At 62.2% G+C, this 118,632-nt stretch overlaps 9 protein-coding genes across 23 annotated transcripts; 5 read left to right on the plus strand and 4 right to left on the minus strand.

The window, feature by feature from the left end:
• The first annotated feature begins 2,971 nt into the window (after positions 1–2,971).
• Positions 2,972–11,562, plus strand: LGI3 (leucine rich repeat LGI family member 3). 5 transcript variants are annotated; one of them, XM_089302256.1, is made up of 9 exons: positions 3,837–4,072; positions 4,256–4,327; positions 4,968–5,039; positions 5,341–5,412; positions 5,490–5,576; positions 6,121–6,290; positions 6,477–6,641; positions 9,364–9,556; positions 9,639–9,853. In XM_089302256.1, exons 1-9 carry the CDS (start codon positions 3,852–3,854, stop codon positions 9,703–9,705), a joined length of 1,119 nt encoding a protein of 372 aa, XP_089158382.1. In that variant the 5' UTR covers positions 3,837–3,851; the 3' UTR covers positions 9,706–9,853. The 5 variants fall into 5 exon arrangements, with proteins under 5 accessions (XP_051692728.1, XP_008248103.2, XP_089158382.1 ...); XM_051836768.3 differs by lacking the exon at positions 3,837–4,072 and adding an exon at positions 2,972–3,556 and having other exon boundaries at positions 9,364–11,561; XM_008249881.5 differs by lacking the exon at positions 3,837–4,072 and adding an exon at positions 2,975–3,556 and having other exon boundaries at positions 5,505–5,576; positions 9,364–11,561.
• A 4,698-nt stretch (positions 11,563–16,260) lies between these two features.
• REEP4 (receptor accessory protein 4) lies at positions 16,261–19,373 on the plus strand. Its single transcript, XM_051836762.3, has 8 exons — positions 16,261–16,487; positions 17,216–17,288; positions 17,715–17,791; positions 17,877–17,997; positions 18,084–18,197; positions 18,467–18,608; positions 18,718–18,872; positions 18,966–19,373. Exons 1-8 carry the CDS (start codon positions 16,456–16,458, stop codon positions 19,029–19,031), a joined length of 780 nt encoding a protein of 259 aa, XP_051692722.3. The 5' UTR covers positions 16,261–16,455; the 3' UTR covers positions 19,032–19,373.
• A 2,996-nt stretch (positions 19,374–22,369) lies between these two features.
• Positions 22,370–25,276, plus strand: HRURF (HR upstream open reading frame). Its single transcript, XM_051836763.3, has 2 exons — positions 22,370–22,508; positions 24,685–25,276. Exon 2 carries the CDS (start codon positions 25,037–25,039, stop codon positions 25,139–25,141), a length of 105 nt encoding a protein of 34 aa, XP_051692723.1. The 5' UTR covers positions 22,370–22,508; positions 24,685–25,036; the 3' UTR covers positions 25,142–25,276.
• HR (HR lysine demethylase and nuclear receptor corepressor) lies at positions 25,197–39,652 on the plus strand. Of its 3 annotated transcripts, none has more exons than XM_051836760.3 (19): positions 25,197–25,328; positions 26,426–27,079; positions 27,678–28,437; positions 29,569–29,719; positions 29,803–29,990; positions 31,305–31,472; positions 32,209–32,298; positions 32,410–32,525; positions 33,778–33,859; positions 34,192–34,355; positions 34,483–34,719; positions 34,889–35,054; positions 35,188–35,257; positions 35,414–35,544; positions 35,684–35,803; positions 35,902–36,017; positions 37,635–37,799; positions 38,197–38,325; positions 38,481–39,652. In XM_051836760.3, the coding sequence occupies exons 2-19, from the start codon at positions 26,465–26,467 to the stop codon at positions 38,544–38,546; spliced, it is 3,534 nt and encodes a 1,177-aa protein (XP_051692720.3). In that variant the 5' UTR covers positions 25,197–25,328; positions 26,426–26,464; the 3' UTR covers positions 38,547–39,652. The 3 variants fall into 3 exon arrangements, with proteins under 3 accessions (XP_051692720.3, XP_051692721.3, XP_089158383.1); XM_051836761.3 differs by having other exon boundaries at positions 31,308–31,472; XM_089302257.1 differs by lacking the exons at positions 32,209–32,298; positions 32,410–32,525; positions 33,778–33,859; ... (8 more) ...; positions 38,197–38,325; positions 38,481–39,652 and adding an exon at positions 31,931–32,202.
• Positions 39,653–43,119: 3,467 nt separating this feature from the next.
• Positions 43,120–45,465, plus strand: NUDT18 (nudix hydrolase 18). Its single transcript, XM_070047329.2, has 3 exons — positions 43,120–43,391; positions 44,027–44,240; positions 44,528–45,465. Exons 1-3 carry the CDS (start codon positions 43,236–43,238, stop codon positions 45,121–45,123), a joined length of 966 nt encoding a protein of 321 aa, XP_069903430.2. The 5' UTR covers positions 43,120–43,235; the 3' UTR covers positions 45,124–45,465.
• Positions 45,466–46,338: 873 nt separating this feature from the next.
• On the minus strand, positions 46,339–60,292 carry FHIP2B (FHF complex subunit HOOK interacting protein 2B). The gene is made up of 17 exons (XM_070047327.2): positions 60,132–60,292; positions 56,871–56,949; positions 53,262–53,434; positions 52,731–52,835; positions 52,130–52,252; positions 51,762–51,980; positions 51,476–51,672; positions 51,091–51,199; positions 50,798–50,874; positions 50,181–50,370; positions 49,253–49,398; positions 49,044–49,160; positions 48,850–48,940; positions 48,585–48,728; positions 48,116–48,256; positions 47,890–47,990; positions 46,339–47,762 (listed from the first exon to the last, which is right to left on the minus strand). Exons 1-17 carry the CDS (start codon positions 60,174–60,176, stop codon positions 47,624–47,626), a joined length of 2,196 nt encoding a protein of 731 aa, XP_069903428.2. The 5' UTR covers positions 60,177–60,292; the 3' UTR covers positions 46,339–47,623.
• A 3,075-nt stretch (positions 60,293–63,367) lies between these two features.
• Positions 63,368–75,978, minus strand: DMTN (dematin actin binding protein). Of its 2 annotated transcripts, XM_051836778.3 has the most exons (15): positions 75,845–75,978; positions 75,578–75,652; positions 75,031–75,186; positions 73,916–73,960; positions 73,631–73,730; positions 73,311–73,367; positions 72,989–73,141; positions 71,792–71,916; positions 70,559–70,664; positions 65,352–65,416; positions 65,169–65,217; positions 65,068–65,075; positions 64,841–64,906; positions 64,609–64,689; positions 63,368–64,491 (listed from the first exon to the last, which is right to left on the minus strand). In XM_051836778.3, exons 1-15 carry the CDS (start codon positions 75,860–75,862, stop codon positions 64,378–64,380), a joined length of 1,218 nt encoding a protein of 405 aa, XP_051692738.1. In that variant the 5' UTR covers positions 75,863–75,978; the 3' UTR covers positions 63,368–64,377. The 2 variants fall into 2 exon arrangements, with proteins under 2 accessions (XP_051692738.1, XP_051692739.1); XM_051836779.3 differs by lacking the exon at positions 75,578–75,652 and having other exon boundaries at positions 75,845–75,974.
• Positions 75,979–93,229: 17,251 nt separating this feature from the next.
• FGF17 (fibroblast growth factor 17) lies at positions 93,230–95,082 on the minus strand. The gene is made up of 3 exons (XM_070047306.2): positions 94,604–95,082; positions 94,361–94,467; positions 93,230–93,761 (listed from the first exon to the last, which is right to left on the minus strand). Exons 1-3 carry the CDS (start codon positions 94,842–94,844, stop codon positions 93,468–93,470), a joined length of 642 nt encoding a protein of 213 aa, XP_069903407.1. The 5' UTR covers positions 94,845–95,082; the 3' UTR covers positions 93,230–93,467.
• A 5,719-nt stretch (positions 95,083–100,801) lies between these two features.
• Positions 100,802–114,885, minus strand: NPM2 (nucleophosmin/nucleoplasmin 2). Of its 8 annotated transcripts, none has more exons than XM_089302260.1 (9): positions 114,771–114,885; positions 113,433–113,516; positions 113,203–113,288; positions 112,997–113,122; positions 103,264–103,357; positions 102,254–102,426; positions 102,057–102,091; positions 101,026–101,059; positions 100,802–100,946 (listed from the first exon to the last, which is right to left on the minus strand). In XM_089302260.1, the coding sequence occupies exons 2-9, from the start codon at positions 113,488–113,490 to the stop codon at positions 100,902–100,904; spliced, it is 651 nt and encodes a 216-aa protein (XP_089158386.1). In that variant the 5' UTR covers positions 113,491–113,516; positions 114,771–114,885; the 3' UTR covers positions 100,802–100,901. The 8 variants fall into 8 exon arrangements, with proteins under 8 accessions (XP_089158386.1, XP_089158387.1, XP_089158385.1 ...); XM_089302261.1 differs by having other exon boundaries at positions 114,775–114,875; XM_089302259.1 differs by having other exon boundaries at positions 103,279–103,357; positions 113,433–113,511; positions 114,775–114,867.
• Positions 114,886–118,632: the final 3,747 nt, after the last annotated feature.

Here is a 118,632-nt window from a genome sequence, read left to right on the forward strand (position 1 = left end):
CCATTTTGTTACATTTTATTTTCATGCTATTTGTAAAGCAGAGAAAGACAAAGATCTTCCATCCACCAATTCACTGTTCCCAAAAGCGCACATAGCAGCTGGGGCTGGACAAGGCCAAAGTTGGGAACTCAGAATCAAGCTGGGTTTTCCATGTGGGTGTTGGGGACTCAAGGACTCGAGCCATCACTTGCTGCCTCCCAGGGAGCATGTTAGCAGGAGGCTGGATCAAAAGCAGAGTAGCTGGGACTCAAACCCATGCTTTCAGATAAGGGACGCAGGCATGCCAAGCAGCTTGTTAACTCTGGGCCAAACACTGGCTCCTTCATGGCTTTTTAAAAGCACTCCCTGGGGGCCAGCACTGTGGCATAGTGGGTAAAGCTGCCATCTGCAGAGCCAGCATCCCTTATGGGTACTGGTTCAAGTCCTGGCTGCTACACTTCCAATCCCGCTCCCTGCTAATGTACCTGGGAAAGTAGCAGAGGATGGTGGTCCAAGTCCAAGACCTAGATGTAGCTCCTTGCTCTTGGCTTTGGCCTGGTCTAGTCTTGGCCATTGCAGCCATTTGGAGAGTGAACCAGCAGATCGAAGATTGATTTCTGTCTGTCTCTCTCTTTGTCTTTCTCTCTCTGTCTCTCTGTGTGTGTAACTTCACCTTTCAAATAAATAAATAAAGCTCTAAAAAAAAAAAAAAAAACCCTCACTGTTGCCTTCAAGTTTCACAAATGAAGTCTGGATGCTGGCACCAACCTGGTCTGGGTCTTGGGAGCCATGGAGGAGGGAGGGAGGGAGGCCCTCTAGGGTACCCCCAGACCGGCCCCTGTTACAGTCTTCTCATCTCCTGGCCCTGACTGAAGCCAGCCCCAGTACCTCTCTCTGAACTCACCTGTGGCTCTGTGCCCACACCTTGGCCGCAGTGACCTTTCTCTGAAACCCTGCACACACGCCGCTGTTCGTCGGCTCCATGGGGCCTGGGGGGCCCTGTCTCCCCGCCCCGGGAAGGAAGGCTGCACGCTGGCCCTGGGCTCCCGGGAACCTGCCACAGCGCCGGGAGCATGCACATGGCACACACTTCTCGAGGCGCAGCGACAGGACTCCTGCTGGATCCGCCATGCCTCCCGCCTTCAGTACCTGGCGGTCTTGATGCTTCTGCTGACCCAGAACAAGTCACCCCGCTTCTCAAGGCCTTAGTGTGTTCATCTGTGAAATGGGACCAGTGCTGCCTGTCCCATCCACACCAGCGACATCACGGGCGCGCCACTCCAGTTGGCATTGTGCTTATCATCTCCATCATCTATCTCATCTCCCAAAGCCCCCCTTCCCGGCTAAGCATGGGCCCTGGACTCCCCACCTTTTGCCCGCCTGGGTTCCCCCAGGAAGCATGGGTGATGGTAGCCACCCCTTCTGTGTGTGCCTCCCCTGGCCTCCTCCCCGGCCCCTCAGCTGCAGGGAACGGGGTAAGACGCTCTCACTCTTTCCTTTGTGTGCTGGGCAGGGCCGTGCCAGGGACGGTGGGGACAGTTGCTCAGCTGCCCCGGCCACCCTCCCCTCCCCCACTGCTTCGCTTCCCAGGGGCTGGCGTGGGGAGGGCGGCACAGGCAGCTGGACAGGCAGTGACGAGTGGGCATCAAAGGGCAGGGCAGGGGCAGGGGCATCCCTGCCTGGGAGAATGTGGGCTTGAGCTCAGGTCTGTGAACCCTCTGCTGGCAAAAGCTGCTGACAGCTGGAGCCGCAGCATGAGCCGGCAGACTCCAGGCCCTGGACTAATGGGGAAAGGGCACGCACTGGACACGCAGGAAGCTGCCCCCCAGGGCCCCCTCGCCCCGCACCTCTGAGCCCCCCGGCCCAGTCACCTCCTCCCCTGGGAGGTGACATAACAAGGAGCAGTAGTCCTCAAAGGCTTTGGTTCCGGGACCCCTTAGCACCCTTAAAAAGTATTGAGGCTCCTTCTATGTGGGTTCTAGCTGGTGTTATTGACCACTTTAATATTTGCTGAAAATATCAATAAACCCATCCTGTCTGGATTAGAACATAAGTCACACCCGCTTATAAAGGAAAAGAACTTATTTTTTACAAAGCAAAACAAGGAAATGTGAGGAGTGGATTGTTTGACACTCTTGCAAATCACTTTTCATTTCAGACTGAACAGAAGACTCACCCTGTAGCTTCTGGAACATTCCAGGGGACTTCCAGAGGGCCCGCCAAGTGACAAGGACAAACAACCTCGTCACATTGATTTAGGAAAATCGTTTGAGCTCAGAGGCTGCCCGAAAATATCTCGGGGACCCCTGGTCTCCCAGGGACCCGCTTGGAAGACCCGAGCATGGCTGTGAGCTTGACTCATCACAGTCACTTTCAGGTCCTGGTGCTGGGACCTCCCCTCTCTTACCTGGGCAAAGGGTTCACACCTCCTCCCTGTGGAGGCTGACAGCGGTAAGTACCTAGGCAGAGCACACAGCACGGCAGGGGTGGGGGGTGGGGGTCGTCACCAAGCCCTGCTCCACTCCTCTTCCCCACATTCCCAGTTTCTGCATTTGTTAAGCCCGGGTTGGACTGGAAAGGAGCCAAGGCCCTCCCTAGCCCCAACAGGCAGCAGCTGTGTGGTGAGAAATGTCCCAGAATTCCGCAGATTCCACCTCTGCCCCACTGGCTGCATCCCTCTCTCAGCTGGGCAGACACAAAGGCCCATTCTGCTGGTAGCTGTGGAAACACGTGAATACACATGTCAGCACTGCCAGACTGGGTACACCCTCGTGCTTCTGGTCCCGCACCCCAGTCAACCTGGGTGTACACGTGTCGCTCACAACATGCCCCGGTCACATCCACGGATACACAGGGCAGGTGCACCCCAGGGGCCCCAAGTGTCCATTGGCGACCCTGCGCGTGTGTTCTGCAGGGCCAGGTGTGCACAGTCATGCCCAACCCACGTGGGCACAGGAACGCCTCCCACGCGTGCACCACGCACGGACGCCCCGGCTGCCAGGCACAAGCCCATGGCTCGGGAGATCGCTCGCTCAGACGGGCACATAGCGGCGGCGGCGCTACCACCCCGTGCGTCGACGGCTCCCGGGCCCCGGGCCTGCCGCCTCCGCCCCCGTGCGCGCCCCCGCCGCCGCGCCGCAGTCCGCGTCCACCCGCCCGGTCAGCCCTGGGCTGCAGCTCCGGGCTCCGCGCGTCTCTCCCGAGCCGCGCGCGGGAGCGAGCAGGGGAGGGGACCGCAGTCGGCGGAGTTCATTCTGCGCCAGCCGGCAGGCGGCCCCTAGCTGCGGCAGCTGCCGGTGGCCCGGAGGTGCCAGCCCGCGCGGGTGGCCCTGCCCGCGGGGAGCCGGAGGGAGCGCTTGCAGGCAGGCGGCATGGCGGGGCTGCGGGCCCGCTGGGGCCCCGCGCCGGGGCTGCTGGCGCTGTCGGTGCTGGGCTTCTACCTAATGCTCCAAGTCAGTTCCAAGAGGCCCCCCAAGACGCCCCCCTGCCCGCCTAGCTGCTCCTGCACCCGGGACACCGCCTTCTGTGTGGACTCAAAGGCAGTTCCCAGGAGCCTGCCCTCCGAGGTCATCTCCCTGTGAGTGTCCCCTTGGCCTGGAGGGGTGGGGGTGGGGGTTGGGGAGTAAGGCCAGAAGCCCTGCTCTCTCTTCAGAGTCTGGGCACCAGGGGGACTCCCGGGGCCGGGCGAGGGTGGGAGTTCTTGGGGGGGAGGTTGCAGATGCCTGGCAGGGGTTTCTGCGGTCGGCGGGCGGGAGCAGTGGCCACGGCAGGGGTCCCACCAAGTCCCGTCACCACCATCCGCATCAACGAGACCTACTGTGCGTGGTGCTGATGCTGGGGTGTTTACAGGAGCCTGTGGGGCCCTGCCTGTGATGTCACTCCAAGGGCAGAAAGGCCCCTTGTTGGAGCTGGGAGGGCGGCAGGGGGTGGGGTGGGGGGGAGGGGTGGGAAGTAGCCTGGCACCGGCCAGCCGCTGTGCACCCGGCCAGGCCAGCCTGCCACTTGCAGCAGGCTGCTCCAGGGCCCCCCATGCTTGCCGGAGGGACCAGAGGAGCCCTCCCCCACCCCTTGGCAGCACACGGCACTTTGCACGGTGACGAAAGTGCGGGTGATGGAGACTTCCTTGAGCTGAGAGGCCCGGGGGCTGCTGCTGCTGGGAGGGCAGTGGAGGGTGGGGGGCAGAGAAAGGGGAAGTGGAGGCCAGCAGCCCCTGCCCTCAGCCCCGCCCAGTCCCTGCAGACCACCCCCCTCCAGTACCGACGCGTGTCCCCTGCAGGACCCTGGTGAACGCCGCCTTCTCCGAGATCCAGGACGGAGCCTTCTCGCACCTGCCGTTGCTGCAGTTCTTGTATGCACTGAGCCGTGCCGAGGAAGCCAGGGCGGGTGGGGCAGGGAGGCGGGAAAGAGCCAGGGAGAGGAAGAGCAGAGGGAATGGAAACGGAGGTGCAGGTGGCCCCTGCTTTTGCCTGGATAGGGGTACCCCCCAGAGGGCGGAGCAGCCTGCAGTCAGGAGGAGGGGTCGGGCAGAGTGGGAGAGGAGAGGGGTGAACCGCGTGCCTGAGCCCAGAAGGGGCTGTGCAGGGCGGGACAGGGCCTCTCTGGACTCTCAAGGGAATCGGGGGCGATAGCTTGGGCCACCATCAGAGGGGACACTAGGCGGCAAAGGGGGCATCTTAGAGACAGGCCAGCCCAGGGACCACGACTTGAAGAAGGAGCAGGGAGCAGAGAGGGAGGGAGGGCAGGAGCTGCTGGCCTGGGTCAGGGTGAGGGTGGGGACACAGGAGGCGCCAGAGATGCCTGCTCGATTATTTTTAGGAGCAAACAAGGACCCTGGGCGGGGAGGGGGGTCTTGGCTGATCTTGCTGCTCAGGGCCTCAGGGGTCCCCACTCCCACTGCAGGGGGTCAGCCAGGCTCTGGTGGGGCGAGGTAGCAGGCTGGGGCCTGGGGTGTGCCCTTGGCAGCTCTGATCCTACCTTTGTCTCCCCAGGTTACTCAACTCCAACAAGTTCACGCTGATCGGAGACAACGCCTTCACGGGACTGTCACACCTGCAGTACCTGTGCGTGGGAGGGAGAGAGAGGGGTGATGGGAAGATGGAGGGGGCAGGCGGGGTGGGCTGAGGGGGCTGAGAGCCGGGGTGCAGTGAGAAGGCTGGGGAGGCCATGGGAGGTGAGAGCCCTCGAACCCTCTGCAGGACCCCAGCGGAGGGTCATTCTGTCCACCCCCCTGCCTGCATGGGCCTGCTGATGCCCTACCCCACTGCAGCCAGATGATGGTCAGGGACACAGGCCGCACCCTAAGCTGGGATGCAGGGGGAATTCCCGTCTGGGGGGCCTGAGGCAGGTTCTCCTTTTCTTTAGCTTCATTGAGAACAATGACATCTGGGCGCTGTCCAAGTTCACCTTCAGAGGGCTGAAGTCCTTGACACACCTGTGAGTACCGCACCCAGCAGACCGAAGCCTCCTGTCTCTGTGGCCTAGGCTGCAGGCACGACTTTGGGGTGACCCAGGGGTCTCTCTTGCAGCTCGCTGGCCAATAACAACTTGCAAACACTGCCCAGAGACATCTTCCGGCCCCTGGACATCCTGAGTGACTTGTAAGGCCTGAGTCCAGTTGTCTGGAGGGAGGGGGTGGGAGTCGGAAGTGGGATAACCCTAGGACTTTGGAAAGAAGGTAGGGCTTGGGTTTGGGGGGCCACAGAGAAGTTGGGGTCAGGTTAGGTATAGGCAGCTGTCTTCTAGGTTGGGGTTGTTCGAGACAGCCATGGATCTGGTCCAGATGCACAAGACACTGTGTGTGTGTGCATTGCAAAAACTCACGGTCATTCAAGCTATGTCTGATTTGAATTGACACTGGAGTCCTATGGCATAGCCAGAATCATCATCCTTATTTATATGAGAACATAAAAGTCTCGGTTGGTGGGGGGTTTGAAGGAACAGGGATGCAGGTTGTGCACTGCAAAAGGTCTATGACCAAGCCTTCACGCTTCGGGCTGTGTCGCCCCCATGGGGAACCTCCCCCTGCTGAGCCGCCTCCGCCAATCTGCTTCTGAGACCAGGGTGGGCAGAGTGGCTGAGAGCCTGCCCCTGTGTGTGTGTGTGTGTGTGTGTGTGTGTGTGTGTGTGTGTGTCGCGATCCAGGGACCTACGAGGCAACGCCCTCAACTGCGACTGCAAGGTGAAGTGGCTGGTGGAGTGGCTGGCGCACACCAACACCACTGTGGCCCCCATCTACTGCGCCAGCCCACCCCGCTTCCAGGAGCACAAGGTGCAGGACCTGCCGCTGCGGGAGTTTGACTGCATCACCACGGGTAGGAGGGGCCCTGCCTCGGGCATCGGCCAGGTTACTCCCCACCCCCACCACTCTGCAGGCGCTGCCCAGCCCCTCTGGAAAGCCCCAGACTCAGCCAGGCAACCTGCCCCGCCCAGCAGGCTCCTCCCTCCCTCCCCGCCCCTGGTCCCGAGCTGCACCTGCCGACTCACCTCTGGTCCTGCAGATTTCGTGCTGTACCAGACCCTGTCCTTCCCAGCCGTCTCGGCCGAGCCCTTCCTCTACGCCAGTGATCTCTATCTGGCCCTGGCCCAGCCCGGCGCCAGTGCCTGCGCCATCCTGAAATGGGACTACGTCGAGCGGCAGCTCCGAGGCTACGACAGGATCCCAGGTACCTGAGTCTCACGCGGCTGCGTTGGCTTAGCTGGGGGCGTGGGGGAGTGGGCACCATTGTTCAACCCTGTTGAGTTCGTATGGGGCAGAGGGGTAGAGGAGAGGAGCTGCACCCCCGCCCACAGGAACTTTCTAGTCTACACGGATGACCCAACAGACAGCAGCTAGGGGGAGGCATGGATGTAGCACGAGGTGGGGGCCTACCCAGGGCCATCAGGGAAGGCTTCCTGGTGGAAGGGGTACCTAAGCTGAAGTGCGGAATCCTAAGGGAGAGGGGAGAGGGGAGAGTCAGAGGTGATGCGCAGGTTCTGGTTTAAATAGCCAGGGAAATTCAGGAGGAGACGGGAGTGGCTATAGTCGTGAGGGCTGAGGGAGACCCAGCTAGAGGAGATAAGGAGAAAGGATGTGGCGTGCACACAGAGTCAGGAGGTGTGCGACCGTGTGGGGGTGTGTGTGCACATGCATGAGTGTGCATGAGCCATATGCAGCCCAGGGGCCACAGCATGAGATTCTGGGTGTGGAATACAAATGAGACCAGGGAATGATGAGTACATCAACTATTGTGGTCTACAGTTTTTTAAAAATATATATTTATTTATTTGAAAGGCAGAGTTACAGAAACAGAGGGAGGGACAGAGAAAGATATTTCCATCTGCTGGTTCACTCACCAAATGACCAAAGCCTGAAGCCTGGAACTCCATCCAGGTCTCCCACGTGGGTGGCAGGGGCCCAAGCACTTGGGCCATCTTCCGATGCTGTCTGAGGTGCATTAACCAGGAGCTGGATTGGAAATGGAGCAGCCGGAACTTCAACTTGAACTGTTGCTCCTGTGGGATGAGGGCAGATGCTCAACCCATCACAGCACCTTGGCCCTCGTCCCTGTTTTAGAACACTTCCTGCCGGAGCAGCAGACACAGTGGGGATGGGGGAGAGATTGAGAAAGGAGTGAGCTGACCCACGACGAAATAGAAAGCTTGCATTGCCCTGACGTATTAGAGAATTTGACTTCAGCATAGAAAACCTTCCCCGGCCGGTGCCGCGGCTCAATAGGCTAATCCTCCGCCTGCAGCACCGGCACCCCAGGTTCTAGTCCCGGTTAGGGCGCCGGATTCTGTCCTGGTTGCCCCTCTTCCAGTCCAGCTCTCTGCTGTGGCCCAGGAGTGCAGTGGAGGATGGCCCAAGTGCTTGAGCCCCTGCACCCGCATGGGAGACCAAGAGGAAGCACCTGGCTCCTGGCTTTGAAACGACACAGTGCCAGCTGTAGCGGCCATTTGGGGGGTGAACCAATGGAAGGAAGACCTTTCTCTCTCTCTCTCTCTCTCTCTCTCTCTCACTGTCTATCTCTATCTGTCAAAAAAAATTTTAAAGATAAGCTTATTTTTGTGCAAAAAATGTTTGAAATCCAGGTCTAAAAAGGGGTCTTTAAAAGGTTGTGGAAAATGCATATTGTGAAAATAAACTGTTTGTGGATTTCAACAACTGTTTGCACCAAAATAAACCTCTTGAACCCCATTTTCAGGAACTTTCTGAGGGCTCTTTGTGCACATTCTTGTATAGCAAGGTCCTTCTGGGAGTCGGAACTCTGGGGAAAGGTCTTCATGCACTCCTGTGCCTGGGGTGTCCCTGAGTCTCATCCACCTGCGGGTGTGCTCCAATCCCCCCCCCCCCCGCTTGGTCACCTGCTGGCAGGCTAGCTTGGGCCAGGCTAAATGGACAAATAATAGGGTAGGCACTTGGGACACCCAGCTTCCCGTATTGGAGAGTCTGAGTTCAAGGGTGGCTCTGCTCCCGTGCCAGCTTCCTGCTGGTGCAGACCACAGGAGGCAGCAGGGGATGGTGGTTCAAGCACGCGGGTCCCTGTCTGCATTGAGCTTCCGGCTCCATTGCGGTCATGTGGGGAATGAGCTGGTGCACGGAGCTCTCACTCTGTCCTCATTACTGTCAAATAAAACACTTTTTATAATTATTTTATTTATTTGAAAGAGTTACAGAGAGAGTTAGAGCCAGAGAGAGAGAGAGAGAGAGAGAGAGGTCTTCCGTTCAGCTGGTTCACTCTCCGAATGACTGCAACAGCCAGAGCTGAGCTGATCTGAAGCCAGGAGCCAGGAGCTTCTTCCAGGTCTCCCACATGGGTGCACGGGCCCAAGGCTTTGGGCCGTCTTCTACTGCTTTCCCAGGCCATAGCAGAGAGCTGGGGCAGAAGAGGAGTAGCCAGGACTCGAACTGGCGCCCATATGGGATGCCAGCACTGCAGGCTGGGGCTTTACCCACTACACCACAGTGCTGGCCCCTCAAATAAAATAAATTTAAAAAACATTTTTAAAACAAAATAAAATTAGCAGGGTCCCTTTCAGTGTGATGAGCAGAGGTAACACTTGCCGAGAGTATGGTGGCTGCCCACACTGAAGATCCAGTGGCTGGCAGCAGGATTCAGCAGTGGGTCACTGTCCAGGGACACTGACCTGGGCTCTTCCCATTGCGTCCTGGGGCAGGGGCAGGGGCAGAGCCAGGGTGATGCTGAAACTGCTGACTCACCGTGAGACAGGGTCACGGAGTGCTCAGGGGTGGAGATCGATCAGGGTGGGTGCAGAGCCCGGGGCTGGAGGGGACCTATGTGCTTCTGTGAGCGGGTGGGATGCAGGGTGGGAGGGAGGGCAGCTGGCGGCCAGTCTGACACCCCGCCCCCGCCGCGGCCTGGCCGCCTGCCTCCGTCCCGGCAGCCCCCTCGGCCGTGCACTGCAAGCCCATGGTGGTGGACGGCCAGCTGTACGTGGTCGTGGCCCAGCTGTTCGGCGGCTCCTACATTTACCACTGGGATCCCAACACCACGCGCTTCAGCAAGCTGCAGGACATCGACCCGCAACGTGTGCGCAAGCCCAACGACCTGGAGGCCTTCCGCATCGATGGCGACTGGTACTTCGCCGTGGCTGACAGCTCCAAGGCGGGCGCCACCAGCCTCTACCGCTGGCACCAGAACGGCTTCTACTCCCACCAGGCCCTGCACCCCTGGCACCGCGACACGGACCTGGAGTTCGTGGATGGCGAGGGCAAGCCGCGGCTGATCGTGTCCAGCAGCTCCCAGGCGCCCGTCATCTACCAGTGGAGTCGCACCCAGAAGCAGTTTGTGGCCCAGGGGGAAGTGACCCAGGTGCCTGACGCCCAGGCCGTGAAGCACTTCCGGGCGGGCCGTGAGAGCTACCTGTGCCTGAGCCGATACATCGGCGACTCCAAGATCCTGCGCTGGGAGGGCACGCGCTTCTCCGAGGTGCAGGCCCTACCCTCCCGGGGCTCCCTGGCCCTGCAGCCCTTCCTGGTGGGTGGCCGCCGCTACCTGGCGCTGGGCAGCGACTTCTCTTTCACCCAGATCTACCAGTGGGACGAGGGGCGACAGAAGTTCGTACGATTCCAGGAGCTGGCCGTGCAGGCCCCCCGGGCCTTCTGCTACATGCCTGCTGGAGACGCCCAGCTGCTCCTGGCCCCCAGCTTCAAGGGACAGACGCTGGTGTACCGACACGTGGTGGTGGACCTCAGTGCCTAGCAGGTGCTGAGGCCACTTGGGCTTCCCCCCACCCCGGGGCGGGCGCCTCTCTGAGGGCGGCAGGTGCACCCAGGCGAAGACACATGGGGCTAGCAGCTGTGTCCGTGCCTTTGACGTGCGCACACTTGGGCGCGCACGGGCTGGCGTGTGGACTGGCCCCGGGGGGCAGCGCTCATCATCCTGCAATCAGCATGACACTTGTATATGCACCGGGCACTGCGTGCTCCGGTGGGGTCACCTGTGGCCCCCAACATCCGCAGGGTCCCCTCGCTCCCCTCCCCCCACCCCCACCCCCGAGGATGTTAGTGGTGCGGGTGGGGTGCTGGGTCGGAGGACCCTGAGCGGCACCCTCCTGCTCTGCTGTGCGTCCTGCGGACCCTCTGGCCTTTCCTATTGGTGCTCCAGGTGTCTCACCTGCTCAGCCTCCATGTTGCAGGCCCCCCCAGCCTCCTCGGTCACGCTTCTAGGCACCCTGGCTGTGCGCTGCCCCTTCTGCCTGCGGTTGCGGAAGAAGGCAGACGGGCTCAGTCTCGCTCTCCTACACGCGTCCTCCGCTCCCATCTCCACGAGTCACTGCGCATTGAGGGGTGTGTGCACATGCGCAGAACTGCCGCTGCCGCCGGGGGGGCTCCCCGCCGCATCACCTTGCCTCTTCCTGCAGGGGGGCCCACGGTGCCCCTCGCTCCTCCTCGCCCACCCCTCAGCGTGCCTCCTCTGCTACTACTCGGGATGGCAAGGGCGGTGCCAGCCCGGCCTCCTGGGAGCAAAGCCCCCTGGCCCAAAGCAATAATAGTAATAGATGTAGCACAGCCCCGCTTCTCCCCAGCTGTGTCTCCCTGTTCTCCCTGGAGGTTCCCCTGACCCTGAGCCCCAGCCCACCGTGGATCCAACTCCATCCAGACGAAGCCTGTTTCTCCTCCTGTCACTGTCGCCTCCTTGGGCTCCGACTACCCCCTGGGACTGGACCCCTGGGCTGTGGCTACACAAACCTAGAAGAGTCAGGGAACCAGCACGCACCTGAGCCACCTGTGCAGGTGCAGGAGGAGAGTATGGCTGGAGAACACCTTGGGGGCCCCAGCTCCCTTCCAGCCCAGAGGCGCACCCAGGGGCACTGCCTCTCCAGGAAGGCTGAGCCTGAGCCGCCTGCCAGGAGCCTGCGGAAGGCGCAGGTGGGAGCCCAGCGTCTGCTGCCCCCTGCTGAGCGCTGGGGCGCACTGCCCTGGGATGCGAGGCGGGAGCAGCAGGAGCACCTCCCTCCCTGGTGCCCAGATTGTGTGGGGCTCCGTGTGCAAGGGTATCCCGGGCCACTTGGGGGGGGGGGCAATGCTGTGACTCACCTGCTTCAAATAAAAAGCTCCACCCCCTTCCTGACTCTCAGATGTCATCAGGGTGTCTCGTTAAGGACGGAGCAGGGCGGCTGCACAGAAGGGGCCGTATGACTTCCAGACCCTCCCACTCCTCCTGGCCCCTTTCCCGGGGGGAGCAGTGGGTAGCCCCAAGGCTGGCTGGCCCTCGGGTCAGGAGTTCATGGTGATGACACTTGGGTGCTGAGCCAGGGTGACTCGTCTTCACCACCTAGGGCTGACTCACTGCCCCCCCAACCCCGTGATCCTGGGGACTGCCCCATTACCTGAGTCTGTCCATCAGCGGGGCCAAGACCAACCCAGCGGTCCCACCTGTCATCCCTGCCCCGACCTCTGCAGGCTGCCCAGCTGGGGCAGCTTCACAGGTCCTGTCCCCATTCTCCCTCTCCATTCTGCATCCCAACGCTATTTCCACATGGGTGCTGTTCTCTGTCCCTTCTCTGCCACAAGCTTTGTCCAAACCCTCCCTCGCCACTCATTGTCTCAGGCCTTCTTGGATGTCATCCCGCCAACCTGCTTCTCACGCCCTTCTCGTGTGGCTGTAAAACATCTTTCCATTACACCACCCCCAGCCCAGGAACCCGCCTCCACACCCTTGTTCTGCAACAAGTCCACGCCCCTCTGCCCAGCATTAATGTCCCACTGTATGCGTCCAGGGCCCCTTACCATCTCCAACGACGATGGAGGTTAAGACAGCTGGGGATAAAAGGGGAGGGAGGGAGGAGTCAGATGGGGGCTGTCATGGGAATCCAGCCTACGAGCCATCTTTTCATGGGAAATACATATGAGAAAACTGTGCATGCATTTCACATTTTGCATGCATCCAAATAGATGTATCATTTAATTCCATTTTCCCACAAACATTTTCTAAGATCTGCGTGTGAGTAGCGGAGGTCTTGGGAAAAGCACACAGGCATTGTCTGGCAAAACAGGGGCATTGTGCATGGTCCCTCCCTCTCCACCCAAGGACTTGAGCACGTGGAAAGCTGAGCCAGTGACAGGATGGGGAAATGATAACCCCTCAGGCAGGGGTGCCCCGCTGGGTGACCCGGGGCAGGTCACTTTCCCTCTCTGGGCCCCCAGGGACCCTTTCCATTTTCAGGTGTCATTTGCCATGTGGCAAGCACCTGTGAGCAGTGCTGCACAGGGGAAGGAGACTCGAGGTGACAGCCCGGGGGTCACTCTGTTCACATGCTGTGCAGTGGCTGTCACGCTGCACTCTGGGGTCTAGCTTGTGAGCATGTGGACTTAGGCTTGGCCCCTTTACTTCATGTGAGATCTCAAGGCAGGTCAGCCCTTATGCAAAGCAGATAACAAAACCCATTTTCTGGAGTCCTGATTCTACCAGCTCACTAGCTCCTGACACTTAGCCTATGTGGGTCTCAGTTTCTCCACCTACGAGATGGGTATAATCATGGGATCTACTGGACAGCATCATTCATCACGAGATTTAAGGGCGTTGAATACATATCCATATATGGGAGCCCTTTAGAATAGTGTGCCTGGCACATAATGTGACTCCTATTGGTCCATGGGAAGCTAGGAGGTGCAGAGGCACACAGAGAGGGCAGCTTTGTGGGAGTGGACAGAGGAGCGGCCAGCTGCGGGCAGGGGCTCCTCGCCCCTCCCCAGTCTCAGAGCCTGCGAGCTTTACGTCCTCTCTGGCCTCAGATGCCAGCCAGCCTGCCCTGAACCACTCCTCGTGAGCGGGTGTCTGCTCTGGGTCGCTGCCTCCTTCTACCTCATTCATGTGCTCTCGGCTTCGCAGGCACCCCTCAGTCTTCCCATCCTGGGAACGCCTGCACTGTGGCGTAGTGGGCTAAGCCTCTGCCTGCCGACCGGAACCCATACTGGTGCCGGTTCAAATCCCAGCTGCTCCACTTCTGATCCAGCTCTCTGCTATGGCCGGGAAAAGCAGTAGAAGATGGCCCAAGTCCTTAGGTCCCTGCACCCACGTGGGGAACCTGGAAGAAGTTCCTGGCTCCTGGCTTCGGACTGGCCCAGCTCTGGCCATTATAGCCTTCTGGAGAGTGAACTGGCTGATGGAAGACTTCTCTCTCTGTCTCTCCCTCTATCTGTAGCCCTACCTCTCAAATAAAATGAATAAAAAATAAAATCTTAAAAAAGCAGGGTTAACAGGCTCCCGGCCTGTGTGCAAGAAAGGTTGCCAGGGACAGTGGGCTGAGTGTCCCAGACATGGCGGCATGTGCTGTCCCAGGGAGAGAGAAAACCGGGAGCTCCTCCAGTGGCTGGGAGGCTCCGTCTCTCCCTTGACCTCTGCATGCCCAGCTTGGGCCTGGCTGCCTTGGTCACCTGCCCTGGAGCTCATCCCTGTGTCCAGAGAGCTGCTTAGCAACCCTGTGGAACCAAGCCACTGTGTCAACAGCTCAAGGGCAAAGGCCACACCACTGCCCAGGAGGAGGTGACGGTCCCCAGTCCCCTGCAGCCAGCCTCACGCTGTTCCGTGCTGAGCCCCTTTGACTTCCGCGGGCACCAGCAGGGAGAGCGGGGGGCCTTCGTATGAGGCACCGTCGCAGCCGGGAGGGCTCCGGGTGGACACAGGTGAGCTGCCTTCAGCAGAGGGGGTCAGGACAGGCCTGTGATGCTGAGGTCAAGGGCAGGTTCCAGAAGGCAGCCATGCGGGAGAAGGCTCAAGGCTCCTGTGCACAGCCACCCCCAGGTCCCGGAGCTGGTGCCCTTGGCCAGCGACACAGCCTCCCTCCCCACCCCCCAGGACACCCGGAGATGCATGAGGCTGGCACCTTCCCCAGGGGATCCGCCGCCCCCACCTTTCTTGTCCCTCCAGGGCGGGGGCGGGGGTCCCGGGCCGGGGGCCGGTTTCACTGCTGGCTCTCACACCCAGCACCACCATAAAATTGATGCTAATAAGTAGGAGCCTGTAATCACGGGTGTTTATCTCTCCCCAAGACGCCTCCTGCCTCCTCCGCAGGGTTCCCATCAGGACTAAGCCATCTTCTGCAAGGATGCTCTCCTAAAAAGTCCCCACAGCCCCGAGGCAGCTCAGAGCAGCTTGGCTCCCACCCTCGCCTCAGCGCACCACGGGGAGCAGGGACAGTGTTCCCCCAGTGTTCAGAGGGAGCAACCGAGGCAGTAACATGCCGGAGGGCCTGGGGTTCAAGTCCCGGCTCCTCTGCATCCAATCCAGCTCCCTGCTAATGCCCACTCTGGGAGGTGAGCAGACAGTGGCTCAAGTACTTGGCCCCCCTGCCACCCACGTGGGAGACCAGACTGAGTTCCTGGCTCCTGGTTTCAGTCTGACCTGGCCACGGCTGTAGCAGGCATCCGGGGAGTGAATCCGCAGATGGAAGATATCTCTCCATTTCTCTGGCTTTCAAATACAATGAAAATGATTTTTTAAAAAAACTAAAATACAAAAGTTCGTGGAGAATGGAGTCACACGCTAACACAGTGGGCATTTGGCTTGGCTATTAAGATGCTGATTGGGACATCCCAGTCCACACCACAGCACCTGGGCTAGCTCTGCCTCCTGGACGCAGCAGGTGACTGTTCCAGTAATTGGGTTCCTGGCCCACAGGGAGACCTGGGTTGAATTTCCAGGTTGCAGGTGCAGCCCTGGCCATTGTGGGCATTTGAGGAGTGAACCACCAGAGGGCAGCTCTCCTCCTCCGCTGGGTATTTTCCGGGAGCTTTATGAACACCATGCCTACACCTTCCCCCAGGGAATGTTTCGGTCCACGTCCCCCAGCTCTGGGGCTCCCTCAGCCCCTACTGCTGAGCCGTCAGGGCTGGCAGCAGCAATGAACTCCACAGGGTGAACTTTGTACAAACCCCTGTTGCTCACTGGCTGGGGCACCTCCTAATGGAAAGATTTCTTTTAAAAAGATGTGTTTTATTGATTTGAAAAGCAGAGTGACAGAGAGAGGAGAGAATCTTCCATCTGCTGGCTCACTCTCCAGATGGCCAAGCGTGGGGGACGGGGAGCTCGGGCCAGGCTGAAGCCAGGTTCCAGGTCTCCCACGTGGATGCAGGGACCCAAGCGCTTGGGCCATCTCTCGCTGGTGCATTAGCAGGGAGCTGGATTGGAAGCGGCTTCCAAGCGGATTGAATTGAGCAGCCAGGACTCAAAACGGGGCGGGATCGGTGGCTTAACCGGCTTCGCCACATGCCAGGCCGGCGCACCCCACAACTGGCGCTCCCAGCTACTGCTTACCTCCCAGGGTACTGACTGGGCAGGCCTGGGGGAGAAGGTGTGGGGGAGCTGGGGGCTCACCGCTACTCTCTGGAATCACCAGTCAGCCCGAGGGTGGCAGGAGGGAACCCCCAAATCGCCTTGAGTCCCTCGGCTTCGCCCCTTCCCCTCGGTCAGCCCAGCACCCTGGGGGTGGTAATGGACACTCAGAGGAGCCTTCTCCCAGCAGGTGCCCGAGGGTCCCCCGCCCTCCTCAGACGCCGATTCCGTCCTATTTTACAGGGGAGGGGAACGAGGCGAGAGGGAAACACGCGGAGAGAAGCCGGCCCGCCACCGCACTTCTTCCCGCCCGACTGCCGTCCGCGGCGGCTTCCGCCCCCTGCACCTGTCCTCCCAGGCAGGAGTCGCCCCGAGGCGCACGGCCCCTTTAAGGGGCGGGCCTCGCGCCGGAGCAAGCCCCGCCCCTCGAGGCCGCACTGCGCCTGCGCCGCCCGCCGGCGCGCTGGGGTTGGGCAGCGCCCAGCGCCGAGCAACTTTCAAGTGAGTCGCAGACTCCGCCCCCGCAGGCCGGAGCCGGTGGCCGGTGGCCGGCGCGGTGGGACCGCGGCGACCCGCAGGCGCGCAGGCTGCGACGTGCCGGCCCCGGGCTGGACTCCCCGCCGCCGGCGACCCCGCACCTGCGCTGACCGGCGCGGCCCCCACGTGGGCGTGTTCCCGGGGCGCTGCCCTCCCCTCCAGCATGGTGTCCTGGATGATCTGCCGCCTGGTGGTGTGAGTACGGCCGCCTGAAGACACCCCCCACCCTGCGCGCCTCCCCCCTGCACCGCGAGGGGAACGGAGCTGCGGGCAGCCCGCGCACGCTCGGCCCCCTCCCCTGCCCTCCTGGGCTGCTGGCGACCCCTCCCCCCGGCCCTGCAGACAGGTGCGTGGGCCGGGGGCCTGGTGGTGGGCCGGGGGCCCTGCGCGCCTCCCCCCTGCACCGCGAGGGGAATGGACCTGCGGGCAGCCCGAGGACGTTGGGCCCTCTCCTGGGCTGCTGGTGACCCCTTCCCCCAAGCCCTGCAGGCAGGTGTGTGGGCCGAGGGCTGCAGGCGGGCACTGCCCCTTGGCGAACGCCCGGTGATATGGCACGTTGTGGGCTGGGCGGGGGAAGCCAGGTGCCTGCCTCCCAGGTGAGCGAGTCACGTGACTCAGCCTCCTGGCTCTGTGCTGCCCGTGCATCCCTGGCTGGTGGCCCTGGGCCCGCTCACATGGCCGTGGGAGCCTGTTGGGTGGCTGTGTCCTGGCTCCGTCGTGCACCCATGGGCCACCGGTGCAGGCCCGGGCAGGCCGGGGCTGTTTGTAAACAGCGGGGTGGGGAGGTGGCCTCCAGGACACTGACTCAGGCACCTCGGGTTGTGCAAGCCAAGCGGGAAAAACAGGGCCGGCGCTGGCACCCGGCACCCCCTCCGAGCAGGGCAGGGTGGGGCCCCTCACCCACCCTGTGCCTCTTCTTCCAGGCTGGTGTTTGGGATGCTGTACCCTGCCTATGCGTCCTACAAAGCCGTGAAGACCAAGAATATTCGTGAATATGTGAGTGGGGCAGGGGCTGAGCTGGCTGCCCCTCCTCCGGGGCGGGGGACAATGACCCAAGTGCACCTGCAGAGACCAGGCCCGGCCACATGGCCGTGGTGCAGGGGAGAGGGTGCCACCCACCGCGGGGCTCCCGTGGGCGAGGTGTGTGAAGGCTGAGCTGGTCGCCCCTCCTCCGGGGCAGGGGACAATGACCCAAGTGCACCTGCAGAGACCAGGCCCGGCCACGTGGCCGTGGTGCAGGGGAGAGGGTGCCGCCCACCGCCGGGGCTCCTGTGGGCGAAGCCGGCCAGGGTGTGTGCAGGGCTGAGCAGCACCGGGGAACGCAGCAGTGCAGCAGGGCGGGCTCTGTGGAATCCGGGCTGGGCCAGACAGGGCCAGGCCTCGCTTGGCTGCTGATCCCTGCCCCTGCCCGCCCACCCGCAGGTCCGCTGGATGATGTACTGGATCGTCTTTGCCATCTTCATGGCAGCCGAGACCTTCACCGACATCTTCATCTCCTGGTGCGGGCATGGGGTGTTTGCGGGGCAGGGGTGGCCCACAAGCCATGCGCGCCTCCCGGCTCACCTGTGCCCCCACCCCCACCAGGTTCCCCTTCTACTACGAGATCAAGATGGCCTTTGTGCTGTGGCTGCTGTCGCCCTACACCAGGGGAGCCAGCCTGCTCTACCGCAAGTTTGTCCACCCGTCCCTGTCCCGCCACGAGAAGGTACCCGCCCCCGCCCCGGGGACCCCCTCAGGGTTGGCAGAGGCGGGGGCAGGCGCCTGAACCGCCCTGGTCGCCTGGGTCCACAGGAGATCGACACGTACATTGTGCAGGCCAAGGAGCGCAGCTACGAGACGGTGCTCAGCTTCGGGAAGCGGGGCCTCAACATCGCGGCCTCGGCCGCCGTGCAGGCCGCTGCCAAGGTGCCCTGGGCAGCCCCGCCCCAGCAGGATGTGCATACCCCGCCCTGTGCCCCCCATCCCGAGCAGGACATGCAGTCCCCCCACCCCCGCCCTGAGCAGGATGTGCAGCCCCCCCCACCCCGCCATGCTGAGCAGGAGTGACCTTGACCTAAGGTTGCCAAGTTGCCGCATGTGGGTGTGCTCACAGGCGCATGCACCAGTGGGTGGTGGACGGTCAGCCCCGGCTGGCTCCGCCCCCTGAGTCCCCTCCCTGGCTCCCGCCCGCACAGAGCCAGGGCGCGCTGGCCGGCCGGCTGCGGAGCTTCTCCATGCAGGACCTGCGCAGCATCCCGGACGCCGACGCCCCCGCCCCCGGCTACCAGGACCCCCTCTACCTGGAGGACCAGGTTCCCTGCAGGAGGCCGCCCATCGGTGAGTGGGCAGAGGGACGGCCGAGAGCCGTGGCCTCCCCCATGGCTGGCTGCTGGAAACCCCGCGTCAATGCCCGGCCTGGCCTCCCCCGGGCCTGCTCTCCCCACAGGGTACCGGGCCGGGGGCCTGCAGGACAGCGACACAGATGAGGAATGTTGGTCGGACACGGAGGTCGCCTCCAAGCCGCCTGCCCGGCCCAGGGAGAAGCCGCTGAGCCGCAGCCAGAGCCTGCGGGTGGTGAAGAGGAAGCCGCCCACGCGGGAGGTCGGTGGAGGAGGGTGTGGGGAGGGGGAGGGGGCTCTGCCAGCCCTGCCAGCCCTCCCCTCTCACTGGGTGCCTGCTCTCCCCCACCCCCAGGCCACCTCGCGCTCCCTGAAGGTTCGGACAAGGAAAAAGACGGTGCCCTCTGACATGGACAGCTAGGGTCAGCAGAGGCTGGCCTGCTCTTGCCTTATGCCCTGCAGGGCACCTGTGCCAGCCACCTGCTGGCTGAGAGCTGCTGGTGCCGGGGGCCCTGCATCAGGGCACCCACACTGTACCAAAGCGGGCTGGCCCACGATCCTATTTATTGCCTCCCCCTGGGTGTGGGACCAGGACCCTCTCTGACCAAAGCTGCCCCCAGCTGCCTGTGTTCATTCCTTCCGAGTGCTTGACAGCCTTTGTCCCAAGGCCTGCTGTGCGTGGTGAGTCCCGGCTGTGTGGTTTGTGTCAGCGAGTGAGGTCAGGCTTGTGAATGTTTTGTTAAATAAATACAGAAAGACCTTGTGTTTTCTCCCGATGGGTCTCCCACGCCTCACATCACACACACTCAGCTGAGCAGCCTGCGGCTGGCCCGGCACGGCCTGGGGTTTGGAATGCGGGGGACACGGAGCCATGGACAGCGGCCACGCGGTGTGCTCCCAGGGAGCACCAGGGACACTTGGGGCGGCTGTCTGAAGGGGAGTCGCAGTCTGAGAAGCCTCCAGTTAGGAGGGGATGGGGACGGGGCCTGACCTGTGGGGGTGTGGGAGTAGGCCCTGCAGGGAGAGGTGGGGAGGGAGGCCGGCAGGTGCCTCCTGGGACGCTGGGTTCTGTTACCCGGAAGGGCAGCAGTGCGTTCTGAGGAGTGGCCACAAGAGGGCAGCAGCTGCCTCGCTCTGTTCTGCCCTCAGCTCCCAGGTCAAGGAGGGCGGTGCTGGGAGACTGGCCAGAGCCCCGCCCTGCCGGGCCTGGCTGCTGGCTGGCTGCAGGAACCATGCAGAATCCGGCGTGGCCTCCATTGGCCCTCCCTGCTGTTTGTGGTCACTGGTCCTCGGCCTGCGCCATCCACAGAGCCTCCCCTGCCCCCCCGGGAGCCAGGCTGCTTGCCTGGGCTGGCTGCGTGCCTGCAAGCTCTGGGGTCAGCCAGCGCTGGCTCTGCCCCCGCCACCCTTGGACTCCGCTGGGCTGCACGCCGTGCCTGGGACTGCTCTTCCTTCCTGCTCTGGGTTAAGCAAAGAAGTGGGGGAGAATGAGAGGAAGGGAGACAAGGTGGCAGCCCGGGGAGGCCCGGGGGAGTACGGATTAACTCCTGGCGTGGGGATTATCCGGGGTTTACTTGGAGGTGGCACCTGACCTGCCGGGCGCTCGGGCTGCTGGCGCACTGGTGCTCGGCTGCGTCCTTCGTGGCCGTGTCTCGGGTCTGTGGGGCTGTCTCCTCGTCACGTTCATGTTCTCAGACAATGTTGATCATCATCAAGCATCTGCCAGGCCGGGGACGAGTCAACACTGTAGGGAGGCGGGGACTAGTAATGGCCGCCCCGAGCCCCTGCCCTGGCCAAGGGGCACAGAGGACGCTAGTGATTTGCCTGAGGTGGCACAGCTAGTGAGAGAATGAGGCTTTGAACCAGGCCGTCTGGCTCAAGTCTGCACTTAATCACTGTGCAGGCAGGACCAAAGACAACAAGGTGTTTCTTGCCTGGGAGGCAAAGAGCAGGAGACTAACGTGTATGGTACATCTGTGAAATCCTCCCAACATGCCAGGCAGGTTGAGGCCATACCCATTTTACAGATGAAAAACTGAGGCTCGGAGAGAGCTGCAGGAACTTGTCCCCAGTCGCTCGGCCCCCGAGCTCCAGGGACGCCGCCTCCTGCTGGAAGTCAGCCCGGGGGGTGGAATGGCGGAGTCTGCCCAGCAGAATTAAAGGCAGAGCGTGTGCTGCCCGGGTCAAGTGCAGCACGCATGCAGGAGAAGGGAGAGTTGGGGTGAGGCCTGGGTGTGGGGCGGGAGGGGGCTTCCTCCTCCCGCATTGCTAGGAAGGCAGTGCAGAGCAGGCAGCGAGGGCTCCTGGCTGGGTTGGTGGTGCCCCCATGTTATCCACCAGGGTCTCAGGGTTCCGGGGCTGGGCCTGCTCTCCCTCCTCCCCGCCCAGCTCTCACACAGACACCGTCTCCCCGCGCCCCCCGGGGAGCCCTCTGCCGTCCCCCTGCGGCCTTGCATCCAGAGGGCACACCACCCCCGGTCTGGCAGGGACCTCTTTGCGTCAGGCCTTGGACTCTCTCCCCCACCCCAGGGGTCTCCCTCGCCGTTCTGTCCCCGCCTAGAATACACAGTCTCCCCAAGGGGTGACTGGTGGGTGATGGCGTGTGAGTAGCTCTGCTCACCCCCTGATTTCTGTGCCGGTCACCGGGTCTGACTCCACAGCGAGACCAGCCTCTTGTTGTTTGCTGGTAGGAGCGACCATGCTGGGTGCCTTGCGCTCTGTGGCCCGCCAGAGCCTGAAAAATGCCCTGGGTTTGGTGAATGGCTGACTGCGTTGTCCAAGTTCCAGGCCATCCGAGGCCAGAGGGGAAGGAGCGACCACAAGTCCAAGGGCTCCACGGGGCGTTTCTGGCCAAGCGGACATGTGACCCCGAGGCTGGGGTGCCGGGGCTTCCCTCTGAGCCGGTCCGGCCCCCAACTTCTACCCAGCTGTCCCGATGGGGCCCCTGTACTCCGGCTGGGTGGGGGGCTGAGGCCAGCGAGTCCAGCCCCTGCAGAGCCACACACCAGGTCCCCTGCAGCCGCCCCTGCCCACCTGGCCTGCCCTTGGCTCGAGCCCCTCCCAGGTGTCTCATCCACCTCCCTGTGCTTCCCGGTCTGGGGCTCCTGGGGTCCTGCCTCTGGCCTCCGGGTCATGGCTCACACTGGCCCGCATGGCTGTATTTTTAGCCACCACTCGCAGCAACCTGATGAGGCCTCTGGTTCCAGCACAGCCTTGGCCAGGCCTGGGCCTGGGCCCTGCTCCTGCCCACCTCCAGGGGGGCCAAGTGACCACTCAGGTCTCTGAGCCCCCTCCCCCCACCCAGCCTCAGGGACTGGGGGTGCCCAACAGTTGGGGAGGGGGCGACACCCGGGGGCAGGGAGGAGGGCTGGCTGCCTCCAGCCAGAGCCAGGGACACCAGGGAGGGTCCCTGGCCTTGGGCAGAAGGGAGAGGGCTTTCTCTCCTGGGTGAGAGAGGAGGGCTCCAGACAGGAATTGGGTCAAGGATGTGGGTAGGTGGGTGTGGGGGGGGTGGCCTAGGCCACAGAGCTTCCTCCTGGCTCCCAGAGCATGTCCACACTTCCCCCCCGCCCCTCCCCCAGGTCCTGGGAGAATCCCCCCGGGACTCCCCCTCCCCCGGGGTGGGGGCAGGGTGGGGGGAGGCCAGACTCAGCTGTCTGGAGCATGGAGGGGCTGGGGAAGCAGGGCTAGGTGCCCAGACGGCCGCGTGTGTGGGAGGGAATGTCCTCAGATGCCCTCAACCCGGCAGTCCCCGCTCTGACGTGGGTGCCCCCCCTCCCCGCACGGATTAGTGGCAGCTTTGGCCTGGCTCTCCGGGGCTCCTGTCCCCCGCCCCGCCTGCCGCCCACCCCCGGGCAGGGGGCTGCTCACCCGCCCGAGGGGCACAGGGCTGGCCCAGGTAAGGGGCTCTGGGGATGGTGAGTGCTTCCTGCCGCCGCGGCGCCTGTCAGCGCGTGCAGAGTGCGTGTCAGCAGGAGCGCGTGCCAGCGCGTGAGGGGCCGGGGTCGGTGCGGGCTGGGGCCGTGGCGCCAGCTGGCTTGCTTTTGTGCAGGCATCTGGCATGGTGTCGGGTGCGCCGTGTGGCTTCTCTGTGCGTGTGTCTTCTTCTGTGCGTCTCAGCTCAGCTCCAGCCTCGAGCCCGGAACATCCCTGACAAGGGACTCTGCCGGACCGTGGCCTGGGCTGGGCAGCAGGATGGGGAGCCGGTGAGGGGGCGGGAGGAGGGGGCCTGCCCCCGGCCCCACGAGCCCGGGCCCCGTCAGGAGCCTGTCCTGGGAGCCCAGGTCCAGTGCAAGGACTTAAGCCAACAGGGGACATGGGGAGGGGGAGGTACTGTCCCAGTTCCCCTGGGACAATCCCCAACCCCTGGAGGATAATGGCAGCCAGCCCTCGGGCCTCTGGACAGCCCTCTCTCCTATCCTGGCCTCTTCCAGGCTCCAAACTCCAGGAATGCCCACCCCTCAACCCGGCCAGACTCTCCCACAGCTCTGGCTCCCGAAGAGGGAGGCCAGAGGACACGGGGTGGGGTGGGGGACCCCAGGCACACCCCTGCCCGCAGTCTCACCCCAGAAGCCCATCTGGGAATGGGAGGCCGGGCCTAGGGGCCTCGGGCTTCCAGTTCACGTTAGCCTCGCCACCATCTGTCCATCAGTCATCCCCCTCCCGGGCACTCTTAGGCCCCCGGCACCCCAGGGGAGCTTGGGAGGAAGGGAGTGTTAGTAAACAACCCTGCACAGAACCTGCTTCTGACAGTAGCCAAGAGTGGGGGTGGGGGCTCCACGCCAACGCGTGCCACGTCCCTCGTTGGAGGCCAGCCCCTGCAGACCACCCTGCCCCCTCCCGGGACCCCTCCTGCACTGCCCTGACTGCTCCAGCCTCCAGGGAGCAGGCTCTGGGGGCTCTTCAACGCTCTGCTGTCCAGGCACGGGGCTGGGACCTGGGACGAGGCTGGAAGCCCCCAGAGCTCATCCCCGGGGTCCAGATGGGGGGGGTTGGCAGTGGGGACACTCCTGTCCCCCCGGGGCGGGGTGAAGGCCACGGAGGGTGACTCCCACGGGGAGACTGGGGAGCTGAGGGCCGGGGGTGGGGCGGGGGTACCTGCAGGGAAGGGAAGCGCCCACTGGGCGTGTGGGTTTCTGTGTGCGTCTGAATCTGTCTGTTTGTGTCTGCCCTGGAACCACCCCCGCAGAGCAGCCGGGATGCTTCCTCGGGTGGAGGGTGCCTGGCTTGCCCATTTCCTCCCTACTCGCTGCTCCCTCCCAGGAGCCACTCCCATGGGCTCCTGTCCAGCCCGGCCTGGGAGCCCTAGGAACGCTGGGGACGGGGCAGAGCCCCAAGACCCGGGGCTGGGGCACAGAGGGGGCACTCCTCTGGTCGCATCTCTACTCTGGACACCGGGCCAAGCCGGGGCACTTAGACCAGGCACCAGCCAGAAAGAGCCCAGACCCTCCCGCACCTCCTAGGCCCGGCGCTTTGGGCTGCTGGGCCCTGGGAAGGGGATCAGGAGGGGGTCTGGGTGGGGAGCTGCAGAGAGGGTGCTTGGCCAGGTGGGGACGAGGCGCAGCAGACACTGCTGGCTGATGTGCCCAGGTGCCAGAGGCGGAGAGGACCCGCCGGCCGCGGCCCAGCAGCCACAGGCCAGCTGGCGTGGGTCAAAGTGCCCATCACTGACCCGTGAGAACCCGACTGCCCCTGCCAGCTCTGGCACGGCCCCCTCCCAGCCAACCCCGCCCGAGCACCCCGGGGGGCACCCCGCCCCTCCGTGGCCTGGTCCGGCCCCTCCCACCCTTTGCTCCAGTTCCCGGGCTTGGCACCTATAGTGGGGGTGCTGCCCGCCTGCCAGGCTCCGGGGCCGGGCCCACGGGAGGGTGGGGCGGCTGGGAAGCTGGCACGCTGCCCCGGGGGAGCCTCTCTCGGCAGGCGCCCGGGTGCCGCGGGGGGGAGGGGGGAACAAAGGGCTCATTCTCCCCGTGCGCAGCCGGTGGCATCGCCGGGGCGTTGGCGGAAGCCCCCGGGGCTCAGGAGGGGGCAGGCCCAGGCGGGGCCGCCGAATCACGGGCTCCTGTTTCCCGCAGGGTGCTGGAGGAGGAAACCGGCGGGGCAGCTTCCCCACTCTCAGTTGCGCGTCTGGCGATGGCGATCGGAGGTCCTGAGGCGCTCTCCGCCGCGCTGTCCCTCCATTAGCCGCTCCGCGCGGTGCTGCGCCCTCGCTGGTGCCTCTCTCCGGGTCACGGGATCGGCCCTCCCGCCGCTCCAGGCACGACCCCCTCCCCCGACCCCTCGGCCTCCCCCCCCCCAACTCGGACACCTCCGACCCGGGGCGCGCGTTCCCCCCGGCCCGGCTCGCTCTCTGCCTCCGGGGGCCTCCCGCTCCCTAGCCCCGGTCCGGTCCTCCCGCGGCGCAGCAGCACGGAGTCTCGGCGTCCCATGGCGCAGCCCACGGCCTCGGCCCAGAAGCTGGTGCGGCCGATCCGCGCCGTGTGCCGCATCCTGCAGATCCCGGAGTCCGACCCCTCCAACCTGCGGCCCTAGAGCGCCCCCGCCGCCCCGGGGGAAGGAGAGCGCGGAGCGCGCTGAGTAGAGCGAGCGGGAGACCTGCGTCTTCGCCCGCCGGCCGGGAGGCCCCGGAGCCGGCCCATGGGGAGCGTGCGCCCGGCGCCGGCCACGACGACCGCCGCCGCCGCCGCCGCCCGCGCCGCGCCCGGCCCGTGAAGCCCAGGTAAGCGCGCGTCGGTGCGCCAGGGGCGCGCCTCCTGGACGCTCGCGAGGTGCGAGTTTCCCGGGCACTCTCTGGGCTGAACTTGGCATCCCAACTCTGAAAGCCGGGGTGCCCGGCGCGCTCAGCGCTGAGGCTCCGGCACCCCCTCCCGGGCGTCTTCGGGCCGACCCGCGCGTGCCGCTGCGCGGGTGCCACCTGTCATCCTGGTCCCTTGCACGCACGTTCAATTTTCCCTCCCTTGCCTCTCTCTGGGGCTCAGCCCGCTTTCCCCGCCTCCTGCCCTCCCCACCGCCACCACCGGGCCAAGGCTTCAGTTCCCAGCGGCGCCCTGGCACTGCCGCTGGGGCTGGGGCCGCTTGCCCCAGCCCTGCCCAGGCTGCCTAATGCCCCTCGCCCATGCTGATTCACCCCATCTCCTCTCCCTGCGGGGCCGGGGCCAGAGATCCCAGCCCCCGCACGTGTTCTGGGACTCAGCTGGAGAAACCTTGGGAAGAGACGGCTCTGGGCTGCCCAGGTGTAGGGGGAAGAGAGCAGCCAGCAGCCCTGGCTCAAAGCCCGCCCCCGTAACTCCAGCCAGCCAGCCAGCCAGCCAGGCCTGCGCTTCTCAATCCTGCTAGCCCGCCTGGGGGCTGGGAGCAGGCAAGCAGCACCCTCAGAACCAGGGGCTGCAGCCAGGGGAAGGTCCTTGAGCCCCAAGCCCTGTGGACACCAGGTCACACACTGTCAGGGCCAGGACCCAGCCTTTGCATCTCCCCAAGTCAGTGCAGTGCACTGAGCTGAGCTCTCGGCTTCTTGCTCCTCTCCCTTCGCTGTGGCATGAGACCAGGTTCCTGGCTTCATGGGGCCAGAACGGGTTACCCCAGAAACTCAGCCTCTGGCCAGGGCTTTGGCCCTCGGGGGCGAGAGGCTGCCAAGTTCCAAGGATTTGGGAGGAAGGGGCACATCCCGGCCAGACAGGACCCTTGGTGGTGTGCGGGCAGCGTGCACGGTGCCCAGCAGCCAGGTGGGCACTGGCTTTACAGGTTTGAGCTGCCTCGGTGGTCCGGGGCGCTGCCCACTCTGCCAGGTGGTGAGGTGCTTTGCTGGTTATGCTGCAGGGAGCCCCTCTGGGAGAGCCCCATGAGGGCAGGAGAGTGATGGAGAGTATGCCCAGCTTCCTGAAGGACACCCCGGTCTGGGAGAAGACGGCCCCTGAGAACGGCCTCGCGGGACAAGAGCCAGGGCCCCCGCTGCGGGATGGCCTGCACCATGGGGCGCTGTGCCTGGGACAGCCTGCTCCCTTCTGGAGGGGCGGCCTGAGCACCCCGGACTCCTGGCTTCCCGCCGGCTTCCCCCAGGGCCCCAAGGACACGCTCCCACTGGTGGAGGGTGAGGGCACCCGGGGTGGGGAGAGGAAGACCAGCTGGCTGGGCACCAAGGAGGGGCTGCACTGGAAGGAGGCCATGCTCACGCAGCCGCTGGCCTTCTGCGGGCCAGCGTGCCCACCTCCCTACGGCCCCCTGATTCCCGAGCACGGCGGCAACCAGCTCAAGAACGACCCTGTGGCCTTCCGGCCCCTGCACTGCCCATTCCTCCTGGAGACCAAGATCCTGGAGCGAGCTCCCTTCTGGGTGCCCACCTGCTTGCCACCCTACCTGGTGTCCAGCCTGCCCCCGGAGCGTCCATGTGACTGGCCCCTGGCCCCGCACCCCTGGCTGTACGCAGGGGCCCAGCCCAAAGTGCCCGCTGCTGCCTTCAGCTTGGGCAGCAAGGTGAGCGCTGGAGTGGAGAGGGTCCCTGGGTGGGCGTGGTGAAAGAGGAGGCAGCATCCAGTGCAGGGGGCGAGCCCCGGAGTGAAGCCCATGCAACCCCTGCCCTGAGCTTTCCCCTGGGCCTCCCGGTGCCCTTAAGCCACGGCAGCCGTTGACTCACCCATTTTCCACCCAAGGTCAAGGCCCTGAACACCCTGCCTCGGGAATGGGCGGCTTTGTCCTGAGCAAGCTCGGGCAGGGCGTGGGCGGTGGGAGGCAAGACCCCCTCAACTGTCAGAGGGAGACGCAGGCAACCTCACGGCCTCGTCTGGGGCAGCTCCCCACACCCAAACCGACATTGGAAAAGATTGAAAAAAACCAGAGTGGCTCAGGGCACGCAGCAGGCCAGAGAGCACCTGTGTGTCCTCTGGCCGTGGCGGGCCTTGACTGTTTAGTTGCATATGGGGCATCCAGGGCAGGGCCTGGGTGGGGAGGGCCCCAGGGCGGTAGGGGAGGCCCTTGGTGGGGCCGCCAGAACCTGTCCTTTCCCTGCGGGGTTCTAGCTCTGCCCATGAGAGGCAAAGGCAGCTTCAGCGTGGACCCCTTTGCCTCTCTTCAGGGCTTTTACCACAAGGATCCGAGCACACTGGGGCTGGCCAAAGAGCCCTTGGCAGCTGCAGAGCCCGGGCTGCGGGGCTTGGGCCCCGGTGGGCAGCTCCAGCGAACCGGGGAGGTGGAGCGCCCCGAGCTCCCGCCGCGGAATGGGGAGGCAGGAGCTGGCAGGCAGCAGAATCTTTGCCCGCTCTTCCTGGGGCACGCAGACACTGTGCCCCGGAGCCCCTGGCCCCCGTGTCCCCCAGGCCTGGTCCATACCCTTGGCAACGTCTGGCCCGTACCAGGTGGTGGGAGCCTTGGGTACCCACTGGGGCCCCCAGCCACACCGAGGTGCCCCTCTCCAGGACCTCCTAACGCCCAGGGCGGCGGCTGTTTCTCCTCCCACCCGCCCGATGGAGAAGAGAGCCTCAGCCCGTGTGGAAAGTGCCAGGAGGGCCTGGAGGGGGCTCCCGGTGACTCCGGCGAGGAAGTGAGCAAAGCCGCCAGCCCCAGGGCCTGCCCCCCCAGCCACCACACCAAGCTGAAGAAGACGTGGCTCACGCGACATTCTGAGCAATTCGGGTGTCCAGGCGGCTGCCCTGGCAACCAGGAGAGCCCGGCCGCTCAGCTGCGGAAGAGGGCAGGCAGCCCTGAGGTGCACGGAGCCGCGGGGAGCCCGGCCCCCAAGCGCCCACCTGGCCCTGTCCCAGGCGACGCAGGCCAGGAGCTGCTGGACGCATCGGTGGGGAGCAAAGCAGAGGCCGCACGGCGTGAGGACCAGAGAGGTGATCCAGCAGGGGGCGCTGCAGGGGCCTTTGTTCGGGAGGGGGCCGCGAGGCTGGGCTTTGCAGGGCAGGGCCTGGGGATCCCACCCTGGTGGCCAGGTTCTGGGCCTGCACCCCCATGGCTGTCTGGGAGCTGCTCAGCTTCCTCAGACCAGAGCCTGCTGGCGGCGGGGGGGGGGGGGGGGGGGCTCCTGTCCCTCTGTCTCCATCCACTTCCCCCTCCCCAGCCCTGACGCAGCCAGAGTGCCCGCCTCCTGACTTCGCTGATTGACAGATGCATGACCTTTGGGCCGGTTACTGCACCTGGCTGGCCTCAGTTTTTGGGTCTGTAAAACAGGGATAGATGAAGAAGGCGGCAGAGGTGCCACGCCGTAATAACTCATGTTAAGGGCTCTGGAAGAAGTCCCTGGCACCTGCTGGGCACTAGGCGTACGTCCACTGCCCGCATCCCTTGCGCCGTTGCCAGTCCCTTCGGGGATCATCTCTCCGAAGGACCCCCACGCTGCCCCAGGCACCCTGTGTTCTGCCTCATTCCACCAGCTGGATCATGAACACTGATACTGAACTCAGCCTGAGTGACAGTCTTGGCTTCGTCGTGGACCCCTCTGTCACACCGTGTCCCTCACAGAGGGGCCTGGCTGTACGGTGCCAACCTCCGTTCTCTGGCACCAGACTCCCACACCTGCTGTGGGTCTGGCCACACCTGCCAGAGGCGTGGCCTGAGCAGTTTCTGGCCCCTTCACGTCTTGGGTGGCTGCCCCTGTGGCCTGCATGGGCATCGTCTGGCCTTCTCATTTTCCAACGTCCTCTATCGTGTTGGGGTTGTCCCCTTATGTCATCACGCAGCTGGCTGTGTCACGGAGCCCTCGGGGGAGTTGTCCCATGTCTACACTGGCTGAACCCTGCATCTGTGTGCCCACAGTTTTGGTGGGCCTGACGCAGCAGACGGCCCTTCCCTCACCTGTCTGATCGTGTCAGGGCACTACCTGTCTCCCTGCCCAGCCTCTGTGCCTGCTGTATGGCTGCCAGGGCCACTCTGACTCAGGCCTCATGGGGAGAGAGCTAAGGCAGAGGCTGGGGTTTACATGAACCCAGGGACCCTAGCCTTCTGACTGGCTACTTTATCCTCAGGACTCCGGGATGGCAGGGCTGGCCTCCAGGGTCCAGGGCTTCGGGATGTACCCTGTCCAGCCCTCTCGGCAGGCACTACTCCATGCCAAAGCTGTGTCCAGGCAGCTGGAGAGGCCGGAGGGCTGAGCCACCCCTCCCAGCTGGTGCAGAGGTGAGCCCACTGCCCCTGGACGCCGCCCCGCCCCGCCCCCGGCCCTGCACCCCCTCCCTCACCTTCCTTCGCTCTTTCTCCAGAGGGCCTCTGGCAGGGGAGGCGTGGCAGGAGGAAGCTTCGGCCCCCAGCTCGGAGGAGGGAGGAGCGGCTGACCCGGAGGCGCAGCTCCACCTGAGCCTTGCCAAGCACCTGCTGAGTGGTCTGGGGGACCGGCTGTGCCGCCTGCTGCGGAGGGAGCGGGAGATCTTGGCCTGGGCACAGCGTGAAGGTGAGCGAAGCTCAGGGGCTTGTGGGGGAGGGGGCCCCCTCCCACCTGCCCTGCCTGTCGCCAGGCCTGCCAGGACCCATGGCTGTCAGCGCTGAAGTTTCTGGCTGCGGGGTGGTGGTGGCAGCGGCGGGGAGGGGGGGACCTGGGAAATAAAGGCTGGTCTAGCCCAATCCTCTGTGAGCTGGAGGACTTGGTGGGAAAACCAGACTGAGTGTGCCGGAGCCCTGCGAGCTGGGGAGCTCAGGAGGGCTTCTGGTAGGACGGGCGGGCGTTCGGCAGGTGCAGGCAGGGCCTTCGCTCCGCTCCTGGGGCTCCGGGCTCTTCCCCCGCAGCCCTTTCCCAGCCCTGAGAGGCCCTTGGCGGCGTCCTCCCGCCCCGGAGAGGCGGGGCAGGGAGAGACTGGGCCCCTGCCCTTCTGCAGCCGCTCCAGCCTGGACTCCGGCATGTGCCCCCACTCCGGAGTCTCACAGCTCATCCTTCCTGGCCCTGGCTGTTCCCTTGCTCTGGGATGCCCCGCCCCTCCCTTCCTCCCTGGCCCCACCCTATGGGGGCCGCCTGCGTGCTCCCCACCGCTGCCTCCCTCCTGTTTCCGGTGAACCCCCCTTGGCCCTCATGGTGCAGTGTCTGAGCCCATCTCCCTACCTGGATTGGAATGTGAGCACCAGGAGGCGGGGCTGAAGCCCACCAGCTCTGAGTCTGCCTGCCTACCAGGCAGTGAGTGACCAGGGGTTCACGCTCCTTAAATCGTCTTCCCTAAAGAAAAAAAAATCTGCCTTGGGTGAGAGCAGGAGGCGCCTCTGAGGGTTTGCCCTGCTAATATGAGGCCTTTTAAAAATGCTTACGGGAACTGCAAGTTCATTTGAAACCTATGCACGGATGGATGGCAAAAAGAATTCTGCAGCCAAACGTTGGCTTACGTTTTTGGTCTGTTTTTCCGTGGACTTGTAGAAGGGCCTCCCAGAGACTTGAGGCCCCCTGGACGAAAGGCAGGTGGCATGTTGGAGGCGGTGTGGTTTAGTAACCCACGCCAGCAGGGAGAGCCTGGGACAGCACCGAGGGCGGGGCAGGAAGGGGGCAGCTGAGGCTGTCCCAGGGAGGGGTTTGCTGGACAGAGTGGTTTCTTGCCAGGAGGCCCTTGTCTGGGCTGTTGAGGAGGTAGGGGCCACCTTTAAAGGGCCTTTGGGGAGCGGGGCACCATGGGACACCTTCCAGGGGTACTGCTCTCTGCGTCTCTTGCTCTAGCTGTCTGCAGGCTTCCCGCTAGGGGCCAGTGTTGTCTTCAGCCCTCTGACCCCGTTCTCTCTCTGTGGTCAGCAGGTCAGGGGCCAACCGTGAGCGAGGACAAGCCAGGCAGTCCACGCTGCTGTAGCCGTTGCCACCACGGGCTCTTCAACACCCACTGGAGATGCCCCCGCTGCAGCCGCCGGCTGTGTGTGGCCTGTGGCCGCGTGGCAGCCGCCGGGAGGGCCAGGGAGAAGGCAGGTGAGACGGGAGGGAGGGGCTCCCTGGGGCTGAGGGGTGAGACAGAGAGCCGGGCCATTTGTAGGGGGGAGGGGTGGCGGAGGCCACAGCAAGGCTGGTCCACAGCACGGAGAGCGTCCCCACCCGGTGCCCAACCTGCCTGCCTGCCCATGGCCAGCGCTGCTCACTGCCCCTTAGAGTGGCTCTCTCCCTCCGCCTAGACCAGAGTGCCACGCTCATGTCCTTGCCGGCCCTTAGAGAAGCCCGGTGCCTCCTCTGTGCCTCCCACTGTGCTCAGCTAGCGCCTGGGCTCACTCTGTGACATGGGTATTGTGGCCTCCGATCTTCAAACAAGTGAAATGCAGAGTGGCGTCGGCGCCGGGATGGGGCGCCGAGTCTGCCCTGTTCCCTCCACGGGTCTCTCAGCTTTCTCTTCCTTGGCCACCTGAGGACTCCCAAGTTTCCCCGTGTTCCCATAGATGTGGCCAAACGGCGTTCCAGGATGCGCTGTGTTCTGGAACATTCTCTTCCGTATGACCGCCCTGGGATCTTGCAAAGCGTCTCCGCGTATTTAAGGTCTCCGTGTTTTGTAAGCAGAGACTCCTGTGTTACGGTGTGAGCCGGGCTTCCCAGAAAGCACCGCTTGGTGAATTCTGGAGCCTTGATTTAGATGTCGCATCCTTGGCCGTCTTCCCTGACCTCGGCCTGTGGTCGCCTTGCATTCTGGACCTGCAGCCTCTCCCTTCCTACCCCACAGGCGCTCAGGAGCAGGCCACACAGCACTGTGCCCAGGAGGCCGGGCACTCCGCCTGCTCCCTAGTGTTAACCCAGTTTGTCTCCAGCCAGGGTGAGCCACCGTGGAGGGGTGGGGCGTGCAGAGGGTGTGTCCTGTCTGGTTGTCCATGCCCTTGTCACCACCAAACTCCCTTTCTCCCTCCCACCCCGCCTCCACGCCCAGCCTTGGCAGAGCTGAGCGCTGCAATGCACCAGGTCTGGGTCAAGTTTGACATCCGGGGACCTTGCCTCTGCCAAGCTGATGCCCGGGTGTGGGCTCCCGGGAATGGAGGCCAGCAGGTAAGAACCAGGGCCTGGCAAGGTGGCAGGGGATGCTGGTGGGACTGTGACCCCTTAGGGGGGGATGAAGAGGGACAAGGGAGCCAGTGACCTCAGACGGCTTCCTGCCTTCCCTGGGATTAGGACCCAGGCAGCCAGCTCTGGCACCTGGCCCACCTCCTCCCCACGGGAAGTCCTCGCTCCCTGCCTGCCGAGAGTCCTCCCCCACGACCTGCAAATCCTAGCACAGCACCTGCCACTGGACGCTGGGTGCCCTTTTGGAGGGTCCCCGGGCTCCTTCAGGATACATATACATAGCAGGCATTCCTGCAGCATCTTAGCAAAGTTTGCGTGAAGTTCATGATTTGACTATAAAACTTGTCCACGCAACGATGGATGCACCGCGTGCGTGTCACATAGCCATCGTGGAACGTTGGGCAAATATGGACAAGTGTAAGGAACACAATGCTGTGGCCTTGGACACTTCCCAGAGCTGCTCTGGTCTGTTCCCTCCCAGTCATTTGTCTACCTATTTATTCGTCTGTTTTGCTACATGAGGGGACTTCCAAAAGTTCATGGAAAATGGAATGAAAATAGAAGGTTCTTTTGCTGCAAAAAAAATATATTGAAATCTACGCATAGTTCCTTTCCTAATGAAATGATTTATTTATTTATTTGAAAGTCAGAGCTATAGAGAGAGGAAGAGAACAGAGAGAGAGAGAGAGAGAGAGAGAGAGATCCTGTGATTGAAGGCGGGAGCTTTACCCTGCTACACCACAGGGCCGCCTCTGATGCATAGTTGTTTTTTATTTTAAATATGTATGTATTTATTTATTTGAAAGTCAGAGAGAGAGGGAGAGATGCTTGTTCACTCCCCAAAGGGCCGCAATGACCAGGGCTGGGTCAGGCCAAAGCCAGGAGCCAGGAGCTTCATCTGGGTCTCCCATGTGGGTGCAGGGGCCCAAGGCCTTGGGCCATCTTCCACTGCTTTCTCAGGCACATTAGCAGGGAGCTGGATAGGAAGAGGAGCAGCCGGGACTTGAACCGGTGTCCATGTGGAATGCCGGCGTCGCAGGCAGCATTTTGCGTGCGCTTTCGGAGGACCCCTGTGTAGAAGTCCACGAGCAGCTCCGTCCTGCCTCGCAGCCCTTCTTGCTCCTAAAAACGCAACATTAGGACTTGCGAGAGCCCATGACTCCTTCTTGTAGGTTGAGTTGTGTCTGCCGTGTTTTAAATCTCTGGTTGGATGGGGGGTGGCGGATGGGTTTAACAGAAGGAGCCGTCAGAGAAAACTGCCCCAACTGCTCAGCCTTCCTGTAATGGGGACATCACCAGGACCAAGGACATCAAAGAGGGTGAGCGGCCCCCCTGGTCCCTCGGACCATGCAGGGGGAGGCTGGGCCAGACGCAGAAGCAGGAGGGGAGCAAGCAGTAGACGTCTCCAGGAGAGATCTGGAGCTGCCAAGAGACCCCCAGGCCCAGACCCCTGCTCTGGGCCCCGCCTTCTTCATGTTCAAGAGATTTGGGGGGGGGGTTAAGAGATCCTGGGGCAGATTTGGGGTGAGGAGTAGCGGGGAGGGGACAGCAGGCTCAGCCAGGGGGTGAGGGCAGAGCACCATAGGCAGAAAAAGACAAGGGGCAACACATGAAGCCCCTCACCAGTCCCCTCCCTCCCACCCCCCAACAGAAACCCCAGACTGCGGCGAGAACTCAGCAGAGGAGCGTGCGGGCCGGGGGCCCCTGCCTTGTCCATCTCTCTGCGAACTGCTGGCTTCCACCGCCGTCAAACTCTGCCTGGGGCACGAGCGTATCCACATGGCCTTCGCGCCCGTCACGCCGGCCCTGCCCAGCGTAAGCAAGGCCGCGAGGAATGGCTGGGGGACTCCCCCCTGGGGGCGGGGACCTCCCCCACCCCCCCACCCCCGCCAGGCCCATGGCTTCTGAGCCTGCGCCGCCCCACATCCCCTCCTCCCCGCAGGACGATCGCATCACCAACATCCTGGACAGCATCATCGCACAGGTGGTAGAGCGCAAGATCCAGGAGAAAGCCCTGGGCCCCGGGCTTCGGGCCGGGCCGGGCCTGCGCAAGGGCCTGAGCCTGCCCCTGTCTCCAGTGCAGCCCAGGCTGCCTCACGCCGGGGCTCTGCTGTGGCTGCAGGAGCCCAGGCCCGGGCGCAGCCTCCATCTGTTCCAGGAGCACTGGCGACAGGGCCAGGTGGGGCTCCCACGCTCTCCTCTCTCTCAGCCCTCCTGCCCCTTGGGCCCCGGGCATCCAGGCGGGCAGTAGGGTTGAGTCCCAGCGCTATTCCGGTGTCTCCGGCCGCGCTGCGGGCACACCCCGCACTCACGCCCCGCCCCCCGGGGCCTCCTTCCTCCCACCTCAGCCCGTGTTGGTGTCAGGGATTAAGAGAACGCTTCGAGACAGCCTGTGGACCAAGGAGGCCCTCGGAGCGCTAGGAGGCCAGGTGCAGGTGCTAAGCCCCCTGGGCCCTCCCCAGCCCACGAGTGTGAGCAGCACAGCCTTCTGGGATGGCTTCTCGCGTCCTGAGAGTAAGCACCCCCCCAACCACGGGCGGAGGAGGGAGTGGGCGGGGCCTGAGCCACGGGTACCGGGAGTGAGGGCGGCCCCAGGTGGCATGTGCTGCTATCAACGGGCCGGGGCCCTTTCTGTCTCTCTCCTCAGTTCGCCCCAGGTCGGACGAGGGCTCCATCCTCCTGCTGCATCGCACTCTAGGGGAGGAAGACAGCAGCAGGTGTGCGCCGTAGGGGGCCCAGCCCTGGCTCCCTCGCCCCCACCCCCACCCCCACCCCATGCCGCTTGCTCCGTCGGTCCCCCCCACCCCGGGCGTCTCAGCGGATCCCTGTGCCTGGCTGGGCCTGCTGGGCATGACTCCCTCCCCTCCCCACAGGGTGGAGAACCTGGATGCCAGCCTGCCACTCCGAGAGTACTGTGCCCACCACGGGAAACTCAACCTGGCCTCCTACCTCCCGCCAGGCCCGTCCCTGCAGCCACTGGAACCCAAGCTCTGGGCAGCCTATGGTGAGTGCCCCCTGCACCCCCGCCCACTCCCCGACCCCTGACCCCTCCAGCTTTGGGCACTCGTTTGTCGGTGCCAAGGTCCTGAGGCCTGAGGCACTTCTCTTATTCCGCTGCCCCCTCCTCCCCCCACCCCGTGCAGGTGTGAGCCCACACCGTGGACACCTGGGGACCAAAAACCTTTGTGTGGAAGTGGCCGACCTGGTCAGCATCCTGGCGCACGCCGAGGGCCCGCTACCTGCTTGGCACCGGGCACAGAAAGGTGGGGCCTGGGCCAGAGACAAGGGCGGGGACAAGCTACTGAGGCAGGTGCCCATCTCCGCCGCCCCTGGGCCCGCCTGAGTGGTCTTTCTCCGGCAGATGTCCTCGCAGGCCTGGACGGGGAGGGGCTGTGGTCTCCGGGCAGCCAGGTCAGCACTGTGTGGCACGTGTTCCGGGCACAGGACGCTCAGCGCATCCGCCGTTTCCTGCAGATGGTGAGGAGGCAGCCCGGAGCCCGCCCCCTGCCCTCGCCCCCGGCCCCAGAAGCTCCGCCCCAGGAGCAAGCTCCCGGCCCCGCCCCTCCGTACGAACAGGCGGACAGGCGAGGAGCAGGCAGACTGGGCTCAGAGAAGGAGTAGGAGGCAGCGGCGGCGGAGGCGGGGCGCGGGGCTCGGGTCGCAGTGAACAGCCGTGACCACTGTCACACTGGGCCGCTGCCTGCCCATTTTGCTAGGAGAAAACCGCAGCCCGGTGGGAGAGCTGGGATCCGAGCCATGGCGGCCCCAACCCCCGGTCACTGTGCTGTGCTCTTCCTGGGGCTCTGGCCAAGGGCTGGCAGGAGGACCAAGGGGAGCTCCTCTCTCATCTCCACCATATCAGAAGGGACTTCCTGGTGGAGGTGCCAGCCTGCGGGGGGCTGAGGAGGCAGCGTGGCAGGAGAGGGAGCCACTGGACCAGGATAGGATAGGGCAGGAGAAAGGGGTCATGGGAGTGGACGGGAGGCACAGGCTCCAGGAGGGGCAAGAGGTCAGAGTTAAGGCCAGGGCAGGCCCCAGGTTCCATAATCCAGCTGAGCCCTGATTGTGCTGGGGAAAACTAAAACAACTCCCAAAGATGTGCACATACACAGAGGGGAGACAGCACACCTTTATAAACCAATGGCTTCCCCTGGGCCGGGCTGGGTGTGGCTGACAGTGGGCTGTCCCGTGTGGCCCAACCCGATGACTCAGGGAGGAAGGTCTGAGACGCATGCTCACTGGCTGGCCTGGGAAACCCTGCGCTTGCCCCAGGATGGACTTGAATCTTGGCACCTGGCTGTGACTCCCCTCGGGTCTGAGCAGCCCCCGACCCCATGCCCCGTGAGCCATGGGGTCAAAGGCAGAGGGGCTGGCTGAGGAGGGTGGATTTCGCTGGTGGCCAGTGGTAGTATGCAGCTCTGCAGGTGCTCCATGGGCACCCCTAGCCTCCACGAGGCCCTGCCAGCCCAAGGAGCTCTCTGCTCTTTTGGGCTTGGGAAGCCCCCTGCCCCTGCTCCCCCGTGGCCACACCTGCTGCAGGGGCCTCAGCCTGTCCAGCCACTGGCAACCAGAGCTTGTGGGTGGCCTTGTGTTTTCTGGATCCGGGCTCTCAGGAGAAGCTGACGAGAGCTTGGGGTTGGCTCCCCAGGGACTGAGCCACCTGCTCATCCATAGTTCAGGCCAACTCAGGTCCTGGGTTAAGACCCGCTGGTATAGACGGTGTGTGAGAGCTGGGGTCCTGTGCAGCGTCTTCTGGGGTGGCCGAGAAAGGGGTACCATTGAGAGGACTCAGAGGGGCCAAACGTGGGGTGCTGGAGCCCCCGGAAGGCATCCACCCTCAGGGAGAGCAACGATGTGGCCCCACAGCTCCTGTGCCTTGAGCCTGGTCCTCTTAGCGCTGTGGGGGCACAAGTTTGCTCTGCCAGCCCGACTGCCCCACTGCTCACCACGGGGGCCCTGCCTTTCCTCCCAGCCGCTCCCAGCCGCCAAGACTTTGGATGGCTCCGGCTGTGTCCCGTGCCCCAGGCCTCCCCTGGGGAGCCCACGCCCCCGTCCTCCCAGCCTCCCTGTTCATCGGCCCTTCTCTTCTTTGAGGTCTGCCCCGCCATGGCGGGCACCCTGGAGCCCGGCGCCCCGGGCAGCTGCTACCTGGACACGGGGCTGCGGCGCCGGCTGCGGGAGGAGTGGGGCGTGAGCTGCTGGACCCTGCTGCAGGCCCCTGGAGAGGCTGTGCTGGTGCCCGCGGGAGCGCCCCACCAGGTGCTTCCCTGGCGGCTGCAGTGCGGGGCGGGTGGTGTGAGGAGGGGTGGGGGTCAGGCTGCCAGGGGCGCTAGGGTGTAGTACACAGAGCTAGGCATGATGGGAGGTGGCGCCTGGCACAGGGAGGAGAGGGGCTGAGTGGTCTCCTTGAGGGGTTCAGCCTGCCAGTATTGGCCCCGGGGATGGAATCTGGTCCTGGCCACGCCCCCTACACCCATGCACTAGTATACTGATGGGGAGGACCCTGTCCCCTCTGGCATCAGGGTATCTGGGGCTGGCCCCAGGCCCTGTGCCCCCTGGGGACTGGGCAGAGGGCAGCAGGAGGAAGCAGGGACGGGGGAGAGGGCAAGATCATGAGCCTCTGCTGACCCACCCGCCCGTGTTCTTCCTGGCACAGGTGCAGGGCCTGGTCAGCACGGTCAGTGTCACCCAGCACTTCCTGTCCCCCGAGACCTGTGCCCTCTCTGCTCAGCTCTGCCACCAGGGACCCAGCCTGCCCACTGCCCACCGCCTGCTTTATGCCCAGGTGAGTGAGACCCTCCCCCTGCCGCCAATGCAAGGTGCGGTGGGCATAGCAGGTCCAGCTCTGTGCCAAGGCAGGGAGGGAACGGGGTGGAGGGGGCTGGAGGTTGGGGACTAGGAACATGGTAGAAAACCCTTTGTCTTCTCTCTGTGTTCTAGATGGACTGGGCGGTGTTCCAAGCAGTGAAGGTGGCTGTGGGGACATTACAGGAGACTGACAAATAGGGGGATCCCAGGTGTCAGAGGTCGGGGCAGGAGCAGGTAGACCAGGTGCTCAGCCCGGGTGATGCTTCAGCAGGGAATGAGGCTGGGGAGCTTGGGGGCTGTTAGTCACTCTCACAAGCACCACAGGCAGGGCACACGGTTCCTGCTCCCTGCCCAGAGTGCCACCAAAGCTGCACCTGCCCCACCCCGTATCCCCGTCCAGGGCACCAGGCCTACACGGGGGGTGACTAACTCCCTCCACCCCACCCCTGCCGCCTCCCTTGGGGGACCTCACAATCATTCTGCTTTAGCAACTCTTACTTCCGTTGCCTCATCGTCTGCCCTTGAACTCCGCTTCTACCTCCCAGGTACCCCCTGGGCTCCCCCTGCAGCCCTGCGTACTGCAGGCCAGTCTGCCAGAAGAGCCGGGAAGTATGGGGTGGGCAGGCTGGAGGGAGTGCCATGGGCCACGTCACCCTGTCTCACTTCCTTCTCCCTGATTCCTGATGTCCACTGAGGCCCGTGTGGTGGCAGCCCCCAGCGTGGGGGCAGGGAGGGGAGGCGTGCAGTCTGCTCTGGGGCAGGAGTTGGGGGATGGGAGGAGATGGGGACCTCAAACAGCACCGCCTGCTCTTCTTCTGGGCGCCCGGGCCCCTGCCCCCTCCCACGGAGGAGCAGATGGACCCCCCCCCAGGGGGACGCTTCATGGAGATGCTCCTGACCGTGTGGCCATGGAAGGCAGAGCCCTGGGACCAACAGCAAGGTGGCCTCTCTCCTCCCAGTGGCTGCAGATTCCAAAGGCACACCCCTTCTGCCCTTCTCTCCTGCCCACCCTGACCCGGAGACCCAGGCATGGGGCCCAGGGGAACCCTTGTCCAGTCCATCTGCCGCTGTGGCCACAGCCACCTCCAGGTCCGGCTGCCTGGGACAGCTTCATTCACAACCTCAGGCAGCTCCCGTCTCCTCCCCATGGCCCCTCTGGCCAGGCTCTGCCTTCTACTCCCTCCCTGTGTATCTCAGACCCAGACAACACCCTGGCTCTTGTCATACCTAATTCTTCCTGCTCTGGTTTGGGGAATGGTGTGTTTTTTTATTATTAAATAAAAATTTTTTATTATAAGTGTAAAGTGCTTTGAAAACCTTTAGAAAATAACAAACTCACCTTCAAGGCTCTCGCTACTCACCCCTGGCCACAACCCAACCACTATTACTGTGTCGGTAAATTTCCTTCTAGTATGCTCCGCAAGGATCTGTTGTATCCAGGACGTTTTGTACTTGGTGTCTCCCAGCACTGTTGTAATCGCTTTCTGTATGGCCCTAACCTTCATTTTAAACGGCTGCTTCTAGTCCATCCAGTGGCTTTGTCATGATTTACATAACCATCCTCGTCTGAAAACAGATTTTAGGTTTCTTCCTGGTTTAGAGAGCTCGCTGGTTCTCACGTTTTCTTGGTATGAAGGGAAAAACTGGGAGAACTTTATGTTACCATGCGCCTGTCTGCACTGGCCACTTTCAGTCGGCTTTCACACGCCAGAAGAGGGAGCCGGCAGGTGGGGGTCACCAGCAAGGTCAGTGCAGATCTGGGATTTGAACCAGGTTTTCTGATCAAGGCTCCGCACGTGTGAGAGTTCTCGCCGCTGAGACGCTGCTCCCGCTTGTGCACTTTTAGAGCCGATCAGGCACCAAATGGCACGCTCCTCCCGACATGTCACCTGCCGAAGCCGAATCCCGCCATCACCCCAGACCAGGGCCCTTCCCAAGGGAGGGTGAGGCTCTGAACTGTGTCCATTAGGGGTGCCGACGGCCCAGGCACTGTCCCCCTACCCCCACCCCCCCTCCCAGGTAGGTGCAGGATTTGCGAGTTTCACGGGGAATGGGAATGGGGGTTTCAGTGCAGTGGTTAGGACGGTGTGAGTGCCTGCTTCTCATTCCGGAGTGTCAGGGTCCGAGGCCTGGCTCTGCTCCAGGTCCCGGCTTCCTGTTCATGAGCACCCTGGGAGGAGGCAGCCGGTGCTGGTTCAAGTACATGGGTCCCTGCTACCCATGTGGGAGACCCAGGTTGAGTTCTGGGCTCCTGGCTTTGGCCTGGCCCAGGCACTAGCTGTGTGGGCACTTGGGGGAGTGAACCAGTGGGTGACAGTCTTCTCTTTCAAATAAATAAGTATTTTTTAAAAGTTCGTGGAAAATATGTGTTATGAAAAATACTATGCATGGATTTAAAAAAATTCTTTTTCATTCTGTTCTCCATGAACTTCTTGAAGTACCCTCACATCTGGTCTCTGTAAACAGCAGGTGGGTCAATGCCCATTTGCTCCAGGGCTGGGCCTGGGAACAGAGCCAGTCCCGGTGGGGGCTGACCCTGGCCCTCGGCTTGGGGCACCAGTGCCCGGGAGAACCTTGGGCCTCTGCTTCTACCGGGGTCCGCAGTTCAATGTCCACCTTCTGCCGCCAGCCCAGACACCACTGACACGCCCGTCACAGAGCTGGCAGGGAGCTCGGCGTATACGTAGTCAATGCCTTTTTTCCCTTCTCTCTTCTAAAATCCTCAGATGTTTTGTGCTGAAATAATTGTGGTCCGACGGCCGCGTCACCAAGATAGCACAGAAAGCGCCCAGGTGCCCCTCCGCCAGCTTCCCTTAAGACAAACATCTTCCATAAACCCAGTGCCCTCGGCAAAACCAAGACAATACCATCACTGCGTCCCACTGAGACGTCCTGGCTTGCCCACTCTCCCATCCCTGGGTCCGGCAGTTTGTCCATGTTTGACCTTGGCTCCCCCCAAGGTCATTCAAACAGCAAGGAGGCTCTGCCACCAGGCTGCCCCCTCCTGCTGACCACTCGGCCAAGAGCCAGGGCTGCTGCCCTGGAGAGGAATCTCGGGCTACAGACATCTCTGCCCTGCCCTGCTCACCCGTCCATGTCCATGTCCACGTCCATGTCTGCGTTCCTGTGCTGAGGCTGCTGACCCCAGGCCGCCCAGCTCACGTGCGCCAGTTGGGGCACTCATGTCCAATAGGTGGGGCGGCCGCCCGCTCTGGCCTCTGGGAACGGAGGCCACGGGGCAGATTTGAAGATCCCGGAGAGCTTCTGTATCTGCCCCCCCACCCCCCACTTTGTGTGTCTCCCAGGCTTAACCCAAGCAAGCCTCTTGGTGCTGGGGAGGGCGCTCCCCGCCAGGGCCCGCAGGGCCGCTGGACAGGAGGGGAGCGTTCTCTTGGTGAGAACAGGGGTGGGGTGGGGGAAGTGGAGCTGCGGTTTAGGGCGGTTGGACCGTCTGGTGTTTATCTCAAGATGCCTCTGACGCTCTCAGAGCCATGCCCAGACATGATCTCACTCTCTCGTTCAGTCATCCCTGGAGGCAGAAGGGAGTCTGGCAGCAGTACTGCCCCCACTTCACAGGTGGGAAAACTGAGGATCACAAACGCACGGAGCCAATCTGTTGTCCTGGGGTACTGCACCCAGCCCCAGGGAGCTGGTTGAGAGGTGTTGGACAGGGCAAGTGCCTCAAAAGCTTAGGGGGTGCCCGTGTGGCCCTGCACAGGGCTCTGTCTGCAGCAAGCGTGCAGCCAGTCCCCCACCGCGAGAAGGGTCTACGGCTCCCCAGTGGAACCTGTTCTCAGGCACAAGCCAGGAGGGTGGGTCTTTGCGGGGTAGCCCAACCTGCAAGCTCCGGGGCTGCCTGGGGCCCACACGGCTCCTCTCGAATAGCCTGCCTTGCCATCCACCCTGGCCAAGAAAAGCTGCCAGGAACCTAATCGGAAGCCCACCACATCCCCAAGGAGCGCAGAGCCGGCCGGTCAGCAGGGCGGGTGGGTGGCTTTGCTCTCATCAGCCAGCTACTGTCCCCAACCCCCGAAGGCGGAGGGAGGAGGGGCCGGTGGGGAGGCCTGTGTGGGTGAGGAGCCCAGACTTGGCTGGCTCTTCGGATTCCTCCCAGCTGGCGGCGAGGAGGAAAGGTCAGGCTGAGCCGAGCGAGCGGGAGCTGGCCACGCTGCAGCGCCCTGCGCAGGACATGCCGTGCACAGGAGGACGCTAAGGGCAGCCCCCAGTGCCCAGCCCTGTCCCCTCCCCGCGTCCGGCCCGCCCCGATCGTGATCACTTAGCATTTAGGCTGTCACCCTCAACCGACTTTTTATTATGGATCAGAACCTCGCGTTCCCGAACCCCAGCCCTCGGCGGGACATCCAGTACGTGTCAGCGAAGTCAGAAGAAAGTTACTTAGGTCGTCATCATCTCAGACAATGCCCTGGCGGGTTAAGACAAAAGGCGGGGGCCGCGGGTCCCGGGGCGGACACCCTGGCCGCCGTGACGTCATCGGGCCTGTGACGTCACCGCCGCGGCGCCCCGCACCCTGCGGGCCAGATGGCGTCACCATCGGAACCTGCGTAAACAAGTATGCGCTCGGGGAGCCGCAGCGAGAGAGAGACAGAGAGAGACAGAGAGAGAGAGCGCGCTGACCCTGGGGCATGAGCCAGGCCGGAGGTCCGCTCGGCCCCACAGGGCGCTAGGCCCCCTGACGGGCTGGCCCCGCCCCGGGCGGCCGGCGCGGGCCAATCCGGGCGGGCCGCGGCGCCACGCAGCCTATCAGCGGCCAGGGCTCGCCGGGCGCTTCCGCGTTGGGCAGCTCGCCGGCGCGGGCCGGGCCGCACGCTCGGCCGCAGCCCCGCCTGGCCGCTGCGCGGGGCCCGGGCCACCGCCCGCCGGGGCCCGATGGCCTCGGAGGACCTGGCGGGGGCGCTGGCGGCCGTGCTGGAGGGCCGGGGGCTGCGCGTGCACAGCTGTGACTCGGGGCCGGCCGGGCAGCCGCGAGCGCGGCTGCGGACCAACGTCTCCTACGTGGTGCTGGCCGTGTTCCTCAACGAGCAGGTGAGCGAGCCCGCCGGGCCCTGCTGGGCACGAAGACACAACGGCCAGGGCCGGCGCCGCCTCGCGCGTGGCGTTCCCCAGTTCTGCAAAGCACTCACTCACGCGCGCCTCGCAGCCCTGTGGGTGGCCGGGTGCACAGAGGGCTGCGCCCTGGCCCTCGGTTCCTGCAGCACAGAGCTCCCCTCCCCCAGGCCCTAGGTGAGAGCTGGCTCCCTGGGACGTCTGAGGCGTGGCCTGCGCCCCCCCCCCCACCCCCGCCTGGTTATGGCACAAGGCAGGCTCACGCTCAGATCTGACCCCTTGTCGCTGCTCTGGGTCCCTGTTGTAGGCTGTGAGATAAGAATCAGAAGGGGCCAGAGCCCCAGGTGGACCTGCATGGGGGTGTTGGGGGGGATCAGAACCCAGACCCCAGAGTGAGGACCTGCCACTAGGCTGTGCACCCCATGGGGACGCAGGAGACACACAGTGACACAGTGGAGACACACACGCAGCCCGATCTTGACCCACAGAGAGCAGCTGGCTGCAGGCCCCCCGCCCCCAGGGAGGGGGTCTTGGGCAACCCCAGGGCAGGGAAAGGCCTGGCTGGCTGGCCTCTCCCGTGCGTGGTGGAGAGTGCCAATCCCCTCTCCCCTCAGGACGAGGTGCTCCTGATCCAGGAGGCCAAGAGAGAGTGCCGGGGGTCGTGGTACCTGCCGGCGGGGAGGATGGAGCCCGGGGAGACCATCGTGGAGGCCCTGCAGCGGGAGGTGAAGGAGGAGGCGGGGCTGCAGTGCGAGCCCGAGACCCTGCTTGCCGTGGAGGAGCGAGGCCCCTCCTGGATCCGTTTTGTGTTCCTGGCTCGTCCCACAGGTATGGCTCTCCTGGGGCAGTGCCGTAGCCGCCTTCCTCTGACTCCCCCCCCCCCCCCCCGTGGTCTTCCGGTGAGATGAGCCCACTCCCTAGCCAGCCCTGTGCTGACTGCTACAGCTCTGGCACTGGCAGACCCTAGCCTGGGGAGGTGGGAGTGGGGGAAGCTCAGCCCCAGCCCTGGCCCCGCTCGGGGTTAGAACCAGGGTGGCCTGCCGGGTCTGTGTCCTCTGCGAGATCCGGTGCTTCCTCCCACCCACACCACTGCTCCTGCCCCCACTCTCCCCTAGGTGGGACGCTGAAAACCTCACAGGAGGCCGATGCAGAGTCCCTGCAGGCTGGCTGGTACCCACGCAGCTCCCTGGCCACTCCTCTGCGAGCCCATGACATCTTGCACCTGATAGAGCTGGCCGCCCGGTACCGCCAGCAGGCCAGGCACCCTCCCGTTCTGCCCCAGGAGCTGCCCTGCAGTGTGGTGTGCCAGCGGCTCGTGGCCACCTTCACCGGTGCCCAGACGGTATGGGTGCTGGTGGGCACGGTGGGGGCGCCTCACTTGCCCGTCACGGCCTGTGACTTCGCCCCTATGGAGCAGAGGGGCGGCCTGAAGGTGGCCGTGCTGCGGCTGCTCCAGGAGTGCCTGACCCTGCACAGTTTGGCCGTGGAGACCAAGGGGCTGCTGGGGTTGCAGCACCTGGGCAAGGACCATGCCGATGGCATCTGCCTGAACGTGCTGCTGGCGGTGGCTTTTCGCAACCCGGGCATCCAGGAGGAGCCCCCGAAGATTCGGGGTGAGAACTACGCGTGGTGGAAGGTGGGGGATGCAGGCCTGCAGGGCCAGCTCCTCCAGAGGTTGCTGGACTGTTCTGCTGTCCCACTGAACAGATAGGTGCCCTCCCCGAGGGACGCGGAAGCCAGCAATCTGGGCTCATGCTGCATCGGCAGCAGAGGCTGCTCTGGGTCTCGGGGCCTGCGGGGAGCAGGCTACCACAGTGCATCAGAAGGGACAGTGCCTTCACCAAGCAAAGGGTCCAGAGGTCCAGGGCCCTGCCGCCAAGGGCACACGATGCGTCTCCCCCCCGGGTTGGGGAGGGGGACGCGGGAGCATCCTGGAGTCTCGTTGTTCTGTGTGCACCCCCACGAAGGCCCCGCCCTGGCCTCTGCGGGCACTTGGGGCTCCCAGGGGACCAGGAGGGCATCCCTTGCTGAGTAAACAGGTGTTGCCACCTGCCTTTCCTGCCCAAATGTCTGTGTGGGGAGGACACGAGGGGGCTGCTGCTGTGTGGCCCCCGGCTCAGCAGTGGCCGCCGCCCAGGCCTTTCCCTGACAGTGTGCTGGCACTGGCACCGGGCAGGACGTCACCGAGGGGACCACAGCCCCAAGGGAGGCTCAGCTATAACCCTGCGGGGTGGAGCAGCGGGCATCTGCAGAGAGCTGCCGGTGGGACGGGAGCTGTGAGTGGTGTCCCCGTCTCTGCCCAGCTCCATTCTCCTGGCCCGCCCTGGGCCGGATCCTCCACCGCCTGGCCTTTTCACAAGTCCGGTCCAAGCTGGAAACCCTTTTCTCCACTGCCCCCAGCCCAGGCCACCCATGGTGGGATTTCTTTCAGCTTTGCGAAAAACACAAGGGGAAAAACCACAGGGGACAAAATGTGCCACTGGCTGTGTTCAGGCCTGTGTCCAGCCACGCTGGGGAGGCCGGGCTGGATGGAGACCCCCCCAAGCCCCCAAACACAAAGTCTGTTAGATCATCACCGCTCCGACAGACATCACCACGCACGTCAACACGCGCCGTGCTCGCGGACACCGGGGCCCCCACCCCTCGGTGTCTCTGCCCCCGGCGGGCTCCCGGCCCTAGGTGAGGTGAGCATAAGAGACTACTGCGCAGCCAAGTCTGGCTCCTGGCAGGCGTGGGGGAGCGTCAGATTCGCATCGCCACAGCCTGTCTCTATTTACAGCCCCCCCTCACCCCCACCCCCGCCGCCCGGTGCTGGAAAAGGAATTTGTCTTCCTGGGGAGGTGGTGGGGGGAGCGGGAGATGGGCCCGAATTAGCAGCCGAGCCCTGGGCGGAAGGAGAAGGCTGGAGAGGAACACACACGCCAGGTCCACGCGATCACACCGTTTATTGCTGTACTGTCTTATAAAGACACCGCGCAAATGCCAGAGCGCACCGACAGAGGGGGCGCCCGCACACCCAGACCCCCGCCGACGGCCACGTGCCCGTGCAGGCACGCTCCCCCGGGGCAGCAGTGGGCGAGGCGGAGGTCACGGAGTTTCCTTCTCTTTCCTGTCACCTCCTGGCAACCTGCTCCTGGCTTCTAGAAGCAGCGTGGGCAGGAGAAGGAAGCGAAAGGGGCTCCGGCCTCCGCCTCGGCCTCCTCCTCCTCCTCCTCGCCCAGAAGCCCAGCCAGCAACTGCAGCCCCGTGTGAGGTAATGCCTGGCACCGCCCGCCCGTGTGCTCCTACAGGTCGAGACAGATTCGGCTCAGGCAGGGCGGCAGCCCGGCCGCGGAGGGCACGCGGGGAGAAGGCCACCAGACCCGGCTGCCACCGGCGCCTCGGCCCCTTCCCATCAGGCCTCCCTCGGCACCCTCAGCTCTCGGAGGAGGAGGGTGCACCCTCGGGGGCGCTGGGCGCTGGGCTGGAGGCTGCAGCGCCAGGCCCCACCTCCCTGGTCTCTGACCTCTCCGCCCAGGTGTTCTGGACCTGCCGAGACGGGTTCAGAAGGCGCCAGAGAGAAACCAGCTGGAACTGTAGCCTGGCACCCAGCTCCCCAGGCCCTCTCCCGCCCTGGCTGCAGCTGCACCAAGGTTCTCATTAGCAGCTGCCCCCGCCTGGGCGCGGAACATGCTTTGGGCATTTGCCATGGGGTGGTTGGGAATTTTGCAACCGTCTCCAGGACAGAGCGGGAAGAGGGGCTTCCTTGTCACTCGGTTCCTGCCCTGCTCCCGGGGTTAAGCCAGTGAGGCAGGAAAACAGTCAAGTCTCAGCAGCTGCTGGGGGCCCTGGCGTCACACGGCTCCCGACCCCATGCCTGGCCTGGCCTCCTGGCCAGCCCTGGAGCCAGCAGCTCACTCCCTCTCTTGCCCCTGGCATTGACTCACAGGGCTTAGCCCCGGGCACACACGGCCACTCCGGAGGATGATAGGCACACGACACAACAGGGTTTGGGGGCTCCAGGTGGAGTTCACCCAGCTCCTCCCGGGGAGGGGGGCCCCAGGCCTGCAAGCCGCTTCTCTCACCCCACAGCACCTGGGCCTGGGAGGCCCCCGCCCTGAGACCCGGTCCCAGTGTGGTCACCGGCCCAAGGCTGCCTGGGAGCCGCAGCCCCCCACCAAGAGGAGAGGGAGGCAGCGCTGGGGCAGAGGTGTGGACAGGAGTCTCCCGGCTCAGACTTGTCCTTCCGGGGGCGGGGAGAAGTTCAGGTGAGGACCGTGCGGGGGAAACTTGACAAAAGCGATGGCAGCCAGCTCCTTGCAGAACTCCTCCAGTACGACCACGCCCTGCAGGAGGGTCTGGTGGTCCAGCCTGCGGGGAGGATGGGGGGGGCAGGTGCGGGGAACGGCTGGGAGACGGCGGCACAGTGCCCAGGGGCCCGGGTTCCCGCCCCTACGGGAGGCTCCTCCCTGGGCACCCGCTTCTCCTGGGTACTTACTGCTCCCCGGGGCCCTGGCCCATCAGCTGCCTGCGCACCAGGAGCAGTTTGCCTGGGAACTGGGGTACCCTCTGAATCCTCTGCATCAGGTCCCCAATCACCTAGAGCGGACACCCCAGAGTGAGACGGGCGGGGCGGGAGGAACTTGTGTCTTCTACCAGCACTGGCAAGGGCGCCCCCTGCAGCGCGGCCAGTCCCCTGCTCTCCACGCCGCCCCGATGCTTACCCTGACGAGCACCGAGAACAGGCTGCGGCAGCCAGGGGCCAGGTTGACATAGGGATCCAGGAGGTACTCGTGCACGTGGGGGTGGGGGAAGAGGGCGAGCCGGGACAGGACTGACGTCACTTGCAGGTTCAGGCTGTACGGCTGCAGGGGACACGGCAGACGATGCCCGGGGCTGGCAGGGGTGCCGAGCGCTGCCGTGCTGCCCCAGCCAGGCGCCTGGGCAGTGGGAACGGGTGCGGGGGTGGGAGGCTCACGTGATGCGTATGTGTCACGGACTCCCCAGGGCCGAGAGCCAGAACGTGTCAGGGCGTGTAGCGCAGCACAGGCGAGACGGGGCTTCCCACCCGGGGAAGGGCTGGGGCTGGGGGCTGCTGCGGAGCTGAAGCCCCCCCTCCCAGTCCCACCCCGCTGTCAGTCCCTGCTCTCCTGGGGGCCCCGGAGGTGGGGGGGGGGGTGCCTGTTGCCTTACCTGATCCAAGATCCGGGACATTCGGTCAAACAGCACTCCGAGGAAGCGGCCCTCGAAGAAAGGCCGCTCGGGCTCGTGGGGGTCCAGGGGCGCGGGGCCCAGCGGCCAGCCCCAGGGGGCGACGCGGGAGCTGCACTCCTGAAACTGAGGCCAGGGGCAGGGCGGCTTGTGGAGCGGCGGGAGGGGCTCGGGGCTCCCTGGGGCAGAGGTCATCAACCCAGGCCCCTAAGGGCAGCAGGCGGGAGCCAGCAGAGCCCATACTCACCAGGCCGTACGCGTCGTGGACGTATGTGTCGTACCCGGTCTCCTCCAGGAAAGCTGAGGTCTTGGCCTCCTCGGGCACCAGGCACAGGAAGCTGAGAGACAAAGCTAAGGTGTGGAAGGCTCTCCTGTCCCCAGCCCGGGCCTTGACCCTGAGTGCGACAGGGGCTCCCTCCTGTCGCCTGCCCCGCTCCCCACCTGTTGACAATTTCGGTCACTGCCGTCTTGCCCTCGGAGTTGGTGGCCGGAGTGGGGCGGGCCCTGGCGGAGGGCTGGAAGCCGGAATCGGGGAAGTAGGGGTCTTCCTCCAGGTCCCTGTGGTCCAGGCACACCGGCAGCACCCGTGAGCGTGGGAAGGAGCGAGCCAGCCCCGGGGGTGTGCGAGGGCTGGGCCGGGCGGCACTTACAGTGTGTCCTCGTAGCTCTCGGGCTCGGGCGAGCCCCGGGCCACGTACAGACGGCCCTTGAGGTTGCGCAGGACCAGGCTGTGCAGCACCCGCTCGTGGGGCTGCTGCAGCAGCTCCTCAAACAGCCGCAGCGTGGCAATGCTGATCTGCGGAAGAGGCAGTCGCCAGGCCGGCCCCTCCCACCGGGCTTCCGGCGGGAGGGGGCCGAGGCAGGGGTCACTGTCTGGCTGGGCACCAAGGTGGCAGGTTTCAGGAGGAGAGGCCTGGCCCAGGCACCAGAAAGCCCAGGGAGGGCCTGCCTGCTTTGTCACTAACTTCACGGGAGATCTCCAAGGGCAAGCCACATGGACAGCTGTGAGCTCCCAGTGGCCAGAGCAGGTGCACACTATAGCGTGCAATAAAAAGTGTATGATATGGGCTGGTGCTGTGGCACAGTGGCTGAAGCCGCTGTCTGCAGTGCCCATAACCCACGTGAGTGGCTGGTTCGAGACCCGGCTGCTCCACTTCCCATCCAGCTCCCTGCTCATGCGCCTGGGAAAGCAGTGGAAGATGGCCCGAGTGCTTGGGCCCCTGCACCCACGTGGGAGACCTGGAGGAAGCTCCTGGCTCGCAGCTTCGGCCTGGCCTAGCTGTGGCTGTTGTGGCCATCTGAGGAGTGAACCAGCAGATGGAAGACCTCTCTCTTTCTTTGCCTGTCTCTCCCTCTCTGCCTTTAAAATAAACAAATCTTTAAAAAAAATAAAAGTATGCCACCCTACGTGAAACAAACATGGCTGCCAATCCTGTCACTGGTTTTGGGGGTGGTTCAGTCCTCGGAGGGAGACTCGCCCAGGAGCACTACGACGGCAGGGAGCACTCAGGGAGTTCTCCCCTCCCCTCCCCCGGCAGGCCAGGCAGCAGGCGGGGTCCAGGGCCCTCCCGCTGTTACCTCATCCGAGAGGTGGTCGCAGTGCCCGATGAGGTGGGCACACAGAGTGCAGGGGTCGTCCTCGGGGCCTTCGGGCTGCTGGTCCGTGCCCAGGAGGAAAGCCACAGCCTCCCGCAGCAGCGCCGGGGAGCGGAGCTGACGCAGCATGGCCGTCAGCAGGACGGTGGAGGTCAGGATGCTGCGCTCAGACCTGCGGGGAGCGGCCCCTTAGGCAGGCCTTCGGGGCCGGAGCCAGGCGGAGGGCGGAGCCGGAGGCGGGGGCGGTGCCACGCCTCCCTGGGGTGCTTACGTCTCTGGTCGCTGCCCCCTTTCCCCGCAGACACTGGGACGGAAGACCTCGCTCAGCCCGCGTGATATGAGCTACATACACATTGGGGTGCAGGCCTGGCCGCCGTTACCCAGCGCACTCCACAGACAGGACACTGGCCAAGGAGGGCCCTGCCCCCTTAGCAGGAGCCAGACCAGGGCACACCCAGGAGACCCGGACATAGCAGGAGCCAGACCAGGGCACACCCAGGAGACCCGGACATAGGAGCCAGACCAGGGCACACCAGGAGACCCGGACATAGCAGGAGCCAGACCAGGGCACACCCAGGAGACCCGGACATAACACTTACACGTGCAGGAGCTGGGGCTGTAGGGTCTCCACGAACAACTTCTCTGCCACGGCTCTGGCCAAGGCATCTGCAACCACCTGGGGGCCAGAAAGGACGTCTTGCACGCACAGCAGGTTCCCACTGAGGAACCACCGCCAATCCTACCGCAGCGCCAGACACGACAGGAACAGGGGCCCGGCCACCCAGCAGCCCCGCTTAGCTCCCGGAAACCGCGCGTGTGTGCGCCCAGCCTCTGCTCCACCCAGTACCCCGGGCCGGGGACAGCCCTGGCCGGGCCCCCATCCCCTGCTCACCGTCTGTGCCTCCATGATGAGGTGGTCGCAGTAATCAAACCAGCCCAAGAAGGCGGCCAGGGCTTCCTTGCCGGGGAAGGAGGCCTCATCAGACGGGGCGCTGGGCAACCTAAGGGACAGGGGGGCGGGGAGTCTGCCGAGCACTCAGGAGCTCCGAGGTGGTCCCCAAGGCTGGCCCCAGAGGCCAGGCCCCTTCTCCTCCCGCAGCGCCCAGCGTCGGTTCTCTGGGGGGGTTTTGTGGTAGGAGGCAGCGAAAGCGATGCTCCCCTGGGAGCTGAGAAGGGCCCAGCGGGAAGCTGGGGACTGGCGGGGGCTCCATGCCACCCAGGGACCCAGCCCTGCTGAATCAGGCGCTGCCCAACGCCGCCCCCGGCCAAGGACCCACCTCCAGCTGATGCCCTCAGAGGCGGCCACGTCTGCGGGGTCCAGGCAGGCGGGCATGGAGTGGTAGAGCCGGCAGAGGTGCTCGGCGATGGCGGGGCAGCAGGGGCTGCGCTGCGCCAGGTAGGTGGCCGCCGCCGGGGAGGCCACGCTCACCAGGAGCAGCAGGTTCTCCCGCGCCTTCAGGGCAACCCGACTCTTCTGGAAGACAGGGCACGCACTTGGACCCTGACGTCAGCCCCTCCCCGATGTCCTCCGGGCCCCGGCCCCCGCCCTCCCCAGGTCAGCACCTTGCTCTTGCATAGCCCAAGCAGTGATGTGATCAGGCTGTTCTCCCCCGCGGCCCCATCGGGCTCCTCGGCCTGCGCCCCACGGGGCTCGCCGTGCAGGTGGGGGGCCCCGTCGGGAGCCCTGCTGTGCGACGGGTCCTTGTCCCCGGGGCCGGCTGTGTCTCTCGGTGGGCCAGCTGGTTCTCTGGATGGCTTCCTCCTCCCTACCATCTTTTTACCCTGCCAAGGAAGTGGAGGTGAGGCCAGGCCTCCTGGGGTGCCCCGCCGAGCATGCAGGGTGGGCCTGCCGTCAGGGCCTCCGCCTGGGGCTGCAGGGGAAACTGCCCAGTGCCTCCCAGGGGCTCCCGGCCCTTCTGACTGTTGCTCACTTCCAGGATGTAGGCCAGCAATGCGGGGTCCTGCTGGATCTTGGAGCAGAGGACGCTGGTGAACTGCACCTCCTCCTTTTCCGTGAGGGACCCAGCGGCCGTCCCCCCAAGTCGGAGAAGTTTCTGGAAGACAGTGGAATGGAAACAGGGGGGACCAGGCTGGCAGGGAAGAGAGCGCCCCTCCCCACCGCGCGCGCACACGCGCACACACACACACACACACACCCCGCGTGCGCGCCAGGCTCCCCGAGCTCCCTGGCCCCTCACCTGCGTGTGCGCACGCACACACACACACACACACACACCCCACGTGTGCGCCAGGCTCCCCGAGCTCCCTGGCCCCTCACCTGCGCACGCGCACGCGCACGCACACACACACACACACACACACACACCCCGCGTGCGCGCCAGGCTCCCCGAGCTCCCTGGCCCCTCACCTGCGCACGCGCACGCACACACACACACACACACACACACCCCACGTGTGCGCCAGGCTCCCCGAGCTCCCTGGCCCCTCACCTGCGTGTGCGCACGCGCACACACACACACACACACACACCCCGCGTGCGCGCCAGGCTCCCCGAGCTCCCTGGCCCCTCACCTGCACGGGCCTGTGGACGCTGAGGTAATGCAGCAGCGGGTGCTGCACCTGGGCCAGGACCTTGCTGAAGAACTGGAACACCTGCTGCCGCATGCCCGGCGGGTACTGCAGGCCAGGGACAGAGCACCCTGTCACAAGGGAACCGTGGCCAGCTGCCGCAACCCTCCTCGGCCACCACACCCCCCCAGCACCTCCTGCCTGGCTGTGCCGCCATCACCGGGCTCTTCCCAGTCCCCAGGTTCCGCATCCCTGGATCCCACCCCCGGCAAAGCCAAACATCCTCTGGACTCGACCATCCCGCTCCTCCCCCACCAGGACTCCTGTTTCAATCAGGCCCAGCACACTTCCAGGACTCGGGACACCTTTGCTGGGGGGGGGGGTGCTGCCTGAGCGGAAGGGGGCAGAACCCCCGCCAGGTGCAGGCTCCTCCAGTGAGACAGCTCAGTGCCCATCCCCTGCCCCGAGCCAGGACTGCACGGAGCACAGGGAAGGCGGGGACGCCCGGTCCAGGGGCACCCGGGGCCCGCCCACCTCGGCCTTGCCCAGCGTGCACAGGGTCTCCAGGATCTTGTGCTGCAGCAGGTACTCCAGGCAGGGCCCAGCCTCGCCGGCGGCCGCCTGCTGCCCCTCCTCGTACACCAGGATGTCCAACATCTGCTTCAGCCGCCAGGGGATGTCCGTCTTCTTGGCCGGGGTATTCTCATCTAATGGAGATTCAGGCAACAGGGGGATGGGGGTAGGGTAGGGGTATGATGAGGGCCTCAAGGGCCGGGGAGGGGGCGGGGCGAGGGCAACCAGGAAGCGGACAGGTTCACAAGTTGCAAAAGGTGAAAGCCCTTTTGGGGGCCGGTGCTGTGGCCTAGCAGGTTAAGCTGCCACCTGCAATGCTGGAATCCCATATGGGCCCTGGTTCAAGTCCTGGCTGCTCCACTTCCCATCCAGCTCCCTGCTAATGGCCTGGGAAAGCAGCAGAGGATGGTCCAAGTGCTTGGGCCCCTGCACCTACATGGGAGACCTGGAGGAAGCTCCTGGCTGGTGGCTTCAGCCTGGCCCAGCCCCTGGTCATTATGGCCATTTGGGGAGTGAACCAGCAGATGGAAGATCTCTCTCCCTCTCTGTAGCTCGCTCACTCTTTTTCTTTCTTTCTTTCTTTCTTTCTTTCTTTCTTTCTTTCTTTCTTTCTTTCTTTCTTTCTTTCTTTTTTGACAGGCAGAGTGGACAGTGAGAGAGAGAGACAGAGAGAAAGGCCTTCCTTGGCCATTGGTTCACCCTCCAATGGCCGCCGCGGCCGGCACGCTGCAGCCGGTGCACCGCGCTGATCCGATGGCGGGAGCCAGGTGCTTCCTCCTGGTCTCCTGTGGGGTGCAGGGCCCAAGGACTCGGGCCATCCTGCACTGCACTCCCTGGCCACAGCAGAGAGCTGGCCTGGAAGAGGGGCAACCGGGACAGAATCCGGCGCCATGACCGGGACTAGAACCCGGTGTGCCGGTGCCGCAAGGCGGAGGATTAGCCTATTGAGCCACGGCGCCGGCCTTCTGCCTTTCAAATACATAAAATAAATCTTAAAAAGAAAAACCCTTTGGGGTAAGGCCCAGGCCATGAGCACATGTGCCTGCCAGCCCACACCTGCTCCCCCCAGGCCTGCACCTGTCTGTTCCGGACTCACAGTGGGCAATGCTGCTTCCCGCATTACAGGCCGTGGAAGAGCCCTGCCCACACAGCAGTTGGTAGGGCTTCCCTAGAGGAAGCTTTCCTACTGGGGACAGGCCGGCCGTGGGCACGCCCCAGGCCCAGGTTCCCGAGCAGGCAGCCTGCCTAGCCCTCACCTGCCCCCGCCTCTGGTCTAGGGAACATCGTGAAATTAAAGGCCTGTCTCTGGGCGAAGCCCCAGGTGGCTCTGAGGCAGTTCAGGATCTCCCGGTGGACAGTTAGGTTTGCCCCCTGGGGAAACGAGGCCAAAGGTGGAGAAACTGATATTTGGCACCATTGCGGGGGTGGCTGCTGGCACCTAGTGGGCAGAGACAGAACTGCTGCTTAACTGACTACAACCCAGAGGACCAAGAACCTCCCAGCACTGGTACCCGTAGCACCGGGATGGAGGAGTCGGGTCTGCCAGGCGCTCACAGCATCCCTCCCCATGTCCACAGGCCACATTTCAACTCTGTGGGATTCCCAGGTTAGAAAGAAGGCCTTTAAGAAAGGCATAGGCTGGGGGCCGGCGCTGTGGCGTAGCAGATAAAGCCACCACCTGCAGTGCAGGCATCCCATATGGATGCCGGTTCGAGACTTGGCTGCTCCACTTCCAATCCAGCTCTCTGCTGTGGCCTGGGAAAGCAGTAGAAGACGGACCAAGTCCTTGGGCCCCTGCATCCATGTGGGAGACTTGGAAGAAGCTCCTGGCTTTGGATTGGTGTAGCTCGGGCTGTTGCAGCCATCTGGGGAGTGAACCAGCAGATGGAAGACCTCTCTCTCTCTCTCTCTCTCTCCTCCTCTCTCTGTGTAACTCTGACTTTCAAATAAATAAATAAATCTTAAAAAAAAAAAAAAAAGGCACAGGCTGAGGCCCAGCGCCGTGGTCCAGTAGGTTAAGCTGTGACACCGGCATCCCATATGGGCGCTGGTTCAACTCCCAGCTGCTCCACTTCCAATCCAGCTCCCTGCTAATGTACCTGGGAAAGCAGTGGAAGATGGCCCAAGTGATTGGGCCCCTGCCACCCATGTGGGAGACAGGATGAAGCTCCTGGCTCCTGGCTTCAGATCAGCCCAGCCTTAGCTGTTGTGGCCATTTGGAGAATGAACCAGCAGATAGAAGACTTCTCTGTCTCTCTCTCTGCCTCTGCCTCTTTGTAACTTTGCCTTTCAAATAAATAAATAAATCTTAAAAAAAGAGGGAGGAGAAGGAGAAGGAGAAGGAACAGGGGGGGGAGGAGGAGGGGGGGAGGAGGAGGGGGGGAGGAGGAGGAGGGGGGGAGGAGGAGGGGGGGAGGAGGAGAGGGGGAGGAGGAGGAGGAGGAGGAGGAGGAGGAGGAGGAGGAGGAGGAGGAGGAGGAGGAGAAGGAGAAGGAGAAGGAGAAGGAGAAGGAGAAGGAGAAGGAGAAGGAGAAGGAGAAGGAGAAGGAGAAGGAGAAGGAGAAGGAGAAGGAGAAGGAGAAGGAGAAGGAGAAGGAGAAGGAGAAGGAGAAGGAGAAGGAGAAGGAGAAGGAGAAGGAGAAGGAGAAGGAGAAGGAGAAGGAGAAGGAGAAAGAAAGAAAGAAAGAAAGAAAGAAAGAAAGAAAGAAAGAAAGAAAGAAAGAAAAGCAAGGCATAGGCTGGATTCAAGCCCAGTCTGAACTCCAGATGGAAAGCTAAGGATACGGGACACGGTTACCTGGCAACCAGCCTGTGTCCACACCACAAACTGACTACCAGGTGGCCAATCCGACTCCAGCCCTTCCCTCGGGGATCCTGATGGGCCCAACCTACCCGAGATTTCGACCCTCTGATCCATCCCAGACCTCTTCAAGGGACCTGAGGGTGGCTCGGGGAAAGGGGGACTTGCCACACTGCTTTTCATCCATAAATCTGGGAGGAGTGGGCGCCATGGTGCAGTGGGCACCCTCATTCCATGTTGCAGGGCTGGACCAAGTCCTGGCCACTCCAGGCTTCTAAGCCAGCTTCCTGCTAATGTGCCTGAGAGGCCACAGATGTGCTTAGGTTCCTGCCACCCACATGGGACACTCGGATGGAGTTCTTGGCTTAAGGCTTTGGCTTGGACCAGCGCTGGCTGTTGTGGGCACTGGGGGAGAGAACTAGTGGATGGAAGATCTCTCTCTCTCTCTCTCTCTCTCGTTGTCATTATGCCTTTCTAATAAATAAAGCAATCTTTACGTAGGTTAGCAAACTGCCTGTAAGTGAGCAGGACTTCTCGGAGTCTGACCACCTGGGGGCTCCACCCAGCTGTTAGCTGGGGTGCCAGGAGCCACCTCTGCCTTCCTGTCCCACTCAGCCCTCACACCTCGTCTCTCCCTCGAGGTCAGGGGGAGGCCAGCAGCTAAGCGATCAGGAACCCAGCAGGCCCCGGGCTGTGTGTTTCTCCTGACTGGGGCACCCGGCCGGTGAGGCGGCCGGCGCCTCCCTCCTCGCTGCGTCCTCGGGGCCCACCTGTGCTCTCGAGGTAGTAGTGGGTGATGCCCTTCCAGTGCTCCACAAAAGCCTGCAGCAGGTCGATGCTCGGCTCCCGCTGTGGAGAGAGCAGAGACGCCGCGTCAGCGGGGGCGCCCAGGCTACAGGACCTGCTGTCCCTGGCCCTCATCAGAACAGACACCCCACGCGCCCACCAAGGATCGGGTCGGGCAGAGGAGGCACTCCGTGCCCGGGGTTTCCAAGGGAAGAGCAGCACACCGTCCCCGAGCCTCGGGGGCTCCGTCTCTGCACCTGGCCAAGGACTCCCCAGACACCCCTCCCCTCCTCCCCGGCTCGGCCGCCCTCTCTGTCCTGGAGGGGTTAAGCCTGGTTGGGGGGAAAACAGATGGACATAGATCAGAGTGGGGTCATTCTGCAACAGACGGATGTAATAGGGACACGAGAGTACCCCCCCCCTTCCCAAAGAAAAGCGCCATCAAAGGGATACAGATGGAAGACGAGGCCAAGACAACGCTTTCGGGTCCCCCTCGAGCTGGGCCTCAGGAGATCCACGTTCAAGGCCACAGCAGGCTCCTGTTCAGCCAGATACCCAACATTAGCCCAGTAGTAAGGGTCTTCCCAAGCCTCAGGCTGCGCCCCACGCCCTCCTCAGCCAGCTCTCAGCCACTCTCCCTGCAAACTTCTCCCAAAGAAAGGCCGTTCTCCCTCCTTATCGAGTCAATGTTTACAGGAGAAAAACGCATCATCAAAAGGTCCCGACCTCCAGGTCTTTGTGCAGGCGCTCGTCTGCCTGGGGTCGGGGAACCCTGTGTCCCCTGACCGTGTCCAGGACCCTGAGAGTGGCCAGCGAGGCCAGCAGAGGGGGCTCTCTGCGGGGACCCGTCTGCACACACATCTCTCTCCAGCCTCAGCTCGGAGCCCAGTAGCTCCTTGGCGACAGCCGTCAGCGTCATCAGTGCCTACCAGCCTTGGAGAACTGGAATCCCAGCGAACAAGCCAACGGGATAAGCCAAGCGATGGAGACGGAGCCATCGGGAAAGAGGGCCAGGACAGACTCCCCTGGGCGCCTGCCTGAGCCAACACTGGCAAGGCAGAGGTGGCGGGCTGGTGGGAGGCAAAGACGGTGCCTGCAGGGGCACCTGGGGGAAAGGCGGGCTGAGGGATGCCCCCCCCCCCGCCGCCCGTGCCAGGCCAAGCTGAGAAGTCTGGATGTTGGTTCGCAGCTGTCAGGGAGTGGGTCGTTACCATGAGCAGTGTTTTAGAAGACTCATGGGTAGGAGATGCGTCTAAGGCAGGAAGTGCTTAGAAGGCCATGCACTGCGACAGGGGAGGAAGTGAGGACAGTCGAGACTCTGAGACCGTCCCCTCTGCTGGCTGCTTTCAAAGTTAGGTGCAGGGACCGCAACGCTTCCCGCGGCAGTATGTCCCACGCGCCGCCGCTGCAAACACTCCACGTGGGGTGATGGGGCCCCTCCCCCTAACACGGCTATATGCAGTCTGTCAGACCGCCCCACACCCAGAGAACACGCACTAACGTTACAATTCCCCAGGACACTCATTCATCCCACAGCTGCTTGTCTTGGAGAGCAGGTGCCTCACTTTCTGAGTTGGGGTCTCCTCTGGCTACACGCCCCACTCACAGTCTCCAGAAACCTCGAGCTGGACTTCAGCCCAGTAGGGGCTGGCACTGTGCCACAGCAGGTTAAGCTGCCACCGGCCACCCTGACATCCCACACGGGCGCCGGTTCAAGTCCCGGCTGCTCCACTTCTGATCCAGCTCCCTGCTCATGCACCTGGGAAGGCAGTGGAAGGTGGCCCAAGTGCTTGGTTCCCTGCACCCACGCGGGAGACCTGGCTGGAGTTCCAGGCTGCTGGCTTTGGCCTGGCTCAGACCTGGTGGATTCAGCCATTTGGAGAGTGAACCAGCAGATGGAAGATCTCTGATTCCCCCTCCCTCTCCCTCTGTAACTCTGCCTTTCAAGTAGAAAACGAATCTTGCAGCAGGCAAAGGAATCGAGGCGGAAGGCGGGTCAGCCAGCACTCAGGCTGTGAGAGGAAAGCAGGACACTGTCCCCTCCTGAAGCCACTGTCACTCCAGACCAAAGCAATCGCACCAGACGATGATAGCACTTTTTAGAAGTGCAGTAATATATTCTCTGCTATGCGGCCAAAGACCCCAGGAAGCAGGTGTAAGATGGCTCGCTGGGGTGGCCCCCCTGGGGAGAGACCCAGACAGCACACAGGGAGACAGAGGAAATGGGGAGGGGGCTGCCTCTCCTTCCCATCACTGGACACCAGGCCTCCTCAGCTGCCTCCACTCCCTCCTGGGATGAAGACCCCCGCCCCCACCCCCCACCCCGCCCACCACCTCCTGGAGCTTTCCCGGAAGGGCCAGTCCTGTCCATCAGATCCCTAAGATGGCTGTTAGTACAGGGGCCATGGAGAAGGGGAAATAACAATTATTTTGGCACCTACGGCAAGGTTTGGGTTTTCTTCACCATGTGCCCAAGGCTGAGCTGAGGGGGGTCTCACACAGAGCCGGTTAGGGGAGAGGGGTGCTGGGAAAGATACAGGCTTGTCTGGGAAAACGTGGTTCCCTCAGCTCTTCCAGGAGGGGCTGCGAGATGGGTGCTTTACTGGGAGCACACCCAGCCCTCAGAGGTGCCGACCTGCCCCCCCCGCTCTGTGAACGCAGCCCAGGGAGCCGCTGGGACCAGCACTCAGCCCCCAGTGCAGTGACGGAGTGGGGCAGATCCTCAACACCCCCCCAACACACACAGACTCACATCCACGCACGTGCGCGGCCACCAGCCCCCCGCCTCTCCCTAACTCAAGGCCACCTAGCTGGCACCCGCGTGCAGACCCCGCAGAGAGCTGTCCCGGCCCGGGCGCCACGCCACCCCGCGCCCCCACAGCCAGACAGGACTGAGAGGCCGGCCTGCGCCCCAGGGCCGTCTCGGCGGGGTCTGGGGGCGCAGGGCTAGGGCAAAGGAGGCCCAGGGAGGCGCAGAGGGGGTGGGTGGTCGCTGCGTGGCCAGCGGGCGCCCGGGCGGAGGAAGCAGGAAGAGGAAGCAAGGTGGGGACAGGATCTGGGCAGCCGGGCGGTCAGCGCGGTATCCGGGGAGTGCGCGCCGCCCGGAGGAGGCGACCGGAGCCCTGCGCCCCAGGGCGCCCGGCCGCAGGCGGCCGGAAGGGGCGCCGCGGCCCTCGCCAAGCCGGGGGTCCCCCGCCCGCCTGCCCGCCCCAGCTCCGCGCCCGCCCCGGCCTCCCGGGCCTCACCGCCCCCACGGCCTCCTGCAGCAGCGCCCCGAGCCGGCTCAGCATGATGGCGGCCCGGCCGGCTGCGGGCGGCTCCGGGCGGCGGCGGCGGCGGCGGCGGCGCTCGCGGTGCGGGAGGCGGCCCGGGCGCGGCGGCGGCGGCGGCGGCGGCGGCGGCGGAGGCGGGGCCGCTCGCTGCGCCCCGCCCCGGTGGCCGGGTCGGGCCTGGCCGGGCCGGGGGCGCGCGCGGTGCGCGGAGGCCTGGTGCCGAGGGCCGAGCCCAGGCGCGCCGGGCGCCCTTTGACAAGGATTCTCGGTGCGTGGAAAGTTTGTGAGCGCCAAGCCTCCACGCCCCCTCCTCGTGCCCAACACAGTGCTCCTTGCACGCAGGCGCTGCGCGTGGGCTCCCAGAGGGGCCTTAGCCGGGATGCGTGCTGAGGACGCCCCCAGCCCCGAAATGAGCATGCAAAGAGTATCAACTGGCGAGCGCCCTGGCCATGGGTTACGTGGAGTCCACGTCGAGACGCGGGCAAACCGGATGTATTGGGTTGAGTAGTGTGTTGTTGAGTCAGCTTTTCAGCTTTCCCAGTGGCTGTCTGGACACGTTCAGGCCCAAGTGGCCTCTGGGGGCCCGGGAGACAGCCACAACCCAGCCCCTGGTACCTTCAGAGGCACAGGCAGGGCCCCAGCAGGAGGGCCAGCCATGGGAGGGGGCTGTTAGGCCAACTGTGTAAGGAGAAAGGAGGGGAAGAAGCGACCCAGGAAGGTGAGAGCCCAGCAGTTCTAGCTCCGTGCCTCCTCCCGGGGCAGGGATGCAGCCCAGACGATGGAACCAGTGTCTTCCGCCCTGGACTAAGAGAAGGGAGCTCATAGCCCTCTACTCAGCTTCACTTTGCAAAAGTTATTAAAAAAAAAAAACACCAAAAACAAGACGTGTTCTCCAGGAATTTCTTTTATTTATTTGAGAGGCAGAGACAGAAAGAGAGTAAGCAAGAGAGAGAGGGCTAGAGACCTCCCATCTGCTGCTCCACTCCTCTGATTGTCCGCAAGGCCAGGGCTGGGCCGGGCTGCAGCTGGGAGCCGGGGACACATCTCCGTTGCCTCCCAGGGTCTGCAGCAGGAGTCAGGCAGGGAACCGAAGCGTTCTCGTGTGAGCTAAATGTCCACTCCCTTAGATATTATATATAAAGCTCAAATAGAAGGCAGCGTACACACTCATCCGTGTCCTATGGCGAGAGTGCTGGACATCAGGGACACTAAATTCTGCCGACAGGCTAGGGCGCTTGAGGAAGGGCCTTGGAAGAAAGCCTGTGCGATCAGCTGGAAAGAGGGGGAGGGTCTCGCAGGGTAAGCTCTTAGCACTGATTGGAGCAGAGGGCCCGAGCCCCCTGTCTGTCTGCAGGAGGCCAGGGAATGAGTCTCCTGGGGCTCCCCGTGTGTGAATCCAGCCGCCCTCGGCACTGTGCCACCAAACGCACCGAGGCATCAGGTGCTGTGCTGGGGTCAGGGCTGCTGTCCCGTGACCCCTGACAACAATGTATCCACCAGCTTCTCTGTTCTCCTCCATCAGTCTCCACTTATGCCAAAACTCAGCAGGCAAATGTATTCCAATTGCTGCAAGATTGACTTAAAAAGAGACACAGGCTTGGGGTGCACTGGGCTGCACGGCCTCACAGGTCTCACGTCTGCGTGCCGCTCGCACCCTGCCCACACCTTGGCTGTAGGGACCACGAGCTGCCTTGTGAGTGCGCCAAATTCTCCGGAACCTAAATATCCTTTAGGCTGAGGGTCACATCTGCACCTGCCACACATATTTTCCAGTGAAGGGGCAGGCATTTGGCACGGTGAGATAACTGTATACTGTCTGGGTTCCCGATCCGGCTCAGCTTCCTGCGAACGCGCACCCCGGGAGGCAGTGGTGATGCGGTTCCTGCCACCCACGTGGGAGACCTGCTGGAGTTCCTGGCTGCGGCTTTAGTCCCTAGCTCGGGGCCTGTGCTGGTATCTGGGATGCAAACCAGTAGCTGAGAGCACACTCACTCTCAATCCCCTTCAAATAAAAAATCAATCAAATCTGAGAGGTCCTTAGACCATGGTGCTTATTTCTTTTAAGAATTTTTTAAAAGAATATTTATGTATTTACTGGAGAGACACAGCCCCCATGTGCTGGTTCAACCCCACCACCACCACCCAGATGCTTGCAAGGACCAGGACTGGGCCAGGATGAAGCTAGGAGCCAGCAGTTCAGTGCGGGTCTCCCGCCTGGGTGGCAGGAACCCAGTGGTCCGAGCCAGCACCCACTGCTCCCAGGGTCTCCACTGGCAGCAGGCTGGTGTGAGGAGTCAGAGCTGGGAATCCATCCCAAGCACCCTGATGTGGGGTGTGGGCGTCCCACTAGAACTCAAACCAGGCACCCTGATATGGGGTGTGGGCGTCCCACTAGAACTCAGACCAGGCACCCTGATGTGGGGTGTGGGCGTCCCACTAGAACTCAAACCAGGCACTCTGATGTGGGGTGAGGGTGTCCCAGCTGCAGGCTGGAGCCCTGTCCCATGTTGCTCTGGTCTCAGCTGAGAGGGTTGGAAAGTCATCTAGGGACATGGCTGAGGCTGTAACTAGAACACCCTCGGCTCACCTGCTCCTCTGACGGACATCTCTGCACGTTCCCCGGGGAAGGCCAGTCCCTCCCTCCCAATCACCCACAATCTCCTCCTGATCTTCCAATCAAATCGGCACTCCCTGGACACACAGCTTCCTGTGTGGTCCCCTTGGAAGTCCTCGCCGAGCCAGCCACGACCAAATCTCAGCTCCTCCCGAGGCCTGCCCTGAGCCCGCTGTTTCCCCCAACGCCCCTCCTCCATCCCTCGGCGTCCCCTGCCTGCTCCGTGACCACCAGCTCACCACACACTCACATTTCTCTGTGTGGCCTCCTCATGGAATGGAGAGGGCCCTGGGCCCCGTGTGCCGCTGGGCCAGACGTTCATGAACTTGACTGCCATGGGGCAGCCTTTAGGCCTTGGTGGAAGACAGAAGCAACCTGTCCTGTCCAGCTCCTCTCAGCTGTGAGAGCCCTCTAGCCCCTACTCCCAACCCCCAGCCATCATCCGGAGCCCTGATGGGGCCCTGCCTGGACCAGTCCCTGCTGCTGGGGCCAGGGCTGTGGGAGGGGTGGCTCCATCCCAGGGACCCTCCACCTGCTGTCACCCAGCCCTCTCACCCTGGGCTGGTGGCCCTTAAAGAACAAGTAGATGGAGGGACCCAATGCAACCTTTTAATTCGAAGCAGAGTCCCCTGCCAGCACTGTCACACACACACAGGTGGAAAGGGATGCCAGGACCTGGGCAGGAACCAAACCCAGACCTGGGTGAAAATATATATATATATAATTATATACACATACGATTGGGGGAGAAGAAAAGCCAGAGTGAGAGCAGGGAGGGCAGAGAGTGAGGTGAGGAAAGCAGCCGGGGGTGCCCCAATAATGACATTCTTTAGAGTGCAGTGAGGGGGAGGTGCGTGGGTGCTGGGGGTGGGGTCCTGCTGGCCAGGACACCCTGAAAGGCCCGGCCTGGCCCCTGGACCCCATCCAAGCAGGCCAGAGTCGTGTCGGCCCCGAGCTGGGTGCCAGGAAGTGGGGTCCTAGCTCGACTGTGCTAACGGCTGTGGAAGGCTTTGGATAGGCGGCATCTCCACTCTAAGCCAAGGCTCCTGGGGAAGCCGGGTCTGGAGCAAGAGGCTTGGAAGCTTGGGGGTTGCAAGTGGAGGACAGGACGAGCCGGGTGCCTCCAGCATGAGCCTGCTCCCTGGGCGCACAGGCGGGCAGGCAGGCAGGGGCGGGGAGCGCCATGCTCGGGCACACAAGGAGCCGAGAGCTCGCCCTGATGGCCACATCCTACCCATCCCTGCGCACGCAGCTGGCGGGCCTGGCCCAGTGCCCCCTCTGTTGCTCCTGCCTTCCTCTAGGGACCCTCGCTTGGGGGGTGGAGGCAGGGAGGGGGCACAAACATGAACTCAGCTTGTCTGGCCCCGGGGTGGGGGGCGGGGTTTGCCCGGGCAATGAGGACCAGGGAGAAGAGGAGGAGGCCCCCGGGGCCCCAAGCTCCCTATTAAAGGAACAGTGTCCACTGCTCTCTGCACCACAGCGGGCCCGGCTGCCTACCACACCTCGGCCCCGCCTCCCCGCGCTGGCGGCTTCCAGTGAAGATCATGGTCAGGTTCCCAGGGCCCTGCTGCGGCGAGGGAGGGGTCGGCCGCGGGCCGCGGGGCGTCAGAAGAGAGAGGCCTTCTTCTTCAGCTCGTTGCGCTTCCAGAGAGCCAGCTTGCCGAACTCCTCGGGAGACATGGCGAAGACCCTGGAGAAGTCCTCGGCCGACAGGTGCCTCTGCGGAGGGGAAAGGGGGCGGGCGGGGCGCTGTGCCAGCTGGCCCACGTGACACGCTCATTCGGGAGGCCCCACGAGGCCAGGGTGCCCACCCAGGGCCTTCTAGGGCCCGCATACCTCAAGCCGCATCCGATCCACACCAGGCGGCAACTTGGTGCGCCCCCTGTTGGTCACCACCAGCATTTCGTAGGGGTAGATCTGGGAAGGACCGGGTCGTCTGAGGCTGGCGCCAGGAACCCCCTCTTCGACTCCCCCCGGCCCCCTCTCCACCCTGCAGAGGCCGCTGGGGTCCATGCCACTTTGCATCCCCGCTCCCCCCCGCTCGAGGTGGCCGCCCCCTGCCCCTCACCTTCTGTTCCAGCACACAAGGCAGGGAGTTCCCCCGGTCCATCCTCCCACTCTGGCCCTCTCCGTTCTGGGGAGACCAAAGCCGCAGTGAACCAGAGAGGGCAGGGAGGCCTCTCAGCCTTACCCTGGGCTTCTCGGCGGCCCCTCGTCCCCCTGCCCCGCCCCGACAGACACTGCCTGGCGACGGCTTCCAGCGCTCCTCCGCCTGCCCCTCGGCGAGGCACTCACCTGCAGGCCTGCGGGAGAGAAGGGCCAACCACTCAGAGGTCTCCACACCTGCCCAGGCCACAGACCCCTCCCACACCAAAGGCCCCAGCTTCGCCTCTCACCTGGGCTTCCGGAATCACTCTCCGATGGGCTGAAGTCCGTGGACTGGAGCTGGAGGGGGCGTGAGGGGATCAGAGAGGAGGCTGGGAGGGCTCCTCCCTGGCCCCCCTCACGGTGGGCTCCCCGAGGACACCACTCCCAGCCCCCTCCCTGTGCACCCCTCTCCTGAATCTCAGAGGCCTTACCCGGCTTAGGGTGGTCCTGCCGTAGGCAGGGAGAGAAGATGACTTGGACGTCCCTGGGTGCAAAGCTGCAAAAGAGACCAAGAGGCCCTGGGCCAGTCAGCCCCTAGCCTGGGCAGGGTGGGGGAGTGGGGAGGGGAGGGGGAGGATGAGGGAGGGAGAGAGTGGGGGGGCTCCTGGTGGGCTTCTGGGGCTTCCAGTCCCGACCTGTCCCCTTCAGCAGGTGACACAGTGTGGGTGTTTCTGTCTACAACTAGAAGTCTACAGCCAAGTGCATACTGCACAGCCATACCCAGCTGAGGTTCTGGCCTAACATTGGCTACTAGGCAGCATTCATGAGAAAATGGTATTAAAAGATAAGGCGACTTTGATGCAAAAATTTGCTTGAAATCCATGCATACGAGGGAGTCCTCAAACAGTTCATGGAAAATGCATATTAGGAGGGGGGAAAAAAGCATGGATTTCCAAAAAGTTTTTGTACCACAATAATTCCATTTTAATTCCATTTCTCACCAATTTTTTGAAGCATACGCATACAAATCAATCTAAAAACCCAATCAAAATGACTGAATTATTGCAGTTTTATTAACATCGTTAGTAATTGAATTTTACTTATTTTTTAAAGATATATTTGAGTGGAAAAGTCACACGGGGTGGGGGCAAACAGGGAGGGAGAGAGAGACAGAGAGAAAGAAACGGAGAGATCTTCCATCTGTTGGTTTACTCCCCAAATAGCCAAAACAGCCAGAGCTGGGCCAGGCCAAAGCCAGGAGCCTAGAACTCCATCCAGGCCTCCCACATGCATGGCAAGGGCCCACGCACTTGAGCCATCCTCCACTGCCTTCCCAGGCGCACTAGCAGATGGCTGGATAGGAAGCAGAGCGGCCAGGACTCTGATATGGGATGCCAGCATCGCACGTGGTGGCTTAACCCACTGTACCAGAAGGCCAGGGCCCAGTCCTGGAATTTTAAACGTTTGGCTTTATGATACAGACAGTCACTTCCCCAGGCTGACAGGTGCGAGACTACTAGCTGATACACTTTCCACTCGCATCCCTGGATGTCCCGTTTCATGGGCTGTCTTTGCTTCCAAGCACGGCTGAGTAAGATTCAAGGGAACGAATAACACGAGTTCTTAGAACTTTGTCCCTGAGGGCTCCGTTTCCAGTTACGAGCAGTTGCTGGCCTTCTGCGGCCACTGTTTTAACCAGCCTGTGTGCAAGTATTAGCCTCCTAGAGTCAAAGCTAGGAGAGCTCATCTAATCAACAAGCCCAGTGGGCGAGAACAAATGGGCTTGGGGGTGGCGCCTGTCTTATTTTCACAGAAGACGTGCAGCCCTCCCACCAGTCACCTAGCACCACGGGAGCATTTCCCAGGAGACATCTGCACGCAGTGGCCGTGGCCTGGGGGAGCGCCACTCGGATTTCTCATGCCAAGCGGCTCCTTCGCAGAAGGGACCCCTCCGAGGTCCCCATGAGATCAGACGACATGCCTGTCCATGACTCCGGAAATGCGAAGACCAACCAGACAGGACGGTACCTTCCGTGTCACGTGACGGTGGAGCACACCCAAGTGCAGGGATGCCAAAAGTGACGCTGGTGTAGGCCTCTGCTGTTTACCCTTCTGAGGCTCGAGTGGGAGTTAGGGAGCTGCCTCCCAGGCAACTGGCAGGGAGCTGGATACACCCCAGTTCTCCAGTTCTGGGGTGTCTGCACTGCCCCGCTGGCCCCCTGCCCACCCCCACCCTGCAGCTGAGCCGCTAGAGCCACTAACTGGCTCCACCAGCACCCCGATGGTGCAGCCCAGTCCCACGGGCCCCCAGTACCTGCCTCACCCCGCATCTCCCCTCCCCATGTGGATCCCAGCCAAAGGGAAGCTCCGTGCCATTTCTTCCCCCTTCGGAGCTACTGCAAGTCCTCAGCACGCTCACCATGCCTCCCCCTGCTCTGGGCACACCTCAATGCCTGCCGCGTCCCTGGAGACCCTCTGGCCCCCACCCACACACTCACACCCCGCAGGCTGGAACCAGACTCCTCCTCTTTCCCCGAAACTCTGCCTCTCGAATGATCTTGAACCCTGACCCCTGCTTCCCTCCTCTCCACACCTAATCAGCCCCTGGATTCGAGGCAGTGGACTTGATCGCCTGGGCAGTTCTCTGGACCCCACGTATATGAGGGCGCATCAGAAAGTTCCCGGATGGGGTGGACGCTGTGGTACCGCAGGTTAAGCGGCCTCGTGGACACCAGCGTCCCATGTTGGAGTAGCAGTCTGAGTTGTGGTGCTCCACTTTTCTTTTTAGGATTTACTTATTTATTTGAAAGAGTCACAGAGAGAGAGGGAGAGACAGAAAGAGACGGAGAGACAGAGAGAGAGAACGAGAGATGGATCTGCTGGTTCACTCCCCAGATAGCTGGTCTGGTCAGGGCTGCGCCAGGCTGAAGCCAGGGGCCAGGAGCTTCATCCAGGTCATGTGCTGTGGCACAGTGGGTAAAGCCACCGCCTGTGACGCTGACATCCCATATGGATGCTGGTTCGTGTCCCGGCTGCTCTACTTCTGAGCCAGCTCCCTGCTAATGGCCTGAGAAGGCAGCAGCTCAACTGCTTGGGCCCCTGTTGCCCATGTGGGAGACCGGGGTGGCGCTCCTGGCTCCTGGCTGGCTCTGGCCTTTCTCTCTCTGTCTCTTTTTCTCTCTCTGTCCCTCTGCCTTTCAAATAAGTAAATATTTTAAAGAAAATCCATGGACAGAGCAGGTGTTGCAGTATAGTGGGTTAGGCTACTGCTTGGGTGCCTCTGGTCAAGTTCCACCTCCACTTCCAATCCAGCTTCCTACTAATGAACCTGGGAAGCAGGTGGTGGCTTAACTAGCTGGGCCCCTGTTGTCCACATGGGACATCCAGATGGAGTTCCTGGCTTCTGGCTTTGGCCTGGTCCAGCCCTAGCTATTACAGTCATTTGGGGAATGAACCAGCAGATGGAAGATCTCTCTCTCGCTCTCTCTCTCTCTCTCTCTCTCTAGCTCTGTCCCTCTTTCAAATAAATAATGTTTAAGAAGGTCATGTACAAATGAAATTAAAATGGAAGTTGGGGCTGGCACTATGGCAAAGTAGGTTAATCCTCCACCTGCAGTGCCAGCATCCCATACAGGCGCTGGTTCGAGTCCCAGCTGCTCCTCTTCTGATCCAACTCTCTGCTATGGTCTGGGAAAGCAGTGGAAGATGGCCCAGGTCCTTGGGCCCCTGCACCCGTGTGGGAGACCCAGAGGAAGCTCCTGGCTCCTGGCTTCGGATCAGCATAGCTCCGGCCATTGTGGCCATCTGGAGAGTGAACCAGCAGATGGAAGACCTCTCTCTGTCTCTACCTCTCTCTGTAACTCTGTCTTTCAAATAAATAAAAATAAATCTTTTAAAAAAATAAACATCATTTAAAAATAATTTTAGTTTATTTTATTTATAAGAGAGACAGAATCAGCTCCCATCCGCTGTTTCTTTCCCCAAATGCCCAACAGCCAGGGCTGGGCTGGGCCAAATTAAGGAGCCCAGAACTCAACCCAGGTCTCACATGGGTGGCAGGGACCCAAGTACTTGAGCCATCGCCTGCTGCCTCCCAGGGTGCACACTGGCAGGAAGCTGGATTGGGAAGTGGAGCTGAGCCGCAAACTCAGGCACTCTGATTTGGGATGTGGGCTTCCCAAACAATATCAGAACCACAAGGCCAAATGCCAACCCCGAAACTTACCATTTAAAAACTCTGTTTTTGGGGCTGGTGCTGTGGTGCCACAGGTTAAGCCACCACCTGCAGCACCAGCATCCCACATGGGCACCTGGAGTCCCGGCTGTTCCACTTCTGATCCAGCTCCCTGCTAACGTGCCTGGGAGAGCATTGGAGAATGGCCCTAGCATTTGCACCCTGAACCCACATGGGAGACCTGGAAGAAGCTCCGTGGCTCTTGTCTTCAGATCAGCCCAGCCCTGGGAATTGTGGCCATTTGGAGAGTGAACCAGCGGATGGAAGACCTCTCTTTCTCTCTCTCTCCCTAACTCTGCCTTTCAAATAAATAAATAAATCTTTAAACAACAGCAAAAAATATTCCATTTTCCATGAGCTCTGTCAAGTACCTGTTAGCTTCGGCCCTTAGCTGGGACTATTGGACCTTGTGCTAGATTGTTCCCAGAGTTGGCCAGCACCCTCGTCACCTCCCCCACTGTGGTCCCTCTGTCCAGTCTCTCTCCTGCCCTTGAGTCTGGGCTGCTCGGTGACTGCTCAGGCCCCCAGAATGCAGTGCAACAGACACCGTGCAGCTCCCAAGGCTGGGCTTCCAGAGATCTCTTGGTTTCCATTTCCTAACCCGTGAAGCCACAAGACCCAAGGAAGCCCAGGCCGACCTGGGCGGTCAGAGGCAGAGCCCCCTCCCACCCCCCCCCGGTCCACGGCACCTCCCGCCTGCCTCGCCCCCCACCCCCGGCTCCTGGGGTTCGAAGCTGCCAGGATCTCCGTGCCCCCACCTTTGCTCCTGCCCTGTTGCCATGACTGTGACACTGCCTCCTGGCTCACTCAGTCTCCTCCTTGGAGCCTCAGGGGCACCCCCCCCAGGCCTTGGTCTCGGCCTCGCAGAGGATACCTGCACACCTGTCACCTCTCACGACGCCAACCGGACTGCACCCAAGCCCTGTTTCCCTGTCACTCCCCACTGACCGCAGGCCCCAGGGGGACATTTTTCTCCCTAGGGTACCTCCCGTGCCTAGCACAGCACAGAGCCTCAGTGAACACCTGTTAAGTTAAACAAGGCACGGCCTTCGGCGCTGCTTGGGAGGCCAGCATCTCATATCAGAGCGCCTGGGATCCAGCCCCGGCTCCACTCCCAATCCTGCCATTGCACACTCTGGGATGGCAGAAGGTGGTAGCCCCCTGCCACCCACGTGAGTTCCAGGCTCTTGGCTTCAGCCTGCTCCAGCCCCAGCCATTGAGGGCTCTTAGGGACAGCAAATGAGAGCTCTCTCGCGCGCGCGCTCTCTCTCTGCCTCTCAAATAAATACAAATTGTAAGAATTCAGCTGTTGACTGCTCCAGCTGTCGCTATCTTTTCTCATGGCACGTGGGTGCGTGGCTGCTTCCCTCATGCCTGGGAGCCAGGGCTGCGTCTTCTGTGTCTCACAACCGGGTCCCCACACACAGCCGGCTGGCTCACGGCGCCCCGCCCCCCAGCACTCACAGGCGTGCAGGGGCGTCCGGTCAGGCAGGGAGCGGGTCTTCCTCCGGATGGGCAGTGACTTCTCCATCTCTTCTTTCAGGATCATCTTCCCCAAGTTGGAAGTCACCTGAGGAGGGAGAAAAAAGGCGGCGCTGGGCCGGCGCTGTGGCGTAGTCGGTTAACCCACACGGATGCTGGTTCGAGCCCTGGCTGCTCCACTTCTGAGCCGGCTCCCTGTTAATGGCCTGGGAAAGCAGTGGAAGATGGCCCAAGTGTTGGGCCCCAGCACTCATGTGGGAGACCTGGAAGAAGCTCCAGGCTCTTGGTTTTGGCCTGGCCCAGCCCTGGCCATCGTGGTCATTTAGAGAGTGAACCAATAGATGGAAGACCTCTCTCTCTCTCTCTGTGTCTGTAATGCTGTCTCTCAAATAAATAAATAAATCTTAAAAAAAAAAAAAAAAAGGAGAAGAAGAGGAAGGTGCCAACACTCAGATTCTGGATTCTCATCTGCACAGGCGTGAGAACTGGGGATGGCATCACGTGGGTAAAGAGAGGGGGCAGGGACTGCGGCATGGTTCCCAGGCGGAGCCCAGGGTCGCTCAGCTCTTGTCCAAGATGCAGCCACCTTGGGGCTGGCTCCTTGGGGAGCTCTGGCCCAGGGGCCTCCTCATCCCAGGTCGCCATACCGGGCCCAGCACACCAGAGGTGGCCTTTCTCTAGCTCCCGACACGCTCCCCACCTGGGGACCAGAGGCCCACGCTCTCCTTCCGCTTTTCCCAGCAGCCAGCCCCTGTGGCACGGCCCTTGTCTGGCCTTTGACCCTAGTGAGCCGGAGCACTTGGGAAAGAAAGGACTTCCTCTCCCGTTCGGACAAGGACGAGCCCCCTAACCCTGACCCCGACCCTGACCCTAACCCAACCCGACCCTGACCCCGACCCTGACCCCAACCCAACCCGACCCTGACCCTGACCCTAACCCTAGCCCTGATCCTGACCCTACCCAACCCGACCCTGACCCTGACCCTATTCCAACCCGACCCCAACCCCGACCCCGACCCTGACCCTAGCCCTGATCCTGACCCTACCCAACCCGACCCTGACCCTGACCCTGACCCTAATCCAACCCGACCCCAACCCCGACCCCGACCCTGACCCTAGCCCTGATCCTGATCCTGACCCAACCCAACCTCGACCCTGACCCCAACCCGACCCCGACCCTGACCCTGACCCTAACCCCGCACAGGCCAGGCGCTACCTTGCTGAGCTCCTCCTTCTGACGCTCCCTGAGAGCCTTCATCTCGTCCCCGGAGTCGTCATCCTCCTCCTCCTCCTCCTCCTCGGCCCCCCTCCGGGAGGCCTTCCGCTTCCTCCATTCTGTCTCTAGGAGACACGGGCACAAGCAGGCAGGGCGGTCAGCCAGTGCCTCGCGGCACAAGCATCAGCGGTGTGCGCAGCACTGGGCTGCATGTCCAAGGGGGCTCTGCGGACTTTCCTTTAGAGGTGCATTGATGGGGCCCGCGCTGTGGTGCAGCGGGGTAAGCCATGGCCTGCCAAGCCGGCATCCCATACCAGCATGGATTCGAGTCCTGGCTGCTCTGCTTCCTATCCAGCTCCCTGCTAAGGGCCCAGGAAAGCAGTGGAAGATGCACCAAGTGCGTGGGCCCTGCACCCACATGGGAGACTGGGAGGAAGCTACTGTCTCCTGGCTTCAGACCAGCCCAGCTCCAGCCATTGTGGCCATTTGGGGAGTGAACCAGTAGATGGAAGACCTCTCTCTCTCTCTCCTCTCTCTCTCTCTTCCACTGCCTCTCTGTAACTTTCAAATAAAGAAATAAATCTTTTTCAAAAAAATCAATTACAAAATGTGCAAGTTTATTTAAAATGATAAAGATTCATGTATGTATGTATTTGAAAGGCAGAGAGAGAGAGAGATCAACTGATCTTCCATCCACCGGTCCATCCCCCTAAATGGCTGCAACAGCCAGGGCCGGGCCAGGCCAAAGCCAGGAGCCAGGCGCTCCACCCAGGTGGCCTAGGCTGTCTTCCACTGCTTTTCCAGGTGCATTAGCACTGAGCTGGATTGGAAGCGGAGCAGCCAGGACTGGAACCAGCGCTCATATGGGATGCCAGCCCCATAGGCGGTGGCTTTACCGGCTACACCACAAAGCCAGCCCAGTAAGAGTTACACTCCTCTTCCCAGAGCCTGGGGCAACAGCAGCAGCAGTGTGAGGTGTGTCTGGTGAGCGACCCGAGAACTGAACAGAGTGGGTAGGTAGCCGGCAGATGGGGCAGCGGACACCAGTGCTGAGGGACCCCAGGGAAGGGCTGGGCAAGGAGCTGGTGGGCTCAGGGGTGGCAGTGGGGCAGTGAGGACCCGTGGGCGGGGGGCTCGGGTGGGCGTGGACAGCAGATGCCGAGCAGTGGGGGAGAGGTTCTCCCTAGTTTCTCCTACCCACGACGGCCAGCGACGGGGGGCACGGCCAGTAGTCCGTCTCGATCTTGGCCGGCTGGTTGGGGTCGGGGGGCTGGGCCGCAGGGAATTTGGACGACTCGATGATGAGGTCTTCGATGAGGTGCTTGCTCTGAGGACTGCCTCCCACGGACTCTGCAGGTGCAGGTGCAGGTGCAGGTCAGAGTCAGCCCCGCCCCCTCTCCCCAGCCCCACCAGCGATGGTGAGGGGGCGGGGTCACGGCCTGTCACTCCCCACTCTGCCCCCCCGCCCCCCCCGCCTGCAACACAGCCCCGTGCCTGGCAGGAAAGGGCTGAGCCTCACCTCTCTGCTTATAGATGGGTGGCTTCTTGTAGATGTTGGAGTCTGGCCGGGTGGTCTCTGCAAGAGGGGCAGGTGCGAATCAGCTGATGGCGGCCGCAGGTAAGGGAGGCGAATGGGATGGGGGAAGGTGGTGGGACTGGGACTTAGTTGAGGTCCTGAACCTGGCCTTTAGGGGAACTCCTGCACTGTGCTGCCGGGGGGGGGGGCCCTGCCTGGGGCCCTGGCATCAGGGGACCCAGCTGGACGTGTTGGGAGCATGCACCCCAGAGAGCCAGGGGCTGGGAGGGAGAGGATGTGGGCTCCCCGACAACCCAACCTACCGGGATGGTGGAAGTGGGGCAGGCTGGTCCGCGGGGTCCCAGTGGCTCTCGGGGTTGCGGCCTGCGAGATGATTCCTGGGGACCGGCTCTCGGCCCACACCTGAGGAGTACACACGCGTGAAACTTGCTGAGACCTCCGTGGGTCTGACACCTTGCCCCAGCCCGCCCCAGGGGGCCGTCATGGCCCAGAGGGACAGAGCTAAGTGAGGCCCTGGTCAACCTTCTGGATGTGGGTGGGGGCCCCCGTCAGTGCCCAGAGGGGCGGGTTGTGGGGGGCAGACTCACCTCCGGGGATGGGGGTGGCGATGTGGACTTGGGTGAGAGCGAGCGCTGTAGATGGAGAGGGGGGCTGGTCAGAGCCTTGGAGTTGGCACTCAACCCTGGAACCAACAAAGAGCCACTTCCTCCCCCCAGCCCGGTGCTGCACGCCTTCCTGGCCAAGTGCTGGCCACCTCCTCTCCGCCGGCTCCCAGGCTGGGCCTCTGTCCTGCTCCCTGGCCCTGCTGGACAAGGCCCTGGATCCTGCCAAGGATGTGGGAGGAAGTACGCGGGCCCTGGGGGTGAGGGGGTGGGGGTGCCTGGTACTCTGAGGCCAACGGGAGCCTTGCGGGGACCCTGCCCTCAGAGACTAGGGGACGAGCGTCCTGGGGCTGGGGCCGGCCCTGCGCCTGGGGAGTAGGGGCTCCCCGTGGTCTGGCCTATCTCCCTGCTCAGCCACGGCACCCTACCCCACTCAGTACAGGTGACAAGCACCCACTGTGCATAATCTCGTGCACCCTGACCGCCTTCTGGGGTCACCTGTGGCTTACAGGAGGGGAAACTGAGGCCACAGCACCACACAGGCCAGCTTCCCAGCCTCCAAACTCAGCGCCGTGGGCTCTCTGCAGGCTTTGCCTTCTGCCCATCCCACCCTGTTCCCCGGTGCTGGTGCCACACAAGGTGGCCTCCTCCGCTCCAGCCGCCAGCCCTCTCTGCCCACCCTCCACACCCCACACCGCCTGGGTTGGTTGACTGACTGGGGGGGGGGTGTTCCTGTACCATTCCCTCCAGGAAAGACAGCACTAATGGTGGGGGCATTTGGTGTAGAGATGCCCACAACCCAGAGCAGTGTCTTGGTTCGAGCCCTGGCTCGGCTTCCAATTCCAGCTTCCTGTTCATGCGCACTCTGGGAGGCGGCAGGTGTGGCCCCAGCAGATGGGTCTCCCTGATTGAATTCTGGGCTTCTGGCATTGGCCTGGCCCAGCCCCGGCTTTGCGGGCATTTGGGGTGGGGGTGGGGAGACGTACCACTGGAGGGCAGAGCTCTGTAGTCTGTGTTTCAGATAAACACAAGCAAGGCTCAGAGGCGAGCCCACCATCACCTGTGTGGCTAGGCAGCTCCTCCCCAAGTCCCCGGCTCACCTCCCGGCTTCTGGGCAGCTCCACGTGTTCCAGGAGGGAGTAGGTGAAGTGGGGCTCGTAGATCATGAGGTCGGGCCGCTCGATGTCCAGGATGGCCTTGTCCTTGGGGATGGCAGCCAGGTCCTTGTAGCCCAGCACCTGATTGTCCATCTTGGCCTGGGGGCGGGCGGGGGGGAATGGTGCAGGTGGAGCTGGTGCGCCCGGCCAGGGCCCTCCTGGGGATGCTGGCCTGCCAGCCGGACTTCCAGCACACAAGGAGGGCACAGGCCAAGGCAGTGCCACCCCCTGCTCCTTAAAAATTGCGCTGCTTTCCAGATTTCTGCTGTTGCCACAAAGCATTCTGGCCCTTTACCTAGCACTCTGGGTACCAGGAGACAGAACCAGGCCGGTAGCAGTGGGGTGTGGGGCGCCCCCTCTGCGTTGTGAGGGGCATCTCTGCTGGCCAACACTGGCAGGACCACCACGCAGGGCTCTGTGAGAAGCCCCCTGCTCCCGCCTCCCAGCCTGCAGGTGTGCGGGGGTGGGGGGGGCACCAGGGGGTACTCACCACGATGCTGGAGGGAGAGCCTGGCACACTGGAGTCGCGGGAGGAGCTGACGCTCCCAGGGGAGGTCAGTGGGTGCTGGAGAGAGTGAGAAGGCGGGCGCGTGGGCAGGTGCGTGTGCGTGCGGGCCGGGGGTCTGCCCTGGGCCTTGGGGACCCGAGCGCTGCGCTGCGGGCGGCCACCAGGTGGCGCTGTCATGCCCCCCCCAACCCACCCCACCCCGAGCCCGTCCCCCACGCCCCCTGCTCCGGCAGGCGCAGCCCCGCACACCTTCTGCAGCCGTTCCATGCGGCCGCGAGCTCGCGGGGCGGTGGCCGGCACAGACGTGTGCGCGGGGCGAGGGCGCGGGGGCGTCAGGCGCGGCCCGGAGGCGGCGGCAGGGGCGTCCCAGCGGGCGGTAGCGTCCTCATCCCTCGGCGACTCTCCCTAGCGGGTCTGGAGAGAGAGGGAAGCCGGGCAGCGGTGGGTGGGTGGAGGCCGAGGGCAGCCCCGCTGGCATCTCGGCCATTGTCCTCTGGCTGGGCAGGAAATGACGGCAGGGGTCGGCCCTCTCCGTGCCCTGGGCAGCCACACCTGCTAAGGCCCCCGCCCGCCCCGGGAGAACACGGGGTGGGGTGGGGGAGGACGCCCAGCGGTGACCACACCCCTTCCCTGGCCCGGGCCCGGGCCGCACCCCGGCTCCCGCACAGCCCTGGAAATGCGGGGGCCTAGGGGGAGGCAGCCCGGGCCTCGGCTTCAACACTGCCCTCTTGCTGCTCGGTAGCCGTGCGGCCTTGGGCCAGCTGCTGCAAAATGGGGGCTCGAGCCACCAGGGGCTTCAGAGAGTTTGTGGGAAACGGGATTAAATAAGTTCACACAGCTAGGCCTTGCAGGGAAGCTGGGCTCCAGCGCAAAGGGTCAGGCCACCACTCCTGATGCCCGCATCCCATAGGGGCGCAGCTCCAAGTCCCTGCTGTTCCACTTCCTGCTACGTCTTGGGAAGGCAGCAGAAGCTGGCCCAAGTGCTTGGGCCCCTGCACCCACGTGGGAGACCTGGAAGAAGCTCCTGGCTTCAGATTGGCACAGCTCTGGCTGTTGCGGTCATTTGGGGAGTAAATCATTGGATGGAAGACCTCTCTGTGTGTGTGTGTGTGTGTGTGTGTGTGTGTGTATCTCTGCCTTTCAAATAAATAAATACATCTTCTAAAAAATTAAAAAAGTATGGGGGCTGGCGCTGTGTCGCAGCAGGTTAAAGCCCTGGCCTGAAGTGCCAGCATCCCATGTGGGCGCCGCCGGTTCTGGTCCTGGCTGCTCCTCTTTCGATCCAGCTCTCTGCTGTGGCCTGGGAAAGCAGCGGAAGATGGCCCAAGTCCTTGGGCCCCAGCACCCGCATGGGAGACCTGGAAGAAGCTCCTGGCTCCTGGCTTCGGATCAGCTCAGCTCCGGCCCTTTCGGCCATCTGGGGAGTGAACCAGCAGATGGAAGACCCCCTCTCTGTCACTCTTTCAAATAAATAAATAAAAAGTTTATTTGGGTGCAAAGAAATTGAAAATAGCATAGTTTCTACAAAATACACACTGTCGATCCAGCGGCATCCCGCACGGTGCCAGTGTCCTGGGGTTGCTGTCTGAGCTCCAGATGAGTAATAACACACGACATGCTCAAAACCTCACACGTTGCAGCTGGCAGCTTAGCAACTGGGACTTCTACCTCCCCAGGGCCCTGGGGAGGTACCTCTGGCTGCTTTTCTGTAGCCACTCTCTGCTACAGAGACTTGTGAGACCCCTGTCACTGGGGGCTCCTAGTCTCACCACCCAAGCTCCGTATCAGGACTGCCTGCACAAGCAGCTCCCCTCCCCCTCCAGTGCTCTGCCCGCCCCCTGATGGCACCTCCCTGTGGGAGGCCTCCTGGGCAGTGCCCGCCCTCACTCACACACTCCTCTCTGACTGCAGGGGGAGTAAGAACCTGGTATCAGGCCCTCGCCTGGCGGGGGACGTGTTTTCTTCCCAGCATAGCTGCCGTTTCTCGACTGTTCCTTACACGCTAGGCACGTGGATGAGCAGGGACGGCAAGCCCGCCAGGTGGGCCCGCTTTACAGGCAAAGGGAACTGAGCCTGCCGGGCGCAGAGCTGGAAATGACCGCGCCGTTCCCACCGTCCCGCATCTCTCAAGGTTTCTTGGGATTCTAGAACCGTCTCCGAGATGGGACTCCGGCCATCAGAGTCCCGCTGCGGCCATGGTGCCCATGGAAAGAACATTCCAGAGCTCCACGCTTCCTAAAACTCACATGGTCACGCTGCTGATGAGGTGTCTAGATGTAGGGTGACCGCGGCTGTGACCTGGAAGGGCTTCAAGCTCGCGCTCTCCCTCCTGTCTTCCCTGTCAAAGGAGTTCTCCACGGGGCCGGGGCCAGGGCCGGGGCTGCACCATAGTGGATAAGGCCACCACCTGCAGTGCCGGCATCCATATGGGTGCCGGTTCGAGTCCTGGCTGCTCCACTTCTGGTCCAGCTCTCTCTCTGCTATGGCCTGGGAAAGCAGCAGAAGATGGCTCAGGTCCTTGGGCCCCTGCACCCACATGGGAGACCCAGAAGAAGCTCCTGGCTTTGGATCATTGCAGCTTTGGCCATTGCAGCCATCTGGGAAGTGAACCAGTGAATGGAAGACCTCTCTCTCTCTCTCTCTCTCTCTCTCTCTCTGCCTCTGTCTCTCTGTAACCCTGCCTTTCAAATAAATAAATAAATCATTTTTAAAAAATGAGCTCTACACTTGCTCAGCCCTGAGATGAGCGCCTATGTGTCCACCCACCTCCGGTCACGTGGAGCTTTGTCCGTCCATTCAACAAATACTCTCTGAGCAGCTGTCTGTGGCTAACACAGGGCGCCACTGGGTGCTAAGTCTTATGGAGGACACAGAGATCAGAGATGACTCCCAGACTCCCTTGCAGAGTCCAACCCTACACTGAACCCTACACTGCGTGCGCTGATAAGATACGCTTAAGGGCTAGAGAAGCCAGGTCAGGAGGCAGAACAAAGGAGTTTTGGAGGAGGTGTTTGGAGGGTGCCCAAGTCGAGGTCCTGCACAGAAGAAGGGATTCTTTTTAAGATTTATTTATTTATTTGAAAGACAGAATTACAGAGAGAAGAGACAGAGAAGAGAGAGAGAGAGAGAGAGATCTCCCATCCACTAGTTCACTTCCTAAATGGTTGCAACACCCGGGGGCTGGGCCAGGCTGAAGGCAGGAGCCAGAAGCTTCTTCTGGTCTCCCACATGGGTGTAGGGGTCCAAGTACCTGGGCCGTCCTCCGCTGCTTTCCCCGGCACATTAGCAGGGAGCTGGATGGGAAGTACAGCAGCCAGGACTTGAATGGACGCCGATATGGGATACGGGCGGCGGCTTATTCTGCTACATCCAAATGCCAGCCACCCCCAAAAGGGATTCTCGACTGAGGAAGCAGCAGGAGCAAAGGTGGGGACATGGAGACACGTGGGGTCTGCCTGGGGCGCAGCGGATGTGGCTGGATCACGGCACTCAGGGGGCAGAGATGGATTTGGGGTGAGAGGTGGGGGGCCCAGAGGGGGTAGATTGTATCTGAGGGCAACAGGGGCCATGGAGGGGGTAACAAGCTCATTTAAAGTACGGCAGTGACAGCTCCAAGCATTGCTCTGTGGAAACAAATGTAGCTGCTGTCCAGGAGCCGGGGATCGGCCAGGCAGAGGGACAGCAGCCAGGAGGGGGTGGCAGGTGCTCGGGCACGGAATGTGAAGGGCAGTGGGGGTGAGGATGGAAAGGGGGCACACGACACGGAGAAAGCCCAGAGGCAGCGGTGCCAAGCCCTCGGGGGCTGCCCTGGGAGGGAGGTGACCGGGAGCTGAATGTCCTAGTCAAGGAGCTGGGGGCAGGGCGGGGCTAGAAACAGCAATGGGTGCCCCTGCCTGGAGGGGGGAGTCTGAACAGGAGGCTCCCAGGGGAGAAAGGAGGCCCATAGTGGGGGGAACCCTGAGAAACACTTAGGGCACCTGGAGAAGTAGAGGCAGAGACGACAAAGTCAGAGAAGAAGGGAAACCTGGGTGCCCGTCCCTCCAGCGGGCAGGGGCTGGAGGTAGTGGTCCTCCGTGTTTCAGTAGCTAGTGCGCCATTAATGCGGAGAGAGGACGCTGGGCTGGGGAGCGGGGAGGAAGGGTGGACGGGGATTCCCTCCAGCAGGGGGAGAGGGGGTGCTGCTGGGGCTGTGGGGGACAGAGAGGGAGCGTGGGCCTGGCTGGGCTGTGCAGCCAGAGATGCACTCCCCACAAGTGTGACAGAGTATGGGGGGAGGGGTGGCGCTGTGGTGTCAGCATCCCTTCTGGGCACCAGTTCAAGTCCCGGCTGCTCCACTTCCGATCCAGCTCCCTGCTAATGCGCCTGGGACAACAGCAGAAGATGGGCCAAGGCTTGGACAGCTCCCAGCTTGGGATCAGTTGTAGCACTTGCGGAGTGAACCAGAGGATGGAAGATTCTCTCTCTCTCTAACTCTGCCCTTTCAAATAAATAAATAAATTTAAAAGAAGAGGAGGAGGGAAGGCAGGAGGCCAGATCGTGGGGAGGTGTGTGAGGAAAGGGGAGACTTGAGGGCGCGGCAGCCAGGGCCGCGGGGTGGGGGGGCGAGCGCTGAGGCCGGCGGGAGGACCGGGCCGAGTGGAGGATGCACTTTGGGAAGAAAGTGGGTGCTTCCCAGAAGGCAGAGATGTGGGTAAGAAGCCGGGGAAAGACAACACCGGGCATTCCGCGGGGGCCCGCTTCTGTTTTCCCACTGTGAGTGACACAGACACAAGGCCAAGTGCAATCCTACAGGTGCGGCAGAGCTGGAGAACCCTTGTGGGGTCCCTCAGGGGAGCACAGTCAGCAGAGCCCACAGGGAGGAGAGTGGACAGCTTTGTCCAGGGGGAGGAGAGTGGACAGCTTCGGTGTGCTTTGCAGGCTCAGGCCCCAGGACTCCCTCAGGAGCGTGTGGAATGGGACAATGACTGGCTTGCCCAGGTGAGGAGGGAGGCGAGGGGCCAGACGAGTGATGTCGCAGGTGCATGTGGTCACACGCTGAGACCCGGCGTCAGAGGTGCCATGTGGCACAGCGGTTAAGACCCTGTTGGCGACACCTACATCCTATATGGGATTGCCCGGTTCAACTCCTGGCTCTGCTTCTGATCCAGCTTCCTGCTAATGTGCACCCTGGGAAGCAGCAGGTGATGGCTCAGTGCTTGGTCCCTGCCACCTGCCGCATGGGAGGCCGGGATGGAGCTCTGGGCTCTCGGCTTTGGCCTGGCCCAACCCTGGCTGTTGTGGGCATTTGAAGAGTGAACTGGCCACTGGGAGATTCTCTCTCTCTCTCTCTCTCTTTCTGCCTTTCAACTAAAATAAATAAACATTATTTGTTGAAGACCCACACTCACACACAACACCAAGCCACAGCACAGCCACTCAAGGCCATGGTTCAGAACCACAACATCTGAGCCACATCACAGCGACAGTCCGGGACGAATGTCCTGGCTGGCACCGCGCTCACCACCTCCCCCCTTGTTTGTGGTCCACTTAATCCTTGCGTTCCCCAGCCCGTGACTCGGCCGTGATCTCAAGTTTGTCCATGAGGAACTGAGGGCTTGGGAGCAATAACTGGGCCTGTCTCTGTAATCTCTAAAACCATTAACCACCACACTGCCCCACGCAAGAGGCCCTGAGCCCCGGGTCTCTCCTGTCCCCCTACCCCAGCTACTTCTTCTTCTTTTTTTTTTTTTTTTTTTTTTTTGACAGGCAGAGTGGACAGTGAGAGAGAGAGACAGAGAGAAAGCTCTTCCTTTGCCGTTGGTTCACCCTCCAATGGCCACCGCGGCCGGCGCGCTGCGGCCGGTGCACCGCGCTGATCCGATGGCAGGAGCCAGGAGCCAGGTGCTTTTCCTGGTCTCCCATGGGGTGCAGGGCCCAAGCACCTGGGCCATCCTCCACTGCACTCCCTGGCCACAGCAGAGGGCTGGCCTGGAAGAGGGGCAACCGGGACAGAATCCGGCGCCCCGACCGGGACTAGAACCGGGTGTGCCGGCACCGCAAGGTGGAGGATTAGCCTAGTGAGCTGCGGCGCCGGCCCCCACCTACTTCTTTCCTGCAGCCGTCCACAACCCCAAGCCCAATCCCTCCATCCAGCGCCCCTGTCTCCTGCAGCCTCCAGCCCTTTCCTCTCCCTGCCTGCACACACATTCAGACCTCTCCTTTCCCTACACACCTCCCGTCAACCTGGCCCCCTGCCCTTCTGCCCCTCTTGTGGGAAAGTGAGGCTGCCCCCGCCTCTCTGCCCTCCAGGGCCCCGACAGCCACTCTGGAGGATACCACATCGTCCCGCACCTCTCCCCTGCCTGCAGCAACGGCCTCTTGGCCACTTTCTTAGCCCCTTCCTTCCTCCCCCGTCTCACTCCTTCTCTCAGCAGTCACAGCAGGGGTGGGTGTTTGCTTAGCCATGTTGCTTGGCAAACCCCCAACCCCAAATCTGAGCTCGAGGATTCCAACTTCCTAAAAATGCACGCCTTGGGAGGCAGCAGGTGATGGCTCAAGTCCTTGGGCCCCTGCCACCTGTGTGGGAGACCCAGATGGAGCTCCTGGCTCCCTGCTTCAGCCTGGCCAGGCTCCAATGACCAGGGGCATTTGGGGAGTGAATCCGTGGATGGCAGATCTTGCCTTGTCTGCCTTTCTCTCTGCCTCTCAAACAAAATGTTTAATATTCTTTGCACACATACTATATATCAGACACTTGCATTTTAATGCGGGACCAGTCTTCCAAATAAAGTTCTTAACTCTTGGAATTTTAGGCTGTTGGAAGACCAGGAGGGAACATATTTCGAGGTAAAGCAGAGTGACTGTGTGTGTGTGTGTGTGTGTGTGTGTGTGTGAAAGAGAGAGAGAGAAAAAGAAAGAGAGAGAGAGAGAGAGAGAGAGAGAGAGAGAGAGAGAGAGAGAGAGATAGATCCTGGTCTTAAATCACACCATGCAGGCAACTGCCGGCTCCGCCCACGTGCGGCCCCGCCCCCAGCGCTGAAGTCCTCCCAGGTCAATAGGCTCTAGCTGCACCTGCTCCGGGTCCCGCCCCCTCCCATCCACGCACACCCGCGCCTGTGTACGTGCCCTCTCCAGGTTCCAACGATCTCCAGGGATAAAGAGACCAAAAGGGCAGGCTGCAGCAGGAAGGGCGGGAGCGATGGCAGGGAAGGGGAAAGCGGCCGGCGGAAGGGACTTCTCAGCCCTCTCTGGCTCCGGGCAGACACCAGCCGGCTTCCCACCCTCCCATCTCAGCCCCACCCTCCCCAGCTGCGGGTCCCTGCTTTATCTGAGCCACCAGCCCAGCCCCACCTCACACCACCCACCTCTCATCTCCACGGCAACCCCAGCCTCCAGGCTGCAGGGATGGCGCGATAAGACCCGCCCACAGGGACCTCCCGGCTGACGCTCACCCCTCACGGGGCCCTGGATCCAGGTAGGGGCTCGTCCTGACCCTGGCTCCCTGCACGGGGACACGGAGGTTTGCCAGCAGCCTCTTGAAGCTGCCCCCGCCCCGTCCCTGCTCCGTGCAGTGCCCAGGAATGGTACTGTCACACACTTTCTCTACACTTCACCCCGAATGATGCCTTCCTCGGCTAGGGATGAAGAAAAAGCAGGCGGAGAGGTTAACTTGCCAAAGGCCACCCAAACAGAAGCCAAACAGGAATGCCTAGCCAGGCGCGTCCAAGGCCAAAGCTGACCAAAAGTCTCTTCAACAAGTCCCCAGAGATGCCACTTGGATCGGAACTTAGGACCTGGGCTCCCGCGTGCCAACCTTGGAGGGGGAACCACCCCCGTGCTGCTGGCCGACCTCACCTGTAGAGAAGGAGCTGGCCCTGGGGGTGGGGGGAGCTGGCTGCGGGCCTTAGGGCCGGCCGGGCAGGCTGCGGGTGGTGCAGACCGAGAGCCAGTCAGGCAGGGAGGCGAGCTGTCCCATGGGGCTGGGGTCAGGCCGGGGCCGGGCACTTGGCCCTCGCCGTTTTCCGCCTTCATTCACAGCCGTGCACCGCCTCACCGCCTCCCCTCTCTCCGATCTTCCTGCCGTCCTTTCCCTTTCTCTCCCCCTCCCGGCCCCACCCCCGCCGTTACTGTGGCAACAGCTCAATGCCAGAAATACAGGCAGGATCCAGCTAGGTCACCGGTTTCCCAAAACAGCATCCCGGGGTGGAGCTGGCGGCAGGGTGGGGCCGGGAGGGGCGGGGCCAATGGTTCGCCAGAAGCAGCTCTTCTTGCGGCGACCCCAAGCCCTGAGCCTTTTCCCCGGGCTGGCAAAGCCCCATTGCTTCTCCTCTTCTCCCTTCCTCCCCGCTTCGGCTTTCTTTCGTTTAACCTTTGCTCTCCCACCATGCAACCCTAAAACACCACCATCCTCCTGCAGGAGGTGGCAGGGGGCAGGGGGCCCAGAACCCACCTGCCCCAGACCCTGCACTCTCCATTCCCTAGGGGATTGGGCCCAGGTGGCCCTCTTTGCCCCTCCGACCCCACACAAACGTGCTTCTGTGTGTCTGCTTTGTCTTAGGTCTCTCTGGCGTGGGTCTCCATCTCCTCTCTCTCTCTCTCTCCCTCCTCCCCCCCCCTCCTCCCCCTCTCCAGGCACCCTCTGAAGAGGTGGCTCAGGCCCCAGCCTGTTCCTGCTCTGACCTCTGTGTATGGCTAGTTGTGCTGCCCAAGCGGGGCCCCCGGAGCTGGGGAGATGCCTCCCACATTCAGCTGTCTGCATCCGGGCCTCCCCACACACCAGCTCCCAGAGGAGAGAACTCCAACACACAGCCACCCACAGGTGGGGAACCTCAGGTGCCTGACAGCAGGCACTGAGCCGAGACTGACAGGTGTCTGTGGCCCAGAGACACAGCTGCAGAACTCACGCACACGGGTGCACATGGGTGCACACGGGAGACTCCACCACCATGTTGCCAGCTCACACCCCTACTCTCCCCCCAGTGAGGCGCCCACACAGTCACACACGGAGCTGCAAGGAGGCCCACATGCACCCACAGGACTCCCCATCCCCCACCGACCAGCCAGCTCCAGCCCTCACAGCTCAACAGCCCTGCTGCTGGCTCTGCTCCCCTGACTCATACAGCCTGGGAACCAGGCTCCCGGGAGGGCAGCACCAGCTGCACCGGCCCAGCAAGGCCAGAGCTAGGAACAGGGAGCCCCAGGGTGCCCCAGGGCCCGAGTGCCGGCTCAGCCCCAACCCCTGGAGCAGGGCAGTAGCCAGCACTGGGAGGTGCAGCCTCATTCTTCCCTGGGCTCCTCAATGACTCCCAAGCAACAGCGTGGAGCCCCCAGGGGACACCCCCCCCCCATGCACACCCGGCAGCCTCCAGGGTCTGGACTGGTGGGAGGGAGGCAGGCAGAGGCCTCCTCTTCCCTGTATTCAGCTAAACGAAGCAGCTCCCAGGTGATCCCAGCGCCACATCCCTTCCCTCTCCAAACCACAGGAGGGAGGTCTGATCAGACAAACCCAGAACGAGGCAGGGGCCCCAGCGGCTCCCCTGGCTGGGAGAACCGTGCATCACCCTAAGCCCTGCTCCCAGGCAGGTATTACAGCCCCCAGCGCCCACAGAGCTGAAGCCTGGCCGAGACCCCGTGCCACCTACCTCTTCCCAGCCCCCGCGGCCCAGGCACCCCGAGGCCCCAGGGGTGCGGGCCGCCCCCGGCGGTCGCGGCTTTCCTCCGGAACCCAGGCACCCCGCGGCTCTTCCAGGAACCCAGCCGCGCTTTCCCGGAGCGCAAACAACAGGATGAGCGCGGGCTCGGGTGGGTGGGGTGGGAGCTGTGTAGGAGGGAGCTGGTCGCGGCTGAGCGCTCCGATCTCGCCGGAACCCGCGCTCTCCCGCACCGCCCCACCTCCCGCCAGGCGCGTGCGGCGGCGGCGGCGGCCGCGGCCGAGGGCGTGGGTTGTGGTGCGCGAGCTCGTCCCCCGCGCCGGCTCGGCTGCGGCGCGATCCGCTTCAGACAAGGGGAGCATTAGCCCGGCGTCATGACGAAGCACAATCGGCCGCCGCCGCCCGCGATCCCGCACGCACACAGCCTCGCAGGCGGCAGCGGAGACCGAGGGGCGGGTGTGGGGGCCTCACTGATAACCAGGGGCGACCCCAGCCATCATGCCCACCAGCAGCAACAGAGCCTCGGGGGCCCCTGCCTCCGGGGGCGTCGTGGGGTGTAGGCTTAGCCAGGTGCCAGCTTAGCCTCCCCCTGAGGCACCCGCTGCTCAGGCAGGCCTGGAGACTGGGCCGGCCCTTGGGTAACCCGAGTCCCCTGGGAACGGCGATAGGGCGCAGGGGAGACAGTGAGAAGGACCCCACTTCTCCCCAGGGCGCCTTCGTGAAAGGGGAGCTGCCTGCCAGGTGACCCCCAGGCCTCAGCGCTTAGGAACGTGACTTTTCCGGTTTTGGCAAAGCCTCAACCACCCCAAGCCCTAGGCGGGGGAGGGGGGGGGTCACAGGGCTGGCCGCTGACCTCAGCCGCCTGCCCGCCTGCCTGCAGACTTGCCTACCTAGGCAGCCTGGCCGTCGCCCTGGCAACCACTGACCACAGCCGGTCAGCTGATGCTATCAGCTGTTGATGGGGGAATCTAGAATCTGGGGAGGGGGGCCTGGGGACCGAGGGGGACAGGTGAGTGCCCTCGGTGGCCCCTTCCCCAAGGAGGAGGAGCAGACGTGTCGTGGGTGGGGGAGGCAGCAGCCTGCAACCTCCAGGGCGGGTTCCAGAACGCAGGAGCGATGGAGACTGAGAACGGGGACGAAGAAGCGGGGCTCCCTGGCCAGGGGTACAGAACCACGGAACCTCGAAGAGCTAGGCAGGCGAGCGCTGGGCGGGGGGTGGCGGTTGCTGGGGGAGGGGCTCCCCCGCCTTTTCCCCTAACCAGGCTGGCTCTGCCCAGCCTCTCTAGGTCGTCAGCTGCACCCTGCTGGCCTGCCATCAGGTCTGGGAGAGAGGAGAGGCCCCAGCCCCACTGCAGCCCCGGATGGTCTCCCTCCGTGCCTCTGGGGGAGGAGCGCCAGGGGCTTGCACACTCTGGCCCTGTATGGCCCCTGCTTTCCCCACCACCTCGCTTACCCAGAGCCCCACCCCACCCCCAGCCCCACCCCGGGAGATGTGTCTTCCGGTGCAGGGGTCCCCAGAGGCAGGCTGGAATGAGCTGGCAATGGGAAAGACAGCTCGGCGAGGGGACTGGAACGAGGTGGGTCATGAGCCCCGGGCGGGGAGGACCCATGGGAGAGGGGCAGGATTCCCGGTACCTTCAGGGGCCTGGGGCGTGGGGCAGGCGCGCAGCAGCCTCCTCGCAGACATACATCCCCTGGCGCATCTCCTCTCCGCCTCCCGCCTCCCGTTGCCAAGACAACCTGCCCGGGCTTGGCGGCAGGGGCGGGGACCGGGAGGAAGAGGAAGCTGTGCTCCCACGGCCTGTCCCCCGGTGATGGAGGGAGGGTGCCCGAAGGGAGCCCCTTAGCGCTGGGGCTGGGGTGCCCTGGCAAGTCTCCCCTCGCCCGCTCCCTCTGCGGGGAGCCTCAAGGGACCCCTAATTCAGGGCCAGTCAGGAAGCTCAGCACGGGGCGGGGAAGGGAGCCGGAGCCCTGGGGCAGTCACCTCACCTCCCTCCCAGCCCCCAAGACCTGGAGCAAAGCCAGAGCCTGGGCTAGACCCCTTCTGACCCCAGAGTCCTCCTCCCACTGCTCCTGCCCCCAGTCAAGTCCCTCCTCGGAGCCCGCGCGCCAGCCACCCTGGGCAGGAGCAGTCGCGGGTCCAGCCAGCCCTGAACCCAAGGGGACCGCAGTGTTAGGGCTCCCTCTGTCGACCTGCCAAGGTCATTCCTTGGTGCAAGGGATCCTGGGGCGCGTGTGTGCATGCGCACTGGCCCTGGCCAAGAGGGTAAGGCGCGGCCGCAGGCTCTCGTCTGCCCTGCCCTGCCTCCACTCTGGGCTCCGCTCTGTTCTGCTCCTGCCCAGCCCTCCGTTCCCGGAAGGCTGCGAGTCCTCCGTGCCAGCTGACCTAAAGGGTCCCCGTCCCTGGGATGGGAGGGGAGGCACCGTCTTCTCCCCGGGAGCCTTCCTCCTTGCCCTGGCCACTACCCAGGCTGCCCAGAGAACTGGCTTACCTTCAGAACTCAGGGGTGCTGCAGGCCGTGAGGCTGGGGCCCTGGTACCCACAGCAGAGGCAGGGGTCCCAGGCCCCTGCCCTTGGTCCTCGGCTTCCGTCCCCAGCAAGGTCACTGGTGCCAACGTCCTGAGTAGACTCTGGCCCTCCCGGGGCCCACACCATAGGCTTCTCTGTCCACCTCTCTCTGTCTCACTCCAGTGCCCCCTTGGACCCGCCCCATGCACCAACCTACTGGGGACTGGGAGCACCAGGGGTGCCCCTCAAGCTGTCTAAATATTAACTCCTGGAGAGGGTGAGCCGGTGGCACCAGGGAGGAGGGCGTGGCTTCTGTGGAAGGAAAGAGAAGGGCAGGGGCCTAAGGGCGACCCTCTCTCACCAGGGATCGGAAGCCACGCCCTCCCTCCGGGCTGCCCTTGCTTCTAGTCACACCTCCTCCCAAAGCCCCCCGGCTGTCTCCTCCCTGCCACAGCTCCAAGTCCAAATTCTTCCTAATTGGCCCCATCATTTTCTGCCACTTCTCTTGTGCAAACACGTCCTGCCTCTAAGCGTTCTTCGCGGGCCATCTCCCCTCTGAACATTTTCCCCTGGGTGCATCTTCTCTTGGAATCATGCAACCCCCACCCCCAACACACACACAGCCCTGTGCCAGCACCTCCCCAAGCACCCACTCCGTGGCTAGAATCTACATGGCAGTGCTCACCAGCCCTGTGACCGTGGACAGTGCCCTTCTCGGAGTGTGTGTGTGTGCTGTGTGTGTGCTCACAGGTGCCACGTGGAAATCACGGTACCGCTGGGACATCGCCGGAGCTCAGCGCACGCTGAGCAGTCCCCTCTCTCTACCTCCTGACCCTGAGCATCGGAGAGTTCCTAAAGTCCCATGACAGTTACATTTCAGGTGCCTTGGGAGATCTGTCTTGTCCATCTTCTTTATAAACAGGAGGACCGGGACGGGGCTTGGAAGCTGTAGGGCATAGGAATTTGGATGAGCTGTTTAAGACTCTTCCACCCAAACCCACCTACAGGTGGCGCTGGAGGCAGGGTGCTGGCCCTTCATCCCGCCTCCACCTTGCGGAAAAGCAGGCTTCTTGGCCAATGATAATCCCTCTGCAGCTGCGGCTGCTTTGCTCCCCAGTAAATAGCTAACCCGTGCATGGTAGTGCGCTGGGCACTGTGGGGGGGGGGCACTGAGCCTACATCCGGGGCACCTGCTCTCTAGAACAGCAGGACACAACCATAAATCACTACAGTCCGGGCGAGCTTGCTACGAAAGGATTTCACGAAGTTCGTGGGAAATGGAATTAAAAGCTCCATTGATTTTGGTGCCCCCACCCCCAAAAATCTAAAATCCATGTGAACAAAAAGTCTCCAAAGAGATCATGGAGGGGCTGGTGCTGTGGCATAGCGGGTAAGGCTGCCGCCTGCAGTGCCGGCATCCCAGATGGGTGCCAGTTCGAGTCCAGGCTGCTCCACTTCCAATCCAGTTCTCTGCTATGGCCTAGGAAAGCAGCAGAAGATGGCCCAGGTCCTTGGGCCCTGCACCCGCATGAGAGACCAGGAGGAAGCTCCTGGCTCCTGGCTGCGGATCAGCGCAGCACACCGTCCGTAGCGGCCATTTGTGGGGTGAACCAACGGAAGGAAGACCTTTCTCCCTGTCTCTCTCTCACTGTCTATAACTCTACCTGTCAAAAAAAAAAAAGAAAGAAAGAAAGAAAGAAAGAAAGAAAGAAAGAAAGAAAGAAAGAAAGAAAGAAAGAAAACAAAAGAAAAGAAAAGAAAAGAAAAGATACTACTTGGGATACCCACCTCCCAGCTGAGTTCAAGTTTCCTCTCTGCTCCAATTTCAGCTTCCTGCTAATGCGCTTTCTGGGTCCCTGCTGCGCTAGCTTTGGTCTGATCCAGCCTGGACTGTTGCAGGCATCTGGGGGATGGGCCAGTGGGTGGATGGAAGAGTACTCTCTGTTCTTTAAAAAAAAAAAAAAAAAAAAAAAAACTCAGTAGGCTAATCCTCCGCCTTGCGGCATCGGCACACCAGGTTCTAGTCCCGGTCAGGGCGCCGGTTCTGTCCCGGTAGTCCCTCTTCCAGTCCAGCTCTCTGCTGGGAGTGCAGTGGAGGATGGCCCAAGTGCTTGGGCCCTGCACCCGCTTGAGAGACCAGGAGAAGCACCTGGCTCCCGGCTTTGGATCAGCGCAGTGCACCAGCAGCGGCGGCCATTGGAGGGTGAACCAACGGCAAAGGAAGACCTTTCCTCTGTCTCTCTCACTGTCCACTCTGCCTGTCAAAAAAAAAAAAAAAAAAAAAAAAGCCTGTGTCCCATATGGGAGTCCCTGAACTGAGTACTCACTCTGGCCCCTACTTCCTGCTAACGCAGACCCTGGGAAGTGGACCTGGATTGAGTTCCTGGCTCCTGGCTTCAGCCTTAGCCCAGTTCCAGTCCCAGTCTGCGAGCTCTGTCTCTCCCCCACCACCCCCGCTCCTCAAAAAAGTTCATGGAAAATGTATACTATGAAAACACTATGAGGCAGGCGCCATGGCTCACTAGGCTAATCCTCCGCCTTGCGGCGCTGGCACACCGGGTTCTAGTCCCGGTTGGGGTGCCGGATTCTTTCCCGGTTGCCCCTCTTCTAGGCCAGCTCTCTGCTGTGGCCCGGGAAGGCAGTGGAGGATGGTCCAAGTGCTTGGGCCCTGCACCCCATGGGAGACCAGGAAAAGCACCTGGCTCCTGCCTTCGGATCAGCACAGTGCGCCTGCCGCAGCGGCCATTGGAGGGTGAACCAACGGCAAAGGAAGACCTTTCTCTCTGTCTCTCTCTCACTATCCACTCTGTCAAAAAAAAAAAAAAAAAGAAAAGAAAGAAAGAAAAAAGAAAACACTGTGCATGGGTTTCAAACATTTTTGTCCCAAAATAAACTTAGAATTCCATCTTCCCACCAACGTTTGGAAGTCCCCTTGTTTGTGTCAATAAGGCCAGCCCAGGGGCAGCATAGACCGGGGTGGGGGTGGGGGGCATGCCTGCAGAGCTGGCATTCCAGGGATGGCTACAGGCAGTGGACAAAGATGAGGGCAGCCTGCTGTGTGCGACAGTGAGACTTCCGGTTCCGCCAGTGTCCGGAAGGGGACTCGTAGGGGCTGTGGTGGGTATGAAGGGGTCTGTTGGTGCCAGTGTGGCCAGGGCAGGGCTGTGGTTTATCTAAGGCAAGAGTGGGCCATGTCCAGCCCGCGGGCCGTATACAGCCCGTGAGATCATTTGGTTTGGCCCTGCCAAGGCAATCGCACGGGACTTGAAATTCAGGAGATGGACAGCAGGCTAATTTTTAAGTTGCTAGTATCATATGGCCCATGCATGATGTTATAAATATGCAAACAGCACTAGGTAGAAAAACCGTTCCCCACTCGACTTAGGGTGAGGTTTGTGGGGCTGTTACAGTCGTTTCGGCCTACCCCAGGGGCTCTGCCATGGTGCTTCTCCTGGTGATGATGGGTGATGGCTGAGCTATGGAGACTGCTCAGACTCAGAGCCGGGCAGGAGGGACAGCAGCACCAGGGCAGCCGGCTGTGGGGGCGGGTTGGATCTCAGGAGGAGCTGGGGAACAGGAGCCAGAGAACAGGCAGCCTCCGGCGTCCCAGGGGTTGTCCTGGGCGGTGTCACGCGCTGTGGGTGGCGGACACTGAAGGCTAAGGAGGACAGGACCAGAGTGATGGAAACAGAGGTTCCTGCCGGGGCTCCCTTTTGCCCTGTGTTTGGAGGGCAAGGCAGGGCAGCTCGATAGGGAAGTTATTCTTAGCCAGAATCAGAAGCAGGCACAGGTGTGAAGCCCGCCTCCCTCCACTGTGTCACAGCCCCGGTGACCACTGGCTGCCCGAAGCCAGTGGGTGTGGTTCCGGGGGAAGCCTCCTGCCCACAGAGCGCAGGGTGCACACCAAATCCCCGCCAAGCACTGGTATCAGAAGCTGCCCATTCCTTCGGCCTCTTCCAGGGTCCCAGGAGCTCAAGACAGGGTGAGCTGAACAGACTTCCCCAGAGCGGGAAGAGTCGTCAGGGCTCTGGGGCCTGGGTGCTGGTGAGCAGGCGAGAGGCCCAGCCAGGGCCCGAAGCAGGCACTGGACCTGTAGGCTCAGGCAGGGCGAGGCCACTTCCCTGGCCGGCTCTCACCTCCAGCAACAAGAAAGCAAACAGTGAGGGCTTTCTGGCGCTGGCCCCCAGAGGCCTGCCTGTGCCCGGGGGAGGTCAGAGAGGGAGGGAGGGGCCGGAGAAAGGCCGAGAAAAAAGCTAGAGGCCAGACAAAGGGCCCCGTCCACCTTTGAAGCAGTCTCTAACCCCAGCGAGGGAGGGGTGGGGGTGGGCCTGAGCGCGCCGCTGGGGGGCAGGCCGTCTGGAGTTTTAAAGAATGTCTCAAATTCCTTCGGAAATCGGTGGCTTGAAAGGCCTTTCCCCCTCCCCAGCCCCCCAAAGTCCAGGCCTCCACACCTGGGGGGCCCCCGACCCTTTGTCCGCAACTAATTGATGGGTGTTGCCCCAGTTTTAAAGTCCCATTGAACTCACCGGCTATCAGCTGTGGCTGGCGACCACCCTCCCTACAAACACCCCAGAAAACGACCCACAACCCAGCCTGAGGTCTGCGCCAGGATTAAGGCTCTTTGTGATAGGGGCCAGGCAATTAGGACGGGGTCCTGGGGGCTGCGGTGCCCACCTTCTAAACCGCCCAGGCTTGGCGGTGTCAGGCTCTGCTCCAGCCCTCGCCATCAAGGAGGGCTGCAGGTGCACCCACCTCCCACCCGGACTCCGCCACCTCCCCTCCTCCCTTATTTTTAGGCTGGCAAGCACGGACGTGGGCCGTAATCCCCCTCGTCCAGGGAGGGGGAGGGGAAACTGAGGCTGGGGAATCCGCAAAAGGGGACCCGGCTCAGTGGGGGCTGATCGCGGGGGTCACTGCCAGGAAGGGCCGCCCACTCGCGACCGCGCACCTGGCGGCTCGTAGGCCAGGCGGCCCGCGGCGCGCGCGCCGGGCAGCACCGCCCCTCCCCCCGGCCGCCGCCTCTAATTGGGATTTGCCCAGGTGTGGACCCCGCCCGCGCCCCCAGCGGGGACCGCCGGGAACAGAGGCCGCCTTCCGCCTCCTCCCCCTTCCGCCCGCCCCCCGGCCCTCCTCACCGGAAAACCGCAGTCTTGCCGCCTGCGAAGAGGCCCCCGGCCCCCGTGCTCCTGGGCTTGGGGCCTCCCTCGCCCCAACAGGTAGCACGGGATGCGCCGCGCGAGCCCGGGAAACCGGAGCCGGCGCGCGGGGAGGGGCCCGGGGGCCGAGCGCGCCCTGGGCGCAGGTGCGGCCCCGCCGCGCATCCCGCTGCCCGCCCTGCACCTGCGCGCGCCCCGCGGCTGGCCCACCCTGCTCAGAGAGCCCGTTTGCAGGAAAAATGGTTTTTATTCCGGGGCTGGGGGCGGGGGTGCACGCCCGGGTCGCGGCATGCAGGCGAGCAACGGCCGACCCTGTTTCTTTCTCGTCCCCGGAACCCAGCGCGGAGGAGCCTGGGCGCGGGGCGGGGTGCGGGACCGGAGCAGCTCCGCCCGCGAGGCCTCGGGCGGGGTGTGTGCGGCGGGGGCGGCGCCACAGTTTCTTTCCCGGGGTCTGACCCCCGACCCTCTCCCGCTTGCCGGGGCGCCCCTGCCGCCACCCCAGCCCCAGTCTTTGGCTTGGGAAGGGCCAGGGCGGGGAGGGGGAGGCGGCGGAGGGGCGGCCGGCCCTGCGTCTCCGACTACGTGAGAGGCTGGGGCCGCCGAGTGCGCTTGGTCCGGCGGGTGGGGGCCGAGCCCACGAACTCGAACTGCTTTTGCCTGTCGGCGTGGTTGGGGAAGGGCAGCTGGCCCTGGTAGAGGCGCTTGATGAAGTGCGCCTCCCGCTGGTTCTGGCGGCTGCGCGAGGCCTGGCGCGGCCGCCCCTGGCGCGTGAAGGCCATGAACCAGCCCTCGTGCCGCGCGTTCTGGAAGGCCGTGTAGTTGTTCTCCAGGACGATCTCGGTGAACACGCAGTCCTTGCTCTTCCCGCTGGGCTGCGCGACAGGGGAGCAGAGAGGCGGGGAGGTTTGTGCGCCCGCCTCCCCCACCCTCTCCCCTCCCCTCCCCAGTCTGGGCCGTCTGCCCCCTCCGCCCGGTGGGGAGCGCGGACAAGCTGGACTTCAGTGTGGCCTTGGCCGCCTTGGGCCTCGGTTTCTTGGTGCGCAGAGTGGGGGGCGGACACACGCTGGGCACAGGGGAACTCGCATTTGGAGGGAGAGAGGGCGCACAGCCACCCGTGGGGGCCCGTTGAGAGCGGGGTTGGGGGGCTGTGCGCCTAAAGGCAAGTGGAAGTGAGCAGCCAGCAGCTGCAGGGTGCCCCCCACCCCCTGTCTGGGGTTATGCGGGAGTCTGGCTGGTTGGAGCCCAGGCAGCTCACTGATCTTGGAACGTCTGACCTATGCCCGGCAAAGTCCGACCTTGACCTTCCGCAGGCCCCCCCCCCCCCCCCCGGTACTGTAACTTCAGGTGGATGCCACCCTGCTTACTATGGCTGCTGGGATAAAGCCCAGGGAGAAGCAGTAGGGGGTGGGCTGGGCTGGGGGGTGCGTGTCTTTTCAGGACCCCACCAGCCCTGTCCCCCGGGGGGCTTCACCTTGCCGATGAGCTTGCCCCGCTTGTTCATGCAGATGTACTTCTCACTCTCAGCCCCCTTGATGCGCACGCGGCTGCCGAACGTGTCCGTCTCCACGATGAGCTTGGCTGGGGTGGGGGAGGGAGGGGAGAAAGAGCGCCGTCCATCCAGGCTGCCGGCCAGCCTGCCCGAGAGGGCGGGCATCGGGAGCTCCTGGGGACAGGCCTGGAGCCCAGGCCGGGCAGGGAGGGGTGGGGGGCTCACCAAACTTGTTGCCGTCCTCGGCGGTGGCGGAGATGCGTCGCCCGGTGACCTGCACGTGCTTGCCGCTGGTCCGGCTGTAGAGCTGGTACTCGCGGATCTGCCGCCGGCTCAGCTGGTCGGTCATGGCGCCCTGGTCCCTCACATACTGGTTAAAATTAGGAGACGGGTGATTCTCCCCCTTTGCGGTTACCAAGGGAAAAATAATGTCAATTTGCTTTGGGTGACACCACCGCTGGGCCATCCAGGGGTGAGGGGTGAGGAGGTGCGCGTGGTGGGGGCAGGAGGAGGGGACACTTGCAGGCCCCTGGCAGGGCCAGCCAGGCCCCTTGGCCCCGTGTCTGCCCTAGAGCAGAGGCCGCGTGGTGATGAAGTACAGAGCTGATGACTGCGGTCAGATCAGAGCTAGCCCGCTCCCCAGAACTCCGGGGCCTTGGTCCTCTTAGCCAGGACTGCCGGGTTTCTACAGGAGCCAGCCCTGGCCCACAGGTGCAGAGTAGATGGTCTGTTAGGTCCCTGCAGGGGGCTGGGGGAGGGGGGCTGCAGGGCCCTTCTCTTTAAGGGCTCCTGTTCGCGTCTCTAACTGCAGTCCCCCAGGGTCATGCCCAGGGCTCTGGGGGACGCTGGTTCCCCTTCCAGCATCTCTCCCTCCTCTGGGGGTGGGGTGGGGGTGAGGGGTCTCCTTGGCAGAGGACAGTCGGTGCTACTCCTGCGGGCTGGCTCACCTGCCCGTGCCCCAGTGTAGCCGTGGCTCAGGGGTGCTTGGGGCTGTTGCCACCTGCTTCCTGGGCAGGGAAAGGAGCCACTTCCACCCAGGCACCGCACAGAGCCAGATCTCTCCTTATGCAGGAGACAAGCAGGCGACTTCCTGTGCGCACTCCTGCCAGGTGCCATCTTTCCACCTGGTTCCTGTGGGCTGGGGCTGCTGGGACAACCTTACCCTCCGATCCCTAACCCCATCTTTATCACCCAAGGGAGGGGAAGGCACCTGTCTCCTTAGATGCGCCTCCAGCTCATGGGTGTCCACCCCGGGGCGCCAGGAGAGAGCAGATCCACTGGGATGCCTGTGGGGCGGGGCGGGGCCCTGGCTGGCCTCCCTGCCAGGGGGTGGGGTCCTGCCCAGCCCGGCCCGGCCGGGGGCCTCCTGGCCCAGGTTCAGGCTGTCCGCCCCTCTTGGCCTCCAGCCTCCTGGCAGCATGTTCCAGGTCAGGAGAGAGAAGCCCCCTCCCCTCCGCTCCACAAGCCTTTCATAAAAGCAGCCCCACGCCCCACCCCCCCACGGCCCACAGCCCACAGCTCCCTCTCCCCACGGGACCTTGCCTGTCCCTTTCATGTTCCCGCCGAAGGGGGACCTCCCCTCGCAGCCCCGCAGACAGCTGCTTGTCAGCCGGCCCCTGAAGCATGGCTGTGGTTCGGCCGCTGCCCCCCCCTCCCAGGGGGGCGAGGGGGCACTTCAAGGGGGGAGAGGACAGCTTTGCCACCTTCCCCGAGTCCTGAATGGGGCCATAAACGCCCGGCCAGCCTCACCATTGTGCTAATTCCCCTCCCAGAACAGGTCGGTCCCACCCCCAGCCCCCTCCCGGCCAGGCTGGGGGCTTTCTTCTCGCTCTCCCTGGACGTGTGAAGCAAAAGGGGGACGGCTAAAGGGGGGGGGGAAGCTGCCTCTCTCTCCCACCCCCCCACTGCTTCAAAGGCAGCCCCTCTCCCTGGCCCAGAGAAAAGGCATTTACCTTCAGAAAAAAAAAGTCCCCACCGCACAGCGGCCGCGGCAGCCAGCGGCTCTGCCTGGGAAAGCCAGCGGCTCCTCGCCCGCCCGGTTCTGGACCAGTGCATTTTAATAGTTGCACTTCCATGGAGAGTCACAAAGAGGGGACCGAGCCGCGCACGGGGAGGGGCGTGGGGGTGGGAGGTGTGCGTGGGGGGTGGGGGCGGACTTGGGCTTGTAGAAGAAGCAAACCCTGGGTCCCATCCTGAGCCACCCTCTTTGGGCTTTGCCTCGAGGTCCCAGAGGTGAGGCCCCCCTCCCCGCCCACATGACCCTCCACCCCAGGACACCTGCCTTAGTGGGGGTGGCGTGAGGAGGGCAGCCAGCACCACTCTCACCTGAGCCCTCGCCCACCACCCAGGACCCCCATCCAATGCGTGCACCTAGCCTTCTGGGGGACCTCGTGGGCAGACAGGAGGCAGAGACCCCAGGAGCGGGGACTGAGATGAACATCTGAGCCAATCCCCAACTGTGCCAGAGTCCCAAAGGGTTGTCCCCCGGAACCTCAGTGCCCTGTGTCTGCCCCACCCCCCAAAAGCAGCCTGCCCCTTGCTCCCCATATCGGGCAGAAGAGGAAGATGGGAAAGGCTACTGGAGGAGCCCGCCTACCTGAGTTTGACAGCAGAGGATCAGGAGTTGCAAGCACCTGTTGGGGGAGACAAGGCGGGCCAGGTGTGGGTGGGTGGCGGCAGCGCGTCCTAGGGCTGGCCCCAGGGCCCCTGGCGGTCGGCAGCCCGCAGGGGACTCCGCCCCAGGCTGGAAATGGCCCGGGAAGTGCACTTACAGAGTGAGGTTGGGCAGCAGGCGGGCGGTTCCCATCGCTGGACGGATTTCTTGGGGCGCGCGGCCCCTGCCCCCAAGCTCAGGAGCAGATGCGAGCAGACCCCAGGAGTGGAGTTTCAGAGAAGCCGAGGTCTCTGGGGCCAAGGTTTTCAGGGGGGAGAGGAGGAGAGAGAGGGGAGGAGGAGAGGAGAGAGAAGAGGGGGAGGAGGGGGCGGAGGGCGTAATTGGGAGATTGAGGTGTGAGGTGTCCACCTTCCCGGCCAGTGAGGCTGCAAAGCCCAGGGCTGGGGGGGGGGGTGGCTGCCCCGAGCAGGGATGGAGCCACGGGAGCCTTCTCGTTGTCACGGAAGCCGGGCCCCTGCGGGGGGTCTCCCAACTTGATTCCTGGCCCTTAGGAGCCGCCAGACTGGATGCGGGGCGCGGGTGCGGGCAAGGGGAGGCGGGCCTTCCTCCCGTCTCGGGGTCAGCTGCTCTAGCCCTTGAGGCGCGGGAGCTCCAGCTGCCCAAGGGTGAGCCGCAGGTGTGGAGCCAGGCCTGGGGTCGCCGGTGCTGGTTCTGGCTCGGAATCCCCAGACGCAGCCTTAAAAGGAGGAGCCTCCCTCCAGGGGGCAGGGGGTGGGCTCGCTGGCTGGGAGCGGCTGCTCCGCTTGCCCTGGCCCCGCTAGCCACCTCCTAGGAGGGGTAAGTGCCTGAGCAAGCGAGTGAGTGAGCGAGCGATGGCAGCCGAGAGTGGGTGCAACAGGTGGGGAGGAGTGTGCAGCCGGGGTCTGGGAAGGACCCCCAGCGGCTGCCCTCCATGCCCCGGAACGGGAGGAGGGGTGGGTGCGCTGGCGCCGGCCGCTGTCCCCTGCGCCTCTGACCAAGAGATGACAGCACTCAGCAGATCTCCACTGGGAGCTGTGTCCTGGCCGTCGCCCTTAGGCTAACCCCTAGCCTCTGGGGGCTGCTCCCCGTGTCCCCACAGCCCCGCTGTGCTGTGTGCCAGGCCAGCAGGTGCCCCATTTTGCAGAGCGCGGAGGACCCTGGGGCCCAGCAGCAGGTCATATGATGTAGCCGGTGCGTGCGTGCAGGGACCCGGTTCCCTAGTTCCAGCCCTTTCCAGCCAGGTGCTGGCTTCACCGAGAGGTCCTTCTGGGTTTTCAGTATTCGGGCAACATTGGGGTGCGGTGAGCAGGGTGCCCCATGCTGTCCCCGCCCTGTACAGGCAGGTGCCTGGTGGTGATGGCAGAAGGGAGGAATGCTTGGGGGTCCCCGATGACGGAAGCCCCTGTCTAAGGCGGCAGAACTCAGGCCCTGGGCCTTGGATCCTAGGAGGGCTCCTAGGAGGGGGAGAAAGGCCGGATGTGGATTTATTTACCTAAAGAGATGACTGGAAAGGTGAAGGTCCCTTCTGGGGTCAATCCACAAAGCGGTCTGCCACCCTTCCCCAGGCACACAGGGGCCGCCAGCCAGCGGCTGTGTCCAGCTCCGCCCTCCCAGGCTCAGAGCCCCAGGCAGGGGGCCTGCGCGGGCAGCTGAGCCCAAGCTGGTTGGGGGGGGGGGGTATGTGGTGTGAGCTCCACCTGCATAAACCTGGGAAGTTGGGGGGGTCTAGGGTCTGGGTATCGAACTCAGTGTCAAAACTGGAAGGTGGCTTGGAGTGTCATCAGCGGGTTCAGCCCCCTCATTCCATGGGTGATATCCACCCAGAGTCCCGAGAACAAGGGCTCAGGGCCTACGTGCCCAGCCCAGGGCTCACTGGTCCCCGAGCCACGGCAGCCAGCTCCCCCCGGCCTTTATCCCCGCGGACACACTCTCCAGTCTTCCCGTCACTTCCGGGCCATTCGAACCTCTGCGCTTTCCACGCGGTGCTGGCTCTACCTCTCTGCTCCGGGGAAACTTTGACCTCCAGCCACATCCCCATGGCTCCCAGCTCCCAGGCGACCTCCACGCGCAGGGGCCAGGAGAGCACAGACGTGGGGAATGGACAGCTCAGGCTTTGGGACATGTCAGCCTTTGAATAGTCTGAGCTCCTGGGCCAGAGGGAGACGCTGGGGCCGCTCAGGGCTTCTCGTCCCCAGCACCTGGTTGCTGTCTACGCAGTCACTGGCCAGCGGGCAGTCCAGCCTGGATCTCCATGGTAACAGCTGTTTTGGGCTCAGCCTGGGGGGCTCTGGGGCACACAGCAGGACAGCCAGCAGTGGGCCCCGGGTGGGGAGGTGGCACAGAGCACGCCCATCCCTGGCCCTGCTCCTGGTACTTACCGGCTCTGCGGGCTGTCTCAGGTTCCGGGCTGGAGCCGGCATTGTGGCGCAGCGGGTTAAGCCACCGTGACCACCCCATATGGGAGCGCTGGTTCAAGTCCCAGCTGCTCTGCTTCCAGTCCAGCTCCCGGCCAGTGCACCTGGGCCCCTGCGCCCACGTGGGAGACCCAGATGGCGTTCCTGGCATCTGGCTTTACCCTGGCCCAGCCCTGGCTGCTGCGGCCATTTGGAAGATCTCTTTCCGTCTCTCCCTGTCACTCTTTTAATTAAAAAAAAAAAAAAAATGGCTACCGAGGCTCTCAAGTGCCTCTTTCTGCAGCTTAGTTTGTTTGCCTTAACAGCCTTTCCCCAGACTGAAATGCGCTGGGGTAAGGGGGAGGGGAGCAGGACAGGGTTTATTAACATTTGTTGGGAGGGGGCTTGCAGGAGGTGATTAGGGAGGTGAGAAGTGGCTGGGGCTGCCACCTCTTCATCCCCACCCCTAGTGCCAAGTTCAGCACCCCCCAACTGGGCGTCTCACGCCTGCCCCTCCTGACGCCCACCTGGAGGCCTGCCTTGTTTCTTGTTGGCACCTGCTTCGGCCCCAGCCCCGCCCCCTTCTGTTGAGATCTGGGTAGGGGTAGGGGCAAGGCAAAGGGCATGCTAGCCACCAGGCAGTCTAGCTGCTTAGCTATCTCACGTTCTGGGATACCTGCTGCTGGCTCCAGTTTCAGATGGTCGCCTGTTCGGTTTTATCTGTGGGGTGGCGTTGTATGCCCCACCCAGCCACACTGGACCATGGCGCCGGTTCAGGGCTTGGAGCGGGGAGGGGAAGAGGCCCCTTCCGCCAGACTTGGTGCTGACTCCTGCCCTGGGCTTGAGACCTCCTGATCTTGTCTCTCCCCAGCTGCACCTCAAGATGGCGCCTGCGAAGTCCACCTGCTGGCTTCCCACACAGATGTGACCTCCCCCGCCTATACCTGGGGTCATGGGCAGGGCCCTGGAAGGGGTGGGGGGCGCCTCCCTGCTTTCCACCCCCCTGTGGACCTCCCCTGAGCATGACCGAGCCCTCTCTACCCCACCTGGGTTTCCCTGTAGGTGCCCAGCTTTGCACGAGTGACAGCTGGCCCCCGACAGGTGCCACGAGGTCCCAACACAGGCTCTGCTCCCTTGACGGCTGCCTGAGGGCAGAGTGGCTGGGGGGGGGGGTGTCACTCCCCCTGCCCTGCACTAGTCCCCTGTGGGATCGCAGGGGCTGTGGTCACGGTCGCGGGGGCTGGGAGGAAGGTGGACAGGCAGAGCAGAGAGCACAGGGCTGGGGCTGCCAGCGGGGCTCGGGGCGCTGGGTCCCGGCCGCCCTCTGCAGGCACGGGGCTGGCGCAGCCACAGGGACGGGTGAGCTCCAGAATGCAAGGCGGCAGGGGGCAGAGGGCCAGACAAAGTGAAACTTTATTGTGCCCCCTCCTCTTCAGGGGCCCCTGAACCCGTGGCACCCCGACGCAGGTGCCGGGCGCTGGCCGCTGCAGGCTCCTCACTTCTTGGATGCCGGCTTCTTGGGTCGCGGCGTGGACTTGGCCTGCGGAGAGTGAGAGGGCTCTGGGCTGGCACTGGCTACCGGCCTGCCAGAGGCCCGGCCCCTCCGGGCGTCCACTCACCTTGTGCCCTGGGCTCTTTTCCCTGAGACTGGACCTGTGCGGGGCAGGGTTGGGAGGGAGAGGCACTCAGCCCTGTGCCAGCGGCTCAGCCCTTCCCGGGTCCCCCCGCAGCACCCGGAGGCAGGCGGGCTTTTTTTTTCTCCTTCTTATCTGTTTTATCTATCGCACGTGTCTTTCATTCATTGCAAAAGGAATGCTAACTAGTACATTGCACAGAGTATGGCCAATAGACCGTAGCGAATACATCTCCGTACATCCCAGCATTGTGCACACAGGGGGCGGGGGCATTTTTCTTTGGAGACTCTTCTGGGGGTGGGGGTGGGGTTGAACTTCTAATGGCACATGAAATGAGAACATTTGGGAGCATCCTATCGCGCGGTGCACCGCAGGCTGCAGACTTTGACCAGCGCCATGGAGGCGTCCACTGAGATGCCACGGCGCGCTCAGTCCACGGCTCCCTTGCAGACGTCTGGAAGGCTCCCACGCCTGTTACTCCACTACCGTCCTGATAAGCTGCTCAGGGTGCAGAATTTCTCATTTGGATGGGGTTCTTGGGAAGGAAGGAATGGGTCAGTGTTCCCCTCCAGGCTGCCAGCCCGTGTGTGCCTGTGTGTGTATATGTGTGCTTCTGTGTGTATGCCTGTAAGTGTCTGTATGGGTGTGTGTGTGTCTGCATGTACCTGTGTGCTTGTGTTGGGTATGTGTGCTTGTGTATGTGTGGGTGCCTGTGTGTGTATGTGTACATCTGTGTGTGTGTCTGTACATTGTGTGTGCCTGTGTGTGTGTGCTGTGTGAGGGCACCTGTGTGTGCCTATGTATGTATGTGTGCCTGTGTGTACCTGTGTGCTTGTGTGTATGTGTGCCTGTGCATGTGTGCATGTGTGTGCACCTGTGTGTGCATGTACATGTGTGCACCTGTGTGGGTCTCTACCTGTGTGCCTGTGCGTGCACACGCCAGCGGCGCCATGCTCTTTCTAGCACTCCGCCTGTGCTGACAGATCGTGGCTAACCTGCTAGGCGGAAGGACTTACCTCACTGCCTCCTCCTCTTTCGCCAGCTTTTTCTTCTGGAAACAGAGAACAAGCGTTATGAGGATAGCGGGGCGCCCTGATCCGTGAGGGTCCTGCCTGGCCCCTGGCCGGGCCTGGGCGCAGCGGCCTCGGCCTGTCCTGCACACAGCCCCTGGGAGGCCCAGCACCTCTCTGAGCCCCCTCGCTCCTTTGCCCACCTTAGCAACACTCGACTGCTTCAGAGGCGCCTGCCTCTTGGCTGGTTTGACAGGGCTCTCCTCTAGGGAGATGTCCGCCTCCTCCTCTTCGTCGTCATAGTCCTCGTCTTCCTCCTCCTCCACCTCCTCCTCCTCTCCCTCTTCTTCCTCTTCCCAGGCTGGGTCTAAAGTTTCTGGGGTGGCACAGGAAAGGGGAGGGGCGTCTGGGTCTCAGGGCCACGCCCACCCGCCATCCTGGGCGCTCTGGGCCTCCCGTACCCAGGGCTGTCCCTGCAGCCTGAGTGGGACCACTCCCCGTGTGCTGGAGGCATTGAGGTGGTGGGGCCGGGTGGGAGGGGACTAGGTCCTGCGGCTCCGCCCACACGAATGAATGAACGCTGAGTTGGGGGGCCCTGATCTCCTGGGGATCAACTCCCTGGGACCAGGGTGTCCCACGGCGATGTGGCTTTCCTGGCCTCCTGCGTGGTTTCTGCTGTCTCCACGGCCTGCGCCTTCCTCCGCCCCCTTCTCTGCCACGGTGTGATGCGGCCAGGAGTCCTTACCAGGCCTGGAGCACGCTCCTTGGGCAACCCAGCCCCCAGGAGCAGAGCTAAGCAACCCTCTTTTTTTTTTTTAAATAAAGTCCCCAGCCTCGGGAATTTTGTTACAGCACCTGCCATAGCAGCCTGCGGGTGCAGACCTTGTCCTGTGGGGGCGGGGCCTGCTGAGGGCCCTGGGGCCTCGGAGCGGACGTCAGGCCACAGGGCACAGACCCTGCCCCAGCGCTCCCTGGTGCCAAGGGCACTTCTTGAATATTTCACTTCCCCCTCCCAAGTGTTCTTGGGAGAGCAAGGCCAGTGCACCCCACTCTCATTAACCTGAGGGCTGAGGCCGTGCAAAGGGGAACTGGGGCCAGGACCCTCCTCTCCAGGGTTGCCTGTGGGCATTTTGGCCCACAGCTCCGAAACAGCTCCCGTGTGTGCACTGTCAGACTCCTCCCCCCAGCCCAGCCGGGACTCGCCGGGACTCACCGTAACATTCCTTACCACTGATGAACACGGGGCCTGAGCCAGCCCGCAGCTGGAACGTGATGGAAGGAGACAGCTCCAGATCCGCCATGGCGACCTGCAGGGGTGGGGGCGGGACGGAGTGCTCAGGGCTCACCCCACTCCCACACATGCACACGCACACCCCACATGCACACACACACGCACATGCACACGCCCTCCTACACACCCCACACACGCAGATGTCCACGTGGCCTCACTGTGTTCTCAGCCCCCTCCCCTCCTGGCTCAGGTGGGTTCTGCACAAGAACAGGAACCTGACCACCTCGTCACCGGGATGGTCACAGAGGGGCTTCTGAGCCGGGGGGTGGGGGCAGCCGTGAGCTGGGGGGAGGGGCTCCCTGCCAGGGCTGGCCTGTGGCCAAGCCCTCACCCCACAGCTTCCAAACAAGTAGAAGAAAAAAAGGGGGGGGGGACTTTAATCAGTCTAATAAAATGGAGGAAAAGGAGAGGAAAAAGAAAGGCAAGGAACGTGGAAATGCAGGGTACACGCCACAGTGCATCAACCATGTGTCTACGATGGTGGAGACAGAAACAGCACCCGGCCGGGTAGATTAAAATCAAGTGCAGGGGCCGGGGTTCTGCAACGCAGTTAGGCTGCTACATAGGATGGCTGCGTTCCAGTGCAGTCCCTGGGCTTGAGGCTCGGCTCCAACTCCAGTTCCAGCGTCCTGCTAGTGCACGCCCTGGGCGGCAGGTGGCAGATCAAATGTCCCTGGCACCTACGTGGAGACCCAGATGGAGTTCTGGGCTCTTGGCTTCAGCCTGGCCTAATCCTGGCTGTTGTGGGCCTCTGGTTCACTCCACAAATGGCCCAGAACAGCAGGGGCTGGGCCAGGCCAAAACTAGGAGCCAAGAGCTCCGTTTGGTTCTCCCATATGGGTGGCGGGGGCCCAAGCACTTGGGTCATCCTCCTCTGCCCATCAGGATGCGTTAGAGGAAAGCTGGATTGGAAGTCGAGTAGCCAGGACACAAGCTGGCACTCCAATTTGGGCTGTGAGCATTCCAAGCAGTGGCTTAACTCTCTGTGCCACTGTATCCACCCATACGTTGCTTCTTCATCACCAGAAACCCAGGCTCTCTGTAGACTATTGCTCCACTGTCAATACATGGCTTCCAGCTTATGGCCCAGGATGGCTGCTCAGGTTCCAGCCATCACATCCACAGCAGGAAAGAGGGCACTAAAAAGGTCCCTTGATCTCTCTGTAAGGATGCTTTGCAGATGTTAAAAAAAAGTCCTTCTGGGCTTCTGGGACCGGCAGCTTTGGCGCGGTGGGTTAACGCCCTGGCCTGAAGCTCTGGCATCTGGTTTGAGATCCGGCTGCTCCTCTTCCGATCCAGCTCTCTGCTATGGCCTGGGAAAGCAGTGGAAGATGACCCAAGTCCTTGGGGCCCTGCACCCACGTGGGAGACTCGGAAGAAGCTCCTGGCTCCTGGTTTCGGATCAGCACAGCTCCAGCTATTGTGGCCATCTGGGGAGTGAACCAGCAGATGGAAGACCTCTCTGTCTCTACCTCCCTTTGTAACTCTTTCAAATAAATAAAATAAATTGTTAAAAAAAAGAAAAGCCCTTCTGCTTCCATTCCATTGGCTAGAGCTTTGTGGGGAGCAGCCCGGACTGGACTGAGTTACTGGAATTAAGACTTATTCTATGCATCTGCTCTCCCACAATATGGCGCTGGGAGAGAAGTAAACAGCTTCCGCACAGCTGCCTCCAGTTCAACTAATGAATTGTAGGACTTGCTCCTGATTGGAGGAGAGCAGCGTACTCGGCGTGTGGGCAGCCGAGTTGGGATTGGCAGAGGAGGACTATAAAGGAGGAGAGAGACGGCATGCACCAGGAACATCTAAGGGGAACATCTAGCTGAAGGAACACCCGTGCAGCCCCAGAGAAAGCCGGCCGGCGGTGTGCCGCTCCCCTGCGGAAGTGGGGAATGCGGCCAGGGGGAACTGCCCTTCCACGGAGGTGGAAGGGATAGTAGCCAACCCGGGAAGAACCAGCAGCAAACCCGGGGAGGGCCGAGCAGACAAAAAGAACAGCGCAGGGTTCAGTGTCGTTCCTCCACGAAGAGGGGGAGCGACAGAGCTTCATGGCTATGCCCAGCTCAGATGGAATATCATCGGCAGTAGCCTTGGGACCAGCTCTGATTTCCATTATTCAACACACAGCCATGGTGGACACTGAAGGACAACTGGGCCAAAAGTACGGGGTCTCGCTGTACGATTTCTTTTTAAAGATTTATCCATCTATTTGGCAAGCAGTTATGCAGGGAGAGACAGAGACAGAGGTCCTACCTGGGTGGCAGGCCCCAGCACCTGGGCCGTCCTCTGCTGCTTTCCCATCAGCAGGGAGCTGGATTGGAAGCAGAGCAGCTGGGAACCAGACCAGTGCTCCAACATGGAGTGGCAGCGGCCCAGCCCACTGCAACCACACTGCCAGCCCCTCAGATTATTAAGATTTATTTGAAAGAGTTATACACAGAGAGAAGGAGAGGCAGAGGGAGAGGGGGGAGAGGAAGGAGAGGGAGAGGAGAGGGAGAGGGGGAGAGGGGGGAGAGGGAGAGGGGGGAGAGAGAGAGGGAGGGGGAGGAGGGGGGAGAGGGAGGGGGAGAGAGGGAGGAGAGGGAGCCGGCGCTGTGGCATAGTGGGTAAAGCCGCCGCCTGCAGTGCCGGCATCCCATATGGGTGCCGGTTCGAGTCCTGGATGCTCCACTTCTGACCAGCTCTCTGTTATGGCCTGGGAAAGCAGCAGAAGATGGCCCAAGTGCTTGGGCCCCTGCACCCATGTGGGAGACCTGGAAGAAGCACCTGGCTCCTGGCTTCGGATGGGCACAGCTCTGGCCATTGCAGCCATCTGGCGAGTGAACCAGTAGATGGAAGACCTCTCTCTCTCCCCCTCTGTCTCTCCTTCTCTCTCTCTGTAACTCTATCAAATAAATAAATAAATCTTTTAAAAAATACACTAGAAAAAAGAGGAAAGATCTTAAAAAATTGTCAATAATAATATAAACTTCTGCCTTAAGGAACTAGCTAAAGAGAAAGTTAAAACCCAAACAGGAAGTAGGCTTTCTGCTCAGGAGTCAAGGCTGTGCTTGGGGCACCTGTATCCTGTATCAGTGCCTGCGGGTAAGACCTGGATCCACGGCAGATCCCGGCCTGCAGTGCATGCACAGCTGGAAGGCAGCAGCTGGTGGCCCACGTACTTGGTCCCTGCTGCTCACGTGGGAGACCCGGATGAATCCTGGCTCCTGGCTTCGACCTGGCCAGCTCTGACTGCTGCAGACATCTGGGGGACAAACAGCAGATGGAAGACTGATTTTTCTCTGCGTCTCTAGCTTTCCAAAAAAAAAAAAAAAAGAAAAGAAAAGAAAAAAGGAAATAAAAATTTAAAAGACGAAATTAAAGGCCATAAAGAACAGCCTAAATAAAAAGCAAAAGTAGATGAACGAGAGAAAAACGGACGAGACCAAAAGGTGGCTCTTGAACAAGGGTGACAGAACTGTTCCATCTGTAGGCAAACTGGACACGCTGTGAAAGAGAGAAGCTCCACGCTGCCCTGTGGTGCCCACAGAGCAGGCCTCGCTGCCGGCAGCAGACAGGGAATGGGGAATGTCACCAGCAGCTCCCTGCTAACGCATCTCACAAGGCAGAGCGACCGGACATCACTGATCCACACGAGAGAAGCTCTCCCAAGGGCGGGAGCAGTCTCCCGTGTGTGACAGACACTTAACCAGGCCAGTGCTGACCCCATGACTCCCCCTAAAACATTTACTTGACAGGCAGAGTTAGAGAGAGAGAGAGAGAAAGGTCTTCCTTCCGTTGGTTCACCCCTCAAATGGCCACCACGGCTGGCGCTGCGCTGATCCGAAGCCAGGAGCCAGGTGCTTCTCCCGGTCTCCCATGGGGTGCAGGGCCCAAGCACCTGGGCCATCCTCCACTGCACTCCCGGGCCACAGCAGAGAGCTGGCCTGGAAGAGGAGCAACCGGGACAGAATCCGGCGCCCTGACCAGGACTAGAACCCGGTGTGCTGGCGCCGCAAGGCGGAGGATTAGCCTAGTGAGCCGCAGCGCCGGTCTCCCCCTAAAACATTTAAGAAATACCAAATATATAGAACTCTTGCAGAAACCAGAAATAGACCACCTTTCTAATAATTCCATGAGGCTAGCATTCCCCCAGATAGTAAAGTCGGGCAAGAAACAACAGACCAGTGTTGCCTCTACACAGACACACAAATAGCCTTAACAAAAATATCAGCCAATAAGGGGTGCTGTGGTGCAGTGGGCTAAGGTGCCACCTGCAGTGCTAGCATCCCATATGGGTGCCAGTTCAAGACCCGGCTGCCCCACTTCTGATCCAGCTCTCTGCTATGGCCTGGGAAAACACTAGAAGATGGCCCAAATCCTTGGGCCCCTGCATCCACGTGGAGGATCTGGAAAAAGCTCCTGTCTCCTGGCCTTGGGTTGGCTCAGCTCCAGCTACTGTGGCCATTTGGGGAGTGAACCAATGGAGGGAAGCCCTTTCTCTCTGTCTCTCCCTCTGTCTAACTCTACCTCTCAAATAATTTTTTTTTTTTAAATTAGCCAATAGAATCCAGCACTGTATTATAAAGTAATACATCATGATCGGCCGGCGCCGCGGCTCACTAGGCTAATCCTCCGCCTAGCGGTGCCGGCACACCGGGTTCTAGTCCCGGTTGGGGCGCCGGATTCTGTCCCGGTTGCCCCTCTTCCAGGCCAGCTCTCTGCTGTGGCCAGGGAGTGCAGTGGAGGATGGCCCAGGTGCTTGGGCCCTGCACCCCATGGGAGACCAGGAAAAGCACCTGGCTCCTGGCTCCTGCCATCAGATCAGCGCGGTGCGCCGGCCGCGGCGGCCATTGGAGGGTGAACCAACGGCAAAGGAAGACCTTTCTCTCTGTCTCTCTCTCTCACTGTCCACTCTGCCTGTCAAAAACAAAAACAAAAAAAACAAAAAAAAAAACATCATGATCAAGGGCATAGGGGATTTATTCCAGGATGCACAGGAATTCACAATTACATTTGCCACCCAGCAGGATAAAAGGGGAAAGTCACCTCAACAGAGGTATTAGGGAATCCTTAGGCAAAGTCAACACCTGTGTGACAGAATGTCTCAGCAAACCGGGAGTAGGCAAGGACATCTTCAACCAGGTAGAAAACACCCTGACTTAACTAAGCTCAGACTGCTTCCCCTAAGGTCTGGCACAGGGCAGGGCTGGCCCTGCGTTCACCCCTTGGTCCTACGCCGCCTTTGAGGGGCTGGTCAGGGGAGTAAGATAAGAAATGGGAGGCGTCCACACAAGCACTGAAGTTCAACTGTCTATTCGCAGACGACCTGCTTTTAGATGTGGGGGAGCCTATGGAATCCAGACCTTGCTGTAGCCGGCGATTCCTTAGGCTCAATCCCCAAAAGTACAGGCAACACCACCACCAAATAAACAAACACATAACTGGGCTACAGCGAAACTAAGAACTCTATGCTGTCAATTCTGTAATCAGGAAACTGACAGCAGAAGAGATTCCGAATCATCCAATAAGGGACTTGCGTGCAGGACGTAGAAAGAACTCACACAACTCAAAAGTTTTAAATTCTCAAACAAACTCAGATCCAGTCTTAACAAATGAACCAAGACATGGCTGGATGACATCTCGCCAAAGGCCCCTAAGCGTACGGAGAGATTTTCAACATCAGGGCTGTTTAAGGGAAGACGGATCAAAGTCCCAGTGAGCTGCCACTGGACCCCCACTGGGATGGCTTGCCTCCCTCTGGAATAGACCAGATTGGAGCCAAGGCGACTGGAGGTAGCCCAGCTAGGAAGCCCTGCAAAGCCAAGCAAGACAGGGCCAGCCTCGTGGCTTGGGGTTTAAGCCACTGCCTGTGATGCCGGCATCCCATATGAGTCCCGGCTGCTCCACTTCCCATCCAGCTCCCTGCTAATGCCCCTGCGAAGGCAGCGGAAGATGGCCCGAGTGCTTGGGCCCCTGCACCCACATGGGAGACCCGGAAGAAGCTCCTGGCTTCCATCTGGCCCAGCCCCAGCCGTTAGGACCATCTGGGGAGTGAACCAGCGGATGGAATACCCACCCCACCCCCAACAAAAAAAACTGTCTTCCAAATCAATCACATGTTTCAGACCAACAAAGTAGGACAAAGCTGAGCAGGAGAGGAGCGATGGGACCAGGGTGAGCAGTGAGGCTGGGTGAAGGCAGAGTTTGTTGTGGCCATGGATGGGGCTCTGGAGTGCAAGGACAGCTCGCTACCAGCAGGGGGTCAGGTATGTGGTGGGGGTGGGGGGTGGGGTGGAGACGGTAGATAGGACCAAGAACGTGGATTTAGATTCGCCAGGTTGGGATCAGCTGCTAAGTACATTGAGCTGGATCCAGGACCCCAAGCCTTTCTGGGTGCAGGCGGGGAGCGGCGAGATGGCCCGGGGAGCGTGCGATAATAGCAGGAAAGAGTGGCCGCGGGCAGTGCACACGGGTCTCCCCAGCCTGGCCGGCCCCTGCTGCGGGGGGCGCGGTCAGGGGACGTGTTCTGTGCTCGGTCTGCAAGACCCTCACGGCTGCACCCCCTTGTCCACAGTTTATAGGCCGGCCTCCCTTGTGGGGACACAGACAAGAAACAAAAAAGACTGCGGGACTGGAAAAGTAGACCTAGAATGTACAATACGAGCCGGTTTGTGTTTCTGCCAGGAGCGTGCGGGGACCCCGCTATATGACTGTTCATGGATTCCACCATCGCAACGATGCAGAAAGAACCCCGGAGCACAGGAACAGAACAGCGTCGGATAGGATTTCACCCTCGTTCATGGTGCAAAAGAACATTTTAAAGGCACAGTGGGGCCGGCGCCGTGGCTCACTAGGCTAATCCTCCGCCTAGCGGCGCCTGCATACCGGGTTCTAGTCCCGGTCAGGGCGCCAGATTCTGTCCCGGTTGCCCCTCTTCCAGGCCAGCTCTCTGCTGTGGCCAGGGAGTGCAGTGGAGGATGGCCCAGGTGCTTGGGCCCTGCACCCCATGGGAGACCAGGAGAAGCACCTGGCTTCTGCTTCGGATCAGCACGGTGCACCGGCCGCAGCATGCCGGCCATTGGAGAGTGAACCAACGGCAGAGGAAGACCTTTCTCTCTGTCTCTCTCTCACTGTCCACTCTGCCTGTCAAAAAATAAATAAATAAATAAATAAAGGCACAGTGGGTCTAGAAGGGTGAACACTCCACGCAGAGCAGAAAGCCTTGGTAACGGACCAGGAAGGAGAAGTGTCGCCTCCATCACACCCAACCGGCATTGCTCCCGGCGACCCAGCCCCCTTGGCGAAACACGTGCACACACACACACACACACACAGACTGAAACCCAAACCTGCCCTCACTCTCAGCGATTATTTGCTTAGGAGACCCAAGAAAACCAGTTAGAAACAAGAGACGTTCCCCGAATACACAACCGCCATGCAAATCGTCAACAGCGTCCCTGGCACCATCAGAGAAGTTTAAAAACGCAATTCCGGGTCCAGGTGTTCGGTCCAGAGGTTAGGAAGAGACCTGGGGCATTGCCTGCACCCCATGTGGGGTGCTGGGCTTCCGTACCCGGTGCCACCCCTGACTCCAGCCTCCTGCTTGTGGGCATCCTGGCAGCAGCAGGTGGTGGCTCGGGTAACTGGGTGCCTGGCACCCACGTGGGAGGCCCCGCTGGAGTTCCCGGCTTCAGCCCGGCCCAACCCTTGTCGTGGGGAGTGAACCAGCAGATGGGAGCACTCTCTCTCCGTCTCTGTCTCTCTCTCTCTCTCCGTCTCTGTCTGTCTCCGTCTCTCCGTCTCTGTCTCCGTCTCTCCGTCTCTGTCTGTCTCCGTCTCTCCGTCTCTCCGTCTCTCCGTCTCCCTCTCCGTCTCCCTCTCCGTCTCCCTCTCCGTCTCCCTCTCTCTCTCTCCGTCTCCCTCTCTCTCTCTCCGTCTCTCTCTCTCTCTCTCTCCGTCTCTCTCTCTCTCTCTCTCTCCGTCTCTCTCTCTCTCCGTCTCTCTCTCTCCGTCTCTCTCTCTCTCTGTCTCTCTCTCTCTGTCTCTCTCTCTCTGTCTCTCTCTCTCTGTCTCTCTCTGTCTCTCCGTCTCTGTCTGTCTGTCTCTCCGTCTCTGTCTCTGTCTGTCTGTCTCTCTCTCCGTCTCTGTCTCTCTCTCTCTCTCCGTCTCTGTCTCTCTCTCTCTCTCCGTCTCTGTCTCTCTCTCTCTCCGTCTCTGTCTCTCTCTCTCTCTCCGTCTCTGTCTCTCTCTCTCCGTCTCTGTCTCTCTCTCTCTCTCTCCGTCTCTCTCTCTCTCCGTCTCTCTCTCTCTCCGTCTCTCTCTCTCTCCGTCTCTCTCTCCGTCTCTCTCTCCGTCTCTGTCTCTGTTTCTCTCTCCGTCTCTGTCTCTGTTTCTCTCTCCGTCTCTGTCTCTGTTTCTCTCTCCGTCTCTGTCTCTCTCTCTCTCCGTCTCTGTCTCTCTCTCTCCGTCTCTGTCTCTCTCTCTCCGTCTCTGTCTCTCTCTCTCCGTCTCTGTCTCTCTCTCCGTCTCTGTCTCTCTCTCCGTCTCTCTCTCCGTCTCTGTCTCTCTCTCTCCGTCTCTGTCTCTCTCTCTCTCTCCGTCTCTGTCTCTTTCTCTCTGTCTCTCTCTCTCTGTCTCTCTCTGTCTCTCTCTCTGTCTCTCTCTGTCTCTGTCTCTCTCCGTCTGTCTCCGTCTGTCTCTCTCCGTCTGTCTCTCTGTCTCTGTCTCTGTCTCTCTCCGTCTGTCTGTCTCTCTCTGTCTCTCTCCGTCTGTCTGTCTCTCTCTGTCTCTCTCCGTCTGTCTCTCCGTCTCTGTCTCTCTCTCTCCGTCTCTGTCTCTCTCTCTCTCTCTCCGTCTCTCTCTCTCTCCGTCTCTCTCTCTCTCCGTCTCTCTCTCTCTCCATCTCTCTCTCTCTCCATCTCTCTCTCTCTCCGTCTCTCTCTCTCTCTCCGTCTCTCTCTCTCTCTCCGTCTCTCTCTCTCTCCGTCTCTCTCTCTCTCTCCGTCTCTGTCTCTGTCTCTGTCTCTGTCTCTCTGTCTCTGTCTCTCTGTCTCTGTCTCTCTCTGTCTCTCTGTCTCTCTGTCTCTGTCTCTCTCTGTCTCTCTCCGTCTGTCTCTCTGTCTCTCTGTCTCTCTCTGTCTCTCTCCGTCTGTCTCTCTGTCTCTCTGTCTCTCTCCGTCTGTCTCTCCCTGTCTCTCCGTCTCTCCCTGTCTCTCCGTCTCTCTCTGTCTCTCTCTCTCTCTCCGTCTCTCTCTCTCTCTCCGTCTCTCTCTCTCTCTCCGTCTCTCTCTCTCTCTCCGTCTCTCTCTCTCTGTCTCTCTCTCTGTCTCTCTCTCTGTCTCTCTCTCTGTCTCTCTCTCTCTGTCTCTCTCTCTCTGTCTCTGTCTCTCTCCGTCTCTGTCTCTGTCTCTCTCTGTCTCTCTCCCTCCATCTCTCTGTCTCTCTGTCTCTGTCTCTCTCCCTCCGTCTCTCTCTCTGTCTCCCTCCGTCTCTCTCTGTCTCTCTCCGTCTCCGTCTCTGTCTCTGTCTCTCTCTCTCTGCCTCTCTGCCTGTCTCTCTGTCTCTCTCCCTCCGTCTCTCTCTGCCTCTCTGCCTCTCATATAAATAAGAACACTTTCAAGATGTAGTCTGTGAAGACCCCCTCCCCGCCGGCGCGTGCGCTCTGGGGGCTCACCATGGGCAGGACGGAGGCCTGCAGGGAGGCAATGGTAACGGGCGACGCCTTCCTGTCCTCCTGGCCGGCTCCGGGCAGCACCTCCACCCGGTTCACCTCCTCCTTGGCTTTCTCCCCCAGGCAGATCTGCGTTGCAAACAGAGGCGTGGGGCTGCCGCAGCATCCAGCCTGCTGCATCCGCGGGGTGGGGGGCGAGGGGCACCCACCGTGTTGAGCCACAGTCTGCAGCTCTCCTTCCCCTCCACCTGGGGCTTCCAGGTCCAAGTTCGCTTCTCCTGATTGAGCTCACAGCCTACTCGGGAGAGGGGAGCCCAGGAGTGGGACAGAGGGCAGAGGAGAGCAGGGGGTCCTTCCAGAGGGGCTCGCTCCCCCCCCCGCCCCCGCCCCCGCCCCCGGCGCCTCTGCTGGGGGCAGAACGAGCTGGGTCCTCACTCACCCCAGAGCAGCGTCCTCACTGCCTTCTCAGCTGTGCTGCTGATACTGCTGCGGTTCATGGCGCCGGGCAGGTGGGGGCGCTAGGCTGGCAAGAAGGGCGCCTGCTGTGGGGCGAGGCCCTGGGCCACTCTCCGAGAGTGACACCAAGGACCCACCAGCAGCTGGCACTGGGCAGGCCTTGTTCCCCGCCCCAGAGCGCCTGCCCCGGGGCAAAGGTTTATCAGAAACTCCTGGATGACAAATGACAAATGTCCCAGGGTCCAGAGCATCCCTAGCCCCCCCCCCCAACCCCCTCACCCCAGCAGCAGTCCTGGGTCGCGGTGAGAGAAAGGGAGGAAGTTACAGCCACTGCCTTGCAACAGGAGCCCTTACTGATTTCATGGTAACTGAGTAGCATAGCTTAGTGGGCTCTCAGTGGCTCCAAACGCAAACAATTGGTAGAGGAAAGGCTGGTTACCCTGATGGGAGCAGCGCACTGCCCACGCCCACAAACATCGCCTTGTGCCCCCCTCCCAAAGATGTACAAGAGGCCCCAGGGTCCTGGCGCAGCGAGTTAAGCTGCCACCTGGGACGCCGCCGGTACCCCACACTGGGGTGCTAATTTGAGTTTCCGCTGCTTCATTTCCAATCTGGCTTCCTTGCTAATGCGCCTTGGAAGGCAGAGGAAGGTAGGGCAAGTGCTTGGGCCCCTGCCACCCACGTGGGAGACCCGCTATTGTAGACACGTGGGGAGTGAACCAGCAGATGCAAGATCTCTCTCTCTCTCTCTCTGTCATCACCCTCCCCTTCAAATAAATAAATAATTAAATCTTTTTTAAAAAAGAGGCACAAGGATTATATTAATCAAATGATAATTAACCCTTGTTGAATATGGGGGAAAAGCCCCGAACAGGGGCTGTCATCGTGGTGCACAGGTGAAGCCACCACCTGTATGGGCGCCAGTTCAAGTCCCGGCTGCTCCGCTTCTGGGCCAGCTCCCTGCTAATGCGCCTGAGAGAGCAGGGGAGGATGGCTTGGGCCAGCGCCAGCCCCAGGCCACTGTGGCCCCTTGGGGAGTGAGCCAGCGGACGGAAGATGGATCTGTCTCTAACTCTGCCTTTCAAACACACAGTTAAATCTTCAACAACAACAACAACATCATAAAACCCCTACGCAAACAGCGGTACCCATGGGAGAGAGAGAACTGAAGTGTGTGGCCTTTGCCCCCTCCCAGCACCTGCAGGGCCATGGCTTTCACGAGGCTCAGGGAAATCCGGGTGCGTGTGCCCAGTGTGGTGCCAGTGGCACTGGTGTCCCCGGAGGCCTGGACCCCGCTCGGCCCCTCCCAGGCCTTCCCCACCTACTGCACGGCCACCTTCAGCCATCACGGCTCCTCCCTTTCGCCAGAGGCTGGCTGTGCCCACCTGGCTGTTAAGAGGCCTGAGAGGGCGGGAGGGGGCCAATCAGCCTTAAAGAGACAGTCCTCCCTCCCCACCAACCCCCATCCTCCTCTCCGGTGCTGGGGCCTCACCTGCAGTGTTAGGACAGGTGCGCCCTTGGAGCGGGAGGACCCAGCAGGTGCAGCCGATGCTGCAGGCCCAGAAGCGCTCGGAAGAAGCAGCCGCAGGCCCGCGGGGGCGTCCCCAAGCCTCCTGGCTGGTCGGGTCGCAGCGGCGGCGGTGAGTACCCCTGGCCCCGTGCCTCTGCCAACCGCGTGTGAGACCCGGAGCTGCTCTGCCTCTCGGCCTACACGGGCGTCCCAGGCTTCACGGTGGCTTTGGGGCGCATTTCGCGGATGGCGAGTGATGCGGCGCATGTCAAGTAGTGCTTGTGGTCGGCATTTGTTGCTCGCTTTATTATGTTGCAGATGTGTTAGGGAGGTTAGATTTTATTCTGTTTTTCATATTTTTCCTTAATAATTTACTTGAAAGGCAGAGCTACAGAGAGAGAAGGAGGGAGGGAGGGAGGGAGGGAGGGAGAGAGAGGGAGAGAGAGAGGTCTTCCATCCCCTGGTTCATTCCCGAAATGGCTACAACGGCTGGAGATGAGCCGATCTGAAGCCAGGAGCCAGGAGCTTCTCCCTGGTCTCCCACATGGGTGCAGGGGCCCAAGCACTTGGGCCATCTTCTGCTTTCCCAGGCCATCAGCAGTTAAGTGGCTTGGGAGAGGAACAGCTAGGAATGCATCCAGGCCCATATGGAATGCTGGTGCTGCAGGCCAGGGCTTAGCCTACTATGCCTCAGCACGAGCCCTCAAGTCTGCTAATTTACCAACAGTGGCCACAAAGGCAGGGCCTGCGCCAGACAAAAGCCATGAGCCTGGAACTCCATCAGGTGTCCCGTGTGGACTGCTGGGGTCCAGCAATCCGCTGCTTCCCCAGGTACATTAGCAGAGAGCTGGATCGAACTGTGGCAGGGGCTGGCACTGAGGCGTAGCGGGTAAAGCCACCACCTGCAGTGCCCGCATCCCATATGGTTGCCGGTTCAAGTCCCGGTTGCTCCTTTTCCAGGCCAGCTCTCTGCTGTGGCCCAGGAGGGCAGTGGAGGATGGCCTGCACCCGCATGGGAGACCCGGAAGAAGCACCGGGCTCCTGGCTTCGGATCAGCACAGCGCTGGCTGTGGCGGCCATTTGGGGGGTGAACCAATGGAAGGAAGACCTTTATCTCTCTCTCCCTCTCACTGTCTGTAACTCTACCTGTCAAATAAATAAAAAAAAAAAATAAAAAGACCCGCAGCAGCAGGACTGGCACTGGTGCTCACGGGCTGGTGCTGGGGCAGGAGGCAGATGAACCCGCTGGGCCTCTCACCATCAGGTGTGTGTGGGGTGTTCTGCAGGCTTCCTTGTTTGAGTCACATGTGCTTATGTTCCTTACCTCGCTGAGTTTTTTTTTTTTAAGCATTATGAATGGGAATTGCATGCTATGTGTTTCTTTTTTGCTTTCTTTCTTTCAAGATTTATTTATTTATTTGAAAGGCAGAGTTACAGAGAGGCAGAGGCGGGGGGGGGGGGGAGAAAGTCTTCGATCCACTGGTTCACTTCCTAGATGGCTGCAATGGCCGGAGCTTCACCAATCTTAAGCCAGGAGCTTCCTCCAGGTCTCCCATGTGGGTGCAGGGCCCAAGCACTTGGGCCATCTTCAGCTGCTTTCCCAGCAGAGAGCTGGATGGGAAGAGGAGCAGCCGGGACTCAAACCAGTGCCCATATGGGATGCGGGCACTGTAGGCGGTGGCTTTATCTGCTACGCTAGAGCGCCGGCCCCATTGTGTCTTTATTGAGATGGATTCCTCCTGTTGTGCACATGGAGTGTGCATTTATTAATGTTTTGGAATGCAGAACCAACCTTGCATTGGGTGTTTTACAGTTTGGGGGTAGAGGAGGGGGAGAGGGAGGGAAAGGAGGAGGAGGGAAGTGTTAGGACCAAGGCCAGCCATAAGGTGGGTTTGTTGGTTCAAGTTGTTGGCAATTTCCCATCACTCCGGACTCCTGGGGCATAGGAAGGCGTGAGGTGATGGCATCGTTATCTGGCTACCTCCTGCTGCCTAGGGGGTGGGGCATAGGAGGAGAGCAAGGGTTCCTTGGTGGTGGAGGAGTAGGGTGGTCTCAGTGCCTTCTCGGGTAGCAGTGTGGGAAGTGGCGGTCACCCGGCCCGTCAGGAGCTTGTGTCGCGATCGGCAGAACAGGGCGGATAGGTTAGCAGAACCAAAATGACTGTTATGGGCTGTGGGGACAAGTGGGAGCCCAGTGGGGCTGTCTCCACAGGTGACGGCCACACCCTGTCCCCCTGCCTGTTCCCGGGCTTTTTCCATTTCTTCCCAGAGCGTGCCACACCTGTTTAACGAAGCAGCAGCATTCTTCCCCCAAGAACAAGCATAGCCCCCCCCCCCTTCTTCTCCATGGTTAGAGATCTGGGCCTCAATGGTTTTGGAGAAGTACTGCCACCAGAGAATCATCTGGTCCTGGCGATGTGAGAGGCTACGCTGTCTAGGGATTTTCTGCAGGCTCTGGACATCTCTCGAACTCATCTAGGGAGGTCCCTGGTCTGGCAGTTCCAGGAGTGGCCCCGGGAGAGGACTCTGGGGCCAGCTAACAGGGGCCAGGGCTGGGCTTGATGTGTGCTCAGGAAGTGGGGTAACAAGGATGGGAGGAGCCACTCATCGTCAGTGGTCAGATGTGGGAGGGGAGTAGATGGGCGAGAGTACAGGGTCCCGTCCAGCTGCAGGGAAGGCACGTGTGAGCCTGATCCTGGTGGACGGAGGATTCTCCCGGGTTTGCTTCTGGGCATCTCCACGAGACAGTTCCGGGGCGGAGTTTGATCCAGTCGTCACGCGATGCCAGGGGGCAGGGTTGAAGGTGGCACTCAGACGTGCCGTGGTGAGGGCTGGTGTTTGTGTTGAGTTGGCTGGCACGATGGGCGTCTCACACACCAGCCTTGCAGGCTTTTGGGGAGGAAAGATGCCGGTAGGGGAGGGAACGGGAAATCACTGGCAGTCTTGAAGGACTGGATGGGAGGCTGGAAGAGGGAACTCAGTGTGGGGAGGGAGAGCTCAGATTGGGCGCAGCACAGGGTGTGTGTAGCGTGTAAGGGGCAGGCGGGGTGAGTCGGAGTCAGGCTTGGCCAATCACCAGCTGATGCCCCTGTGGCTGTGGAGTAGGAAGTGTTGTTTTTGTTTTTTGTTTTTTTTTTTTTTTTTTTTTTGACAGGCAGAGTGGACAGTGAGAGAGAGAGACAGAGAGAAAGGTCTTCCTTTTGCTGTTGGTTCACCCTCCAATGGCCACTGCGGCCGGCACACCACGCTGATCCGATGGCAGGAGCCAGGAGCCAGGTGCTTTTCCTGGTCTCCATGGGGTGCAGGGCCCAAGCACCTGGGCCATCCTCCACTGCACTCCCTGGCCACAGCAGAGTGCTGGCCTGGAAGAGGGGCAACCGGGACAGAATCCGGCGCCCCAACCGGGACTAGAACCCGGTGTGCCGGCGCCGCTAGGCAGAGGATTAGCCTAGGGAGCCACGGCGCCGGCCTGGAGTAGGAAGTTTTGAGAGCCGTGGGGGCTCCGTGAACAGTTTGGGTATGTGTCTGTTGTATGGCCCCTGGCAGTGAGGTGCTGGCCCTGCATCACAGGGCCTGTCCCAGGGTGAGGGTGAGGGCTAGGGGTTTGGAGTTAGGGTTCAGGTTGAGATCATGCTTCCGGCAAGGAGTCCCTGGGACGTGGAGGAACATCGGTT

This window comes from Oryctolagus cuniculus, chromosome 8 (genome assembly GCF_051225735.1).
Source record: "Oryctolagus cuniculus isolate XC-2025 breed Fujian yellow rabbit chromosome 8, ASM5122573v1, whole genome shotgun sequence".
Lineage (NCBI taxonomy): Eukaryota > Metazoa > Chordata > Mammalia > Lagomorpha > Leporidae > Oryctolagus > Oryctolagus cuniculus.

Bases quoted from the DNA above. Each gene is read 5' to 3' on its own strand.
- LGI3 (XM_089302254.1), top strand. From the start codon at position 3,852: ATGTCACTCCAAGGGCAGAAAGGCCCCTTGTTGGAGCTGGGAGGGCGG. The intron at 5,040-5,340 runs GTGCGTGGGAGG...CCTTTTCTTTAG, and splicing joins CTGTCACACCTGCAGTACCT to CTTCATTGAGAACAATGACA. The intron at 6,291-6,476 runs GTAGGAGGGGCC...CTGGTCCTGCAG, and splicing joins GTTTGACTGCATCACCACGG to ATTTCGTGCTGTACCAGACC.
- REEP4 (XM_051836762.3), top strand. From the start codon at position 16,456: ATGGTGTCCTGGATGATCTGCCGCCTGGTGGT. The intron at 16,488-17,215 runs GTGAGTACGGCC...CTCTTCTTCCAG, and splicing joins ATGATCTGCCGCCTGGTGGT to GCTGGTGTTTGGGATGCTGT. The intron at 18,198-18,466 runs GTGCCCTGGGCA...CCGCCCGCACAG, and splicing joins CCGTGCAGGCCGCTGCCAAG to AGCCAGGGCGCGCTGGCCGG.
- HRURF (XM_051836763.3), top strand. From the start codon at position 25,037: ATGGCGCAGCCCACGGCCTCGGCCCAGAAGCTGGTGCGGCCGATCCGC.
- HR (XM_051836760.3), top strand. From the start codon at position 26,465: ATGGAGAGTATGCCCAGCTTCCTGAAGGACACCCCGGTCTGGGAGAAG. The intron at 31,473-32,208 runs GTGAGACGGGAG...CCTACCCCACAG, and splicing joins GAGGGCCAGGGAGAAGGCAG to GCGCTCAGGAGCAGGCCACA. The intron at 33,860-34,191 runs GTGAGCGGCCCC...ACCCCCCAACAG, and splicing joins GACCAAGGACATCAAAGAGG to AAACCCCAGACTGCGGCGAG.
- NUDT18 (XM_070047329.2), top strand. From the start codon at position 43,236: ATGGCCTCGGAGGACCTGGCGGGGGCGCTGGCGGCCGTGCTGGAGGGC. The intron at 43,392-44,026 runs GTGAGCGAGCCC...CTCTCCCCTCAG, and splicing joins CCGTGTTCCTCAACGAGCAG to GACGAGGTGCTCCTGATCCA. The intron at 44,241-44,527 runs GTATGGCTCTCC...ACTCTCCCCTAG, and splicing joins GTTCCTGGCTCGTCCCACAG to GTGGGACGCTGAAAACCTCA.
- FHIP2B (XM_070047327.2), bottom strand. From the start codon at position 60,176: ATGCTGAGCCGGCTCGGGGCGCTGCTGCAGGAGGCCGTGGGGGCG. The intron at 52,836-53,261 runs GTGGGCGGGCCC...CCTGGCCTGCAG, and splicing joins GCACGCTGGGCAAGGCCGAG to TACCCGCCGGGCATGCGGCA. The intron at 52,253-52,730 runs GTGAGGGGCCAG...ACTGTCTTCCAG, and splicing joins GCGTCCACAGGCCCGTGCAG to AAACTTCTCCGACTTGGGGG.
- DMTN (XM_051836778.3), bottom strand. The intron at 73,961-75,030 runs GTGAGCCGGGGA...CTCCATCTACAG, and splicing joins AGCTGCCCAGAAGCCGGGAG to CGCTCGCTCTCACCCAAGTC. The intron at 65,218-65,351 runs GTAAGGCCTCTG...CGCCCCCTCCAG, and splicing joins GCAGGACCACCCTAAGCCGG to CTCCAGTCCACGGACTTCAG.
- FGF17 (XM_070047306.2), bottom strand. From the start codon at position 94,844: ATGGCCCAGCGGTGGTGTCACCCAAAGCAAATTGACATTATTTTTCCC. The intron at 94,468-94,603 runs GTGAGCCCCCCA...CCCCCACCCCAG, and splicing joins CGAGGACGGCAACAAGTTTG to CCAAGCTCATCGTGGAGACG. The intron at 93,762-94,360 runs GTGAAGCCCCCC...CCTGTCGCGCAG, and splicing joins GGGGCAAGCTCATCGGCAAG to CCCAGCGGGAAGAGCAAGGA.
- NPM2 (XM_089302258.1), bottom strand. From the start codon at position 114,795: ATGGCTGAAGGTGGCCGTGCA. The intron at 113,289-113,432 runs GTGAGTGAGGAC...TCTCCCGAGTAG, and splicing joins AGTGAGGACGCTGCTCTGGG to GCTGTGAGCTCAATCAGGAG. The intron at 101,060-102,056 runs GTAAGTCCTTCC...TGCCCCGCACAG, and splicing joins AAAGAGGAGGAGGCAGTGAG to GTCCAGTCTCAGGGAAAAGA.